The sequence below is a fragment of the Hemitrygon akajei genome, chromosome 18 (assembly GCF_048418815.1).
Source record: "Hemitrygon akajei chromosome 18, sHemAka1.3, whole genome shotgun sequence".
In the NCBI taxonomy this organism is placed as follows: Eukaryota; Metazoa; Chordata; class Chondrichthyes; order Myliobatiformes; family Dasyatidae; genus Hemitrygon; species Hemitrygon akajei.
Window position 1 is genome coordinate 63,638,787 of NC_133141.1, and position 144,179 is coordinate 63,782,965.

General features: G+C 44.9%; 1 protein-coding gene across 5 annotated transcripts; it reads right to left on the reverse strand.

Annotated features, from left to right (window-relative positions):
• Window positions 1-56,124: 56,124 nt before the first annotated feature.
• swi5 (SWI5 homologous recombination repair protein) lies at window positions 56,125-111,858 on the reverse strand. Of its 5 annotated transcripts, none has more exons than XM_073071743.1 (5): window positions 110,974-111,858; window positions 95,263-95,311; window positions 94,239-94,360; window positions 71,803-71,867; window positions 56,125-56,300 (listed from the first exon to the last, which is right to left on the reverse strand). In XM_073071743.1, exons 1-4 carry the CDS (start codon window positions 111,237-111,239, stop codon window positions 71,825-71,827), a joined length of 480 nt encoding a protein of 159 aa, XP_072927844.1. In that variant the 5' UTR covers window positions 111,240-111,858; the 3' UTR covers window positions 56,125-56,300; window positions 71,803-71,824. The 5 variants fall into 5 exon arrangements, with proteins under 5 accessions (XP_072927844.1, XP_072927846.1, XP_072927845.1 ...); XM_073071745.1 differs by having other exon boundaries at window positions 71,793-71,867; XM_073071744.1 differs by lacking the exon at window positions 56,125-56,300 and adding an exon at window positions 60,474-62,166.
• Window positions 111,859-144,179: the final 32,321 nt, after the last annotated feature.

The following is a 144,179-nucleotide window of genomic DNA, read 5'->3' on the forward strand; positions in this document are numbered from 1 at the left end:
ACATTCAGATAATATATGTTGTCAATACTAAATCTAAAAGTGCGGGTATAATAATAATCAATAAGAAATAGCTCTTTCGTTGTCTAGGGGATAATGTATTGTCCGATGGAAATATAAAAGTCACTCAAGTTCATTCAGGCTGCAGCTTTTTGGGTTTAAGAGAGACGGTTTAAAACTTGCCCGGGTCTTTTATGAGGCCAATCCGTTGAGTCGGGGGAGTTGGTTCCCCGTTGTTAGTTCAAAGCCGTTTTCCATGGTACCAGCCACCAGTCCCAGGCAAAGAAACTGAACGCACGTGGCGTCCTTCAAATGGCTTCCCGCTATTACGGGATCGCTAGCGTTTCTTCTGGTGCGTTCCTCTTTTATCCTGACTCGCAGGGTCGTAGATGTCAATCAGGTTGGGGGATGATGCAATCTCTCCCCTTCACCCAGCCCACTTTGCCCGAGGGCTCTCACGTAGCATAGGATCTCAATCCACGAATGTGTCTCCAAGAGACAATGGCCATGTCTCGTGACTTTACATCGCCGGGGAACGAGGCATTCTGCACGTCTCTCTCTCATTTCCTGGGTCCCCTGACCCAACCCAATAGTGATCTAGCGATTCTCACAAAGGAGGGGGTTGCGGGCGTAACATGTCATATTACAGTGCAGTATAGGTCCTTCAGCCCACGATGTAAAACTTGCCCCTCACATCACCTTCAAACTTGATTGTTCTGAGTAGGTTTTATTTAACACAATGAGTGTTAAGTAACTCAAATGCACTGCTGGAAGTGGTGATAGATGCAGACATATTAGAGATATTTAACACAATAGGGACAATAACAGGAAATACATAAAGAAAGAAATAATAATAAAATAAATAAGCAATAAATATCAAGGACCTGAGATGAAGAGTCCTTTAAAGTGAGTCTATCTGTAGTAGGAACATTTCAGTGACGGGGCAAGTTAAGTTGAGTGACGTTATCCTCTTTGGTTTGAGAGCCTGATGGTTGAGGGGTAATAACTATTCCTGAACCTGGTGTTATGAGTCAAGAGAGGTAAGTAACTTAAATGCACTGCCGGAGGTGCTAATATCTGCAGATACATTCGGGATATTTAAGAGACTCTTCTAGAAGGGAGAGAGGCAGAAGAAAGTATAGGCCAGTTAGTCTGACCTCAGTGGCTGAGAAGATGTTGGAGTCGACTGTTAAGGGTGTGGTTTCAGGATACTTGGAGGCAGGATGGTTTCCTCAAGGGGAAATCTTGCCTGACAAATATGTTGGAAGTCTTTGAAGAAATAACAAGCAGGATAGACAAAGGAGAATTGGTTGATGTTGTGTACTTGGATTTCCAGAAGGTCTTTGAAAAGGTGCCTCACATGAGACTGATTAACAAGATATGATCACATGGTATTACAGAAATGGACGGAGCAGGAAGCAAAGAGTGGGACTAAAGTGAGCCTTTTCTGCTTGACTGCCACAGGGGTGTTTCACAGGGGTCTGTGTTAGGATAGTTTCTTTTCATGTTACATATCAATGATTTCAATGATGGAATTGATGGCTTTGTGGCCTAGTTTGCGGATGATACAAAGATAGGTGGAAGGGCAGATGGTGTTGAGGAAGCAGGGAAGCTACAGAAGGACTCAGGCAGATTAGGAGAACAGGCAAAGAAATGGCAGATGGAATATAATGTCAGGAAGTGTATGGTCATGCTCTTTTGTTGAAGAAATCAAAGCATAAACTATTTTCTAAATGGGGAGAAAATTCAAAAATTCAAGGTGCAAAGGGACTTGGGAAACTTCCTGCAAGACTTCCAAAAGGTTAATTTGCAGATTGAGTTGGTGGCGATGTCAGCATTAATTTAGAATATACAATATAAAAGCAACAATGTAATGTTGAGGCTTTATAAGGCACTGACTGGTGAGGCTTCACTTGGAGTATTATGAGCAGTGTTGGGTGGTGACATTGGAGAGGGCTCAAAGGAGCATTCACAAAAATGATTCTGGGATTGAAGGATATGAGGAGCATTTGATGGCTCTGGGCATGTTCTCACTGGAATTCAGAAAAATGCAGGGGAGATCTTATTGAAACCTATCGTGTGTTAAAAAGCCTCGTTAGAATGGATGTGGAGAAGATGCTTGCTATGGGGAGAGAGTCTAAGCTCAGAGGACACTGCCTCAGAATAGAGGGATGTCCATTTAGAACGGAGATAAGGAGAAATTTCTTTAGCCAGAGAGTGGTGAATTTGTCGAATTTGTTGCCACAGGCAGCTGTGGAGGCCAACTTACTGGGTATACTTAAGGAAGAGGTTGATAGAGTCGGAATTACTCAGGACATGAAGGGAGATGGGGAGAAGGCAGGGGATTGGGGCTGAGAAGGAAATGACAGAGCAGACTCACTGGGCCAAATGACCTAATTCTGTTCCTATACAGTATCTTATGGTCTTATGGCCTTAAAGTATTTTGATGAAGGAAAAATGGTGGATTATGGACACGAGATCCTGCAGATGCTGGAAATCCATAGCAACACACATAAAATCCTGCAGGAACTCAGCAGGTCAGACAGCATCTATGGAGAGGAATAAACAGTTGATAATTCTTCCACTCCATAGATGCAACCTGACCTGTTGAGTTCCTCCAGCATTTTTTGTGGAGCGTTATAGGCTGTGTAGGAGGGAAGGGTTAGATTGATCTTAGAGAAGGTTGAAAGATTGGCACAAGATGTGTGTACAGTATAAGATGATCGTGTGGATAGTCAGAGGTTTTTTCTTAGGGCTGAAATGGCTAACATGAGAGGGCACAGTTTTAAGGTGCTTGGAAGTAGCTACAGAGGAGATAATGTTAGGGGTAAGTTTTTTATGCAGAGATTGGTGAGTGCATGGAATGGGCTGCTGGCGACGGTGGTGGAGGCAGATATGATAGGTTCTTTTAAAAGACTCCTGGATAGGTATATGGAGCTCAGAAAAATAGAGGGCTATGAGTAACCCTAGGTAATTTCTAAAGTAAGTACATGTTCGGCACAGCGTTGTGGGCTGAAGGGTCTGTATTGTGCTGTAGGTTTTCTATGTTTCTAACTTTTTGTGCTGAAGAGCTTGTACTGTGCTGTACTGTTCTGTGCTTTAAGGAAAACTAGTTCTATGTTGTAACACATTTGATTATGTGTGCATCATTGTTTATGTATACATAATCTGATAGATCCAGGAATAAACCACCCACTCCAGGTTTCCTTTATCATACCACACGAAGGATCCACAGGGGTCTGCAAGTCCAAAACACAAGAGATTCTGCAGATGCTGGAAATCCAAAGTAACACACACAAAATGCTAGAGGAGCTCAGCAGGTCAGGAAGCATCTTCAGAGAGGGTGTTTCTTCCTCTCTATTCAGGCCAGTGAAGAGTCCTGATAAAGGATCTTGGCCAGAGACGGCGACTGGCCAACCATTTTAATTCCACGCCCCATGCCCATTCTGAAATTTCGGTCCATGGCCTCCTTTTCTGCCGCAGTGAGTCCACAGGTTCACTCTCAGGTTGTAGGAGCAACACCTTATATTGCGTTTGGGTGACCTCCAACCTGACAGCAAAGAAACATAGAAATCTACAGCACATTACAGGCTCTTCTGCCCACAATGTTGTGCTGACCACGTAACCTACTCTAGAAGCTGCCGAGAATTTCCCTAGCACATAGCCCTCTATTTTTCTAAGCTCCATGTGCCTACCTAAGAGTCTCATAAAAGACCCTATTGTATCCACCTCCACCACCTTTGCCGGCAGTGCATTCCACACACCCACCACTCTGAAAAACTTACCCCTGAGATCCCTCTTGTACCCATCGATTTCTCTAACTTCCAGTAATTTCTCCCCTAGTCCTCTTCTCTCCTTTTCAATTTCTCATTCTGACTCCTTTCTCACCTCCCTATAGTGCCTCTCCTTCCCTTTCTCCCATGGTCCACTCTCCCCTCCTATCAGATTCCCTATTCCTCAGGCCTTTACCTTTTCTGCCCATCGCCTCCCATCTTCTCATTTCATTTCCCCCTCCCCCACCTTCCTACTCACCTGGTCTCACCTATCACCTGCCAGCTTTTTTCCAGCAGTTGCAGATCCTTGTGTTTATGCAATGGAATCCTGTCATTACCTGGACAAGATCTAGTTTGCAAATTTCCTGCATTATGTAACTGTTACACTCAGAATGCAAGCCATGTTGAGTATGGTGTGCACTGCACATGAAATAGTCACACATTCATATCCGGATATCCCTTCACAATCCAGATGGGGTGCCATGGTTAGTGCAATACTATTACAGCTCGGGGCATTGGAGTCCAGAGTTCAGTTCCAGCGTCTTCTATGAGGAGTTTCAACGTCCTTCCTGTGAGCACATGGGTTTCCTCCACATGCTCCAGTTTCCTCCCATGGGTCAGGAGGTTAATTGGTCATTGTAAATTGTCCTGCGATTAGGCTAGGGTTAAATGGGTGGGTTTATGGGTAGTGCAGCCCATTGGGTCAGAAGGGGTTGTTCCATGCTGTATCGCAAAATAACTAAAGCTAAATAAATAAATGTCTCTTCATTATGAAATGGAAGGATGCCATTTGGCCTATTGAAACTATCTCACTTTTAGAGTAGTCGTATCAATCCCCATTCATTTCTCTGTAAAAAGTGTTCTTCCACAATCCCTTTAACTCCCCAGGGTTTCTCTTATCAAGTCCTGGGATGTGAAAAAGTGAAAATGTATTTAAAAAGTTGTTTTCTAACAAGAGTCATCAACGTAAAATAGTCATCAACAAATCCCAAAGGAGAATCCCTGAGGAAATTTATGGAGAGTATGGGGGAGAATTTGGAACTGAGGACAAATACATTGAGGCATTAAATGGAAAATTAATGCTAAAGAAAAGACTGTGCTAATTGGTTTAAGTACAGTTGGGTATCTTGTGTGGAGCTTGAACACTGGCATAACCCACGTGGGCCAGCTAGTAACACATACATGTTGGCTGGTTCACCTTGGAACATTTCAAAGCTGCGCTGGAGGCAGGAATCGGGAAAAGTAGTAAGACGTCCTCCATCACAGATGTTGTAAGGAGAGTGACTCAGAGACCAGCAAGTGATGCAAGGCTGGCCTCTGGTGGTGATGTCAGGGACTGCAGTGCCCCCAGCCACACAGACTCTGTAGGGCTTCAGAGAAAGTCAGTGCACTGGTTGGGGCAGTCGAGGCATGGGATCATTAAGTATATTAGGAATGCAGTTAGACTGAATAGGCCCAGACCTGATGGAAGTGTATAATGCTGTTTTTGGCTGACAGCATGTCATAATCTTCAAGGAAGATTCAAAGTTCAAAGTAAATTGATTATCAAAGAATGAATATGCCACCGTATGCTACCCTGAGATTCATTTTCATGCAGTAGAACAAAGAAATACAATAGGATCAGTGAAAAACTACACACAAACACTGACAAGCAACTAATCTTCATCATTACCCTAATCTACAGCAGAAAGGAGGCGAAGGAAGACATCGAAATTGGAGACATGTTTCCCTATTGAATGAGGATCATAAGACCCAAGGCCACTGCTGACAGGGTCAGGCCTACTCTAGGACAGGTGACCCACCTGGATCAAATCTGGGCTGGGCCTGGCAGGAAAATTTCTGACAGACTTGTATTGCTTAGGGATACAGTTGCTTTCATGTAGGACAGGGGTAGGTGGGGAGTGGACACCTACCTCGTCAGCTTGGACCATGAAAAGGCCTTTGACAGGATATCACACATATACATGATGGACGTGCTCTCCAAAATGGAATTTGGAGAGGGAATCTAAAATTGTTGTTCTCCCAGTGAGAAATCTGTGAGGGAGTGCTGCCGACTGGCACAGTCTAGGCTGCAGGAGTACATGCTGAAGGATGTACAGAAGCATGTTCCAGCCTATACCAAGTCTTTGTGGAAAAGGAGCACAGACAAAGCCCCTGACGCTACTGCACGTGGACAGGTTCAGTCAGGTGGGGAAGCCCCTCAATCAGTGAAAGGGTGTATCATCCAAGGCAATATTGTAAGCTATGGTTTAACAAATGTTAACACTACTGGATGTAATGATCACGAACATTAAAGTTTTGTGCGGCTTCATCCTTTGTACATATTATTTATAATCAATAAAGTTTATTTTTGAAATCCCATCTAAGGTCCATCTGCCATCCAGTATTGGGGGATTAAACACTGTAAAAGCCTCTCAAATACTAGAAATAGTTTGTTCCCTCAAGGAAGCAGTAATGATCTGTATACAGAAAGTGCTCACACTACCAACTTATAGAATTGAAAACTCTATGAATGTATAAGCTGGACAACAGTGTGAGTGTAAAGAAAGCAATTTTGTATTTTTTGTATATATTTTAATGAATACAGTGGCATGCCGAAGTTTGGGCACCCCTGGTCAAAATTTCTGTTACTGTGAATGGCTAAGCGAGTAAAAGATGACTTGATTTCCAAAAGGCATAAAGTTAATAATTTCTTTAATATTTTAAGTAAGATTACTTTTTTATTTCCATCTTTTACAGTTTCAAAGTAACAAAAAAGGAAAAGGGCCCGAAGCAAAAGTTTGGGCACCCTGCATGGTCAGTACTTAGTAATACCCCCTTTGGCAAGTATCACAGCTTGTAAATGCTTTCTGTAGCCTGCTAAGGTTCTGTCAATTCTTTTTTGGGGAATTTTGCCCATTCTTCCTTGCAAAAGTCTTCTAGTTCTGTGAGATTCTTGGGCTGTGAGGGCCATGGCAAAACCTTCAGCTTGCGCCTCTTGAGGTAGTCCATTGTGGATTTTGAGGTGTGTTTAGGATCATTATCCTGTTGTAGAAGCCATCCTCTTTTCATCTTCAGCTTCTTGACAGATGGTGTGATGTTTGCTTCCAGAACTTGCTGGCATTTAATTGAATTCATTATTCCCTCTACCAGTGAAATGTTCCCCATGCCACTAGTTACAACACAAGCCCAAAGCATGATCGATCCACCCCGGTGCTTAACAGTTGGAGAGGTGTTCTTTTCATGAAATTCTGCACCCTTTTTTCTCCAAACGTACCTTTGCTCATTGCGGCCAAAAAGTTCTACTTTAACTTCATCAGTCCACAGGACGTTTCCAAAATGCATCAGGCTTGTTTAGATGTTCCTTTGCAAACTTCTGACGCTGAATTATGTGGTGAGGACGCAGGAGAGGTTTTCTTCTGATGATTCTTCCATGAAGGTCATATTTGTGCAGGTGTCACTGCACAGTGGAACAGTGCACCACCACTCCAGAGTCTGCTGAATCTTCCCAAAGGTCTTTTGCAGTCAAATGGGGGTTTTGATTTGCCTTCCTAGCAATCCTACGAGCAGTTCTCTTGGAAAGTTTTCTTGGTCTTCCAGACCTCAACTTGACCTCCACTGTTCGTTAACTGCCGTTTCTTAATTACATTACAAACTGAGGAAATGGCTACCTGAAAATACTTTGCTATCTTCTTATTTCGTTGCTTCAGGTGTGATAGAATCGGAGGGACAAGAGGGGGAGGTATTGCGTTGCTTGTCAGAGAAAATATTACAGCGGTGCTCTGGCAGGATAGACTATTTGGGTGGAACTGAGGAATGGGAAAGGTGTAGTAACACTTATGAGGGTGTATTATAGACCACCTAATGGGGAGCGAGAATTGGAGGAGGAAATTTGCAAGGAGATAGCAGATATTTGTAGTAAGCACAGGGTTGTGATTGTGGGAGATTTTAATTTTCCACACATAGGCTGGGAAGCCCATACTGTAAAAGGGATGGATGGTTTGGAGTTTGTAAACTGTGTGCAGGATAGTTTTTTGCAGCAATACATAGAGGTACCGACTAGAGAAGGGGCAGTGTTGGATCTTCTGTTAGGGAATGAAATAGGTCAGATGACGGAGGTATGTGTTGGGGAGCACTTCGGGTCCAGTGATCACAATGCCATTAGTTTCAATATAATTATGGAGAAGGATAAGACTGGACTCAGGGTTGAGATTTTTGATTGGAGAAAGGCTAACTTTGAGGAGATGTGAAAGGATTTGGAAGGAGTGGATTGGGAGAATTTGTTTTATGGGAAGGATGTAATAGAGAAATGGAGGTCATTTAAAGGTGAAATTTTGAGGGTACAGAATCTTTATGTTCCTGTTAGGTTGAAAGGAAAGGTTAAAAGTTTGAGAGAGCCATGGTTTTCAAGGGATATTTAAAACTTGGTTCGGAAAAAGAGAGAGATCTACAATAAATATAGGCAGCATGGAGTAAATGAGGTGCTCGAGGAATATAAAGAATGTAAAAAGAATCTTAAGAAAGAAATTAGAAAAGCTAAAAGAAGATATGAGGTTGCTTGGCAAGTAAGGTGAAAATAAATCCAAAGGGTTTCTACAGTTATATTAATAGCAAAAGGATAGTGAGGGATAAAATTGGTCCCTTAGAGAATCAGAGTGGACAGCTATGTGTGGAGCCAAAAGAGATGGGGGAGGTTTTGAACAATTTCTTTTCTTCGGTATTCACTAAGGAGAAGGATATTGAATTGTGTAAGGTAAGGGAAACAAGTAGGGAAGTTATGGAAACTATGACGATTAAAGAGGAGGAAGTACTGGTGCTTTTGAGGAATATAAAAGTGGATAAATCTCCGGTTCCTGACAGGATATTCCCTAGGACCTTGAGGGAAGTTAGTGTGGCTCTGACAGAAATATTTCAAATGTCATTAGAAACAGGGATGGTGCCGGAGGATTGGCGTATTGCTCATGTGGTTCCATTGTTTAAAAAGGGTTCTAAGAGTAAACCTAGCAATTATAAGCCTGTCAGTTTGACGTCAGTGGTGGGTAAATTAATGGAAAGTATTCTTAGAGATGGTATATATAATTATCTGGATAGACAGGGTCTGATTAGGAACAATCAACATGGATTTATGCGTGGAAGGTCATGTTTGACAAATCTTATTGAATTTTTTGAAGAGGTTACTAGGAAAGTTGACGAGGGTATAGCAGTGGATGTTGTCTATATGGACTTCATTAAGGCCTTTGACAAGTTTCCGCACGGAAGGTTAGTTAGGAACGTTCAATTGTTAGGTAGTAAAATGGATATTGAAGTAGTAAAATGGATTCAACAGTGGCTGGATGGGAGATGCCACAGAGTAGTGGTGGATAACTGTTTGTCAGGTTGGAGGCTGGTGACTAGTGGTGTGCCTCAGGGATCTGTACTGGGTCCAATGTTGTTTGTCATATACATTAATGATCTGGATGATGGGGTGGTAAATTGGATTAGTAAGTATGTAGATGATACTAAGGTAGGTGGTGTTGTGGATAATGAAGTAGGTTTTCAAAGCTTGCAGAGAGATTTAGGCCAGTTAGAAGAGTGGGCTGAACAATGGCAGATGGAGTTTAATGCTGATAAGTGTGAGGTGCTACATTTTGGTAGGAATAATCCAAATAGGACATACACGGTAAATGGTAGGGCACTGAAGAATGCAGTAGAACAGAGTGATCTAGGAATAATGGTGCATAGTTCCCTGAAGGTAGAATCTCATGTGGATAGGGTGGTGAAGAAAGCTTTTGGTGTGTTGGCCTTTATAAATCAGAGCATTGAGTATAGGAGTTGGGATGTAATGTTAAAATTGTACAAGGCATTGGTAAGGCTGAACTTGGAGTATTGTGTACAGTTCTGGTCACCAAATTATAGGAAAGATGTCAACAAAATAGAGAGAGTACAGAGAAGACTTACTAGAATGTTACCTGGGTTTCAGCACCTAAATTACAGGGAAAGATTGAACAAGTTAGGTCTTTATTCTTTGGAGCGTAGAAGGTTGATGGGGGACTTGATAGAGGTATTTAAAATTATGAGGGGGATAGATAGAGTTGACGTGGATAGGCTTTTTCCATTGAGAGTAGGGGAGATTCAAACAAGAGGACATGAGTTGAGAGTTAGGGGGCAAAAGTTTAAGGGTAACACGAGGGGGAATTTCTTTACCCAGAGAGTGGTAGCTGTGTGGAACGAGCTTCCAGTAGAAATGGTATAGGCAGGTTCGGTATTGTCATTCAAAGTAAAATTGGATAGGTATATGGACAGGAAAGGAATGAAGGGTTATGGGCTGAGTGCGGGTCAGTGGGACTAGGTGAGAGTAAGCATTTGGCATGGACTAGAAGGGCCAAGATGGCCTGTTTCTGTGCTGTAATTGTTATATGGTTATAAAATGTTGAAAAGAATGTTTCATCTTTAACTTTATGACCTTTGGAGATCAGATAGATAGATAGATACTTTATTCATCCCCATGGGGAAATTCAACTTTTTTTCCAATGTCCCATACACTTGTTGTAGCAAAACTAATTACATACAATACTTAACTCAGTAAAAAATATGATATGCATCTAAATCACCTTCTACTTCATCTTCTACTCACTTAACTATTCACAGTAACAGAAATTTTGGCCAGGGGTGCCCAAACTTCTGCATGCCACTGAATATGCCTTCTCTACTTCATTAAGAGTCTGAGGGGATTCAGTATGCCACCCAAGGCTCTTACAGATTTCTGTAGAAGTACAGTGGAGAGCATTCGGCCTGGTTGCCTTACTGTCTAGTATGGAGGCTCCTATGAACAGGATCACAAGTGGCCTCGAAAAGAGACTGCCGGTTCCCACCACCAAGGATGTCTTCCAAAAGGCTGCATCCATCACTAAGAATCATCAGTATCTTCAACATACCCTCTTCTCATTGCTACCATCATGGAAGAGGTACAGGAGCCTGAAGACACACACACGCACAACAATTCAGAAATAGCTTCTTCCCCTCAGATATCAAATTTCTGAATGGCCCATCAACCCACAAATATACCTCATTATTCCTTCTTTTTATACCTTTTATTTACTTAAAGATAAAAAGATTCATTTTGTTACATGTACACCTGATCATATAGTGAAATGTGTTATTTGGGTCAAATCAAATCAGCAAGGATTGTGCTAGGGGCAGCCCACAAGTGTCACCACACTTCTGGCACCAATATAGCATGCCCACAACATACCCTAATCGTATGTCTTTGGAATTTGGGAGGAAATAGGAGCACATGGAGAAAACCCATGTGATCACAGGGAGAACGTACAAACTACTTACAGACTGTGACGGGAATTGCATTCCAATCTTACAGCTAGTGCTAAATAATAAATAATAAAAAAACTATATTTAGTTTTGTATTTTAGAGTCATTTTATGTTTTTGCCCACCCAGGCCATACTTTTTTCTCTCTGCTGCCATCAGGAAGGTGTACAGGAGCCTCAGGACCCACACTATCAGGTTCAGGAACAGCTATTGGTCCTCAACCATCAGGCACTTGAACCAGAGATGATAACCACTCAACTTCACGTACCCCATCTCTGTACTGTTCCTACAACCTATCGACTCACTCTCATGTTATCAATATTTATTACTTATTTATTTATTATTGTTATTTTGATTGTTTTTTTTCTTTTTTACAGTTTGTTGTCTTTTGCACATGGGTTGTTTGTCCATCTTGTGTGTGATTTTTCATTGATTCTATTATGTTTCTTTGTATAGACTGTGAAGGCCCTTAAGAGAGTGAATCGCAGGGTTGTATATGGTGACATATATATACTTTAATAATAAATTATTTTGAACTTTGATCTAAAGGCAGTTATAATAAATCTGATTCAAGCTCTAAATAAGGTTTATTTGTTCATGTAAAAACTTCAATAATATGTATTAATGTGTGAATGTAATGACATTAAATTTCTGCATATATGTTTGACGGCTGGAGAAGGGAACATGGAACAGGACAGACAAGACAATGGATATATTTGAACCAAATATTCAGGATCTTCCAACTAAACCTGCTGCTGGTTTAGACAAAAGACAGAGAATTTAGATGGTCTCAGAAAACCAAAGGGAAAGGGTTTGGTTCCTTTCAAATCCCTGCTCTACACATACTCTCATAACAGAGATCAGGCATGAATAGGACACTGATGAAACAAGACCTACACACTGCTGGGATGGAAACTGATTTATTGGGGCATCACTGCCCCTACTGAGTCAAGGCCGCCAACATCAGCTCACCAGAATCAATCCTCAGTCCTGGGCTGTTAGAAGGTTGATCAGCCCTGTGGTTTTCCCTTTCACCACACAACTTCGTACATTGGTAAAGATCCTTCCTCTCCCAGGGATGAGGTCTTTGGAACTTCTGTTGGCATTTCAGGCCAAGGTGCAAAGCACAGTACATATAATTACGATCTAGCACATACAGTCACAAAACAATATTAACACAAGTCCCTGAGTGGCTTGACTGACATAAAGTACAGGGTGCATGTTTATGTACGACAGTATAATATTACTGACACTATTTAATAGTCATATATATCTGGAAAAACAGCAATAAATGGTGAAAAGTGACGAGTGCAGGATGAGAGTGTGTCTGTGAGTTAGGGAGTGGTGGGTGGTGGGACGGCTGCAGGGCATTTTGACTGGGTGTACTTGTGTGCTGGGTGGCAGCAGGGTGTTAAGAAGTCTGACAGCCAGGGGGATGAAGCTGTACCCAGTCTAACAGACTGTTGATACACTGTAAGTTGTACTGGAGGAATGTGGACATTCATTTTGATTTCACCAGGAACAAAATATCAAGCCATACCTCAGAAGTATATCTAACTATTGCATTTAATAAGCTGGAGACAGTTCAATATTTTATTTCTTATTTATTTTATTTAGAACCATTGAACCATAGATCATTACAGCACAGAAACAGGCCTTTTGGCCCTTCTTGGCTGTGCCAAACCATTTTTCTGCCTAGTCCCACTGACCTGCACCTGGACCATATCCCTACAAACCCTTCTCATCCATATACCTGTCCAAGTTTTTCTTAAATGTCAAAAGTGAGCCTGCATTCACCACTTCATCTGGCAGCTCATTCCACACTCCCACCACTCTCTGCGTGAAGAAGCCCCCCTAATGTTCCCTTTAAACTTTTCCCCCTTCACCCTTAACCCATGCCCTCTGATTTTTTTCTCCCCTGGCCTCAGTAGAAAAAGCCTGCTTGCATTCACTCTATCTATACCCATCATAATTTTATACACCTCTATCAAATCACCCCTCATTCTCCTACGCTCCAGAGAATAAAGTCCTAACCTAGTCAACCTTTCTCTGTAACTCAGTTTCTCAAGTCCCGGCAACATCCTTGTAAACCTTCTCTGCACTCTTTCAACATTATTAATATCCTTCCTGTAATTAGGTGACCAAAACTGCACACAATACTCCAAATTCGGTCTCACCAATGTCTTATACAATCTCACCATTACATTCCAACTCTTATACTCAATACTTTGATTTATAAAGGCCAATGTACCAAAAGCTTTCTTTACAACCCTATCTACTTGTGACGCCACTTTCTGTACCTGTACTCCCAGATCCCTCTGTTCTACTGCACTCCTCAGTGTCCTACCATTTACCTTGTATGTTCTACCTTGGTTTGACCTTCCAAAGTGCAATACCTCACACTTGTCTGCATTAAAATCCATCTGCCATTTTTCTGCCCATTTTACCAACTGGTCCAAATCCCTCTGCAAGCTTTGAAAACCTTCCACACTGTCCACTACACCTCCAATCTTTGTATCATCAGCAAATTTGCTGATCCAATTTGTCACATTATCATCCAGATCATTGATATAGATGACAAATAACAATGGACCCAGCACTGATCCCTGTGGCACACCACTAGTCACAGGCCTCCACTCAGAGTAGCAATCCTCCACTACCACTCTCTGGCTTCTTCCATTGAGCCAATGTCTAATCCAATTTACTACCTCTCCATGTATACCTTGCGACTGAATCTTCCTAACTAACCTCCCATCTGGGACCTTGTCAAAGGCCTTACTGAAGTCCATGTATACAACATCCACTGCCTTCCCTTCATCCACTTTCCTGGTAACTTCCTCGAAAAACTCTAATAGATTGGTTAAACATGATCTACCATGCACAAAGCCATGCTGACTGTTTCTAATAAGTCCCTGTCTATCCAAATACTTGTAGATCCTATCTCTTAGTATTCCTTCCAATAATTTACCTACTACCGATGTCAAACTTACCGGCCTATAGTTTCCCGGCTTACTTTTTGAGCCTTTTTTAAACAACAGAACTACATGAGCTATCCTCCAATCCTCCGGCACCTGACCCGTGGATATCGACATTTTAAATATTTCTGCCAGGGCCCCTGCAATTTCAACACTAGTCTCCTTCAAGGTCCAAGAGAATACTCTGTCAGGTCCTGGGGATTTATCTACTTTGATTTGCCTCAAGACAGCAAGCACCTCCTCCTCTTTAATCTGTATAAGTTCCATGACCTCCCTACTTGTTTGCCTTGTTTCCATAGACTCCATTCCAGTTTCCTTAGTAAATACAGATGTCAAAAACCCATTTAATATCTCTCCCATTTCTTTTGGTTCCATACATAGCCGACCACTCAGATCTTCAAGAGGACCAATTTTATCCCTTACTATCCTTTTGCTCTTAACTTACCTGTAGAAGCTCTTAGGATTATCCTTCACCCTGACTGCCAAAGCAACCTCATGTCTTCTTTTAGCCCTCCTGATTTCTTTCTTAAGTATTTTCTTACTCTTTTTATACTCCTCAAGCATCTTATTTTCTCCCTGTTGCCTATACATTTTATACATCTCTCTCTTCTTCTTTATCAGAGTTCCAATATCCCTCGAGAACCAAGGTTCCTTATTCTTATTCATTTTGCCTTTAACCCTGACTAGAACATACAAACTCTGCACTCTCAAAATTCTCTTTTGAAGGCCTCCCACTTACCAATCACATTCCTGCCAGAGAACAGCCTGTCCCAATCTATGCTTTTTAGATCCTTTCTCATTTCTTCAAATTTGGCCTTTTTCCAGTTTAGAACTTCAATCTGAGGACCAGATCTATCTTTATCCATGATCAAGTTGAAATTAATGACGTTATGATCACTGGAACCAAAGTGTTCCCCTACACACACTTCCGTCACCTACCCTAACTCATTTCCTAATAGGTGATCTAATATTGCATCCTCCCTGGTTGGTACATCTATATATTGATTTAGAAAACTTTCCTGAACACATTTCACAAACTCTAACCCATCTAGACCTTTAACAGTAAGGGAGTCCCAATCAATGTGTGGAAAATTAAAATCCCCTACAATCACAACTTTCTGTCTCCTGCAGTTGTCTGTTATCTCTCTGCAGATTTGCTCCTCCAATTCTCGCTGACTATTAATGTGGTCACACCTTTCCTGTTTCTCAGCTCCACCCAGATGGTCCCAGTAGACAAGCCCTCTAATTGTCCTGCTGAAGCACTGCGGTAATATTTTCCCTGACTAGCAAAGCCACCCCCCCCATCCTTCATCCCTCTGCCTCTATCACGTCTGAAACATCGGAACCCTGGAACATTGAGCTGCCAGTCCGGCCCCTCCTGTAGCCAAGTTTCAGTAATGGCTATGATGTCATAATTCCACGTGTCAATCCAGGCCCTCAGCTCATCTGCCTTCCCCACAACACTCCTCGCATTGAAATAGACACGCCTCAGAAGATTATTACCACCACACACAACCTTACTATTTGTGACTTTGCATGAACTACTAACATCATTTATTTTTACCCCCTTTCCACTATCTATTCTGGCACTCTGGTTCCCATCCCCCTGCAAATCTAGTTTAAACCCTCCCCAATAACACTAGCAAACCTCCCTGCAAGGATATCCTCCTCAGACAGGATGAAGAGGTCAATACTCCCCAATGCCATTAGGCTTTACAATTCAACCGCCAGGACTTAAGAACTTTTTAAAAGCTATTATTAATGCTTTTTGAGATAGTGATTTAGATGCATATCATATTTTTTACTGAGTTAAGTATTGTATGTAATTAGTTTTGCTACAACAAGTGCATGGGACATTGGAAAAAAAAGTTGAATTTCCCCATGGGGATGAATAAAGTATCTATCTATCTATCTATCTATCTATTGGTCCCCTTGTGGTTCAGGTGTAACCCATCTGTCTTGTACAGGTCCCACCTGCCCCAGAAGAGGTCCCAATGATCTAGAAATCTGAAACCCTGCCCCCTACACCAGTTTCTCAGCCACGTGTTCATCTGCCAGAGCATCCTACACTTACCCTCACTGGCACGTGGCACAGGGAGCAATCCAGAGATTACTACCCTCGAGGTCCTGTTTTTCAACTTCCTACCAAGCTCTCTGTACTCACTCTTCAGAACCTCCTGACTCTTTCTACCTATGTCATTGGTACCGATGTCTACCATGACATCTGGCTGATCACCCTACCACCTCAGAATGCTGTGCATGTGATCAGAGACATCCCTGACCCTGGCACCCGGGAGGCAACAAACCATCTGGGAGTCTCTGTCACGACCACAGAATCTCCTGTCTGTACCCCTGACTATGGAGTCCCCATCACTACCGCTCTCCTCTTCCTCCTTCCCTTCTGCACTGCAGAACCAGGCTCAGTGCCAGAGATCTGGCTGCCGCAGCTTGTCCCAGGTAAGCCACCCCCCCAACAGTATCCAAATTGGTATACCTGTTCTGGAGGAGAATGGCCACAGGGGAACCCTGCACTACCTGCCCTTTCCCCTTCCCTCGCCTGACAGTAATCCAATTACCTGTGCCCTGTTTCTAAATAACCTGTGCCCATAATCTAAATCATCGATATACAGTGTAAAAAGAAGAGGCCCCAACACTGACCCCTGCGGAACACCACTAGTAACCGGCAACCAACCAGAATAGGATTCCTTTATTCCCACCCTTTGCTTTCTGCCTATCAGCCAATGCTCCACCCATTCCAATATCTTTCCTGTAATTCCATGGGCCCTCATCTTATTAAGCAGACTCTTATGCGGCACCTTATCGAAGGCCTTTTGAAAATCCAAATACATAACATCCACAGCCTCTCCCTTGTCAATCTTACTTGAGATTACCTCAAAAAATTCCAATAGGTTGGTGAGGCAGGATCTTCCCTTCATGAAACCATGTTGGCTTGGGCCTATCTTGTCAGGCACCTTGAGGTATTTCATAACCTCATCCTTGAGGATTGACTCCAATAACTTTCCAACTACCGATGTCAGACTAATAGGTCTGTAATTTTCTTTTTGCTGCCTCCCTCCTTTCTTAAACAGTGGAACTACATTTGCGACCTTCCAGTCCTCCGGAACCATGCCAGAGTCTATTGATTCCTGGAAGTTCATTTTCAATGCCTCCACAATCTCCAAAGCCACCTCCTTCAGACCCGTGGATGCACCTCATCCAGTCTGGGAGACTTATCTATCCTTAGTCCATTTAGCTTCCCAGGCACTTTCTCTCCAGTAATCTTGACTGTACCTAATTCTATTTCCTCAGACCTCTGGCTATCAGGTATGTTGCTAATGTCTTCCACTGTGAAGACTGATGCAAAATACTCATTTAGTTCCTCTGCCATCTCTTTGTTACCAATTATAATTTCTCCAGCATCATTTTCAATCGGTCCTATATCTACCTGTATCACTCTTTTACTCTTCATATATTTAAAAATACTCTTAGTATCCTTTTTTATGTTAATTGCCAACTTCCTTTCATAATTCATCTTTTCTTTCCTAATTACTTTCTTAGTTTCTTTCTGTAAGTTATTAAAAGTCATCCAGTCCTCAGTTTTCCCACTAATTTTTGCTTCCTTGTACGCCATCTCTTTTGCTTTTATTTTATCCTTAACCGCTCTCGTTAGCTACATTTGTGCCATTTTTCCATTCATGATTTTCTTTTTTCTTGGAGTATATTTTTCCTGCACTTTCCTTATTTCTTGTAGGAATTTCATCCAATTCTGCTCTACCGTCCCTCCATCTAGCTTACTTTTCCAATCAACTTGGGCCAGTTCCTCTCTCATATCACTGTAATTTCCTTTGTTCCACTGAAATATTGATACACCTGATACCAGCTTCTCCTTTTCAAATTTGAAACTGAACTCAATCATATTATGATCACTACTTCCAAGGGGTTCCATTACCTCCAGCCCCCTAATTGCCTCCGGTTCATTACACAGCACCCAATCCAAAACAGCTGATCCCCTGGTGGGCTTATGGACAAGCTGCTCCAAAAAGCCATCCCGTAGGCATTCTACAAACTCCCTCTCCTGAGAACCAGTACCTTCCTGACTTTCCCAATCCACTTTCATATTAAAATCCCCCATAATTATCTTGACATTTTCCTTCTGACATGCTTTTTCTATTTCCAGCTGTAACTTGTAGTCCACATCCCAGCTGCTGTTTGGAGGCCTGTATATAACTACTATTAGTGTCTTTTCACTCTTGCCATTTCTTAACTCAACCCATGAGGATTCTACCTCTTCTGATCCTATGTCCCTTCTTTCTAGTGATTTGATATCGTTGCTTACCATCAGGGCCACGCCACCCCCTTTACCTACCTTCCGATCTTTCCTATACACAGTGTATCCTTGAACATTCAGCTCCCAATCACATCCATCTTTTAGCCATGACTCAGTGATGGCCACAATGTCATATCTTTTAATCTGTAGCTGTACAACAAGGTCATCCACTTTATTTCTAATGCTGCGGGCATTTAAGTATAGTACATTTAGATCAGTATCTGTTACTGATTTTGTTACATTTCTATTGCACAGCAGATTACCCTGTCTACTCACCTGCTTGTCCCTCTTGCCATCTTTGCTGTACAGTATCTTTGACTTATTTCTATTTTCCTCTTCCTCGACCCTAACACCCTGGTTTCCTTTTCCCTGCCAACCTAGTTTAAACCCTCCCTAACAGCTATATTAAACAATCCCACCAGGATATTAGTATCCTTTGAGTTCAGGTGTAACCCATCGTTTCTGTACAAGTCATACTTACCCCAAAATAGATCCCAGTGATCTAAGAATTTGCAGTCCTGCCCCCTGCACCAGTTACTTAGCCACACATTCATCTGCTTAATTCTGCTACTCTTACCTTCATTAGTGAGTGGCTCAGGCAGTAATCCTCAGATTATTACTCTGGAGGTCCGGCTTTTCAATTTTCTTCTGAGCTCTCAGTAATCTTCCTTCAGGACCTCCTCTCTTTTTCTGTCTATGTCATTGGTACCAACATGTACCAAGACTTCTGGCTGCTCGCCCTCTCTCCTGAGAATACTCTGGACCCGATCCGAGATATCCCGTACCCTTGCACCAGGGAGGCAACACACCATCCGGGTATCCTTGTCCGGCTCGCAGAATCTCTTGTTTGTTCCCCTCACGATGGAATCCCCTATAACTACTGCATTTCTGCTGGCTCTCTTGATCATGGCACTGGGCAGAGTGCCAGAGTCCTGTTCGCTGTGGTCTTCCTCTGTCAGGTCAACCTCTCCAACAGTATCTAAAACGATATATCGATTACTGAGGGGGACTGTCACCAAGGTGCTGTCTACTACCTCTCTATAGGTATTATCAATCACCTCCTCACTTTCCCTAATGAGCTGAAGGTCATCGTTGCAGCTCCAGATCCCAAACACGGTCCATTAGGAGCCTCATCTCAATGCACCTGGTGCAGATGTAATCCTTGGGGAGGCTGGGAGTCTCCCAGGGTCCCCACATCTGGTACTCCAAGCACAACACTAATCCCAGATGCATGCCTCTGATGCTACTGTTATTACTAAATAAATAAACCTGTAACTTACCCCTTTACTATAAGACTCAATGGTCGCAGGAAGCTTCTTCCCGTTTCCGCCTAAACCCGTTGAGCCAAAGCCCTATCACTCTGTACCCTCTCACTCCGCTGCCCGCTGGATATGGCGGTGTTCTTTTTAAGCCTTCCGCGCACTGAAGTCACTCGCCTGTGCAGTCGTGCCTCTTTTATCCCAAGTAGTTAAAAAAATCTGAATTTTCTCCCGAAAAACGGCGACTTACTCCACTGCCTGCTTGCTGTGAATTGAAAAAGGCATGCTCCCCAATCCAGGCAACATCCTTGTAAATCTCCTCTTCACTCTTTCTATAATTTCCACGTCCCTCCTGTAGTGAGACAACCAGAACTGAGCACAGTACTCCAAGTGGGGTCTGACCAGGGTCCTATATAACTGCAACATTACCTCTCGGCTCTTAAACTCAATCCCATGATTGATGAAGGCCAATGCACCGTATACCTTCCTAACCACAGAGTCAACCTGTGTAGCAGCTTTGAGCGTCCTATGGACTTGGACCCCAAGATCCCTCTGATCCTCCACATTGCCGAGAGTCTTACTATTGATGCTATATTCTGCCATCATATTTGACCTTCCAAAATGAACCACCTCACACTTATCTGGGTTGAACTCCATCTGCCTCTTCTCAGCCCAGTTTTGCATCCTGTCAGTGTCTCGCTGTAACCTCTGACAGCCCTCCATACTATCCACAACACCTCCAACCTTGGTGTCATCAGCAAATTTACTAACCCATCCTTCCACTTCCTCATCCAGGTCATTTATAAAAATCACAAAGAGTAAGGGTTCCAGAACAGATCCCTGACGCACACCATTGGTCACCAGCCTCCATGCAGAATATGACCTGTCTACAACCACTCTTTGCCTTCTGTGGGCAGGCAAGTTCTGACAGCAATGTTCCCTTGAATCCCATGCCTCCCTACTTTCTCAATAAGCCTTGCATGGGATACCTTATCAAATGCCTTGCTGAAATCCATATACGGTTCTACCTTCATCAATGTGTTTAGTCACATCCTCAAAAAATTCAATCAGGCTCGTAAGGCATGACCTGCCCTTGACAAAGCCATGCTGACTATTTCTAATCATATTATGCCTCTCCAAATGTTCATAAATCCTGCCTCTTAGGATCTTCTCCATCAACTTACCAACCTCCGAAGTAAGACTCACTGGTCTATAATTTCCTGGGCTATCTCTACTCCCTTTCTTGAATAAGGGAACAACATCCGCAACCCTCCAATCCTCTGGAACCTCTCCCGTCCCCAATGATGATGCAAAGATCATCACCAGAGGCTCAGCAATCTCCTCCCTCGCCTCCCACAGTAGCCTGGGGTACATCTCATCCGGTCCCAGTGACTTATCCAACTTGATGCTTTCCAAAAGCTGCAGCATATCCTCTTCTTTAATATCTACATGCTCAAGCTTTTCAATCCGCTGCAAGTCATCCCTACTATTGCCAAGATCCTTTTCTGTAGTGAATACTGAATCAAAGTATTCATTAAGTACCTCTGTTATTTCCTCCGGTTCCATGCACACTTTTCCACTGTCACACTTGATTGGTCCTATTCTCTTATGTCTTATCCTCTTGCTCTTCATGTACTTGTAGAATGCCTTGGGGTTTTCCTTAATCCTGTCCGCCAAGTCCCTTCTGGGTCTCCTAATTTCATTCTTAAGCTCCTTCCTGCTAGCCTTATAATCTTCTAGATTCCTATCATTACCTAGTTTTTTTGAACCTTTTATAAGCTCTTCTTCTTGGCTAGATTTACAATAGCCTTTGTACACCACGAATCTTCTACCCTACCATCCTTTCCATGTCTCACTGGAACGTACCTACTCAGAACCCCATACAAATATTCCCTGAACATTTGCCTCATTTCTTCCGTACGCTTCCCTGAGATCACCTGTTTCCAAGTTCCTGCCTGATAGCTTCACATTTCCCCATTACTCCAATTAAGTGCTTCCCTAACTTGTCTGTTCCTATCCCTCTCCAATGTTATGGTAAAGGAGATGGAATTGTGATCACTATCTCCAAAATGCTCTCCCACTGAGAGATCTGACACCTTACCAGGTTCATTTCCCAATACCAGATCAAGTACAGCCTCTCCTCTTGTAGGCTTATCTACATATTGTGTCAGGAAACCTTCCTGAACACGCCTAACAAACTCCACCCCATCTAAACCCCTCTCTCTAGGGAGAAGCCAATCAGTATTTGAGAACTTAAAATCTCCCACCACAACAACCCTGTTACTATTACTCCTTTCCAGAATCTGTCTCCCTATTTGCTCCTCGATGTCCCTGTTACTATTGGGTGGCCTATTAAAAACATACAGTAAAGTTATTGACCCCTTCCTGTTCCTAACTTCCACCCACAGAGACTCCGTACACAATCTCTCCATGACTTCCTCTTTTTCTGCAGCCGTGACACTATCTCTGATCAACAGTGCCACACCCCACCTCTTTGCCTCCCTCCCTGTCCTTTCTGAAACATCTAAAGCCTGGCACTTGAAGCCTTTCTAAAACATCTAAAGCCTGGCATTCCTGCTCCTGAGCCATCCAAGTCTTTGTAATGGCACAACATCATAGCTCCAAGTGCTGATCCATGCTCTAAGCTCTTCCGTTTTGTTCATAATATTCCTTGCATTAAAATAGACACATCTCAAACCATCAGTCTGAGCACATCCCTTCTCTATCACCTGCCTATCCTCTCTCTCACACTGTCTCCAAGCTTTCTCTATTTGTGAGCCAACTGCCTCTTCCTCTGTCTATTCAGTTTGGTTCCCACCCCCCAGCAATCCTAGTTTAAGCTCTCCCCAATAGCCTTAGCAAACCTCCCCACCAGGATATTGGTCCCCCTGGGATTCAAGTGCAACCTGTCCTTTTTGTACAGGTTACGCCTGCCCCGAAAGAGGTCTCAATGATTCAGAAATCTGAATCCCTGCCCCCTGCTCCAATACCTCATTTATCCTCCACCTCATTCTATTCCTATACTCACTGTCACATGGCATGGGCAGTAATCCCGAGATTACTACCTTTGTGGTCCTGTTTCTCAACATCTTTCCTAACTCCCTGTAGTCTACTTTCAGGACCTCCACCCTTTTCCTACCTATGTCATTGGTACTGTTACGTACTCGTGATACATGACAGTGGTACCCTTGTCACGTGACTGGGGTTGAAGCTATACCGGACTTGAGGTAATGATCTTGTGATGGTGGAGTGACGTCATCTTCCCGCCAGTAGAGGTCATGTGACAGTTTTTTTTTACAGGGTATAAAAGGAGGACCCCTCCCTGTGAGGTGGGGCAGTTCGTGGCTGGATTTGCCATGTTGACTTCATGCCACTGCGTGATTTAATGTGATGACGCAGTTTAGTTGAAAGATGAAGTTCTATCTAATACCTAAAGTTTAAAAGGTCATTGCCAGCAGTTTCTTTACAATACTGCTAGTTGAGAATCAGTGGAGAGTGAAGATCGGAGTTCGGGAGTTAAAGATCGAGGAGAATCAATTTTCGACGGTGAAACGGGTTCGACCTTGTTTGATCCTTATTCGGAAGGATTTCGTTGACTATTCTCGTGTTAATCCCTGGGATGACCAGAAAGGATTTGAGAATGGTGATAAAGGAAAGGTCAGTGCCTTTAAGCCGTTTTGTTTCATAAAATTCTTCCTGGGAAGAGTTCGACTTTGGAAACTGAAGAAAAACGACGTGAAACAGAATTTAAATCATCTTAAAAAGTCTCTCCTTTTAAATTTTGAACTTTTGGCAATACCACTTTTAAAAACTGTTTGAGCTGCATCGCTTTAAGAACTGTTTAAGCTGCCGCACAGCAGCTGATTTCCGGTTACGTTAGTGTTTGTTTACTTTTGGGGGGTTTGTTTTCAGTGTTTAATAAACGTGTTATTTGTTATGAAAACCCTTGCCTAACTCACAAATATTTATTGTTGCCTGAATACGTAACAGTACCAATATGTAGCACGACATAGGCAGGAAAAGGGAGGAGCTGTTCTCGCTCCCACTTCAGGATATCTTGGACGTGATCAGAAACATCCTGGACCCTGGCACCTGGGATGCAAACCACCATCCGTGTTTCTTTCCTGCGTCCACAGAATCATCTGTCTGTCCCCCTAACCGTAAAGTCCCCTATCACTGCTGCCTTCCTCTTCCTTTCCAAGTAGTTAAGAGTCTGAGCCACAGGGCCAGATTCTGTGCCAGAGGTGCGACCACTGTTACTTCCCCCATGTAGGCTGTCCCCCCCCCCCAACAGTACTGTCAGAAACGAGCCACGCTCCCGAATAATGGCTTTAAGACAAATTCAAGGAAACTAAGTTCATTAACAGTTCTGCAGAGCTGGGCCCCCTCAGAGAAGGGAACCCTGAACCTTACAGGGCAGCAGGTTTTATCCTTCTTCCTTACCACCCCCCTCCCTGACTCGGGAGGTACACAGTGTTTTCCCATTCCATATTTGGAGTTTTTTTTTACACGTTTCTGTAAAACAATAGTCCATATCTCAGGACTTCAATGATTCCACAAACAGTTAATCTTGTCAGGGCTTCTGCATTCATAATTAGATCACACTTGTTTACAGACTTTAACCCAGACATAATTAAATCACATTTGTCCTCTGACTTTAACCCAGACCTCTTTCAGAAACGCACATCTTAATTTTGAATCTTACAATTCCACCCTTTTTCTTTTTAAGATGTGCGTTGCAGCTAGCATTTCTCCTCTTTCCAGGGGGCCCACCATCCTTCCTCCGCCCCCCATGGAGGGTCAACTTTCTTCTTTAATAGCATAAGTTTTAGCTCGTTTGTCCCATGTTACTGCCTGGAGCTGGAATATACTGTGCCTGATCAGTGTTCGTATAGAAGGAATCACACACGGCAAAAGTAAGAGAATCATTAGACCCCCGCCTGCTACTAGGAGAGCGGTGCGCCACCAACTACCTCCCAGTAGCCCGTCTAGCCAACTCATGTTCCCCAGGGATCTCCAGGTTTGTACTGGCACGTGGGCCAGTTTCCGAATTTTGTCGGATATTTTTAACATGGCCTTTCCACTGTCGTCTATCTTAAGGCAACAGTTTGTAAGATTGAACTTCCCACATACCCCGCCTTCAGAGGCCAATAGGTAATCCACAGCCAGCCTGTTCTGGTATATTGCTGTTCGCATCTGACTCTGCTGTTTTGCCAACAGCTCCAATGCCAGTGCCGTGCTGAGGTATTGCTATTGCCTGAAGTTGTGACACACTTTGTCCCATTAGTGCTTGTACACAGGGAATGAGGCAGGGTAAAAGCATCAAACTCATTAATCTACCTCCCACCATCCAGAGTACTGTTCGCCACCAACCGCCTTTATTATAGACCTGATAGTACGGCTTACCATTTTCCCAACACCCTTCTGCTTTTATCATAACAACGGTCATTTACATGCGAGTGGGATACGAAGGATCCAGGGAACACCCTCTGCCCCACTCGTACCACGGTTCTGCACTTGTCACATTTCCCTTCAATTTCCCCGACATATAGAATCAAATATATTACAGTCAATAATGTTACAGTCCACATAGAGTTCATTTTTGCTGCCTTTTTAGCTTCACCACCAACGGTTCTTCACCGGGAACACAGGTCCACTCAGTGCGGCTTTCGGGCTTCACCGGTCCTTTTACCCTGGATGCGTGTGTCCACCCTTTTTCTTTTGTCCGTACAGCTGCCTCTGTTGTTAGCAGGACCTGGAAAGGGCCTTCCCACTGTGGCTGTAACTTCTCCGGCTTCCAGGTCCTTACCAGAACCCAATCTCCAGGCACGATCTGATGTAAAGCAAAGTCGAGCGGCGGAGTCTGGGCCAAAAGACCCTTTTTCCGCAGTTCTGCAAAGGAACGGGACAAGGCCAGTAAATTGTTCTTTACAAATAAATCACCCCCCTGTCGTGTAGGATACCCCTCTATTTTATTCCAATATGGCAGTCCAAAGAGCATCTCATAAGGAGATACTCCTATGTCCTTCCGGAGCGCTGTACGTATTCTCAGGAGAGCGATCGGCAAACACTTGGTCCATGGTAGCTTGGTTTCCAACATCAACTTGGTTAGCTGTGCCTTCAGGGTGCTGTTCATTCGTTCTAGTCTTCCCGAACTCTGGGGATGCCACGGGGTATGGTACTTCCATTCGATATCAAGTGCATCGCAAATTAACTGGTGCGTCTTGGAGGCGAAGTGTGTCCCCGGTCAGAGTCTATGGACCCCACGATTCCATATCTGGGGATTAAGTTCTCAAGTAGTATTCGAGCTACTGTGGGTGCATCTGCCTTAGTAGTTGGGTATGCTTCCACCCAGCGTGTAAAGTGATCCACGATTACCAATAAGTATTTCCATCTCTGCACTTGGGGCAGCTCGGTGAAGTCGATTTGGATCCTATGGAAGGGTCTCATGGCCAGTGGCTGGCCGCCTCTTGGGATGGATCGCATCACTTTCTTGTCTGTTCGCTGGCACGTTGGACATCCAGTTACCTCTTGCTGGGCCAGTGTGTATATTCCTTTGCATACATAGTCCCTCAGAATTGTATCACACATTGCCTGCGCTCCCCAGTGGGTCTGTTGGTGCAGTTGTTGGAGTATGTTGCGGGTCACTTCCTTATTTAGCACCTGTCTTCCATCGGGGATTCTCCATTTACCATCAGTGGCTTTCCGGGCTCCTAATTGGTTCATGTTGTCAATCTCCATTTGAGTAAACACAGGCAGTTTAGTAAGTCCTTCTCTCACTGGTATCAAAGTCAGGAGTTGCACCGGTTCTTCAACTGCTGCCCGTTTGGCCTCCTCGTCCGCCAGACGGTTCCCCACAGCATCAGGTGTCGATCCTTTTTGGTGTCCGGGTACATGCACTACCGCAATTTCAGTCGGTAAGGCCAGGGCTTCCAATGTCATACTTATCATTTGTTCATGTGCCAGTCCTTTTCCCCTGGCCGTTATCAGTCCTCTTTCTTTCCATATCTTCCCAAATGTATGTACTATCCCATAGGCGTATTAGGAGTCAGTGTATACGGTTCCGACTCTCTTCTCCAATATCCTCAGAGCCCTTTGGAGCGCGTATAACTCACAGGACTGAGCCGACCATGAAGGTTGTGTCACACCCTTGGGGACCTAATTTCAAGTTTACCAGGGGTTCCTGCCGATGATTTTTCTTCCCCAAGGGGTGGAACCCCCGACCTCCCTAGTCTTCATCTTCCATCATAGCGTACGAGCGCACTTCCCGTCGGTATCTGGGGCACTCGCGCCTGAAGTGTCCCTCTCCATTGCAATGAAAACATCTTAAAGCCTTCCTTAGCCCTCCTCCTTGCTCCTGGCTACTACCTCGATCCAACCGTGGTCCCTGTCTCTCTCTCTACTATCTGCGGTTACTTGTCGCACTGTCTGGACCATTATCCTTGCCGTCTTCTTTTGTTTCTCTTCGTCCCTTCTTACAAACACTTTCTGTGCCTCCCTAAGTAGTTCACTTAAGGGTTTAGTATTCCAATCTTCTAGTTTTTCCAGTTTTTTTCTTATATCTGGCCATGCTTTCGATACAAATTCAACACGAATCAGCTGTTGGCCAACCTCCGTCTCAGGGTCTTCGATTTGCGGAGCGGTAGGGGGCACATATGGGGCGGCGGGTGGTCGAGCACCTCCCATGTATTCTTTTTCTGTCCCCCTTCATTTATCATTTTCAATTTATAACTATTTGTCGTTGGTAACCAGCATAGGACGTAATCACTTTCTTCGGATTTAACGTTAGGTTTTGAATTCACGTACAGATTAAGGACTTGTTGTACCCAATCCTCGCTAGACCCGAACTTAGGCCACCACACAGCCGACCCTTGGATCGGCTGGCGGGACCAGAATTCACAGTACTGTATCATCTTTTTCTTTGACTTCCCTTTTCGCCTCCCGTAATCCCAATTTTCTAACATCCGTCCCAACGGACTATCAGGGGGTACCCCGGGGTATTTTTCATCATTGGCGCCTGGATTTCCTTTACCCTTTTCTCTCTTAGACCCCTTATTTCCCATCTCGAGGACTTGCCCGGTTCCTATCCACCCGCAGGCTACCCCGTGATTCCGCACTCCTTGCGCACCACGTCACTGCAGGAATTTAATTTGAATGTGACCCACCTAGCTCGATCACTCCTGTCCAATTCCAGAACCTGTATTTCCACGATCGCCCAGGAATCCACACGCAGGCTACCCCGTGGTTCCACAATTCTCGTGCACTACGTCTCTGCAGGATTCACCTGCAGGGTAACCCCGTAGTTCCACAATTCTTGTGTACCACGTCACTGCAGGATCTCTTACCTGGGTCCTGTGCACAGAAATTACTCGATCGCTCACTGTCTCGACTGCCTCGACAACCCCTCTTTGTTTCCTTGAGTCCGCCGGATATCACTCGCTCAAGCCACGCGGGGCGACGAGCAAGGAATCAGGGACCGCCGAACTCGGCAGGGTGCACCTTCTCCGATGTCCTTCCTTGCCCCCCTCACGGCCGGAGTGTGGATCCCGGACGAGCGCCCCAAGTTGTCAGAAACGAGCCACGCTCCCGAATAATGGCTTTAAGACAAATTCAAGGAAACAAAGTTTATTAACAGTTCTGCAGAGCTGGGCCCCCTCAGAGAAGGGAACCCTGAACCTTACAGGGCAGCAGGTTTTATCCTTCTTCCTTACCACCCCCCTCCCTGACTCGGGAGGTACACAGTGTTTTCCCATTCCATATTTGGAGTTGTTTTTTTACACGTTTCTGTAAAACAATAGTCCATATCTCAGGACTTCAATGATTCCACAAACAGTTAATCTTGTCAGGGCTTCTGCATTCATAATTAAATCACATTTGTTTACAGACTTTAACCCAGACATAATTAAATCACATTTGTCCTCTGACTTTAACCCAGACATAATTAAATCACATTTGTCCTTTGACTTTAACCCAGACCTCTTTCAGAAACGCACATCTTAATTTTGAATCTTACAAGTACTCAAACAGGAGTACTTATTGTCAAGGGGTACAGCCACAGGGGTACTCTCTAGTACCTGACTCTTCCCCTTCCCTCTCCTGACTGTGACGCACTTAACTGTCTCCCGTGGTCCCGGTGTGACCACCTGTCTGTAACTCCTCGCTATCACCTCCTCACTCTCCCTGACCAGACGAAGGTCATTGAGCTGCATCTCCAGTTCCCTAACTCGGTCCCTTAGGAGCTGCAGCTCGGCGCATCTGGCACAGATATGGACGTCCGGGAGGCCGGGAGTCTCTAGGATTTCCCACATCTGACACTGAGCACAGAACACCAGCCTTTCTGTCTGTATTCTAAACAGATAACCTACCTCACCTCAACCCTTTATCACCTAAGCCCCATTGAGCCAAAGCCTTCCTACTCTGTCTCCCACTACTCCCCCGCCTGCTCTGTAATTCTGTCTTCCTTTTAAACTCTTCCCACTGTTCTCACTGGCCGACCTCCACGCACTTGCGCAGTTGTGCCCCGTTCAAACCACGGAAGAATGTGGGAGGAAACCAGAGCATCCAGAAGAAATCCACGTGGTCATGAGGAGAATGTATAGCTAGGGTGCCTAAGACTTCTGCATATGTAATGCCCTGGTTCATATTTTTACTGTTATGCTGTAGGTATTTCATTTTGGCAGTTCTGTGAGAGCAGTCTGTTCTGTTTTCGTGCTTGTTTGGGTTACTGTTGAAGATAAGAGATGAGGAAAAATGTGTGCCATCCAATTAGGATGTCAGATTGAGGGGAGGTTGGGCTTGGGGCTTGTGTTTGGTGGGAAATGAAGAGAGAAGATGCCGGAGAGAACCAGTCGCAACATACGATCCGGTGGGAGACCCGTTTGTTCGAGATGGATTGCGAGCGAGGTTCGGAAGGTGGTGTGTGCTTTCACGTTGACCGAGGGCCCAGCGCGTGAGTGACAGAGAAGTTCAAAATGAGCTCCAACTTGTGCACATTTGACTGTTTAATTAGAATGGGCCTTTTTTGTTATTTTTTACTAACCTTCAAGTTAAGATTCATAAATATACGTAATTCCTTCAATTGTATGCAGTGTACTGCCTGTTATTTTGTGGCATTAATTTGTAACAGGGTAGCAAATTACACACATCCACACAAACCGTGGTTTGGGGTGGGATTGCGCGCACCTCAATCTCACGAGTTTGGCGAGGCCGGAGCTTGTCTTCTAGGCTTATGCAGCCAAAGAAACCAGGGTGTTTCACACAGTACTGTAGTAATTTTATGTATGCACTGTACTGCTGCTACAAAAATATCAAATTTCAAGACGTATGTTAGTGATGATATCTACAGGTCGGGTGCCTGACACTTTTGCACAAGTTCCTCGAAAACAGCGGTAGGAATTGAACCTGGGTCGCCGATGTTGTAATGGCACTACACTACCCTGCCACCAATATGAATGAGGGTTATGGTAATCAAGTGTATATTTCACAATAACACAAATAAATGGATAACATTACATAAAGTAATGGTTTCTGGGGTACAGCTTAGTGCACATGCTTTTTAAAATCTGTGGATCATGGTATTGTAGTGGTTAATGCATCGCTTTACTGTGTCTAATGATATATGGGTTAGGGTTAGTGAGCTGTGGACATGCTATGTTAGTGCCGGAAGTGTGACGACACTTGCTGGCTGCCCAGCATAATCCTCACTGATTTGATTTGACACAAGGCTATGCCTTTCACTCTATGTTTCAATGTACTTGTAACAAATTAATCTACTTTTTACCTTGATAATGCTAATCTTATCAGTTTTATCTTTATCTTAATCAAGAAGCCCTGAACTGACACCTGAACCTGCACACACTGAGCTTTCTGTTATTAGAGAGAATGACACCTCCTCCTCTGCACGCACGTCTGTAATAATCAGGATCAACATCACCAACATTCTGGCAGAATTTTTGAAAGATCAGAGATTTTTAAAGCAATTCCTAGAGATAATTCCCAATAACTGTTCATTCTGCATCATTTGAATCTCCCTCAATCTCCACATTGGATATATTGAACCATGCATCTGTGCAGTTCACGGGGTTGGAGAATTCCTAAGATTCAGGACTGCCTGTGAGAAGAAATTCTTCATTATCTCCAAATGAAACAGACAATGATATTTAAAAACTATGATCCCTGTTATGTTTGTTCTTAATGAAGATAAACTGTGGGTAAAGACATTAACACATATTTTATTCACAGGACACTTCAGTAATGGCCTCAACTTGACGTGAGTGCGTGCGACCATCTCACTTCCGGTTCCGGGTGAACTGCCCACGTTGTACACTGGGATCTGAAGTTCTTTATTATGTACACACATAATAACACATCTTCCCCTTTTAAAGAACACCCTAACATAAACCTGCAAGAAACACTAATGCCTTCCAACAAAGGTATGTACATTAACTTCAATTATAATGAGCAAGTACATTCACTCAGCAACTCTCAATGGTCTGATGATATTTTTTGGTCTGCTATTTTTTTTCCATAGATGTATTGCTTTCACTTGCTGTGTTAATATTGGTATCTTTCTAAGAACTCTTATCAACAAATTTATTTTTCACATCTGCATGCCCCTTTGCTGTGCTGACAGATGACCTGCCACAGCTATAGATTGGAGCTTGTGATTGTAGATCCACACGGTTCCATCTCTGGAAGAGGTGTTCCTTGCCATGTCTGGATCTGATAGATATATCAAGCAATTTCCTCTTGCACATATCCTTGCATGGACCATGTGCCGGAATCTTGATCTTGGATTCACACTTGACCTCCAGTCTTTTCACACTCTTGTCGTGAATTTCTAGAATTTCTGGAAGCAATTTGTAAGGCACAGGATGTATTCATCCCAAAGGGGAAGAAGTATTCTAAAAGCAAGATGACACAGCCATGGTCAAAGACAAAATAAAAGCCTAATGAGGGCATATATTAGAGCAAATATTAGTGAGAAATTAGAGGATTGGGAAGCTATTAAACACCAACAGAAGGCAACTAAAACATCATTACTAAGGTAAAGATTGAATATGAAAGTAAGCTAGCCAATAATATAGGATACCAAAAGTTTTTTTTCAGATACATAAAGTGTAAGAGAGAAGCATTAGTGGATATCAGACTACTGGAAAATTATGCTGGAGAGGTAGTAATAGGGGACAAGGAAATGGCAAACAAACTGAATAAATATTTTGCATCAATCTTCACTGTGGAAGACACTAGTAGTATGTAGGAGGTTCCAGGTGTCAGGAGTTATGAACTGTGTGAAGTTACAATTTCAAGGGAGAAGGTTCAGCTTTGAAAGGGAGATAAGTCACCTGGATCAGACAGACTACACCCAGGGTTCTGAAGGAGGTGGCTGAAGAGATTGTGGAGGCATTAGTAATGTTCTTAAAGAATCACTAGACTCTGAAATGGTTCCAGAAGACTGAAAAATTGCAAATGTAATTTCATTGTTCAAGAAGGGAGAGAAGCAGAAGCAAGGAAGTTAGCCTGAACTCAGTAGTACAGAAGATGCTGGAGTCGATTGTTAAGGGTGAGGTATCAGAGTACTTGGAGGCACATGATAAAATAGGCCATAGTCAGCATGGTTTCCTGTTGGAACTCTTTGAAGAACTAACAAGTAGGAGATTCGGTTGATGTTGTATACATGTTGTTTAATATTAAAGGACTTTAAGAAGACCTTTGACAAGGTGCCACATATGAGACTGCTTAACAACCTACAAGCCCATGGTATCACAGGAAAGATTCTAGCATGGATAAAGCAGTGGATGAATGGCAGGAGGCAAAGAGTGGGAATAAAGAAAGCCTTTTCTGTTTGGCTGCCGATAATTAGTGGTGTTCCACAGGGGTCTGTGTTGGGACATATTTTTATTTTATATGCCAATGATTTGGATGATGGAATGGATGGCTTTGTTTCAAAGTTTGCAGATGATATGAAAATAGGTGGAGGGGCAGGTAGTTTGAGGAAATAGGGAGGCTACAGAAGGACTTGGACAGATTAAGAGAATGGGCAAAGAAGTTGCAGATGGAATACGGTGTCAGGAAGTGTATGGTCATGCACTTTGGTAGAAGAAATGAAAGGGTTGACTATTTTCTAAATGGAGAAAGGTTCCAAGGTTGACATAGCCGGAGGTGGTAATGAGGATAAGTTTTCACTACCTATAAAGTGCTTCCACATGGCTTGCGTCTCAAATAGCCTCTGTCAACCAAGTCCAGCTCCCGGCTTTCACGTGGCGGAACTGTTCCTACCAATGGGAGAAGGGGCAAAGGTGGGTCTCTGGCGCCTCAAAACCAGATGCTTCGGGCAGGTGGGGCTCGTTAGTCCTGGTCGACTGCCCACCTAGGAGAAGGAAAACTGATTTTAAAACCTCTGCTGCCTTGCGGCCACACCCAATCATGGGAAAGGTTATGGGAGTAAACCCTGAGAAGAAATCCGGAGCTGGAGTCCCATAGGTGGTCAATAGGGAGGACTTCATCAATCTATTGTCCAGCAACTCCTGCAGCCGAAGAGGCCACCATGTGTAACCATCTTCGTGCCAGTGGGTCCTGACATCCGAGGCTGAGAGAGTAGGACTGTCTCCATGCTAAGGCTTTTTCACTATAATATCTTTCACGCACAGGTCCTTGTGTTGTGCATCTTCGTCTCCTTTCTCTCTTCAAAAGTCCTCCGGCGATGGGAGAGCAGCGAACCAACAGGTGGAGGTGACCACTGAGTTGTAGTTGCAAACCTGCACGTAGGCGGCCTTTGGACAGATGGTCGTTCTCCTCTGAACCCAGGGCAGTAGGGGAGTCCGGCAGCATCCAGGGTGACTGGGTAGCCCTTTTTAGGACAATGCTGCCCACCCTGTAGTCAGGGAGGGGCCTAGAAAAGGTGGCCTAAACATCGCCTGCCCTAGATCATCCAGCCAGTTAACCGCGACTGACGGATCACCCAATCATTGCGGTCAAAATCAAAATCAAAAGAAAAAGATTCTCCGTCTAGGAGCATGGAATGTTCTCACCTTAATGGATAAGGAAAACACTGCAAGACCTGAAAGGAGAACAGCTCTCATTGGTAAAGAACTTGCTCGCTACAACATTGACATCGCAGCACTGAGCGAAACCAGGGTTGCAGATGAGGGATCCATCACAGAGCTTGCCAGCAGCTACGACTTCTTCTGGAGAGGAAGGGTGCAGAACAAAGACAGGATCCACGGAGTGGGCTTCACCATAAGGAGTACCCTGATGAAACTGCTCCCCGACCTGCCTGTTGGCATCAGCAAAAGATTGATGAAGCTACGTCTGCCCCTCAGCCAAAACCGACATGCAACTATTATTAGTGCCTATGCCCCCACCCTGACCAGCCCTACTGAAACCATAGCGCAGATTTACGCTGACCTTGACTCCATCCTGCGCTCAGTGCCGGCCAGCGATAAGCTGATCTTGATGGGAGATTTTAAAGCCCTAGTCGGCCAAGACCATGATCAGTGGAGTGGAGTGCTCGGCAGACACAGAGTCAGGAAGATGAACAGCAATGGCCTTCTGCTTCTCAGCAAATGTGAAGAATATGACCTCACTACCACAAACACAGTGTTCAGAATGGCCAACAAATTCAAGACAACATGGATGCACCCTAGATCCAAACAATGGCATCTGATCGATTATGTTAATGTCCATCAACGTGACATCCGAGACGTAGTCATCACACGAGCCATGCGAGGAGCAGAGTGTTGGACGGACCACAGACTCCTCTGCACCACCCTCAAGCTACACATCGTTCAATCTTACAAAAAGCGTCCAAAGGCAGTACGGCCATCCTTTAACACCTCCAAACTTCAGCACCCTCCATGTCAACACGAATTTCAAAATACTCTTAAACAGAAACCATCAACAAACCAGCCACTCATGGGTAACCCAATCCAGAAATGCAGCCACTTCAAAAATGCTATAACTGAAACGGCAAAATCAACCCTAGGCTGCAGAAAGCGCACCCACCAAGATTGGTTCAATAAGAATAGCACCATCATCGATGACCTACTCACCAAGAAGAACAAGGCATTCAAAGAATGACAGGATGACCCGAGCTCCACCTGCAAAAAGGACAGATTCAAGTCCTATCAGGCACTCGCTCAAAGGGAAATCCGTATAATGCGCGACACATGGTGGACTAAGAAGGCGGATGAGGTTCAGCACTATGCTGACACAAACAACACCAAGCAGTTCTTCAACACCATCAAATCTGTCTTTGGTCCCTCAAAGTCAAGCATAGCTCCTCTGTTTTCTGCAGATGGATCCTCGCTTATCAAGGACAAAAAGGTGATTAACATCAGATGGAAGGATCACTTCAGTCAGCTCCTGAACCGCCCCTCCACTGTCGACTAGTCAGTACTCAACCAGATTCCCCAGAGCCCAGTCCATGAGCACCTCAACAACCCCCACTCCCTGACCGAGGTCAGCACAGCCATCAAACAGATGAGCTGTGGCAAAGCACCAGGCAAGGATGGCATTCCCGCAGAACTGTTCAAAGCCCTCAACCAGGAGTCACTCGAAGCATTCCAGGACGTCCTGGTCAGTATCTGGGAAGAGGAAGTAATGCCTCCTGATGCTGCAATAGTCACCCTATACAAAAACAAAGGCCCACGCACAGACTGTGGGAACTACTGGGGCATCTCCGTACTCTCCATCGCCGGCAAAATCCTGGCTCACATCATCCTCAATAGACTTATTTCAACAGTATCCCAGAATCGCAATGCGGCTTTCGGCCTAAACGCAGTACTGTGGATATGATCTTCACTGTTAGACAAATGCAGGAGAAATGCCTGGAGCAGAACATGAACTTGTACTTTGTCTTCATTGATCTGACTAAAGCGTTTGATACTGTCAACAGAGAAGCCTCGTGGATCATCCTCGGGAAACTTGGCTGCCCTCCAAAGTTCATCAACCTCATCCGCCTCTTCCATGACAACATGACTGGAGAGATTCTCTCAGTTGATGAACCGAGCGGGAAATTTGACATCTCCAACAGCGCTAAACAGGGCTGTGTGCTTGCATCAGTACTTTTCAACCTTTTCTTCACTCAAGTACTAAGTCAAAGACCTAAACCTGGGCATTTATGTCAAATACCGCCTGGACGGGTCACTCTTTGACCTACGTCACCTTGCAGCACACACAAAGACCCTCCAAAAGCTGTTCATAGAAGTGCTCTTTGCAGATGACTGCGCACTCATGGCGCACCAAGAGGACCACCTACAAACAATGGTCAGCAGATTCTCCGCCGCATCTAAATTGTTCGGCTTGACAATCAGCCTCGGTAAAACAGAGGTCCTCCTGCAGCCTGCACCTAACAGCGCCCCGCCACAACCATGCATCACCATCTACGGAACATTGACAACTTCAAATACCTGGGGAGTACCATCTCCAGCGACGGTGCCCTTGATAAAGAAATCACGTCAAGGATCCAGAAAGCAAGCCAGGCACTCAGAAGGCTCCGGGTCAAAGTTCTGCAGCACAAAGACATTCGCCTCTCCACTAAACTGAAGGTTTACAATGCTGTTGTGGTCTCATCACTTCTGTATGGCTGTGAAACCTGGACACTGTATCGCAGACATGTCAAACAGCTTGAACAATTCCACAATCGTGCTCTGCGATCAATCATGCAAATCCGCTGGCAAGACCGTATCTCCAACCTGACAGTCCTGGACCGAGCCAATTCCACAATCATTGAAGCCAAGGTTTTGAAGGCTCAGCTCAGATGGACCGGCCATGTGATCGCATGGATGAGTCCAGAATGCCGCGTCAGTTGTTCTACTGAGAACTGGAACAGGGCAACCGTACCCAAGGTCGCCCAAGGAAGAGGTACAAGGACAACCTCAAGTCAAACCTTAAGTGGGCCAAACTCCAGCCCTGCGATCTCGAACACACTGCTGCTGATCGGTCCAAGTGGCGTAATCTATGCTCCAAGGCAGCAAGCAACTTCCAAGCCAACTGGCACATGTGGCGCCTCAAGGTGAGTCAAGAAAGACTCAGGAAGGCATCCGCTCCTGCCCCAACAGGCAGTGCTCCTTGTCCTATCTGCATCCGTATCTGCGTTTTGGACTTCAGCCTCAGAAGTCATATGCGTGCCCACAGACGCATATGCACAACACATTCGTCTTCCTCGGACTTTGAGAGACTACTACTACTAAATGGACAGAAAATACAAAAATCTGATGTGTAAAGAGACTTGGGAGTCCTTGTGCAGGATTCCCTGAAGGTTAATTTGTAGGATGAGTCAGTGGTGAGGAAGGCAAATGCAGTATTAGCTTTCATTTCAAGAGGACTGAAATATAAAAGCGAGGATGTAATGTTGAGACTTTATAAAGCACTGGTGAGGCCTCACTTGGAGTATTGTGAGCTGTTTTGGGCCCCTTATCTTAGAAAGGATGTGCTGAAACTGGAGAGGGTGCAAAGGAAGTTCACAAAAATGATTCCAGGATTTAACAGCTTGTCATATGAAGACCATTTGATGGCTCTGGGCCTTGTATTCACTGGAATTCAGAAGAATGAGAGGTGACCTAATTGAAAACTATCGAATGCTGAAAGGCCTTGATAGAGTGGCTGTAGAGAGGATGGTTTCTATGGTGGGAGAGTCTAAAACCAGAGGACACAGCCTCAGAATAGAGGGGCGTCCTTTTAGAATGGAGATGATGAGAAATTTCTTTAGCCAGAGAGAGGTGAATCTGTGGAATTTGTTACCACAGGCAGCTGTGGAGGCCAAGTCTTTATGTATATTTAAGGCAGAGGTTGATAGATCAGGGCATGAAGGAATATGGGGGGAAAGCAGGAGATTGGGGCTGAGAGGAAAAATGGATCAGCCATGATGAAATGGTTGAGCAGACTCGATGGGCCAAATGAACTAATTCTACTCAAATATCTTATGGTCTGGTCTTATGGTGATACTATTTCTGTTTTTCTTTCCCCTTCTCTTTAGCCAATTTGACCTTGTGTGCTCCTTCAGGAGTCAACAGGTTTTTGTGTACTGGAAGGTGTATATTATGCATTGACCCATCAGTATTTGGGCTGGTAGAAATGCCTTTCTGCAGTGGCGCAATTCTGTAAAATCATCAGACTTTTGTAGAAGTCCTCTCGTCTACCTTGACTGAACTCGCTGGTAGGCCTTTAGATTTTGGGTGATGTGGGCTTGAAGTTACAGGTCGAAACCCCCCCAAACATTAGCAAAGGACTCAAATTCACAGCTTGAGAAGAGCGGACCACTTCACATTGAATTCGATGCCTCACAAACACTGTTTTCAGGAAGGCGATGACTGCTTTGCTGGATGTTGATTGGAGTGTTGCAACCTCTGGGTAATTGGAAAAGTAGTCTGTAGCAAGAATACAATCAAACAAATCCACTCCAACTTTGAAGTACGGCCTGTCTGATACAGGATGTTGTGTAAGTGGTTCTGCTTGCCGCTTTGGTCTGTAGATAAGGCATATTTCACATGAAGGAATGGTCCGGCTGATGTCTTGGTTCAACCTTGGCCAGTACATCACAGCATATGGTTCCATTTATTATCAGAGAATGTATACAGCCTGTATACACCGAGCCCTACATTTACACAGTGGACAGTCATTCTGAGCTGCTGGCCATATAGTATCAGAGTACTTTCATTGTTCCATCTGTCCCTGCTAAACTATGTGTATACCTGTCTGGACACGCCCCTCTGCTAACTGCTCCTGTGGCTCCTCCCACAGACCGCGGTATAAAGGCGATTGGGGCACTGCTCCTCCCTCAGTCTCTGAGATGTCGTGCTCCCTTTTTGCTGCTAATAAAAGTCTATCGTTCACCTCCCGTCTCCGAGAGTTATTGATGATGCATCAATTTTATTAGCAGCAATTTTAAAACATGGAGAGCATTTTATGACCCGACAGATTGGATCTCGACCCTCAATCCCAGGAAGCCGGCGACGCTTTCGAACTCTGGCTAGTATGCTTCAAATCGGACCTGGAGGAGATTCAAGTGACCAAGCCTGCCACGATGCGCAGGGTTCTCCTCTCCAGGGTCAGTCCACGGGTCTACTCCATGATCAGGGACCTCCCAAGCTACCAGAGTGTGATGGATGCCCTCAAAAGACAGTACCTGCGGCTGGTGAACACCATCTACGCAAGACATCGCTTAGCGACACGGCAGCAGCGGGCCGGAGAGTCGAGCGCTGAGTTTGTCCGAGCCCTACAGACACTCGTGCGGGCCTGCGATAGCGGCGGGCTGACGGCGGAGCAGCATGCAGAGCTCGTAGTGAGAGATGCCTTCGTTACGGGAATCAGGTCAGTGTACGTGCGCCAGCGGCTGCTGGAACATGCCGATCTTATCTTACATTCGGCGATTGAGCTGGCCGACACACTGGAGTCCGCTCTGCACAATGCTGACGCTGTCCAGGCGCGCGATCTCCCGCCGGTCCCGTGGATGCTGCAGACCCCACAACCCACCGGCGAATCGACCTCGGCTGCTGCCAGTCACAAGTCCATGAAGTCCCCACAACCCGCCGGCGAATCGACCTCGGCTGCTGCCAGTCACAAGTCCATGAAGTCCCCACAACCCGCCGGCGAATCGACCTCGGCTGCTGCCAGTCGCAAGTCCGTGCAGTGTTACTTCTGCGGACTCGAAAAGCACCCCTGAAAACGCTGCCCGGCCCGAGAAGCTACCTGCTCCAGCTGTGGAAAGAAGGGCCACTTTGCCAAGGCCTGTAAGTCTAAACCACGAGCGGGGTCGGGCAGCGCTGCGTGCGAGGCATGGGGCTGCCATCTTTGTCGGCACCACCTCGCCCCACCTCTGACCCACCGGTGCTTACTGGGCACCAAGACGGTGGTTCAACTCTGGCCTCCGTGACCCTCGACCAAAGCGCTCCACACCAGCTTGCAAGGTCAATGATGGACATCCTGGTGGAGGGGCACAGGACTAGCTGCCTGTTTGACACGGGCAGCACTGAGAGTTTTATTCACCCGGACACGGTGCAACGCTGCGGACTTGTGACACAGCCGGTAAGCCAGAGGGTCACCATGGCTTCTGGATCGCATTCCACAGACATCCAGGTGGGTTGTGTAGCGACATTGGTGTGCAGGGCACAGAATATCGGGACTTTACATTACTGGTCATGCCTCAACTGTGTGCCCCTGTGCTATTGGGGCTCGACTTCCAGAGCCACCTGAAAAGTGTGACAATGGAGTATGATGGGCCCCTCCCCCCACTCACTGTCAGGAATCCTCAGTTTTGTGGGACTTCGTCATATACCCCGCTACTGACCACACACACACACCGACCCACACATCCCACCCAGCACCATGCCGACAGCTGCGCTACTGACACCACTTGCAGCCTCTCCACCCTCAAGATCCCTCCCCCACCACTGTTCGCCAACCTGACCCCCGACTGTAAACCTGTGGCAACTAAAAGCAGGAGGTACAGCGCAGGGGACAGGGCCTTCATTAAGTCAGAGGTGCAGCGGCTGCTCAGGGAGGGGATCATTGAGCCAAGCACAAGTCCTTGGAGGGCCCAGGTGGTTGTTGTTCGGACTGGGCAGAAAAATAGGATGGTCGTGGACTATAGCCAGACCATCAATAGGTTCACGCAGCTTGACGCGTACCCCCTACCCCGCATCGTGGATATGGTCAATCAGATAGCTCAGTACAAGGTGTACTCGACCATAGACCTAAAATTCGCTTACCATCAGCTCCCCATCCACCCGGAGGACCGCCCCTACACTGCCTTCGAGGCGGGCGTCAGGCTCTATCACTTCCTGCACGTCCCCTTCGGTGTCACGAATGGTGTCTCTGTCTTCCAGAGGGAAACGGAATGGATGGTGGACCAGTGCCAACTGAAGGCCACGTTCCCATATCTGGATAACATCACCATCTGCGGTCACGACTGGCAGGATCACGACACCAACCTCCAACGATTTTTCCAAGCGGCCAAAGCTCTTAACCTTACCTATAACAGGGACAAATGTGTGTTCAGAACCACCCGACTTGCTCTTCTTGGGTATGTCGTGGAGAACGGGGTCATTGGCCCTGCCCCGACCGTATGCGTCCCCTGTTGGAACTCCCTCTTCCCAACACCCTCAGAGCCCTCAAACGGTGCCTGGGCTTCTTTTCCTATTACGCCCAATGGGTTCCCCATTACGCAGACAAGGCCCGCCCCCTGGTCAAGTCTACCGCATTTCCCCTCTCTGCCAAGGCCTGTGCGGCCTTCAGCCGCATTAAAGGGGACATTGCCAAAGCAACGATGCATGCGGTGGACGAGACCATTCCCTTCCAAGTAGGGAGTGACGCCTCCGATTTCGCGCTTGCTGCTACCCTCAATCAGGCAGGCAGGCCAGAAGCATTCTTCTCTCGTACCCTTCAAGGCCCTGAAATTTGGCACTCCGCGGTGGAGAAAGAAGCCCAGGCCATAGTGGAAGCTATTAGGCACTGGAGGCACTATCTCGCCGGCAAAAGGTTCACCTTGCTGACCGACCAGCGCTCAGTTGCGTTCATGTTTAGCAACCAACAGCGGGGCAAAATCAAAAATGATAAAATTTTGCGGTGGAGAATAGAACTCTCCACCTACAACTATGACATCCTGTACCGGCCTGGAAGGCTCAATGAGCCCCCTGATGCCCTATCCCGGGGAGCGTGTGCCAGCGCACAGCTCGACCAGCTATACGCCCTCCATGCAGATCTTTGCCATCCGTGGGTCACCCGATTTTACCATTTCGTGAAAGCCCGGAACCTGCCTTACTCCCTTGAGGAAATCAGGACGATGACCAGGGACTGCCAAGTCTGCGCTGAGTGCAAACTGCACTTCTACCGTCCTGAAAAGGCACAACTTATCAAGGCCACCTGCCCCTTTGAGCAACTGAATGTCGACTTTAAGGGCCCCCTTCCCTCCACCGACCGCAATATGTACTTACTTAACATAATCGACGAGTACTCGCGGTTCCCCTTTGCCATCCCCTGCCCCGATACCACTGCCACGTCCGTCATAAAAGCCCTGCGCCAGCTCTTCACTCTGTTCGGATATCCCTGCTATATCCACAGTGATAGACGGTCCTCGTTTATGAGTGACGAGCTGCGCCAATACCTGCTGGCTAGGGGTATTGCTACTAGTCGGACCACGAGCTATAATCCCCAGGGAAATGGACAGGTGGAGAGGGAGAATGCCACTGTGTGGAAGGCCACACTCTTAGCCCTTAGGTCAAAGGGATTGCTGGTCTCTCGCTGGCAGGAGGTCCTCCCCGAGGCGCTCCACTCCATCCGCTCCCTGTTATGCACGTCCACCAATGCCACCCCTCATGAGCGACTCTTTTCTTTTCCCAGGAAGTCTGCCACTAGGACCACCCTACTGGCTTGGCTGACGTCCCTAGGGCCAGTGCTGCTCCGGAAACATGCGAGGAGCAATAAATACTCCCCGACGGTCGAGAGGGTTCACCTACTACATGCGAACCCCCAGTACGCCTACGTGGTCTTACCTGATGGGCGGGAGGACATGGTCTCTGTCCGCGACCTGGCGCCCGCAGGAGCACCAGACCCCTACCCCGAACACTCCACAGTGACTATGAACCCCGTACCCACCGAAGTGTTAACCCACGAAACACCGCGCACACCAAGCCCTATACAGACTCCTCATGACACTCCCATACCGGGCACCACGCACACGCATGAGGGATTACTGATGCCTAATGGGCTGGCACCTCAAGTCAGGCCGGAGCCAGCACAACCACCATCACCAGTGCAATCACCATCGATGTTACATAGATCAACCGCCTGATAGACTTGTCCTGTAAATATACTTGTAAGAAACTTTTCCCCCTTGGGCCTCTCTTTTAAAACAAAGAGGGGGGAGTGAATGTGGTAAACTATGTGTATACCTGTCTGGACACGCCCCTCTGCTGACTGCTCCTGTGGCTCCTCCCACAGACTCCTGTATAAAGGCGATTGGAGGCACTGCTCCTCCCTCAGTCTCCGAGATGTCGTGCTCCCTTTTTGCTGCTAATAAAAGCCACTTCCAGTTCACTTCCAGTCTCTGAGAGTTATTGATGGTGCATCATTCTGTTTCTGCTACTTCCCTAATCTGCACTGTTCTATCAGGAGATACTGGAATGTAGGTGACAATCATGTCAACATAGGCCTGTATATCTGCATTAACCTCTTGGTCACTCTTTTCTTTCTTTTCAACTGCTTGAGACAGTGCATCAGCACCAAACATGTATTTTCCTAATATGTAGATAATCTTCACATCATATTTCTGCAGCCTTATAAACATGCGCTGTATCCTCATGGGACTGTCATTCAATGGTTTGGATATAATTGAGACCAGTGGTTTATGGTCTGTCTCCACTTCAAAATCTTGTCCACAGATGTACTGATGACATCTTTCCCATATATATATACGTGCTGGCGAGCTCTTTCTCTGTCTGTGCATATTTGGCTTCCACACTTGTTAAAGCCCTTGACTCACAGGCCACAGGTTACCATGTGTCATCATGCTGCTGCAGTAGTACTGCTCCAAGACCATGCCAGGATGCATCAGCTGAGATCCCAGTACACTCATTTTCTGCTCAGCAAGTGATCTAAGTGGTGTTGACACAGTTGATGGTCAAGGGATGAACTTAGCCAGGTAAGTCATCATCCTCAAGAGATGTTTTGGGACCTCTCCATGTTTTTAATGGCTGACATCTTTCTTTAATTTGCTGGCGATACAACCGTTGTTGGTAGAATCTCAGGTGGTGATGAGAGGGTGTACAGGAGTGAGATATGCCAACCAGTGGAATGGTGCCACAGCAACAACCTGGCACTCAACGTCAGTAAGATGAAAGAGCTGATTGTGGACTTCAGGAAGGATAAGACGAAGGAACATGTACCAATCCTCATAGAGAGATCAGAAGTGGAGAGAGTGAGCAGTTTCAAGTTTCTCGGTGTCAAGATCTCTGACCTGGTCCCAACATATCGATGTAGTCATAAAGAAGGCCAGACAGCAGCTATACTTCATTAGGAGTTTGAAGAGATTTGGCATGTCAACAAATACACTCAAAAACTTCTATAGTTGTACCGTGGAGAGCATTCTGACAGGCTGCATCACTGTCTGGTATGGAGGGGCTACTGCACAGGACCGAAAGAAGCTGCAGAAGGTTGTAAATCTAGTCAGCTCTTTCTTGGGTACTAGCCTACAAAGTACCCAGGACATCTTTAGGGAGCAGTGTCTCAGAAAGGCAGTGTCCATTATTAATAACCTCCAGTATCCAGAGCATGCCCTTTTCTCACTGTTACCATCAGGTAGGAGGTACAGAAGCCTGAAGGCACACACACTCAGTGATTTCGCCTCTGCCATCCGATTCCTAAATGGACATTGAAGCTTTGGAAACTACCTCAATTTTTTTTAATATACAGTATTTCTGTTTTTGCACATTTTAAAAAATCTATTCAATATACATAATAGATTTACTTGTTTATTTATTATTTTTTTATTTTTTTTCTCTCTGCTAGATTATGTATTGCATTGAATTGTTGCTGTTAACAAATTTTACAACACATGCCGGTGATAATAAACATGATTCTGATTCTGAGTCGGGCTTCACTCCCTCTTCAGATGTGACATCTCCTATGAAGATCAGTGTCTTAATGACAAACTCACATTTCTCTTTACTTAATTTCAAATTGACATTCCGTGTCACATCAAACACTTGTCTCAGTTGTGCATCAGTGTTATCTTTGGTGGACCCCCAATCGATTATGTCATCCATCATGGCCTCGACACCAAGTATGCCCTCAAAGATCATGTGGATGGTTTTATGGTAGACCTCTGGTGTGGACAGAATCCCATTTAGTAACTGAAGGAAGTGATATTTTTCTTCTGGTGTGTTAAAAATAACAGTCTCGACTTGCCTCATCAAGCTTTATCTGCCAAACCCCAGATGACGCGTCGAGCTTGCTGAACCACTAGGCACCTGTAAACTGGGACATGATCTCCTCCTGTGTTGGCAATTTAAAAAGCTCTCTCTTGATGGCTTTATTGAGATCTCTTGGGTGAAGACATATCTGCATCCATTTTTTTTGCACAGTGACCAGTGAACTCACCCAATCTCTTGGTTCTTCAATTTTCTGTATGACATTCATCCATTCCATGTGTACCAGTTCTTGTTTAAGTTGGTCTCGAAGTGGGAACAGAACTTTCCTGCATGCGTGGTTAACAGGAGTCACTGTCTCAGCGATATGAATTGTGTCTAAACCAGGTAAGTATCCAAGCCCCTCAAAGACATCTGTGTACAGTTCCATGAATCCTGTGTGATCACCTTTGGTATGTGAAGCACTATGAAAACTCTTTTCACCAGGTTGAGCTTCTCACACGCACTCAGACAGAATATTGGCTGTACTCTCTTTTCTGCAATCAGTCGCTGCAACTTTAAGGGCTGTCCTTTGTTTGGCTGGTGATGCAGTGACATCAGCGCCGGACTCCAGAACGGAGGTTCCTGGGTTCAAATCCAGTTCCCGAGAATGCTTTCCATCCGTGCCAGGTTGAGTGTTGAGCTCGCAACTCTACCTCGTAAAAATAAAGAAAAGTACTGCGAAATATTTATGTGAGGAGTGGTGCACCACGCAGTCTTTCATTCCGTGCCTTGTAAGGCATGAAAATGCCCGACATTGGCCTCTCAAGCCTGAGTCAACGTCATCATCATTTGTGCTTGAAGGTCACTATACAGCCTCCTTTAACTGGAACGTTCTCTCCAGTATAGCCTGTCACTTTTAACTTCACTGGGTAAATCTTGTTCTTTACTGTGGGAGTCTTATAATCATCCATGGATACCAGATTCACCTGGGCTCTGGTGTCAAGCTTGAATGTTATTACTGTCTCATTCAGTCACTGGAATGACCCATCCTGTTTGACCAGCACCAGCAGTCTGTAGAGAATGAACAAAGAATTCCTCCATTTCCTCATCAACCATGTGCATCTTTCTCTTGGTAGCCCCAGTTTTGCAGCACTTTGCAAAATGATTCTTCTTCCCACAGTTATTGCAGGACTTTTCACAAACAGGACACATCTTTAGAATGTGACTACCTCCATATTTGCTGTTTGAGTCTACCTCTCTGCTTTGCTGTTGCTTTGTCCCTCTGATTTCACAGCATGCACTGTGCAATGCCTTGGCTTGTGTTCATATAGACTCTGCTGCCCTGCACATATCCACAGCCTTTTCCACTGTTAAATCTTTTTTCACGGAGTAATCTTTCTCTGAGCCCGTAATTTGAAGTTCTGCAAACTATCGTGTCACTAATTGAGTCTCTCAAAATCCACAGGGCTTACTCAGTGTGTGAAGTTCAGCTAAGTATTGGTCAGAGTTAACACCTTGTTTCTGGTCACACTTAAAGAACTTATCTTTCAAATGTGATGTTTTTACTTGGGACAATATCTCCTCAAATGTTGTCATCAGAGTGTCCGATGTCAATGTAATCCAGGTTAATTAAACCCAAAGATGTAATGCTAGAAAGTTCTACCTGTGGAGGGATGAAAATGAGGTTTACCGATTTAAAACAAAAGAGAAAATTTTGAAAAAAAAGCTATGCGAGGGTAGGGTGAGCTGGGCACAGGACAAACGAGAGACACATTTAGAAGCTGAATTAGAAGCTGAAGACATGAACTGTTAAGAGTGGAATTAGTAGTGAGTAACTTTACACTACTAGCTTGAAAACCTCAGGGTGAAACTCCTGGAGGAGAGACAATAGCGATAAAAGATTTGTTGAAGCTACAGCTATAACGTGCAGCATCTTTAACAAGACAATATCGTCAGAGGCAAGTGTCCAAAATCCCTACGTGTAGTCGGGAATTAGTTCTGTAAAACCATACTAAAGGATTTGGTCAAGTTTTTGTAAAGTTTGTGAACTGACTTACTGTTACTGATCAACTATTTCATGAACCAAGAAACAGGATGGCAAACCACCCAAGCTGACGAACCAGTGCAGGAATGAAATGTGTAATGATGCAGAGGATTTAGATGTTTAAGTTTATTTTCATTCGAAGAATCCGAATTTGATTTTCTGCAAGAACTGATTATTTTTGCAAAGACTTTGATAAGTTACCGAATGACATTTACTTTGCTTAAGAGTTGTGATGTTGGAGAATTGTCCACGAGAAGAGTTAAGCTGTGTAGATATATAATTTTTGAATTTGAATTTAAACATGTAGATATACTGCCTGGAACTGAAACTGGAGTTAACTATAATATTTGAGAATAGGAATTATATTTGGTTTTCTAAATATATTTGGTAGTCTGTAAACTTTTAAATAGGGAATAACACTAGATCTAATTAGTTAGATTAGAGTAATAAAGGAATCTCATTGATTAAAATTAAAAAGGAATTTATTGTGGCTTGATATCTAAGATTTGGAACTTAAACAGAATGTTGGAATATGGAATTGTTCTTGCTCATGTAAATATTTTGTATACATATTGTTTTTTTCTTATAAACAAAACCTTATCTCCAGAAGTATGTGGTTTCCATTCACTGCCTCCTTCCAATACCAGAATCTTCTGATGGCCTACCAACACCTAGTGTAATTTGATTTCCTCAGAGTGTGGCGACTATTCACACATGATAAGACCGGTGCTACACAGGTATTACATCAAGGCTGTCTCATCAATTTGAAAGTTGCTATAGATGTCCAAAGCATCTTTGTCAATTACAGGTAGAAAGATAGACACTTTCATAAATTGGGAACAGATTTTCTCAGGGAAATGTTAAGTGCCTTGCCTTGCTTGGAAAGGGTACAGAGGAGATTTACCAGGATGCTGCCTGGTTTAGAGAGTATGGATTATGATCAGAGATTAAGGGAGCTAGGGCTTTACTCTTTGGAGAGAAGGAGGATGAGAGGAGACATGATAGAGGTATGCAAGATATTAAGAGGAATAGATAGACTGGACAGCCAGCACCTCTTCCCCAGGGCACCACTGCTCAGTACAAGAGGACATGGTTTTAAGGTAAGAGGAGGAAAGTTCAAAGGGGATATTAGAAGAATGTTTTTTACTCAGAGAGTGGTTGGTGCTCGGAATGCACTGTCAGTGGTGGAGGCAGATACACTAGTGAAAGTTAAGAGACTACTAGACAGGTATATGGAGGAATTTAAGGTGGGGGGTTATATGGGAGGCAGGGTTTAAAGGTCGGTAAAACATTGTGGGCTGAAGGGCCTGTATTGTTCTATGTTCTATTGTTCTATGTACAGAAGAAATGTGGCAAATGTTCAGGGGATATTTGCGTGGAGTTCTGCATAGGTATGTTCCAATGAGACAGGGAAGAGGAACCGTGGTGTACAAAGGCTGTCGTAAATCTAATCAAGAAGAAAAGAAGAGCTTACAAAAGGTGCAAAAAACTAGGTAATGATAGAGAGCTAGAAGATTATAAGGCTGGCAGGAAAGAGTTTAAGAAAGAAATTAGGAGAGCCAGAAGGGGCCATGAGAAGGCCTAGGCAGACAGGATTAAGGAAAACCCCAAGGCATTCTATAAGTATGTGAAGAGCAAGAGGATAAGATATGAGAGAATAGGACCAATCAAGTGTGACAGTGGAAAAGTGTGTATAGAACTGGAGGAGATGACAGAGGTACTTAATGAATACTTTGCTTCAGTATTCACTATGGAAAATGATCTTTGCGATTGTAGAGATGACTGACAGTGGATTGTAAAGTTTGAGCATATAGACATTAAGAAAGAGGATGTGCTGGATCTTTTGGAAAGCATCACGTTGGATCAGGACCGGATGAGGTGTGCCCCAGGCTACTGTGGGAGGCGAGGGAGGAGATTGCTGAGCCCCTGGCAATGATCTTTACTTCATCAATGGGGACGGGAGAGGTTCCAGAGGATTGGAGGGTTGCAGATGTTGTTTCCTTATTCAGAAAAGGGATTAAAGTTAGCCCAGGAAATTATAGACCATTGAGTCTTACTTCAGTGGTTGGTAAGTTGATGGTGAAGATCCTGAGAGGCAGGATTCATAAACATTAGGACAGGCATAATATGATTAGGAATAGTCAACATGGTTTTGTCAAGGGTAGGCCGTGTCTTACGAGCCTGACTGAATTTTTTGAGGATATGACTAAACACATTGATGAAGGAAGAGCAGTAGATGTAGTGTATATGGATTTCAGCAAGACTTTTGATAAGGTACCCCATGCAAGGCTTATTGAGAAAGTAAGGAGGCATGGGATCCAAGGGGGCATTGCTTTGTGGATCCAGAAATGGCTTGCCCACAGAAGGCAAAGAGTTGTTGTTGTAGATGGGTCATATTCTGCATGGAGGTGAGTGACCAGTGGTGTGCCTCAGGGATCTGTTCTGGGACCCCTACGCTTCATGATTTTTATAAATGACTTGGATGAGGAAGTGGAGGGATGGGTTAGTAAGTTTGCTGATGACACAAAGGTTGGGGGTGTTGTGGATAGTGTGGAGGGCTGTCAGAGGTTACAGCGGGACACTGATAGGATGCAAAACTGAGCTGAGAAGTGGCAGATGGAGTTCAACCCAGATAAGTGTGAGGTGGTTCATTTTGGTAGGTCAAATATGATGGCAGAATATAGTACTAATGGTAAGACTCTTGGCAGTTTGGAAGATCAGAGGGATCTTGGGGTCTGAGTCCATAGGATGCTCAAAGCTGCTGCGCAGGTTGACTGTGTGGTCAAGAAGGCGTACGGTGTATTGGCCTTCTTCAACCATGGGATTGACTTAAAGAGCCGTGAGGTAATGTTGCAGCTATATTGGAATCTCATGTGGATCGGGTGGTGAAGAAAGCTTTTGGTATGCTGGCCTTTATAAATCAGAGCATTGAGTATAGGAGTTGGGATGTAATGTTAAAATTGTACAAGGCATTTGGCCAAATTTGGAGTATTGTGTACAGTTCTAGTCACCAAATTATAGGAAAGATGTCAACAAAATAGAGAGAGTACAGAGGAGATTTACTAGAATGTTACCTGGGTTTCAGCACCTAAGTTACAGAGAAAGGTTGAACAAGTTAGGCCTTTATTCTTTGGAGCATAGAAGGTTGAGAGGGGACTTGATAGAGGTATTTAAAATTATGAGGGGGATAGATAGAGTTGACATGGATAAGCTTTTTCCATTGAGAGTAGAGGAGATTCAAACAAGAGGACATGAGTTGAGAGTTAAGGGGCAAAAGTTTAGGGGTAACACAAGGGGGAACTTCTTTACTCAGAGAGTGGTAGCTGTGTGGAACGAGCTTCCAGTAGAAGTGGTAGAGGCAGGTTTGGTATTGTCATTTAAAGTAAAATTGGATAGGTATATGGACAGGAAAGGGTAGGTTATGGGCTGAGTGCAGGTAGGTGGGACTAGGTGAGAGTAAGTGTTCGGCATAGACTAGAAGGGCCAAAATGGCCTGTTTCCATGCTGTAATTGTTATATGGTTATATTGGACCCTGGCCAGACCCCACTTGGAGTACTGTGCTCTGTTCTGGTCACCTCAGACAGGAAGGATGTGGAAGCCATAGAAAGGGTGCAGAGGAGATTTACAAGGATGTTGCCTGGATTGGGGAGCTTGCCTTATGAGAATAGGTTGAGTGAACTCGGCCTTTTCTCCTTGAGCCACGGAGGATGAGAGGTGACCTGATAGAGGTGTATAAGATGATGAGAGGCATTGATTGTGTGGATAGTCAGAGTCTTTTTCCCAGGACTGAAATGGTTGCCACAAGGGCACACAGGTTTAAGGTGCTGGAGAGTAGGTACAGAGGAGCTGTTAGGGGTAAGTTTTTTTAAAGCTGAGAGTGGTGAGTGTTTGGAATGGGCTGCCGGTGACAGTGATGGAGGTGGATACGATAGGGTCTTTTAAGAGACTCCTGGTACATAGAGCTCAGAAAAATAGAGGGCTATGGGTAAACCTGGTTAATTTCCAGATTAAGTACATGTTCGGCACTGCATTGTGGGTCGAAGGGCCTGTATTGTGCTGTAGGTTTTCTATGTTTCTATGAACTTTTAACGCCGCGAGCAGCTGGCGTTACACATTGTGTCATTCAGTGGCTGGAATGGGAACTTGGGGAACAACAAAAAATTGCTGTTTATGACCTCTGCATTGTGCTGAAATGCATCTGGGAACGGCTCTCTCACGATGTAAACAGAAAAGATAACGTCAACTCTAATTAGCTTAGGAGTAGGTAATGGAGGCAGCAGTTAGGGCAGTTGAGTGCTCCGTTTGCAGTATGTGGGAAGTCAGGGTGAGCACAATTGTCCCTGATGACTACACCTGCAAAAGGTGCATCCAGCTGCAGCTCCTGACAAACCGTGTTAGGGAACTGGAGCGGGAGCTGGATGAACTTCGGATCATTCGGGAGGCAGAGGCAGAAATAAACAGGAATTACAGGGAGATAGTCACCCCTAAGAGTCAGGAGATAGGTAGTTGGGTGACTGTCAGGGGAGGGAAGGGGAGTAGACAGAATGAGCAGAGCACTCCTGTGGCCATTCCCATCAACAATAAGTATACTGTTTTGGATACTGTTGGTGGGGACGACTTACCAGGGACAAGTTGCAGTGGTTGCGTCTCTGGCACCGAGACTGGGCCCTGAGCTCAGAAGGGAAGGAGGGAAAAGAGGAGAGTAGTAGTGATAGGGGATTCGATAGTTAGGGGGACAGATAGGAGGTTCTGTGGAAGAGATCGAGAATCCGGATGGTCCATTGTCTCCCTGATGCCAGGGTCCGCGATATCTTGGATCGAGTTCTCAGTATTCTCAAGAGAGAGGGTGAGCAGCCAGATGTCATGGTCTATGTAGGGACCATTGACATGGATAGGAAGAAGGAGGAGGTCCTGCAAAGAGAGTTTAGGGAGTTAGGTGCAAAATTGAAGGACAGGAAATCCAGGGTTGCAATCTCAGGATTGCTACCCGTGCCACGTGCTAGTGAGGCTAGAAATAGGAAGATAATGCAGCTAAATACATGGCTAAGGAGTAGGTGCAGGAGGGAGGGCTTCATGTTTCTGGACAATTAGGCCTTGTTCCAGGGAAGATGGGATCTGTTCCGACGGGACAGGTTGCACCTGAACTGGAGGGGGACTAACATCCTTGCGGGAAGGTTTGCTAGTGCTGCTCCGGGGGGGTTAAACTAGATTTGCAGGGGGAGGGGAACCAGAGTGTCAGAGCAGATAGTGAGGTGGAGGAGGATAAAGGTCATGCGAGAGCTGCAAGTATAGTGCACGGAGTAAAGCCAGATCTATCATATAAAAAGGCTTTAAGGAAAGAGAAACAGAATAAAGGGTGTAAAGGTAGTAAGGTAGAAGGGCTAAAGTGTGTGTACTTCAATGCAAGAAGCATCAGGAACAAAGGTGATGAACTGAGAGCTTGGATACATACATGGAATTATGATGTAGTGGCCATTACAGAGACTTGGCTGGCACCAGGGCAGGAATGGATTCTCAATATTCCTGGATTTCAGTGCTTTAAAAGGGATAGAGAGGGTGAAGGGGAGGAGGAGTGGCATTACTGGTCAGGGATACTATTACAGCGGCAGAAAGGGTGGGTAATGTAGCAGGATCCTCGAGTCAGTATGGGTAGAAGTCAGGAACAGGAAGGGAGCAGTTACTCTATTAGGAGTATTCTATAGGCCCCCTGGTAGCAGCAGAGATACCGAGGAGCAGATTGGGAGGCAGATTTTGGAAAGGTGAAAAAATAACAGGGTTGTTATCATGGGTGACTTTAACTTCCCTAATATTGATTGGCACCTGATTAGTTCCAATGGTTTAGTCGGGGCAGAGTTTATTAAGTGCATCCAGGACAGATTCCTGCCACAGTATGTTGACAGGCCGACTGGGGGAATGCCATACTAGATCTAGTATTAGGTAACGAACCAGGTCAGGTCACAGATCTCTCAGTCGGTGAGCATCTGGGGGACAGTGACCACCACTCCCTGGCCTTTAACATTATCATAGAAAAGTAATTGGGGAAGGGCAAATTATGAGGCTATAAGGCTAGAACTTGCGGGTGTGAATTGGGATGATGATTTTGCAGGGAAATGTACTATGGACATGTGGTCGATGTTTAGGGATCTCTTGCAGGATGTTAGGGATAAATTTGTCCCAGTGAGGAAGATAAAGAATGCTAGGGTGAAGGAACCATGGGAGACAAGTGAGGTGTAGAATCTAGTCAGATGGACAAAGGCACCATACGTGAGGTTTAGGAAGAAAGGATCAGATGAGTCTATTGAGGAATATAGGGTAGCAAGAAAGGAGCTTAAGAAGGGGCTGAAGAGAGCAAGAAGGGGGCATGAGAAGGCCTTGGTGTGTAGGGTAAAGGGAAACCCCAAGGCATTCTTCAATTATGTGAAGAACAAAAGGTTGACAGGAGTGAAGGTAGGACCGATTAGAGATAAAGGTGGGAAGATGTGGAGGCTGTGGAAGTGAGCGAGGTCCTCAATGAATACTTCTCTTCGGTGTTCACCAATGAGAGGGAACTTGATGATGGTGAGGACAATATGAGTGAGGTTGATGTTCTGGAGCATGTTGATATTAAGGGAGAGGAGGTGTTGGAGTTGTTAAAATACATTAGAACGGATAAGTCCCTGGGGCCTGACAGAATATTCCCCAGGCTGCTCCACGAGGCGAGGGAAGAGATTGCTGAGCCTCTGGTTAGGATCTTTATGTCCTCGTGGTCCACGGGAATGGTACCAGAGGACTGGAGAGAGGTGAATGTTGTCCCGTTGTTTAAAAAAGGTAGTAGCGATAGTCCAGGTAATTATAGACCAGTGAGCCTTGCGTCTGTGGTGGGAAAACTGTTGGAAAAGATTCTTAGAGATAGGATCTATGGGCATTTAGAGAATCATGGTCTGATCAGGGATAGTCAGCATGGCTTTGTGAAGGGCAGATCATGCCTAACAAGCCTGATAGAGTTCTTTGAGGAGGTGACCAGGCATATAGATGAGGGTAGTGTAGTGGATGTGATCTACATGGATTTTAGTAAGGCATTTGACAAGGTTCCACACAGTAGGCTTATTCAGAAAGTCAGAAGGCATGGGATCCAGGGAAGTTTGGCCAGGTAGATTCAGAATTGGCTTGCCTGCAGAAAGCAGAGGGTCGTGGTGGAGGGAGTACATTCGGATTGGACGGTTGTGACTAGTGGTGTCCCACAAGGATCTGTTCTGGGACCTCTACTTTTCGTGATTTTTATTAACGACCTGGAGGTGGGGGTAGAAGGATAGGTTGGCAAGTTTGCAGATGACACAAAGGTTGGTGTTGTTGTGGATAGTGTTGAGGATTGTCGAAGATTGCAGAGAGACATTGATAGGATGCAGAAGTGGGCTGAGAAGTGGCAGATGGAGTTCAACCCAGAGAAGTGTGAAGTGGTACACTTTGGAAGGACTAACTCCAAGGCAAAGTACAAAGTAAATGGCAGGATACTTGGCAGTGTGGAGGAGCAGAGGGATCTGGGGGTACATGTCCACAGATCTCTGAAAGTTGCCTCACAGGTAGATAGGGTAGTTAAGAAAGCTTATGGAGTGTTAGCTTTCATAAGTCGAAGGATAGAGTTTAAGAGTCGTGGGGTAATGATGCAGCTCTATAAAACTCTGGTTAGGCCACGCTTGGAGTACTGTGTCCAATTTTGGTCGCCTCACTATAGGAAGGATGTGGAAGCATTGGAAAGGGTACAGAGGAGATTTACCAGGATGCTGCCTGGTTTAGAGAGTATGCATTATGATCGGCGATTAAGGGAGCTAGGACTTTACTCTCTGGAGAGAAGGGGGATGAGAGGAGACATGATAGAGGTGTACAAGATATTAAGAGGAATAGATAGAGTGGACATCCAGTGCCTCTTCCCCAGGGCGCCACTGCTCAGTACAAGAGAACATGGCTTTAAGGTAAGGGGAGGGAAGTTCAAGGGGGATATTAGAGGAAGGTTTTTTACTCAGAGAGTGGTTGATGCGTGGAATGCACTGCCTGAGTCAGTGATGGAGGCAGATACACTAGTGAAATTTAAGAGACTACTAGACAGGTATATGGAGGAATTTAAGGTGAAGGGGATATATGGGAGGCAGTGTTTAAGGGTCAGCACAACATTGTGGGCCAAATGGCCTGTACTATGCTGTATTGTTCTTTGTTCTATATTACAGTGTCACCTGGAAGCATAATAGCTCCGGAAAGTCAAGTCGGCAGGAATCAGAAGCTGGCCAATAGCAGTAACACTGCGAAGAAATACAATCACTACCCTCAAAAAAGCAAGAGTATTCCGAAAAGCTTAAACCAAGACGCCTGTATCTCCAGTCTAATAATACCCAGTCCATTCTCATACTGATGGATTTTTTTACCCGCAGAATAATTTAAGAATGAACACTGTTTTGGTCAATTATTTTTTATATCTCCCGTAGACACAGTATTGCCTCATTTTGATGAATTGTAATGTGATATTTTTACCGGAAAATGCAGCACCCCTCCCCCACCTCGGTCCCTGACGGATTTGAATTAAGGCGTGAGATGAACTGCATCCGAACTCTGTCACGTTGTCAGAGGACGAGCATGTAGCAACAGCCCAACTATTGTCCACCTTCAAAGCAGGATTGCTGTGATTCCACTCTGTTCTTCAGGCATTGGCCCTCTACTGTTGGAAGCTAAATCCACCTTTAAACTATCAAGGAGATGACTTGAAATTATTCCAATGCATTCCACCTTCCTTTCAAAATAAATTTCTAGCCATTTTAAAGTTCAATGTGTTCTTTGAAGTCAACTATTCATTCACACATGTATTGAAATTATTAGACACCTATTTTGTTTATTTCTGTCAAATGTCTGTCGTTAATATGTCTCTTGATCACCTCCATAATTCCTTATTTGAAGTCTCTTAAAGGCACAAATCCAGCCAATTGTGCCTCTCTCACTTTCTCCCCCACCCCCTCTTCCTCTCAGTGTCATTCTGCGCCTGAATACATTCAGTCTTTTACTTCTTACATAAACAAACTAAATTCCAAATTAATTTTTGGAATAAAAACGAAATTGTTTCCTTGAAAGTAGTGTGAAATTATTTTAACATTTTTAATAAAAAATATCGTTAAGAGATGGAACGTGAAATTATTGTCTGAAATGTGCAATTATATTCCGAACGCTGAACTATTTAAAAGCAGTGAGCGGCTGTGATTTAGAAGCACGTTGTGTTGCTTCATGGTTGGAAAGGAAACTTGACAAAGTGCAAAAAAAAAATGATGTTATATTACCTGCGCACTATACTGCACTGTATCTGGGACCTGTTCTCACGCGTTGTAAAAACAGACCCACCCAGTACAAGTAACAGCAACGTTACAATGTCACGTGGTACGATTTATATTATTAACATGACTCATGTGCATTACAGCTCTAGAAAGTCAAGTCGGGGGCATCAGAAGCTAACTCTGAAACCCAATAGCAGGATGGCTATCAAGAAATACAATCAGCGGCCATCAAAAAGCAGTCAAATTTGGAAGAGCTTTAAATCCAGTCTATTCCCCAGCTATTGCGCACCTATTGGTGGAAGTAGACACCACAGAATAATATAAGAATGTACACTGCTTCAGATTAACAATCCCGAAACACAGAAGCCGGTGAAGATGTTAATCAGCAGAATCGAAGTAAAGCAATCAATGTTGTCTCCATCCACCTACAATGGCGAAAAACCCGCCAGCACCATCGCATCACTCCAGGACTCCACTGACTCCGCTCTCCAATCATTGGGCCGCTCCTATTGGAATTGAAGCCACAGAATATTTCAAGAACATGACTTAAAATGGTTCAAATGATTTCCATATTCTTTTAAAAATAAAGTTATCTCCCTTTTAAAGTTTAATGTGCTCTTGGATCTCGATTATTTATTAACACGTACGTGGGGATTAAGTTCAAAGTAAAATGCATTATCAGATTCACCACATGCAACCTTTTCCTGTGGCCATAGTTAGCAGATTTGATAAGCGATCTCGCAGTAAAGGAGCCATTAGGAGGTAGTGATCACAATATGATAAGTTTTTATCTGCAATTTGAGAAGGATAAGGGCAGCTCGGAGGTGTCAGTGTTGCAGATGAACAGGGGAAACTATGGAGCCATGAGGGAGGAGCTGGCCAAAGTTGACTGGACGGATAGCCTAGCAGAAAAGACAGTGGAACAGCAATGGCAGGTATTCTTGGGAATAATGCACAAGGTGCAAAATCAGTTAATCCCCAGAGAAGGAAGGATTCAAAGGGGGGAAAGGGGCCACAGTGGTTGACAAAGGAAGTCAGAGATTGCATAGCATTAAAAAAAAGGAAATATGACAGAGCTAAGGTGAGTGGGAGGACAGATGATTGGGAAGTTTTTAAGGAACAGCAGAACTTAACTAAAAAGACAATACGGGGAGAAAAAATGAGGTACGAACGCAAGCTAGCCAGGAATATAAAGGAAGATGGCAAAAGCTTTTTTAGGTATGTGAAGAGAAAGAAGATAGTTAAGAACAACTTTGGGCCCTTGAAGAATGAATTGGGTGAAATTGTTATGGGAAACAGAGAAATGGCAGAAGAATTTAATGAGTACTTTAGATCTGTTTTCACTAAGGAAGACACAAGCAATCTCCCAGATGTATGGATGGGCCAAGGACATAGGGTAACAGAGGAAATGAAACAGATTGACATTCGGAAGGAAACGGTGATGAGAAGACTGATGGGACAGAAGGCTGACAAATCCCCAGGTCCAGATGGTCTGCACCCTAGGGTACTAAAGGAGGTGGCCCTGGAAATTGCGGATGCATTGGTAATCATTTTCCAATGTTCCTTAGATTCAGGATCAGTCCCTGAGGATTGGAGAATGGCTAATGTTATCCCACTTTTTAAGAAAGGAGGGAGGGAGAAAACAGAGAACTATCGACCTGTCAGCCTGACATCGGTGGTGGGAAAGATGCTAGAGTCCATTATTAAGGATGAAATAGTGGCATATCTAGATAGCAGTGATAGGATTGGGCCGAGCCAGCATGGATTTACCAAGGGTAAACCATGCTTGACTAATCTGTTGGAGTTTTTCGAGGATGTAACCAGGAAGTTAGACGGGGGAGATCCAGTGGATGTAGTGTACCTCGATTTTCAGAAGGCATTTGATAAGGTCCCACATAGAAGATTGGTGGGTAAAATCAAAGCTCAGGGCATCGGGGGGAAGGCATTGACATGGATAGAAAACTGGTTGGCAGATAGAAAGCAAAGGGTAGCGGTGAATGGATGTTTCTCGGAATGGCAGGTGGTGACTAGTGGGGTGCCACAGGGCTCGGTATTGGGACCACAGCTGTTTACCATTTACGTTAACGATTTGGATGAAGGCATAGAAAATAACATCAGCAAATTTGCTGATGATACTAAGCTGGGTGGCAGTGTGACATGTGATGAGGATGTTAGGAGAATTCAGGGTGACTTGGATAGGCTGGGTGAGTGGGCAGATACTTGGCAGATGGCGTTTAATGTGAACAAGTGTGAGGTTATCCACTTTGGGAGTAAGAACAGGAAGGCAGATTATTATCTGAACGGTGTAGAGTTGGGTAAGGGAGAAATACAAAGAGATCTCAGAGTCCTTGTTCATCAGTCACTGAAGGTGAATGAGCAAGTGCAGCAGGCAGTGAAGAAGGCTAATGGAATGTTGGCCTTTATTACAAAGGGAATTGAGTACAAGAGCAAGGAAATCCTCTTGCATTTGTACAGAGCCCTGGTGAGACCACACCTGGAGTATTGTGTACAGTTTTGGTCTCCAGGGTTAAGGAAGGACATCCTGGCTGTAGAGGAAGTGCAGGTTAAGTGCAGGTTCACGAGGTTAATTCCTGGGATGTCTGGACTGTCTTACACAGAGAGGTTAGAGAGACTGGGCTTGTACACGCTGGAATTAAGGAGATTGAGAGGGGATCTGATTGAAACATATAAGATTATTAAGGGATTGGACAAGATAGAGGCAGGAAATATGTTCCAGATGCTGGGAGAGTCCAGTACCAGAGGGCATGGTTTGAGAATAAGGGGTAGGTCATTTAGGACAGAGTTAAGGAAAAACTTCTTCTCCCAGAGAGTTGTGGGGGTCTGGAATGCACTGCCTCGGAAGGTAGTGGAGGCCAATTCTCTGGATGCTTTCAAGAAGGAGCTAGATAGGTATCTTATGGATAGGGGAATCAAGGGATATGGGGACAAGGCAGGAACCGGGTATTGATAGTAATTGATCAGCCATGATCTCAAAATGGCGGTGCAGGCTTGAAGGGCCGAATGGTCTACTTCTGCACCTATTGTCCATTGTCTATCTATAGAGCAGCCACTGTAAACACGATCAATGGAAAACAAACTGTGCAAATGCAAATATAAATAAATAGCAATAAATAAACGAGCATGAAATAACAAGATAAAGAGTCCTTCAAGTGAGACCATTGGTTGTGGGAACACCAGAAGTGGAATAAGTGGAGTTAACCCATTTTGTTCAAGAGCCTGATGGAAGAGGGGCAGTAACTGTTCTTGAACCTGACATGAGTCCTGAGGCACCTGTACCTTCTACCTAATGGCAGCAGTGAAAAAAGAACAGGGTCTGGGTGGTGAACACAACTCAACAACTCATACGGATGTGCTCATTGTTTGGGTGGGTTTTACTGGGCAGAATCCAATACCTTTTGTAGGATTTTCTGCTCAAAGACATTGGTTTTCCCATACCAGGCCGTAATGTAGCCAGTCAGCACTCTTTCCACCGCACATCTACATCTACAGAGGTTTGCCAAGGTTTTTGATGACATAACAAATCTCTGTAGTCTCCTGAGGAAGGTAGAATCTCAGATGGAGATAAGAGGGTGTACAGGAGTGAGATATATCAGCTAGTTGAATGGTGTCACAGCAACAAACTTGCACAATGTAAGATAAAAAGACCTGATTGTGGACCTCAGGAAGGGTAAGACGAGGGAACTCAAACCAATCCTCATCGAGGAATGAGAAGTGGAGAGAGTGAGCAGTTTCAAGTTCCTGGGTGTCAAGATCTCTGAGGATCTAACCTGGTCCCAACATATCAATGCATCTATTAAGGCAAGAGAACAGATGTACTTCATTAGGAGTTTGAAGAGATTGCTTTGTCACCTAAGCTTTTGAGAACACTCCAAAACTTCTATAGATGTACTGTGGAGAGCATTCTGACAGGCTGCATCACTGTCTGGTGTTCTGGGGCGGGGGTGCCAGGGGTTACTGCACAGGGCCGAAAGAAGCTACAGAAAGTTGTAAAATTAGTTAGCTCCATCTAGGACACTGGCCTCCATAGAATCCAAGACATGTTCAAGGAGTGATGCCTCAGAAAGATGACATCCATTATTAAGGACCCCCATCAAAAATGACATATCCTTTTCTCACTGCTACCATCAGGAAGGAGGTACAGAAGTCTGGAGGCACACACTCAGTGATTCAGGAACAGCTTCTTCCCCTCTGCCATCAGATTCCTAAATGGACATTGAACCCATGAACACGACCTCACTACTTTTTTTAAATTTCAGGGTTTTTTTTGCATTCTTTATTTTAACTTACCTATTTAATGGACATATATATATATTTACTGTAATTTAGTTTTTTCTCTACATCTATTTATCATGCATTTCATTGTACTGCTGCCGTAAAGTTAATGAATTTCACGACATATGCCAGTGATATTAAACCAGATTCTGATTCTGAGTTGTCTACCACAACTGTAATTCGATATCTACCATCAGGCTGATCAACACCTCCACGCATTAACCCACCCTCCAATGAGAGCTCACATCACGTTATATACAATCAGTGTATGTATGTAACAGTTACTTGTACATTATATTTTACATGTCTGCTGTCAGAAACGAGCCACGCTCCCGAATAATGGCTTCAAGACAAATTCAAGGAAACTAAGTTTATTAACAGTTCTGCAGAGCTGGGCCCCTTCAGAGAAGGGAACCCTGAACCTTACAGGGCAGCAGGTTTTATCCTTCTTCCTTACCCCTCCCCTCCCTGACTCGGGAGGTACACAGTGTTTTCCCATTCCATATTTGGAGTTGTTTTTTTACACGTTTCTGTAAAACAATAGTCCATATCTCAGGACTTCAATGATTCCACAAACAGTTAATTTTGTCAAGGCTTCTGCATTCATAATTAGATCACACTTGTTTACAGACTTTAACCCAGACATAATTAAATCACATTTGTCCCTAAACATAATTAAATCACAGTTGTCCCTTGACTTTAAACCGGACCTGTCAGAAACGCACATCTTAATTTTGAATCTTACAATACCACCCTTTTTCTTTTTAAGATGTGCGTTTCAGCTAGCATTTCTCTCACTCCCAGGGGGCCCACTTTCTTCTTTAATAGCATAAGTTTTAGCTCGTTTGTCCCATGATGGGATATCGCTACTGCCTGGAGCTGGAATATACTGCGCCTGATCAGTGTTCGTATACAAGGAATCAAACACGGCAAAAGTAAGAGAATCATTAGACCCCCGCCTGCTACTAGGAGAGCGGTGCGCCACCAACTACCTCCCAGTAGCCCGTCTAGCCAACTCATGTTCCCCAGGGATCTCCAGGTTTGTACTGGCACGTGGGCCAGTTTCCGAATTTTGTCGGATATTTTTAACACGGCCTTTCCACTGTCGTCTATCTTAAGGCAACAGTTTGTAAGATTGAACTTCCCTCATACCCCGCCTTCAGAGGCCAATAGGTAATCCACAGCCAGCCTGTTCTGGTATATTGCTGTTCGCATCTGACTCTGCTGTTTTGCCAACAGCTCCAATGCCAGTGCCGTTTGATTGGTTATCACTCCCACCACTGCCTGCAGTCTAATAATTCGGTTTAACATGTAGACAGGAGTGCGATACCCCCACGACCCATCCTGGGCCCAGGTCGCTGGCCCATAGTATTCAATGATGCAAGCCGGTGGCCACTCATCACCCCACTCGCCCACCTTTATCTCCCGTGTTTCTCTCCTTAATGAATCAAACAGCTTAATTCCCAGCTTCCGGTCACCCTCCTGATGCAGGAGGAAGAACTCCGGTCTTTCCTGGGACAGCTGAGACTTCTCATGGTCCCCCCCTGTCCCATGTATCCTTTATTATAGACTTGGCAATAAGGTTTACTATTCTCCCAACATGTTTCTCTCTTGCTTAGATCATAGCATCGATCATTCACATGCGAGTGGGACACAAATGATCCTGGGAACACCCTCTGCCCCACTCGTACCACGGTTCTGCACTTGTCACATTTCCCTTCAATTTCCCCGACATATAGAATCAAATATATTACAGTCAATAATGTTACAGTCCACATAGAGTTCATTTTTGCTGCCTTTTTAGCCTCACCACCATCGGTTCTTCACCGGGAACACAGGTCCACTCAGTGCGGCTTTCGGGCTTCACCGGTCCTTTTACCCTGGATGCGTGTGTCCACCCTTTTTCTTTTGTCCGTACAGCCGCCTCTGTTGTTAGCAGGACCTGGAAAGGGCCTTCCCACTGTGGCTGTAACTTCTCCAGCTTCCAGGTCCTTACCAGAACCCAATCTCCAGGCACGATCTGATGTAAAGCAAAATCGAGCAGCGGAGTCTGGGCCAAGAGACCCTTTTTCCGCAGTTCTGCAAAGGAACGGGACAGTGCCAGTAAATAGTCCCTTACAAAGATATCACCCCCTTGCAGCGTGGGGTACCCTTCCACCTTATTCCAATACGGGAGTCCGAACAACATCTCATATGGGGATATTCCTATGTCCTTGCGGGGCGCTGTTCGTATTCTTAAAAGGGCAATAGGGAGACACTTAGTCCATGGTAGTTTGGTTTCTAACATCAACTTGGTCAGTTGTGCCTTTAGGGTGCTGTTCATTCGTTCTACTCTTCCCGAACTCTGGGGATGCCACAGGGTATGGTACTTCCATTCGAAATCAAGTGCATCGCAAATTAACTGGTGCGTATCTCCTTCTTGGTACGTGGTAGTGACATTCCCGTTATTCCAGCTATCCTTTCTGGGGTAATGCATCGCTGTCCTTTACTGACCCGGTGTCCCAGATACCTTACTTCCTTTTCTACAAATTGTAACTTTTTCTTTGAGACCCGTAGCCCCTGCTTCCCCAGGAAGTTCAGTAGTCTGATGGTGTCTTCCTGCACCCCTTCCTGTGTTGGCCCGGATAGTAATAGATCGTCCACATACTGTAGCAGTTGGCTCTCTGGAGCACATTGGAATTCTGCTAGTACTTGCTCCAAGACCTGCCCAAATAGGTTAGGTGATTCGGTGAACCCCTGTGGCAGGACCGTCCACCGGAGTTGTCTTTTCCGCCCCGTCGTAGGATTTTCCCATTCGAACGCAAACATGTCACGACTGCTCTCTTCTAGCGGGCAACTCCAGAAGGCATCTTTTAGATCTATTACACTGAACCATTCATGGTCAGGGGAGATCTTACTCATCAGCGTGTAAGGGTTGGGCACTACCGGGTATCGGGTTTGGACTACTGCATTTAGGCCCCGCAGGTCTTGTACCATCAGATACGTCCCATCTGGCTTTCGCACCGGGAGTATTGGGGTATTATACGGTGACATACATTCCTCCAGTAGTCCGTCAGCGATCAGTCCTTCAATCACTGGCTGCAGCCCTTTTCTTCCTTCCATTGAAATAGGGTACTGTTTTCTCCGTACTGGCGAACTGTTAGGTAATAGTGAGATTTGCAAGGGGGGACGTTCAAACCCCCCCGGTTCCCTTCCTGGTACCATACCTCCGGGCTTATTTTCCTATCGTCTTCTTCCCTGAGGGCAAACAGCTGTACCATTATCTTCCCGTTCCTGGGCACAGTCCCGATGCCTAGCCTGACTTGCAGATCCCGCCCGAGCAGGTTGAATCTCGCAGAGGGTAACAAAAGTAGGTCCTGTCCCGTTACCCTATCCTCATGTTCAATTTTCACGTTTTCTATAACAGGTACTTGTATTATTTTGCCTCCAATACCGGATACTCCCATTACCTTTGTTCCGGTTCGGGCGCCGGGAGGTATCTGGATTACGCTAGATCTTTCGGCACCCGAATCTACCATAAAGGTTGTATCTGACCCTTGGGGACCTACTTTTAAATTTACCAGGGGTTCCTGCCGATAATTCATCCCCAAGGGGTGGAACCCCCGACCTCCCTAGTCTTCATCTTCCATCATAGCGTACGAGCGCACTTCCCGTCGGTATCTGGGGCACTCGCGCCTGAAGTGTCCCTCTTCGTTGCAGTGAAAACATCTTAAAGCCTTCCTTAGCCCTCCTCCTTGCTCCTGGCTACTACCTCGATCCAACCATGGTCCCCGTCTCTCTCTCTACTATCTGCGGTTACTTGTCGCACTGTCTGGACCATTATCCTTGCCGTCTTCTGCTTCTCTTCATCCCTTCTTACAAACACTTTCTGTGCCTCCCTAAGTAGTTCACTTAAGGGTTTAGTATTCCAATCTTCTAGTTTTTCCAGTTTTTTTTTTCTGGCCATGCTTTCGATACAAATTCAACACGAATCAGCTGTTGGCCAACCTCCGTCTCAGGGTCTTCGATTTGCGGAGCGGTAGGGGGCATATATGGGGCGGCAGGTGGTCGAGCACCTCCCATGTATTCTTTTTCTGTCCCCCTTCATTTATCGTTTTCAATTTATAACTATTTGTCGTTGGTAACCAGCATAGGGCATAATCACTTTCTTCGGGTTTAACGTTAGGTTTTGAATTCACGTACAGATTAAGGGCTTGTTGTACCCAATCCTCGCTAGACCCGAACTTAGGCCATCACACAGCCGACCCTTGGATCGGCTGGCGGGACCAGAATTCACAGTACTGTATCATTTTTTCTTTGACTTCCCTTTTCGCCTCCCATAATCCCAATTTTCTAACATCCGTCCCAACGGACTATCAGGGGGTACCCCGGGGTATTTTTCATCATTGGCACCTGGATTTCCTTTACCCTTTTCTCTCTTAGACCCCTTATTCCCCATCTCGAGGACTTGCTCGGTTCCAATCCACCCGCAGGCACCCCGTAATTCCACAATTCTCGTGCACTACGTCTCTGCAGGAATTTAATTTGAATGTGACCCACCTAGCTCGGTCACTCCTGTCCAATTCCGGAACCTGTATTCCCGCGATCGCCCAGGAATTCACCTGCAGGCACCCCGCAGTTCCACAATTCTCGTGTACTACGTCTCTACAGGAAGAATCACCTGCAGGAACCCCGCAGTTCCACAATTCTCGTGTACTACGTCTCTACAGGAGAAATCACCTGCAGGAACCCCGCAGTTCCACAATTCTCGTGTACTACGTCTCTACAGGAGAAATCACCTGCAGGAACCCCGCAGTTCCACGATTCTTGTGTACTACGTCTCTACAGGAATTCAATTTCTTACCTGGGTCCTGTGCACAGAAATTACTCGATCGCTCACTGTCTCAACTGCCTCGACAACCCCTCTTTGTTTCCTTGAGTCCGCCGGATATCACTCGCTCAAGCCGCGCGGGGCGACGAGCAAGGAATCAGGGACTGCCGAACTCGGCAGGGTGCACCTTCTCCGATGTCCTTCCTTGCCCCCCTCACGGCTGGAGTGTGGATCCCGGACGAGCGCCCCAAGTTGTCAGAAACGAGCCACGCTCCCAAATAATGGCTTCAAGACAAATTCAAGGAAACAAAGTTTATTAACAGTTCTGCAGAGCTGGGCCCCTTCAGAGAAGGGAACCCTGAAACTTACAGGGCAGCAGGTTTTATCCTTCTTCCTTACCACCCCCCTCCCTGACTCGGGAGGTACACAGTGTTTTCCCATTCCATATTTGGAGTTGTTTTTTTACACGTTTCTGTAAAACAATAGTCCATATCTCAGGACTTCAATGATTCCACAAACAGTTAATTTTGTCAAGGCTTCTGCATTCATAATTAGATCACACTTGTTTACAGACTTTAACCCAGACATAATTAAATCACATTTGTCCCTAAACATAATTAAATCACAGTTGTCCCTTGACTTTAACCCGGACCTGTCAGAAACGCACATCTTAATTTTGAATCTTACATCTGCTTTTATATTTATTGTGTTCTTTATGCTTAATGTGTTTTGATGATGCATTGGATCCGCAGCAACAACTGTTTCATTCTCTTTTACACTCGTGTACTGAAGAATGACAATAAATGATCTTGAATCTTGAATATCCAATGGGGTGACATTTAAATGACATGGAGTCAAATGGGGCAGGAAAGCAATACTGAGACCACTTTGTTTTTGAGAGAAGCATACTCCAATTAGCACACACCTACTTCTCATTACTTATATTTCTCTGTTGACAGATGCTGCCTGAAGATATCAAATGTTTGCAATATTTTTAGTTTTCCACGATTCTGGAAGGTGGGAAGGTTGAATTTTTTGTGTGTGGGATTACATAATGGTCTATAAGAGGATGTTGTAATGTGAACAAAGTCACTGGAGAGACACTGAAGCTAGTGGAGACACAAGTGTTTTATTCAACAAAAATGAGACGCTGTTGGAGGAAGATGTCTCCTGACCTAATATTACATGACATTTTTTTGTATTCTGATGAGCAAAGATAACATCAGGACAGTTCTATAGTTAGAATGTATTTACAATTCTTATTTTGAATTACATATATTTGTCACACACCTCCTTCTTCACACCCACACTGCAGACACCCAAGATGAATGTTAATCAGCATTGTCTGGTTAGCAATTAACTCCAGTGCATAGCTCCAGGAAAACTATTGTTCAGGGCTGTATTTTAAATTTAATCTATAGTTCACATTCAAGTCTGAAGATTGGTTGCTGGTTAAGTAAATATTTGCTATTTACCCTAACTCCAGAATACATCTTAACTGCCCCTCTTCTTGGTTTTTCTGGACAAAAATGAATTTGTTCCAGGAAAGGCTAAACTTTAAGGAGGATCTAATCAAAAAGGGCAGAAAAAATACTGTTCTTAGGACTACCTTCCCCAATTACCTATCACATCCTTATGTGCATCGACATCTACGCAATCATCCCTAATGGCTCCTTACAAGACTCTAAGCAGAGATTGTTCCAGAAATTTGACAGTCTTTCAAAATGCATCTTCATCATTTGTATGCCAGTTGCCTCATCTCCTACTGGCCTACTGCAGTTTTGATCACATTCTTCATCTTTACCCTTTCATTCTCTGATAGCTAAAACTTTCTCTTCCAGGGGCACCAGCCGGATAAATGTATTAGGGTTCGCATGCCCTCTGATCGATGAACAGAAGGGGTTGGGGTGCCCTCTATTTGAATGACTTCAAAGACCTCTCCCCGGTGGCACCCCTTCCAAACTATCCAGTCGATCGCTGGCCAACCACTGAAAGGGCCCAGCTCATTTGTATTCACTGCCCATTCAGGCTGGGGGTGACTGCTTTCAGATGCAATGTGCAATTTCTTCTCTTTCTCAGTCTGCCGTGCCATCAAAGTTGAGAACCTGATAGAACATAGAACAATACAGGCCCTTCAGCCCACAATGCTGTGCCGACCCTCAAACCCTGCCTCCCATATAACCCCCCACCTTAAATTCCTCCATATACCTGTCTAGTAGTCTCTCAAATTTCACTAGTGTATCTGCCTCCACCACTGACTCAGGCAGTACATTCCACACACCAACCACTCTCTGAGTGAAAAACCTTCCTCTGATATCCTCCTTGAACTTCCCTCCCCTTACCTTAAAGCCATGTACTCTTGTACTGAGCAGTGGTGCCCTGGGGAAAAGGCGCTGGCTGTCCACTCTATCTATTCCTCTTAATATGTTGTATACCTCTATCATGTCTCCTCTCATTCTCCTTCTCTTCAGAGAGTAAAGCCCTAGCTCCCTTAGTCTCTGATCATAATGCATACTCTCTAAACCAGGCAGCATCCTGGTAAATTCCTCTGTACCCTTTCCGATGCTTCCACATCCTTCCTATAGTGAGGCAACCAGAACTGGACACAGTACTCCAAGCGTGGCCTAACCAGAGTTTTAAAGAGCTGCATCATTACCCCGCGACTCTTAAACTCTATCCCTCGACTTATGAAAGCTAACACCCCATAAGCTTTCTTAACTACCCTATCTACCTGTGAGGCAACTTTCAGGGATCTGTGGACATGTACCCCCAGATCCCTCTGCTCCTCCACACTTCCAAGTATCCTGCCATTTACTTTGTACTCTGCCTTGGAGTTTGTCCTTCCAAAGTGTACCACCTCACACTTCTCTGGGTTGAACTCCATCGACCACTTCTCAGCCCACTTCTGCATCCTATCAATGTCTCTCTGCAATCTTTGACAATCCTCTACACTATCCACAACACCACCAACCTTTGTGTCATCTGCAAACTTGCCAACCCACCCTTCTACCCCGACATCCAGGTCGTTAATAAAAATCACGAAAAGTAGAGGTCCCAGAACTGATCCTTGTGGGACACCACTAGACACAACCGTCCAATCCGAATGTACTCCCTCCACCACGACCCTCTGCCTTCTGCAGGCAAGCCAATTCTGAATCCACCTGGCCAAACTTTCCTGGATCCCATGTCTTCTGACTTTCTGAATAAGCCTACTGTGTGGAACCTTGTCAAGTGCCTTACTAAAATCCATGTAGATCACATCCACTGCACTACCCTCATCTATATGCCTGGTTGCCTCCTCAAAGAACTCTATCAGGCTTGTTAGGCATGATCTGCCCTTCACAAAGCCATGGTGACTGTCCCTGATCAGACCATGATTCTCTAAATGCTCATAGATCCTATCTCTAAGAATCTTTTCCAACAGTTTTCCCACCGCAGACATAAGGCTCACTGGTCTATAATTACCCGGACTATCCCTACTACCTTTTTTGAACAAGGGGACAACATTCGCCTCTCTCCAATCCTCCGGTACCATTCCCGTGAACAACGAGGACATAAAGATCCTTGCCAGAGGCTCAGCAATCTCTTCCCTCGCCTCGTGGAGCAGCCTGGGGAATATTCCATCAGGCCCCGGGGACTTATTCGTCCTAATGTATTTTAACAACTCCAACACCTCCTCTCCCTTAATATCAACATGCTCCAGGACATCAACCTCACTCATATTGTCCTCACCGTCATCAAGTTCCCTCTCAGTGGTGAATACCAAAGAGAAGTATTCATTGAGGACCTCGTTCACTTCCACAGCCTCCAGGCACATCTTCCCACCTTTATCTTTAATTGGTCCTATCTTCACTCCTGTCAACCTTTTGTTCTTCATATAATTGAAGAATGCCTTGGGGTTTTCCTCTACTCTACATGCCAGTTCCTTCTCATGCCCCCTTCTTGCTCTCTTCAGCCCCTTCTTAAGCTCCTTTCTTGCTACCCTATATTCCTCAAGACTCATCTGATCCTTGCTTCCTAACCTTCACGTATGCTGCCTTCTTCCATCTGACTAGATTCTCCACTTCACTTGTAACCCATGGTTCCTTCACCCTACCATTCTTTATCTTCCTCACCGGGACAAATTTATCCCTAACATCCTGCAAGAGATCCTTAAACATCGACCACATGTCCATAGTACATTTCCCTGCAAAAGCATCATCCCAATTCACACTCGCAAGTTCTAGCCTTATAGCCTCATAATTTGCCCTTCCTCAATTAAAAATGTTCCTGTCCTCTTCTGTTCCATGATAATGTTAAAGGCCAGGGAGCGGTGGTCACTGTCTTCCAGATGCTTACCCACTGAGAGATCTGTGACCTGACCTGGTTCATCACCAAATTCTAGATCTAATATGGCATTCCCCCTAGTCGGCCTACTGTGATAGGAATCCGTCCTGGACGCACTTAACAAACTCTGCCCCGACTAAACCATTGGAACTACCGTAGATGTCGGATTATAAGCCACTACTTTTTTCCCACATTTTGAACAGCTTTGAACACTGCGGCCTTTACTACGGTGCGGCTAATGCATGATTTTTTTTCATGCCGCCAAAAACATTTTGCCTCGTAACAGTAGACCAATAAAATTGATGAGTAGTTCACAGAGGTCCAATGAAATTGTACGATAAATCAAGCGCACTTTCACAATTATTGTAAATCAGTCATTTGTACTCACCCTCATCAACATGGAAAACACTCGAAGAAAAGCATTGTGCTGCCTTTATGGCAGTTATTTAGTTTATAATATTTTCGCTTAGTAATTCATTTTCTAGTTAAAGTTAGAAGTGTTTTAACTATATTTGTTTTCTGTACTACATCCCGGGATGCTATGACATCACACCCGGTTTCGCCGCGTCTTGTGGGAAATACCGGTTTGCGATAAACGGGAAGGTGGGGGCGAGCGGCATTAGATCTGAGCGAACGCTGCTTTTAAGTTAAAGGCGATCAATAACTTTTCCTGGTAGGCTGCAGTATATATATTTTTTACCAGTCATTAGGAGATATTGGAATGTTGTTCAGTAAAAAAGTATACGCAACGTAATTTGTGTTACTGATACATATGTATATTTAAAAGTAGCCGCGTTACAGGCACGGTTTGAAAAAAAGCATTTGCAATATGTATTTGTTTATGTTACCATATGGATTTAATTAAAAGTTAAAAAATCCTCACGTGTAATATCTTTCTGTGTAAATATCTCATATTACAACGTGGGACACCTGCGGCCTAAAATCCGGTGCGGCTTGTACAAGTACAAAATTGATTTTCTTTCTAAAATTAGAGCCAGCGGCTTTTAATCAGGTGCGCTCTGTAGTGCGAAATCTACAGTAATCAGGTGCCAATCAATATTAGGGAAGTTAAAGTCACCCATGATAACAACCCTGTTATTTTTGCACCTTTCCAAAATCTGCCTCCCAATCTGTTCCTCGGTATCTCTGCTGCTACCAGGGAGCTTATAGAATACCCCCAGTAGAGTAACTGCTCCCTTCCTGTTCCTGACTTCCACCCATACTGACTCAAAAGAGGATCTTGCTACGTTACCCACCATTTCTGCAGCTGTAATAGTATCCCTGACCAGTAATGCCACCCCTCCTCCTCTTTCCCCCTCTCTATCCCTTTTAAAGCACTGAAATCCAGGAATATTGAGAATCCATTCCTGCCCTGGTGCCAGCCAAGTCTCTGTAATGGCCACTACATCATAATTCCATGTATGTATCCAAGCTCTCAGTTCATCACCTTTGTTCCTGATGCGTCTTGCGTTGAAGTACACGCACTTTAGCCCTTCTACCTTACTACCCTTACACCCTTTATTCTGTTTATCTTTCCTCAAAGCCTCTTTATATGTTAGATCTGGCTTTACTCCATGCACTATACTTGCAGCTCTCACATGACCTTTATCCTCCTCCACTCTAGTTCCCCTCCCCCTGCAAATCTAGTTTAAACCCCTCGGAGCAGCACTAGTAAACCTTCCCGCAAGGATGTTAGTCCCCCTCCAGTTCAGGTGCAACCCGTCCCGTCAGAAGCCCTCCCTCCTGCACCCACTCCTTAGTCACATATTTAGCTGCATTATCTTCCTATTTCTAGCCTCACCAGCACGTGGCACGGGTAGCAATCCTGAAATTGCAACCCTGGAGGTCCTGTTCTTCAACTCTGCACCTAACTCCCTAAATTCTCTTTGCAGGACCTCCTCACTCTTCCTACCCACGTCATTGGTCCCTACATGGACTACGACATTTGGCTGCTCACCCTCCCTCTTGAGAATACTGAAAACTCTATCCGAGATATCGCGGACCCTGGCACCAGGGAGGCAACTGACCATCCGGGATTCTCAATCTCTCCCACAGAACCTCCTATCTGTCCCCCTAACTATCGAATCCCTTATCACTACTGCTCTCCTCTTTTCCCTCTTTCCCTTCTGAGCTGAGGGTCCAGTCTCGGTGCCAGAGACGCAACCACTGCAACTTGTCCCTGGTAGGTCATCCCCACCAACAGTATCCAAAACAGTATACTTATTGTTGATGAGAATGGCCACAGGGGTGCTCTGCTCATTCTGTCTATTCCCCTTCCCTCCCCTGACAGTCACCCAGCTACCTGTCTCCTGATTTTTAGGGATGATCTCCCTGTAACTCCTGTCTATTTCTGCCTCTGCCACCCGAATGATCCAAAGTTCATCCAGCTCCATTTCCCTAAAACGGTTTGTCAGGAGCTGCAGCTGGATGCACCTTTTGTAGGTGTAGTCATCAGAGACACCAGTGCTCGCCCTGACTTCCCACATACTGCAAACGGAGCACTCAACTGCCCTAACTGCTGCCTCCATTACCTACTCCTAAATTAATTAAATTAATGAAAGGAACTTACTCGGCCTTACCTCACTGGGAGCAAGCTCGTCCTCAGCCTCTGCTCGCCGAAGCCTCTCGAGCCAAAGCCTTCCTTCTGTTACGTATTCAGGCAACAATAAATATATGTGAGTTAGGCAAGGGTTTTTATAACAAATAACACGTTTATTAAACACTGAAAACAAACCCCCCCAAAAGTAAACAAACACTAACGTAACCGGAAATCAGCTGCTGTGCGGCAGCTTCACAGTTCTTAAAGCGATGCAGCAGAAACAGTTCTTAAAGCGATGTTGAAAAAAAAACAGTTCTTTAAAGCGATATGCCGAAAGATCAAAATGTTCACAGTCCATTTAAAAGGAGAGACTTTTTAAGGCGATTTAAAATTCTCTTCCACGTCGTTGTCCTTCGATCCCCGGCGTCGAATTCTTCCCACGTAGAATTTTATGAAACGTAATGGTTTAAAAGCACTGACCTCTTCTTCCACACTATTCTCAATCTCCTGCTTTCCCGCAGAGATTATCACGAGAACAGTCAACGAAATCCTTCCGAATGAGGATCACACAAGGTCGAACCCAATCCACCGTCGAAATTCGATTCTCCTCGATCTTTAACTTCCTAAACTTTTATCTTCACTCTCCACTAGCAGTATTGTAAGAAACTGCTGGCAATGACCTTTTAAACTTTAGGCATTAGATAAAACTTCATCTTTTAACTAAACTGCGTCATCACATTAAATCACGCAGTGGCATGAAGTCAACTTGGCAAATCCAGCCACGAACTGCCCCACCTGACAGGGTGGGGTCTTCCTTTTATACCCTGTAAAAAAAAACCTGTCACATGACCTCTACTGGCGGGAAAATGACTTCACTCCACCATCACAAGACCATTACCTCAAGTCCAGTATAACTTCAACCCTAGTCACGTGACAAGGGTACCACTGTCACGTGTCACGGGTACGTAACACCTCCCTCCAAAAAAACATTTTTGGTCTGACAAGAACAAAAATTTTAACAATTACTTACAAGAAAAACAAATGTATAAATTTTATAACATACACAATATACAATACCATCACATAACAGCTTACAACTCACAATACAGTAGGAGTGTTACAATCAGAAAAATAACCCCTCCAAAAAAAAATTACATTGTACATTCAACATCGAGATAGACAATCAGCAACCACATTATCTTTACCTTTAACATGAGTTATCACAATATTGTACTCTTGCAACATCAAACTCCAATTTAATAATCTTCTGTTTTTGTTTTTCATCTTACTCAGAAAAACTAACGGATTATGATCAGTGTAAACAGTAAGTGGTTTTTGAGTTGTACCAACATATACCTCAAAATATTCTAAAGCTAAAACAAGAGATAACAATTCTTTCTCTATTGTCGAATAATTTCTTTGATGCATATTAAATTTCTTAGAAAAGTAAGCTACTGGATGATCAACCTCATCACCCTCATTCCTTTGCATCAATACTGCTCCCGCAGCCTCATCACTAGCATCTACAGCTAATGAAAAAGGTTTTTCAAAGTCAGGTGCCTTAAGCACAGGTTGTTGACATATCATTGTTTTCAATTTTTCAAATGCTTCTTGACAAGGCACTGTCCACACAAACCTCACATTCTTCTGCAAAAGGTTAGTTAATGGAAGGGCAACATTAGCAAAATTCTTACAAAATTTCCGATAATATCCTACCATTCCCAAAAATCTTCTGAGAGTTTTTTTCCCCGTCGGAGTGGGAATCTCTAAAATTGCCTGAACTTTTGCCTGAACAGGAGCTACCTTACCTTGACCCACAACATAACCAAGGTAAGTCACAGTGGCATGTCCAAATTCACTCTTAGCTAAATTAATAGTTAAGTTAGCTTTTGAAAGCCTTTCAAACAATTTCTCTACCGCAATAATGTGTGCTTCCCAAGTATCATTTCCTGTCACTAAATCATCAATATAAGCATCAGTATCTTTCAATCCCTGAATCACAGAGTTAATCATCCTCTGGAAAGTACCTGGGGCATTCTTCATCCCAAATGGAAGAACATTATACTCATATAACCCAGATGGAGTTACAAATGCAGAAATCTCTCTACCTCTGTGCGTTAATGGAACACACCAATACCCTTTCAATAAATCAATCTTTGTAAGGAACTTTGCTTTTCCAACTTTATCTACACAATCATCTACTCTAGGAATTGGATATGTATCTGTTTTCGTTACAGCATTCACCTTCCTATAGTCCGTACAAAACCTAATACTACCATCTGGTTTTGGCACCATAACACATGGCGAACTCCAATTCGAGTTAGAATGTCTAATAATATCATTCTCTAACATGTATTCAATTTCTTTCTCAGCAAGTTCACACTTTTTCATGTTCATCCTATATGGATGTTGTTTGATAGGTTTGGCATCTCCAACATCTACATCATGTGAAGCTATAGTAGTCTTTCTCGGAACATCTGGAAACAAATCCTTATATTTAAAAATCAATTCTTTCATCTGTTGTTTCTGCTCTAGCTGTAAATGTGCTAATTTCTCATCCATATTTTCCAGAATGGTTGAATTTGGTAACCTAACAGAAACAATGTTGGATTTAGAATGAAAGTCAGATGAATCATCTATCATGTTCCCAGTTACATCAAACTCATTCTCACTAACCACAACAGTCACAGTATCAGATTGTTTCCCAAAATATGGTTTTATCATATTTATATGGTAAAGTTGTGTTGACCTTCTACGATCTGGAGTTTTTAATTACGTAATCCACATCATTGATTTTAGACACAATTTCATAAGGACCATGAAATCTAGCTTGTAAAGGATTTGTCTGCACTGGGAAAAGAACCAACACCTTATCTCCAGGCTTAAACATCCTCATCCTAGCTTCTTTATCATACCAAGTTTTCATTTTCTCCTGAACCAACTTTAAATTTTCCTTGGCTAAGCTACAAGCTTTATGTAACCTGTCCTTAAATTTCAAAACATAGTCCAACAAATTAGTGTGCACTTCCTTACTAATCCACTGTTCTTTCAATAAAGCTAAAGGTCCTCTAACTCTATGCCCAAACACAAGTTCAAATGGACTAAAACCTAAAGATTCCTGTACCGATTCCCTTACTGCAAATAAAAGTAAGTTTATACCCTCATCCCAGTCACTTTCATTTTCCACACAATATGTCCTAATCATATTCTTGAGAGTAGAATGAAACCTCTCCAAGGCACCTTGCGATTCTGGATGGTATGCAGACGAAGTGATTTGCTTAGCTCCCAATTTATAAACTATCTGTTGAAACAATCCAGACATAAAATTACTGCCTTGATCAGTTTGTATTTCCTTAGGCAATCCAAAATAAGTAAAGAATTTTATAAGAGCCTTTGTCACAGTTTTAGCTTTTATATTCCTAAGTGGTACTGCCTCTGGAAACCTAGACGAAGTACACATGATAGTCAACAAATACTGATAAACCAGTTTTTGTCTTTGGTAATGGACCAACACAATCTACAATAACTTTAGAAAACGGTTCACCGAATGCTGGAATAGGTTGTAATGGAGCTACTGGTGTAACCTGATTTGGTTTACCCACAATTTGACAAGTATGGCACATTTTACAAAACATCGCCACATCTTTTCTTAGACCAGGCCAGTAAAAATGTTTTAAAATTTTGTCCACAGTTTTCCTTACCCCTTGATGTCCACCTAAAGGCACACTATGAGCTAAAGTCAAAATCTCATTCCGATAAACTTTAGGAACAACTACCTGGTAAACAACATTCCATTCCTCACTTGCAGGAATTGTAGGCGACCTCCACTTCCTCATCAACACTCCTTTTTCCAAGTAATTTCCTACTGACACCTTCTCAATTTCACTACCTAGTAAAGCTTGTTCCCTTAATTTTATAATCTCAGGATCTCTATTCTGCTCTGCTATCATCTCCTTCCGAGACAGAGATAAATCTTCATAGTCAGACTTACTCCCAGAATCTTGTTCAAACAACGAAGGTAAGAAAGTCTCTGACACATCCTCAAAACTCGAATCCGGAGTTGAACAGTCATGAGTAACAACCTCATTCTGCACATCAATCTTTTTAGCCATAGCTCTAGTCACAACACAGGAAGAATCTGTGTTAGAATTCATCTCTGGTTCCTCTGACTCCATTGTCAAATGCACTTCAGGAAAAACTTGTCCACCTGCCAAGTCATTACCTAACAATAAAGAAATACCCTTCACAGGTAAGCTATGCTGTAATCCTACTTTAACAAATCCTGTAACTAACCCTGATTTTAAATTTACTTTATGTAAATGTACAGGCATAAAATCACTCCCAACACCTCTTATGTAATTTACCTCACCAGTATCACTCTCTTCATTAAACTTCAATACACTGTCCAACATCAGTGATTGAGAAGCTCCAGTATCCCTAAGGATTTTTATCGGCACCAGAGTAGATCCTTCTTTCAAGGATACAAACCCTTCAGTTATAAAATGATCATATCCCTTTCTAACTTGGTCAGACTCTAACAAATCCTCATTTGTGTTTACCAAACCCTGTAATTTTACAGGTGCTTCAGTATGTTGCACACAAGCATCTGGAACTGCTTCCTTCTCTTTCTTCTTCAATCTGAAACAGTTAGCTATTACATGGCCAGGCTTCTTACAATAGTTACAAATAAGACCAAACTGTCTTTCCTTCACAGGTTTTCCTTCCTCCTTACCTTTCTCATTAACCTCTGATTTAATTTCTGATTTACCTTGAGTCTCCATATTATTTTTCCTCTTAAAAATTCTACCCTGAGGAAATTTATTCTTATGGATCAAAACATACTCATCAGCTAATCTAGCACAGTCCTGCAATTTATCAGTATCCCTCTCATTTAAGTAGGTCCTTACTTCAACAGGAATACTTCTTTTAAACTCCTCCATTAAAATCAGCTCTCTCAATGTATCATAGTCCTCATTTACATTTTTAGAAGAAACCCATCTCTCAAAACACACAGCTTTATCATAGGCAAATTCCACATAAGTCTTTTCTACAGACTTTTTCAAACTCCTGAATCTTTCTCTATATGCTTCTGGGACTAATTCGTACGCTTTGAGAATATGCATCTTCACAATATCATAATCAAGTGCTTGCGCAGCAGTTAAAGCTGTGTAAACTTGTTGTGCTTTGCCTTTAATTACACTCTGTAACAACACTGACCATTTATCTCTCGGCCACTCTGACATCCGAGCAATAGTTTCAAAATGTTGAAAATATCTTTCCACTTCTGTTTCACTAAATGGTGGGACCAATTTAATTTCTTGACTAGCAACAAACGGCTTTTTAGAACCAGCAGACTGATTCCCAGACCTTAATTCCTCCATTGCATAATCAAACTCCCACTTTTTCTGTTCAGCTTCCAATTTACAACGCTCCAATTCTGCTTTACTTTGATCCAACTTCATTTGTTCAATTTGCAACTGCATCTCCATATTACTTATTGGAAACGATTCTAAAATCGATTCATCAAAATCACCCGAAGCCACAAAGTGTGATGCGATTTTTCTCTGTATAACAGCTTTTGATGTAGTCGTCAAAATACCTTTAAGTTGCAATCTACTAGCTATCTCAGTCACCTCAGTTTTTTTCGCCTTCGCTAACAAATCCGCGTCTGGCGAATCCAGAAACTCATCAATATTCATCGTTGCCGAATACCACTCACAAGCCAATCAAACAAAAGAATCGAGTATTCCCCGTTTCCAAAACACCGATTCAAAAGTTAACAAGCATTTAAACTCAAACGATCCAATCCAGACGCAGTCCCCATATTTATGTTACGTATTCAGGCAACAATAAATATATGTGAGTTAGGCAAGGGTTTTTATAACAAATAACACGTTTATTAAACACTGAAAACAAACCCCCCAAAAGTAAACAAACACTAACGTAACCGGAAATCAGCTGCTGTGCGGCAGCTTCACAGTTCTTAAAGCGATGCAGCAAAAACAGTTCTTAAAGCGATGTTGAAAAAAAAAAGTTCTTTAAAGCGGTATGCTGAAAGATCAAAATGCTCACAGTCCATTTAAAAGGAGAGACTTTTTAAGGCGATTTAAAATTCTCTTCCACGTCATTGTCCTTCGATCCCCGGCGTCGAACTCTTCCCATGTAGAACTTTATGAAGCGTAACGGTTTAAAAGCACTGACCTCTTCTTCCACACTATTCTCAATCTCCTGCTTTCCCGCAGAGATTAACACGAGAACAGTCAACGAAATCCTTCCGAATGAGGATCACACAAGGTCGAACCCAATCCACCGTCGAAATTCGATTCTCCTCGATCTTTAACTTCCTAAACTTTTATCTTCACTCTCCACTAGCAGTATTGTAAGAAACTGCTGGCAATGACCTTTTAAACTTTAGGCATTAGATAAAACTTCATCTTTTAACTAAATTGCGTCATCACATTAAATCACGCAGTGGCATGAAGTCAACTTGGCAAATCCAGCCACAAACTGCCCCACCTGACAGGGTGGGGTCTTCCTTTTATACCCTGTAAAAAAAAACCTGTCACATGACCTCTACTGGCGGGAAAATGACGTCACTCCACCATCACAAGACCATTACCTCAAGTCCAGTATAACTTCAACCCCAGTCACGTGTCACGGGTACGTAACACTTCTCTGTCACCCACTACTCCATCGCCTGCTCTGTTAATCTGCTCACTTTTTAAACTCTCCTGCTGTCTCAGAGGCCGACCTTCACATGCTTGTGCAGTCGTGCCCCGTTCAAACTGCTAAAGAAATGTCCCTGCTGTAACTTGGATCCATTCCCATCTATTTTCCCCCAGTATCTTTTCTATTCTATGCTATACAACTAATTATCTACCTTCAGCAAACAACCTTCATTACACAGTACCATTAACATTGCACTTTAACATGCTAGTCACGGCTTTCTGTCATGCACTCTCGGTGTCCTCTGCCTTTGCGTTTGCTGTGGGTCTGCTTCTATCAACTGTGGTCAGGTCTGGTGCAGCTGGCTGGTGTTCATCACTTAGGTTTTCTGTAATTACACTGTTACTGGGTACACTCTGTCATGTGGGCTGAGTCCAGTGACTGCAATGCCGGATTTGTACACCAACACAGGCGTCATTCTTCAAGAGCACCACCTGGGAGTGAAACCTGTCTTTTCAGCCAACTCCCTTACCATGACTTGGTCACTTGGCCATGGGAGGACTATCTTCTCTCTCCCCCTAGCTTTCTCCGATCCGCAATATATCGCTGCTGCTTTGCTAGACCCCTCAATGTGGTCCTTCACATCTCCCTGTAATCTTACTAACTTGGCATTTGTAGTTTCTGTTGCATCTTGTTCTTCCGCTGCCCTGCTCACACTGAGTCTGCCCTCTCGTTCCCTTTCTGGCGAGCCTTTACGGTGATCACCTCAGGCAGCTGCACTATTTCTAACCACTCCTGACTGCTTGGCCTCTCTCCTTGGGACGCCCTGGCATGATTCCCACACATCGCTGTCTCTCTTCTCTGTTTGGGGCTGCTGTCTTTCTGTGGGCCATGTTAGCTGCTTTGAGGGTCATACACGTTCACTGTCCCTGTCTTGTCCATGTTATTTCTCCTTTCCCTGAGTCTATGATAGCACCTGCCTTATCCCCAGGATAGTACCTTCATTGTTTGTGCACACCCAAAAATCTACAGGAATCTGCAATCCCTCAACCTCAAGTACCTAAGGCTGACCTCACCACCCTCATTGTTTCACCTCCTGTAACTCGCCTCTCCACTCGTGGGCAAGTTACCGATACCGACGACCCCGTGTCCACTAACATTTCACATTGCTGCTCCCCAATAAACCTCTTGTGTACATCTGTGGATGACCACCATTGGCCATAGAGGCTGCCATCAGCGTTTGCCTGCCCTCACTAGCTCTATAATATAGTCAACAGTTAAATCAGAAAGAGAGGGTACAGCTGTGGATTCCACCTGCTTTGGTGAGTGATTTTCACATCTCTCTTTTCAGGACACTACCTCCAACCATGGTCCGAGAAGTCGCAGCTGTAAAAATCATCTCCTTTACCTTTCCACGTCTATTCCAGCAGTTCCTTGCTACGTGCCCTAGTTGCTGGCACTCAAAGCAAGTTCTCTGTGAGAACACAGCAGCTACATTCACTACAGCCACTTTACAACTTCCCCTCCCCCTCCTCTGGTCTATCTCACCGGCCCATGATACTATCACGGATTCAGATTTCTGAATGGACAATGCTTTTTTTTGCTCTCTTAATCTTTTAAATAAAATATATACTGCATATAATTATATATATTTCTTATCGTAATTTATTGTTTTTATATTATGCATCGTGCTACACTGCTACTGCAAAACAACAAATTTCATGACATGATAGTGATTCTGACCTGGTTCTGATTGAACACTGAGAGATTCAGAAAGGCCATTTACAAACGCTGGAATATTTCCCAAAATTACTCAGAATTTCTCGTTAAAAATTTTGTTCTTTTAACAAAGATACTAGAATGTTAGTGATGTAAATTGTCATTATTGCAGAGGAGGAGGTGTGTTTAGAAACATAGAAAACACATATCACAATACAGGCCCTTCGGCCCACAAAGCTGTGCTGAACCTTAGAACTACCTAGGGTTACCCATAGCCCTCTATTTTTCTAAGCTCCATGTAGCTATCCAGCGTCTCTTAAAAGACCCTATCGTATCTGCCTCCACCACCGTTGCTGGCAGCCCATTCAAATTGATGCTCCTGGGCACACAGTTGTCTTTACGAAAATCTACTTTTCTTCAGCAGAATGCAGCTCATAAGAATTGTCAAGATTAAAAATTCAAGATTGCTTATTGTAATTCATCAGTACACAACTGTAAAGGAGAACAAAGTGATTGTTACTCTGGATCCAATGTTGCATAAAAACACAATAAATATAAATATAAAAGTAATCCTATAAAACACAATGTACGAGTAAGTGCTGAGTGTGTCTATATACATAAGATTAGCTTTTATAGATAGACATAGTGATACTAGGTGTAGGAGTATCTGAAATACAAAGTGACAGAAAATGATAAAGTGACTCAGCACTATAACAGTAATGTAATGGAAATGAGAAAAAAAAATCACTATCAAATAAGAGGCAAAATTTAAAAAAAATGAATACACTTTTATTAATCAATTTTGCACCACTATCTTCAATGTACAAGCATCGGCTCATAAATTAGGACAATTTTCTTACTTGATGTCCTGTCAACATTGAGGGGCAAGTGCAGGTTTAATTCTGACATATGTACTCTGGCCAGAGTTTACTGCACAACGATTAACCTTTGAGTAGTTTACACCCAGCAATGGGTTTACAAGCAGTTTGTTAGATCTCCTAACCCAATCACCACCTAGCTACCCCTCACTATTACAATGACATGTGAGGAAATCTAGTCAGAACAGGGCTGAACTCAGGAGTGATGTCTCAATGAGGGAATAACCATCAACGTGCACTGTCCGTACAAAAAACTCCCCAACGACAGGGCAAAATATGCTTGGAAATCTAAGGGTTAATTCCATTGCTAACCTGACATTAAAACTTGTGTCTGGAGCAAAGGAATATAAATGAACTGATGTCTGAAAGCAGAAGTTATTTCTAAATAATGTTATTCACCATCTAATCCATTCTACTCAGAATGGACAGACTGGGTAAAGGAGCTCGACAATGGTGAGTTCTCCTGATAACACAACAGCAAACTCTCCCTGTAAGCAAGGGGCTCAGGGGGTTACAGGTGAACATTTAAGCATAATCGTAGTGGCTGCCATGATACAAACAAAAAGAGATTCCATACATGCTGGAAATCCAGAGCAACACACACAAAATGCTGGAGGGAATTAGCAGGTCTGGCAGCATCAATGGAGCGGAATAAAGAGTCAGCATTTTGGGCCGAGAGGTTCTGAAGAAGGGTCGTTTATTCCTCTCTATAGATGCTGCATGAACTGCTGAGTTTCTCCAGCAATTTGTGCCTGCCATGTCAACTGTTCAACAAAATCCATGACTGTTGGTATGCCACTGGATCAATTTCATTTAAATCCGAGTGTTTTGGATCATTCCATCAAGATCCAAATCCGCCCACCAGTATTCTAAAGGCTTTTGGGCCTAGTTCTTCTCCCTGCTCCCCAACATTTGTGCTGATTGGAGTGACACAATGACCCAAACAGTGAGAGGGAAAGGCACCTCCCCTCCAGCTTCTGTCTTGATGCAGTCTAGTCATCCAACTCCAGGCCGAATTCACCATACAGATCCTTGATGGTGACCCCTCTGACTATAGCTGGAGCAAAGACAACAAAGGGAAATTATTACAGGAGCTGGCTCAGTAAGGCAGAGACAGCAGCAGTGATAACCCTGGAAGCTGTGATTTACAGTATGTGAAGCTATACCATGCAAACAATTACTTCAACAGGAACGCACTGGTTTTGAAAACAGAGTTTGCTATGTATTTCTGTATGCATGAACAAAGCCATCTTCGTTTTTGCGGTAACTAACTCCAGTTCATGTAGAGACCAAAATAAAACATCTACTTGATTAATGCAATATCTTTAATATCTCCAGCCATTTTACAGAAGGGCTACCAGGCATGCATGTGCATATTTCTCTTTTGCAATTTAATCACTCATGGCTTTCATTGGCCTTTGGACAATAGAGAACAAGACAGACCCTTACTGATTTTCTTAAGAATGAGAGGGGATTTTAGAAAATAGTATAGCATAAGAAGGGGCTCTTTAACTCAAGCTGTCTGTGCAGAACACAATGCCAAATTAAATTTAATCTTTTCTGCCTGTACATAATTCATACTATGGAAAGTGGAAAGCGGCCAGTGAGTGAGTGGGTCAGTGAAGGAGTGGAGATTTAAGGCTTTGACTCGAGAGATTCTGGCAGTTTTGGCAGTTGGACTGTGCAATCAAGTCAATCAAGATTTGAATAGCTCAGCAGAAAGCCGTTGATTAGATAATCAAGATTTGAATAGCTCAGACTCAGCAGAAAGCAGCTGATTGGGCAATCGAGGTCAGGTGACCAAGCAGTTTGAAAAGCTCAAACAAATAAATAGAGGGGTAGCTCAAGCAAAGCAGCCTGTGGAAAGCAGCCAGTGAAGGAGTGGAGATTTGAGGCTTTGACGAGAAGAGGCGGAGGACGAGCTTGTTCCCAGTTAGTCTTTACAATGCCTCCTGAGATGGTGATGTGCCTCTCCTGTGAGATGTGGCAGTCTTGGGGGAATTCCCCTCTCCCGCAGTCACATCTGCCTGAAGTGCATGCGGCTGGGCGATCTGGAAGACCGTGTGAGGAATCTGGAGCAGCAGCTGGATGACCTTCGATTCATAAGGGAGAATGAGGCAGCCATAGATGAGAGCTACAGGGAGGTAGTCACACCTAGGCTGCCGGAAGCAGGTCGTTGGGTGACAGTCAGAGGGGGGAAAGCGAAGGATAGTAGACATGTAGTGCAGAGCACCCCTATAGCCATTCCTGTGAATAATAAGTTTACTGTCCTGGATACTGTTGGTGGGGATGACTGACCAGGTGTGAGTCACAGTGGCAGGGCCTCTGGCACTGAGTCTGACCCTGTGGTGCGGAAGGATGGGACGGAGAAGAGGAGAGCTGTTGTCATTGGGGACTCTATAGTCAGGGGAGCAGACAGGAGATTTTGTGGACGTGAGAAGGACACCTGCATGGTTTGTTGCCTCCCGGGAGGCACCAAACATGTCTCTGACCGGGTGCATGACATCCTGGTACGAGAGGGAAAGCTACCAGAAGTCGTGATACATGTTGGTACCAACGATGTAGGCAGGAAGAGGGATGAGGTCCTGAAGTGTGAGTTTCGGGAACTAGGCAGAAGGCTGAAGAACAGGACCTCGAGGGTGGCGTTCTCAGGATTGTTGCCAGTACTACATGATAGTGATGGTAAGAATTGGAGGAAATGGCAGTTGAATGCGTGACTGAGGAGTTGGTGCAGGGGGCAGGGTTTTAGATTTTTGGACCATTGGGATCTCTTCTGGGGAAGGTGGGACCTGTACAGATTGGATGGGTTGCACCTGAACTCGAGGGGGAGCAATATCCTTGCTGGTAGGTTTGCTAGCATGGTTCGGGAGGGTTTAAACTAAGTTGCGAGGGGGATGGGACCCGGTGTGATACAGCTGTGAAAGAAGTGCATGGAGTAAAGCCAGATCTAACATATAGAGAGGCTTTGAGGAAAGAGCAGCAGAATAAAGGGTGTAAAGGTAGTAAGGTAGAAGGGCTAAAGTGTGTGTACTTCAAGGCAAGAAGCATCAGGAACAAAGGTGAAGAACTGAGAGCTTGGATACATACATGGAATTATGATGTAGTGGCCATTACTGAGACTTGGCTGGCACCAGGGCAGGAATGGATTCTCAATATTCCTGGATTTCAGTGCTTTAAAAGGGATGGGGGGGGGGGGGAGAGGAAGGAGGGGTGGCATTACTGGTCAGGGATACTATTACAGCTACAGAAAGGGTGAGTAATGTAGCAGGATCCTCTTTTGAGTCAGTATGGGTGGAAGTCAGGAACAGGAAGGGAGCAGTTACTCTATTAGGAGTATTCCATAGACCCCCTGGAAGCAGCAGAGATAGTGAGGAGCAGATTGGGAGGCAGATTTTGGAAAGGTGCAAAAATAACAGGGTTGTTATCATGGGTGACTTTAACTTCCCTAATATTGATTGGCACCTGATTAGTTCCAATGGTTTAGTCGGGGCAGAGTTTGTTAAGTGTGTCCAGGACGGATTCCTGTCAAGTATGTTGACAGGCCGACTGGGGGAATGCCATACTAGATCTAGTATTGGGTAATGAACTGGGTCAGGTCACAGATCTCTCAGTCGGTGAGCATCTGGGGGAAAGTGACCACCGCTCCCTGGCCTTTAGTATTATCATGGAAAAGGATAGAATCAGAGAGAACAGGAAAATTTTTAATTGGGGAAGGGCAAACTGAGACTATAAGGCTAGAACTTGCAGGTGTGAACTGGGATGATGTTTTTACAGGGAAATATACTACGGACATGTGGTCGTTGTTTAAGGATCTCTTGCAGGATGTTAGGGATAAATTTGTCCTGGTGAGGAAGATAAAGAATGGTAGGGTGAAGGAACCATGGGTGACAAGTGAGGTGGAAAATCTAGTCAGGTGGAAGAAGGCAGCATACATGAGGTTTAGGAAGCAAGGATCAGATGGGTCTATTGAGGAATATAGGGTAGCAAGAAAGGAGCTTAAGAAGGGGCTGAGAAGAGCAAGAAGGGGGCATGAGAAGGCCTTGGCAAGTAGGGTAAAGGAAAACCCCAAGGCGTTCTTCAGTTATGTGAAGAACAAAAGGATGACAGGAGTGAAGGTAGGACCGATTAGAGATAAAGATGGGAAGATGTGCCTGGAGGCTGTGGAAGTGAACGAGGTCCTCAATGAATACTTCTCTTTGGTATTCACCAATGAGAGGGAACTAGATGACGATGAGGACAATGAGTGAGGTTGATGTTCTGGAGCATGTTGATATTAAGGGAGAGGAGGTGTTGGAGTTGTTAAAATACATTAGGACGGATAAGTCCCCGGGGTCTGACGGAATATTCCCCAGGCTGCTCCACAAGGCGAGGGAAGAGATTGCTGAACCTCTGGCAAGGAACTTTATGTCCTCGTTGTCCATGGGAATGGTACCAGAGGATTGGAGTGAGGCGAATGTTGTCCCCTTGTTGAAAAAAGTTAGTAGTGATAGTCCGGGTAATTACAGACCAGCGAGCCTTGCGTCTGTAGTGGGAAAGCTGTTGGAAAAGATTCTTAGAGATAGGATCTATGGGCATTTAGAGAATCATGGTCTGATCAGCGACAATCAGCATGGCTTTGTGAAGGGCAGATCGTGTCTAACAAGCCTGATAGGTTTGTCAGGTTGGAGGCCGGTGACTAGTGGTGTGCCTCAGGGATCTGTACTGGGTCCAATGTTGTTTGTCATATACATTAATGATCTGGATGATGGGGTGGTAAATTGGATTAGTAAGTATGCAGATGATACTAAGGTAGGTGGCGTTGTGGATAATGAAGTAGGTTTTCAAAGCTTGCAGAGAGATTTAGGCCAGTTAGAAGAGTGGGCTGAACGATGGCAGATGGAGTTTAATGCTGATAAATGTGAAGTGCTACATTTTGGTAGGAATAATCCAAATAGGACATACATGGTAAATGGTAGGGCATTGAAGAATGCAGTAGAACAGAGTGATCTCGGATTAATGGTGCATAGTTCCCTGAAGGTGGAATCTCATGTGGATAGGGTGGTGAAGAAAGCTTTTGGTATGCTGGCCTTTATAAATCAGTGCATTGATTATAGGAGTTGGGATGTAATGTTAAAATTGTACAAGGCATTGTTAAGGCCAAATTTGGAGTATTGTGTACAGTTCTGGTCACCAAATTATAGGAAAGATGTCAACAAAATAGAGTACAGAGAAGATTTACTAGAATGTTACCTGGGTTTCAGCACCTAAGTTACAGGGAAAGGTTGAACAAGTTAGGTCCTTATTCTTTGGAGCGTAGAAGGTTGAGGGGGACTTGATAGAGATATTTAAAATTGAGGGGGATAGATAGAGTTGACATGGATAGGCTTTTTCCATTGAGAGTAGTGGAGATTCAAACAAGAGGACATGAGTTGAGAGTTAGGGGCAGAAGTTTAAGGGTAACACGAGAGGGAATTTCTTTACTCAGAGTGGTAGCTGTGTGGAACGAGCTTCCAGTAGAAGTGGTAGAGGCAGGTTCGGTATTGTCATTTAAAGTAAAATTGGATAGGTATATGAACAGGAAAGGAATGGAGGGTTATGGGCTGAGTGCAGGTCGGTGGGACTAGGTGAGAGTAAGCATTCGGCATGGACTAGAAGGGCCAAGATGCCTGTTTCCATGCTGTAATTGTTATATGGTTATATATAGAGCTCCTTGAGGAGGTGATCAGGCATATAGATTTGGGTAGTGCAGTGGATGTGATCTACATGGATTTTAGTAAGGCATTTGACAAGGTTCCACACAGTAGGCTTATTCAGAAAGTCAGAAGGCATGGGATCCAGAGAAGTTTGGCCAGGTGGATTCAGAATTGGTTTGCCTGCAGAAGGCAGAGGGTCATGGTGGAGGGAGTACATTCGGATTGGATGGTTGTGACTAGTGGTGTCCCACAAGGATCGGTTCTGGGACATCTACTTTTCGTGATTTTTATTAACGATGTGGGGATAGAAGGTTGGTTTGGCAACATTGCAGACGACCCAAAGGTTGGTGGTGTTGTAGATAGTGTACAGGATTGTTGAAGATTGCAGAGAGACATTGATAGGATGCAGAAGTGGGCTGAGAAGTGGCAGATGGAGTTCAACCCGGAGAAGTGTGAGGTGGTACACTTTGGAAAGACAAACTCCAAGGCAGAGTACAAAGTAAATGGCAGGATACTTGGGAGTGGGGAGGAGCAGAGGGATCTGGGGGTACATGTCCACAGATCCCTGAAAGTTGCCTCACAGGTAGATAGGGTAGTTAAGAAAGCTTATGTAGTGTTAGCTTTCATAAGTCGAGGGATAGAGTTTAAGAGTCGTGATGTAATGATGCAGCTCTATAAAACTCTAGTTAGGCCACACTTGGAGTACTGTGTCCAGTTCTGTCGCCTCACTATAGGAAGGATGTGGGAGCATTGGAAAGGGTACAGAGGAGATTTACCAGGATGCTGCCTGGTTTAGAGAGGCTGGATTATGATCAGAGATTAAGGGAGCTAGGGCTTTACTCTTTGGAAAGGAGATGAGAGGAGAAATGATAGAGGTATACAAGATATTAAGAGGAATAGATAAGAGTGGACAGCCAGTGCCTCTTCCCCAGGGCACCACCGCTCAGTACAAGAGGACATGGCTTTAAGGTAAGGGGAGGGAAGTTCAAGGGGGATATTAGAGGAAGGTTTTTCACTCAGAGAGTGGTTGGTGCGTGGAATGCACTGCCTGAGTCAGTGGTGGAGGCAGATACACTAGTGAGGTTTAAGAGACTACTAGACAGGTATATGGAGGAATTTAAGGTGGGGGTTATATGGGAGGCAGGGTTTGAGGGTTGGCACAATATTGTGGGCCGAAGGGCCTGTAATGTGCTGTACTATTCTATCTATGTTCTATGTAATATCCAATTCCCTGCATTTTCATGTGTCTACACTACCCCAGAAGTGTGCTCCAGACACCCACCACTCTCTAGTAAAACACTTGCTATTCACATCCCCTTTAAAGAGAGGGAGGAATGGGGCTTGTTTCACTGATGTTGCTTGTTCTGCTCTGTGTTGTCATGCAGAGAATTGTGAGCATGCTATGTTGGCTGCCCCCAGCACTTCCTTGGGTATAGAGTCATAGACTAGAGCACAGTAAGAGGCCATTCAGCCTATCTAGTCTGAGCTGAAGTATTAACCTGCTTCATCCCATTGACCTACACCCGGACCATAGGCCATCCACGTACCTATCCAAATTTCTCTTAAATGTTGAAATCAAACCCGCATCCACCACTTCCGCTCACGGCTCGTTCCACACTATCACCACCCTCTGAGTGAAGAAGTTCCCTGCAGGTTCCCTTTAAACATTTCACCTTTCACCCTTAACCCATGACCTCTAGGTGTCATTTCACCTAACCTCAGTGGAAAAACCTCTATACCCCTCATAATTTAGTATACCTCTTATCAAGTCTACCTTCAGTCTCCTATGTTCTAGGGAATGAAATCTTAAGCTAAACAAACTTTTCCCATTAACTCTGGTCCTCATATCCTGGCAATACCCTTCATAATTTTCTCTGCACTCTTTCAATCTTATTGATATACTGTATGTCGGTTGTTGGTTGATAATAGAAATTACACATTTCACTGCATGCTTTGATGTATGTGCAATAAATGAATCTGAATATTTAAGAGGCGTTTGGATAGTTACTTAGATAGGAAATGTGCAGAGGGTTAAGGGCTTACCAGAAGCAGATGGGACTAGCCTAGCTGGTCGTCAGGGTTGGCATGAACAAGGTGGGCAAGAAGGGCATTTTTCTGTGATATATGATAGTGTAAGGAGAGATTTAAATACAATTCCTCCTTGGTATATTCTAAACTGAAATGGCGTCTGTAAGACAAAATGACAGTACCCGAGAAGTGGGATTATTTTGAGAAAGTTAAAGGAGTACAAGTCTACAGACTTGAGAGAAGATAACAATGAACAGGTGTTTGTCCGGGGAAGGCGAGATCATAGTGCAGGTGCAGCTCCCAAATAAGACCTTATCTTGGGAAAGCACTGGGGTAAGAGTTTTGAATGGATCTTGAAGGGTATAAAAAGAGGCACTTTCTCTGATGAAGGTTCTAATGAAGTCCCAAAATATCAACTATTTCTTTTGATGGATACTGCCTGATCTGCTGAGTTCTTCAAGCATTTTATGTGTGTTGCACTTTCTTTGTATAGGGGGAAATCTTCTCTTAGGCTAGGTCACAACTAGTACCAGTGCTAAGAGATGGAGAAGGGTAAGAGAGAGAAGATGGCGTGAAAAGTTGTCAGGTCTGTGGTTCCCTCTGGCATTCTGTAGATCTTATCATTCAGTGGATAAGTATTAGCTTGTTTTCTGTACTGCTATTTCATTAACCATTTGCTTTCCATTTTGTATTGCATATTTTATACAATTCTAATAGTGATTTCTTGTGATTTAACACGTTAGTGACTCCTTTGTTTGCTATTGTACTTTGCTGGATCAGAAAAGAATATGGAACGAATTTTAATATATTTATTACATATTCTATAAAGAGATCATAATCCTATTAACAGAGGGACATTTTGATTTTGGGGGATATGGTCCATTTCCCTTGATTTCTGGATGATATGTCACTTTCAACTGACCGTAACAAGTTCTTACCCAGTTTTCCCAACAGAATCTGACCTACATCTTTGACGTCATTGTACTCATGGAGCTGGTCAATGTGCTGGCCAAGTTCTTCGAGAGTATATCCTCTGCAACCAAAGAAGTATACTAGTGATTCCTGTACACACGCAGTCACATCTTGTACTTAACCTTAACGTTGAGGTACAGTCGGCCCTCCTTATCCGCGAATTCAACCAACCGCGAATTGCGAAAACCCGGAAGTGCTCTTCCGGCACTTGTTGTTCGAGCATGTACAGTCGTTTTTTTCTTGTCATTATTCCCTAAACAATGCAGTATAACAACTATTTTACATAGCATTTGCATTGTATCAGGTATTATAAGTAATCTAGAGATGATTTAAAGTATACGGGAGGATGTGCGTGGGTTATCGTGGATCGGGATCAAAAAAATTCGGAAGTTCTCTTACTAAGTTGGAACAGGCACATCCGGTATTATTTAGCGTCAGTTAGTCAAACGTTTGCATTCGTATATAGTATGTATTTTACCTTTCTATGCATATAAGACACTTAAGAACATATGTTTCAGCGCTGGGCTCGGGAAGTTCCCGAGTTCGATCCAGTGACAGACCGCTCCCGAGTGCGCTCTCCATCCGTGCCAGGTTGATGTCAAAGATCAAAAACCACAAAACCACAAAACCCAATAATTAAACCACTGTGTTGCTTGGTAATAATTGTAGCTTTCATTGGGGCAGGGCCTTTCTCACTTTATCCATTAAAATTGCTCCGGTCATTGACCGACGTAGCCTAACACTTTTCCAATGACCGAAGGCGTTTCACTTCTTTCCGATCGCTTTATTATTTCCACTTCATTTTCAATCGTGATCGTGATTATTTTCGTGAACAGAAACACTGCAGATTCAGAGCTCCGCCGCCGGGTCGTAATGTCCATCGCACTGAGACAGGTTAAATAAGGTCTGGGGTTCCATTGGGTCCTAAGGTCCACCGCATTGATACAGGTTGAATAAGGGACTTGAGCATCCGCAAGGGGTCCCGGAACCAATCCCTCACGGATAAGGAGGGCCGACTGTACCTCCACATTGCAAATTCAGGGCAGCATATCATACAGGGTAACATGATAACTTTTTATCTCCAATATAGCTACAAGAACAAGTCAAAGGTTGGGAATCCTGTGGTGATTAACTCCCCAAAACCTGTCCACCATCTACAAGGCTTGTCAGCAGTATGATGGAATACTGTCCACGTCTGGATAAGTGCAACTTTAACAGCACTTAAGAAGCTCAGCATAATACAGGACATAGCACCCCACTTACGGGCTCTCCATCCACAACCATTCACTCAGTCCACCACCACACAGTGGCAGCAGTTCTTACCATTCACAGGACACACTGAAATAACTCATCTTAGAAAGCACTTTCCAAACTCACCAAATCACATAGTGGTTAGCACAATGCCTTACAGCACCAGTAACCCAGGTTCAATTCCACTGCCATCTGTAAGGAGTCTGTATGCTCTCCATGATCGTGTGGGATTCCTCTGGGTGGTCCAGTTTTCTCCCACATTCCAAAGACATACGCGGTAAAGTTAGTAAGTTAGCATGCTAAGTAAGTTAGCATGCTATGTTGGCGCCAGAAGAGTAGCAACACTTTCTGGCTGCTCCCAGTGCATCCTCTGACCACGTTGGTCATTGGTGCAAACGACACATTTCACAAAATCTATCGATATCTACACGACAAATAAAGCTAATTGTTAATCTTTATCTTTTCATCTTTAATCTCTACCGGCTGGGAGGACAAGAGCAGCAAAATCACAGGAACACCACTGCCTGGAAGTTGCCTCCAAGTCACACACCATCCTGACTAGGAACTATATCACCATTCCTACACCAGTGCAGTGTCAAAATCTTTGAGCTCTCTCTCTTACACTTCAAGGGGTGGTACTCTGTACTTCCTAAACTCTGTTTGTAATAACTAGAATATAGAAAACCTACAGCACAATACAGGCCCTTTGGCCCACAATGCTGTGCTGAACATGTACTTATTTTAGAAATTACCCAGGGTTACTCATAGCCCTCTATTTTTCTAAGCTCCATGTACCTGTCCAGTAGTCTCTTAAAAGAACCTATCGTATCCACCTCCACCACCGTCACTGGCAGCCCATTCCACGCATTCACCACTCTCTGAGTAAAAAACTTACCCCTGACATCTCCTCTGTACTTACTTCCAAGCACTTTACAACTGTGACCTCTCGTGTTAGCCATTTCAGCCCTGGGAAAAAGCCTCTGACTATCCACACGACCAATGCCTTCTTAACACAAACATCTTGTATACCTCTATCAGGTCACCTCTTATCCTTCGTCACTTCAAGGAGAAAAGGCCAAGTTCACTCAACCTATTCTCTTAAGGCATGCTCCCCAATCCAGGCAACATCCTTGTAAATCTCCTCTGCACCCTATCATTTTCACATCCTTTCTGTAGTGAGGTGAGGTGACCAGAACTGAGCACAGTACTCCAAGTGGGGTCTGACCAGGGTCCTATATGGCTGCAACATTACCTCTCGGCTCCTAAATTCAATCCCACGATTGATGAAGGTCAACTGTATGCTTTATATGTATGCTTTAACTGTATGCATACACTGTATGCCTTCTTAACCACACAGTCAACCTGCATCGCAGCTTTGAATGTCCTATGGACTCAGACCCCAAGATCCCTCTGATCCTCCACACTGCCAAGAGTCTTACCATTAATACTATATTCTGCCATCATATTTGACCTACCAAAATGAACCACCTCACACTTATCTGGGTTGAACTCCATCTGCCACTTCTCAGCCCAGTTTTGCATCCTATCAATGTCCCGCTGTAACCTCTGACAGCCCTCCACACTATCCACAACACCCCCAACCTTTGTGTCATCAGGAAATTTACTAACCCATCCCCCCAATCACAAAGAGAATGGGTCCCAGAACCGATCCCTGAGGCACTCCATTGGTCACCAACCTCCATGCAGAATATGACCCATCTACAACCACTCTTTTCCTTCTGTGGGCAAGCCAGTTCTGGATCCACAAAGCAAGGCCCCCTTGGATCCCATGCCTCTTTACTTTCTCAATAAGCATGGGGTACCTTATCAAATGCCTTGCTGAAATCCATATACACTACATTCACTGCTCTACCTTCATCAATATGTTTAGTCACATCCTCAAAAAATTCAATCAGGCTCGTAAGGCACAACCTGCCCTTGACAAAACCATGCTGACTACTCCTAATCATATTATACGTCTCCAAATGTTCATAAATCCTGCCTCTCAGGATCTTCTCCATCAACTTACCAACCACTGAAGTAAGAACTAGAACTGTGTTTTTTTTAAAGTCACAATTCATTTATCTCTCTGGATACATATACTCCAACTTCCTGAATCGGATGAGTATTAGGGTCCCAATAACTACCTCTGCTAGTCTCAATAGGCAACTCATCCATTCCTACACCGAATAATATGGTGCTCCTGAGGGAAAAGACTAAATTATCTGTATACTGTTCAATACAGTGCAGACACAAGACAGTTGGCTGGAAATCTAGAACACACCCAAACTGCTGGAAGCACTCACCAGGTCAGACAGCATCGATGGAGGTTGAAGGACAGTCAACATTTGGTTTCCCAAAGTTCCAGCATTTTGTGTGTAGGACCTAAAGATTATATCTAATAACCTACCTTGAGGTTTTCCAAAACATTGACTCTCCATTTGCTTCTGAAGATGCTACCTTACCCACTGAGTTCTCTCTGAATTTTATCTGTTAGACTGAGTGAATAAATTCATTTTTCAGAGGACTCAAGGTCGTCCACAGTGACATACGTATACTTTGATAATAAACTTAATTCGAACAAAGTTCTAAATTTGACAGATTTAAGTCATGGTATAAATGGAACTATGTCTGATAATAACCCATCTTCAGAATTTCTACAGGAAAACTGCAATTGCTACAAGTCTACAATAAACAGAAAATGCTGAAAATAGTCGACAGGCAGTCAGCATCTATGGAGAGAGAGAAATCAAGTTTACACTTGATCTTTCTTAACAAAGGGTCTTGGCTGACCCAATTGTAGACTCTTAACTGCCCTCTAAGATGACCAGGAACACAAAGTACACTGCAGATACTGTGGTCAAACCAACACGTACAAACAAGCTGGATGAACTCAGCAGGTCGGTCAGCATCCGTTGACTGCCCATTTCAACGGATGCTGCCCGACCTGCTGAGTTCATCCAGCCTGTATGTACGTGTTAAGATGACCGGGAATGTCACTGTTCAAGGACACGATGAAAGGTCATCCAACTGAAATGTTACCTCAGTTTCTCTTTGCACAGACACTGCCTGACAAGCTGACTGTCACCAGCATTAATTGTTTTATTCCTAGAAAAGAAAAATTGAGTTCTATGTTCAATATTTGAATTGAGGGAAGAGTTAGATTGATTTTGGAATATGTTAAAAGAATTATAGGCTGAAGGCCCTGTACTATTTATGTTCTAAATAGCATAGCAGGTTTTTGGCCTCTTGTCAAAAATTTGCATGATCAAGGCAAACAACAAACTTACTCTGAGATCAGTTCAGCAATCTGCCGGTCCAGCTCTTCAGATTTCTTCTTCAGATTTGCAAGTTCAGTCTGAAGATCAGTAGCATTGAGCTCTGTACTCCGGTGGGTTGATAGAGACTGTAGCTGAGAGAAAATTTAGTGACAGCAGTAATGAATGGGCTTGGATCTAAAATATTAACTGTTTCTTTCTCTACAGATGCTATCTGATCTAATGAATGTTTCCAGCATTTTTTTGCTTTTATTTTAAAGGAAGAAATTAAACAGTAGATTCAGTATGAAGTATAGTATCTCACAGTTAATAAAGTAAAAGGAAATTAGTTTCTCTTTTCAAAGGGAGAAAATGGACAGGAAATTGCTTAAGAACTTGATTTTCATAATGAAAAGTTTAAAAATAACTTAATTCTTAATAAAAATTGAAAATGCTAGGTTAGCATAACCAGAGAAGTGTTGAGATGGGTAATAAATCAGCCATGATCGATTGTCAGAGCAGACTCAATGGGCCAAACAGCCCAATTCTCCTCTTTTATCTTATGCTATCTCCATTACAATACCAACGACCCAGGATCATTTCTGTCACTGTTTGTAAGGAGTTTGTATGTTCTCCCCATGACCATGTGGGTTTCCTTTGGGTAACATGTTTCCGCCCACATTCCAAAGATGTATGGGTTAGTAGACTACCTGGTCACATTTGATGGTTGGTGTAATTGGACAACACAGGCTCGTTGGACTGGAAGTGCCTGTTACTGTGCTGTACCTCTAAATAAAATAAACACTGCAGATCTAAAACAAAACCAGGAAATGCTGGAAACACTCAGCAAGTCAGGCTGCATCTGTGGGAAGAGAAACAGATAATGTTTCAGACCTGTCATCAGTCTGGAACTTTAACTCAGTTTTACTTCACACAAATGCAACATGATCTTCCAAGTATTTCCAATCTTTTCTGGTTTTGTTTTAAACTTCATTACTTTAATCTGTCTTTTCAAATCTGCCTGCAGACCCACTTGAGAGGGCATTCAGATACTCACTGGTGACTTAAAGCTTGCAGTTAATTTTTTGGATGGTCCAACAGGTGTCCTGTGAACAAGAGAAACACCATTAGTCAAAACATATACTACAATATTTTGACTTGGCCCACAACTGTCTTTTTACATCTTGGTTCATCGATCAAGAAAGATTTCATATTATCTTGCCACATGAATACACCCAACTCTTGTGAGCCAGGGCATTTTTCTTTGGAGCAAAGGAGGATAAGAGGTGACTTGATAGATAAGAGGCACAGATCACGTGGACAACCAGAGACAATTTCCCAGGGGGTATAATTTTAAGGTGATTGGATGAAAGCATGGGGGGGGGGTGGATGTCAGAGTAAGTTAAAAAAATACAGAATGGTGGGTGTTATATATGCAATATATAACAGTATATGCAATGCCATGGGTGGTGTTGGAGGCAGATACATTAGGGATATTTAAGAGACTCTTAGATAGGCACATGGATGATATAAAAATGGAGGGCATGTGGGAGGAAAGGGTCAGATTGATCTGAAGAGTACATTAAAAGGTCGGCACAACATCTTGGGGCAAAGGGTCTGTACTATGCTATAATATTCTAAGTTCTTCCTCAAGGGACACCTCTGTCCTACTTGGAACTCCATGCAGTGATGATGATCACAGCGACAATGCTTCTGATTTAACTTTTCTGTGGCTCAAAATGAGCTTACTTTAACCTCTTACCCAATGATCTTTCCTTCTACTATCAAGGCCTTTGCAAGGCCTTTGACAAAGTTCCACATGGAAGGTTAGTTAAGAAGGTTCAGTCGTTAGGTATTAATGCTGGAGTAATAAAATGGATTCAACAGTGGCTAGATGGGAGATGCCAGAGAGTAGTGGTGGATAATTGTTTATCGGGATGGAGGCCGGTGACTAGCGGGGTGCCTCAGGGATCTGTTTTGGGCCCAATGTTGTTTGTAATATACATAAATGATCTGGATGATGGGGTGGTAAATTGGATTAGTAAGTATGCCGATGATACTAAGGTAGGAGGTGTTGTGGATAATGAGGTGGGTTTTCAAAGCTTGCAGGGAGATTTATGCCGGTTAGAAGAATGGGCTGAATGTTGGCAGATGGAGTTTAATGCTGAGAAGTGTAAGGTTCTACATTTTGGCAGGAATAATCCAAATAGAACATACAGGGTAAATGGTAGGGCATTGAGGAATGCAGTGGAACAGAGAGATCTAGGAATAACAGTGCATAGTTCCCTGAAGGTGGAGTCTCATGTAGATAGGGTGGTGAAGAAGGCTTTTGGAATGCTGGCCTTTATAAATCAGAGCATTGAGTACAGAAGTTGGGATGTAATGTTAAAATTGTACAAGGCATTGGTAAGGCCAAATTTGGAATATTGTGTACAGTTCTGGTCACCGAATTATAGGAAAGATATCAATAAATTAGAGAGAGTGCAGAGACGATTTACTAGGATGTTACCTGGGTTTCAGCACTTAAGTTACAGAGAAAGGTTGAACAAGTTAGGTCTCTATTCATTGGAGCGTAGAAGGTTGAGGGGGGATTTGATCGAGGTATTTAAAATTTTGAGAGGGATAGATAGAGTTGACGTGAATAGGCTGTTTCCATTGAGAGTAGGGGAGATTCAAATGAGAGGACATGATTTGAGAGTTAGGGGGCAAAAGTTTAAGGGAAACATGAGGGGGTATTTCTTTACTCAGAGAGTGATAGCTGTGTGGAATGAGCTTCCTGTAGAAGTAGTAGAGGCCAGTTCAGTTGTGTCATTTAAGGTAAAATTGGATAGGTATATGGACAGGAAAGGAGTGGAGGGTTATGGGCTGAGTGCGGGTAGGTGGGACTAGGTGAGATTAAGAGTTCGGCACGGACTAGGAGAGCCGGAATGGCCTGTTTCCATGCTGTGATTGTTATATGGTTATATGGTTATCAAATTGCTGAAAGTTCATGAATTCATTCGTTATTTTTGTACTGCCACACAACTACTTTCACATCCTACAAGTCAGTGATTCTGAGTTCCAATGAAAGGTTGCAGGTCGGAAATATTCATGGTTTCTGTTTCCACAGATGCTGCCTGACCTACCAACAGTTCCGAGCATTTGCTGTAACACACGTAAAATGCTGGAAATTCAAAGCAACACACACAAAATGATGGAAGAACTCAGCAGGCCAGGCAGCATCTATGAAGAGGAATAGAGTTGATGTTTCGGGCTGAGGCCGAAGTGTTTCAAAGGAAAGCTCCTCCAACATTTTGTGTGTGTTACTCTGGATATCCAGCATCTGCAGAATCTCTCCTGTCAAGTATTTGTTTTTATTTCAGATTTCCAGACTTCTTTGTCCTCTACAAACTGCCAGCATTTACACTGTGGTGTTCTGAACTGACATTTTCCACATCACTGCAGATGGAAGATCTGCTCATAGCTTTACAGCCCAAGTGAAACATTCATTTCTATTAAGCCTCTCCTCTGTCATCAGCAACAGAATGACATACATGGACATCACTATTCAACTCCTCTTAAATCTTTTATTTGAAATGAATGAAAAACGCTGCTCATTTGCCATCAAAATAGTTCTTTAACAATTCAATTGATTTTGTCTCAATTACACTAAACTGGCATCCGGTCTCCACTTGTCAGCCCTTCATTTGAATTTGAATTGATTTGATATGTTCTCTGATGTGAGTTTCCAGATTGATGCATGGAGACTTCTGACATGATGTCCCAGAAGATTATCTCTCAGACAACTGGTAAAACATTTACTTAAGACATGAGAGCAGAATTAGGCCATTCAGCACATTAGGTCTACCCATCATTCCATCATGGCTGATTTATCATTCCTCTCAACCCCAATCTCCAGCCTTCTCCCAGTTACCTTTGACACCCTTGCTAATCAAAGTTTAAACTAAATTTATCAAAGTATATATGCATCACCATACACTACTCTGCGATTCATTTTCTTGCAGGCATTCACAGTCAATACAAAGATACAATAAAATCAATGAAAAACCACATATAAAGGCAGACAAACAAGCTATGTGCAAAAGTCAAACTGTGCAGATACAAAAAATAAATACACAATAAATAAAATTGACAACACGAGATGTACAGTCCTTGAAAGTAAGTTGTCAGGTTGAGGAATCAGTTTAGTGTTGAGGTGAGTGAAGTTATTCAAGAACTTAACTTCTGCTTTAAATATAACCAATATTTCTCCACTCTGGTATTGCCTGGGAGAGGCACATTTCAAGGCAAAGGCAGAATGGAGCACTGCCAAGATTGATCTCGAGTATTAATCTTGACAGTGCCTAATAAGTACCACACTTCATAGGCTTGTTGACCAATACTTTGGATTGGTAGGACACATACAACCTTAAATCTATTTCTTCTATACCTTTTTCAACACAAGTCAACCAACCCTTCTTTAACAAATATAGAAACATACTCAGTGGCCACTTTATTAGGTACACCTGCTTGTTAATAGAACATAGAATAGTACAGCACATTACAGGCCCTTCAGCCAACAATGTTGTGCCGACCCTCAAACCCTGCCTCCCATATAACCCCCACCTTAAATTCCTCCATATACCTGTCTAGTAGTCTCTTAAATTTCACTAGTGTATCTGCCTCCACCACTGACTCAGGCAGTGCATTCCACGCATCAACCACTCTCTGAGTGAAAAACCTTCCTCTAATATCCCCCTTGAACTTTCCTCCCCTTACCTTAAAGCCATGTCCTCTTGTACTGAGCAGTGGTGCCCTGGGGAAGAGGCGCTGGCTATCCACTCTGTCTATTCCTCTTAATATCTTGTACACCTCTATCATGTCTCCTCTCATCCTCCTTCTCTCCAAAGAGTAAAGCCCTAGCTCCCTTAATCTCTGATCATAATCCATACTCTCTAAACCAGGCAGCATCCTGGTAAATCTCCTTTGTACCCTTTCCAATGCTTCCACATCCTTCCTATAGTGAGGCGACCAGAACTGGACACAGTACTCCAAGTGTGGCCTAACCAGAGTTTTATAGAGCTGCATCATTACATCGCGACTCTTAAACTCTATCCCTCGACTTATGAAAGCTAACACTACATAAGCTTTCTTAACTACCCTATCTACCTGTGAGGCAACTTTCAGGGATCTGTGGACATGTACCCCCAGATCCCTCTGCTCCTCCCCACTCCCAAGTATCCTGCCATTATGCCATAATGCAAATACTTAATCAGCCAATCATGTGGTAGCAATTTAATGCATAAAAGCATGCAGGCACTGTCAAGAGGTTCAGACCAAATATCAGAATAGGGATGAAATGTGATCTAAGTGACTTTGACCGTGGAATGATTGTTGGTGCCAGACGGAGTGGTTTAAGTATTTCAGAAACTGCTGATCTCTTGGAATTTTCCCACACAACAGCCCTCAGAGTTTACAGAGAATTGTGTGAAGAACAAAAAAAAACATGAATGGCAGTGCTGTGGGCGAAAACACCTTTCCAATGACAGAGTTCAGAGGAGAATGACCAGACTGTTTCAAGCTGACATACGTTATAACAGTGGTATGCAGAAGAGTATCTCTGAATGTACAACACGTCGAACCTTGCAGCAGAAGACCACACAGGGTTCCACTCCTGTTCCTAATAAAGTGACCACTGAGTGTAGAACACAGCACAGTACAGGGCTTTGTAGGCCTGTGCTCTGCTACGAGGCAGAGCAGAGTTGATAGACCAAGTGGCTTAATTCTGCTCCAATGTCTTATGGTCTTTCAGCCCACAATGTTGTGCAAACTCTTTAACCTACTCCAAGATCAATCTAACCCTTCCTTCCCACAAAGCCCTTCATGTTTCTTTCATCCTTGTGCCTATATAGGATCTCTTAAATGTTCATAATATCTGATCATAAATCATTGCAGAACTAGCAACTCAAACTGACATTGATTTTCAGTGTCAGAGAGCAAGGAAAAAGATGCCCTTCAGCCCAACTCATTAATGCCAAACAAAATGTCCACCTATGCCATTCTGATTTGCCTGGAGACATGCAACAGCAACTGGATTTTTTTTAAAAATGGGGCTGTTAGAAATTCGCAGAAAGAATCAATCCTCACATTAAACAAAAGGGTTTGTTAGAGGACAGTGAAACTATTGCCAGTAATCTTAGGAATGGAAATCAATTAACAGACTTAAGATGACTGGCATGAGAAGCAGAGAGAACAAGAAGCATTTTGAAAGTGAGCATTGTAATCAATTTGTCATGAGAAGTATATTCTCTGAAGAAAGGTACTGAGATGAGATGTAACTTGGAAAGCAATCTAACCAGTTACACCACCATCTGGGGAGGGTTTAAACTAATTTGGCAAGGGGTGGGAACCGGAGTGAAGAGACTCAGGATAGGACGGATGGTTTAAAAAAAAAGCAAAGATAGTATGCAGTTAGACTGTCAGGAAGGACAGGCAGATGATGGGACTAAATTGCAAAAAGTAGGGTGAGCACCAGTGCATTAGGAATGCAGAATCAAAAAGGGTAGCAAATAGAGCATTCAAAGTGTTATATCTCAATGTACGGAGTATAAGAAATAAGGTGGATGATCTTGTTGCAGTATTACAGATTGCCAGGTAGGATGTTGTGGCCATCACTGAATTGCAGCTGAAGGATGATTGTAGTGGGGAGTTGAATGTCCAAGGTTACACATTATATCAGAGGGATAGGAAGGTACGCAGAGGGGGTGGCGTGGCTCTGCTGGCATCAAGTTAGTAGAAAGATGTGGCTTAGGATCAGAAGATGTTGAATCCTTGTGGTTGAGCTAAGAAACTGCAAGGGTAAAAGGACCCCAACGGCAGTTATATACAGACCTCCAAAAGTAGCTAGGATGTGGACCACAGAGACAAGTTAAAACGGCAATGTTGTAATAGTCATGGGAGATTTCAACATGCAGGTCAATTAGGAAAATCAAGTTGGTAATGGATCTCAAGAGAACGCGTTTGTTGAATGCCTACAAGATAGCTTTTTAGAGCAGTTTGGCATTGAGCCTACTAGGGGATCAGCTATACTGGATTGGGTGTTAGTTAATGAACCAGAGGTTATTAGGTAAAAGAACCCTTAGGAGACAGGAGAAAGTAAAGTCTAACATAGCAGTATTTCAGTGGTATAAAGGAAATTACAGTGGTATGAGAGAGGGGTTAGCCGAAGTAAATTGGATGAAATGCTGGCAGGGATGACAGCAAAGCAGCAATAGCGCGAGTTCTGGGAAAAATGAAGAAGGTGCAGGATAGATGTATTCCAAAATTAAAGAAATACTCAAATGGCAAAATAGTACAACTGTGGCTGACAAGGGATGGAAAAGCAAAAGACAGGGTATATACAAAATAAAAATTAGCAGGAAGATAGAGGATTGAGAAGCTTTTAGAAACCTACAGAAAGCAACTAAAAGAATCATTAGGAGGGAAAAGATGAAATATGAAAGCAAGCTAGTAAACAATATCAAAGTGTATAGTAAAAGCTTTTTCAATATGAAAAAAAAGAGAGATTAATGTGGATATAGGACCACTAGAAAATGAGGCCAAAGAAATAATAACGGGGGGGGGGGGGGGAAGACAAGGAGATGGCAGATGAACTAAATGAGTATTTTGCATCAGTCTTCACTGTGGAAGATACCAGCAGTGTGCCAGATGTTCAAGGGTGTGAGGGAAGAGAAGTGAGTGCAGTTACTATTACAAGGCAGAAGGTGCACAAAAAGCTGAAAGACATAAGCATACATTAGTCACCTGGACCAGAAGAACTACACCCTAGGGTTCTGAAAGAGGTAGCAGTAGAGATTGTGGAGGCATTAGCAATGATCTTTCAAAAAAATATTGGACTCTGGCATGGTGCCAGATGACTGGAAAATTGCGAATGCCACTCCACTCTTTTAAGAAAGGAGGGAGGCTGCAGAAAGGGAATTAGAGACCAGTTAGCCTGACCTCAGTGGTTGGGAAGATGCTGGAGTCAATTGTTAAGGATGAGGTGATGGAGTACCTGGTGACACAGCATGGTTTCCTTAAGGGAAAACCTTGCCCGATGAACCTGTTGGAATTCTTTGAGGAGACTACACGTAGGATAGATAAAAGGGATGCAGTGGATGTTGTATTTTTGGATTTCCAGAAGGCCTTTGACAAGGTGCCACACCTTAGGCTGCTTACCAAGCTAAGAGCCCATGGTGTTACAGGAAATTTACTGGCATGGTTAGAGCATTGGCTGATTGGTAGGAACCAACTAGTGGGAATAAAATGATCCTTTTCTAGTTGGCTGCCAGTGATTACTGGTGTTCCGCAGGGGTCGGTGTTGGGACCACTTCTTTTTATGCTGTATATAAATGATTTAGATGATGGAATAGATGGCTTTGTTGCTAAGCTTGCAGATGATACGAAGATTTGTGGAGGGGCAGGTAGTTTTGAGGAAACAGGTAGGATGCAGAAAGACTCAGACAGATTAGGAGAATAAGCAAGAAAGTGGCAAATGAAATACATAGGAAAATGCATGGTCATGCACTTTAGTAGTAGAAATAAATATGTAAACTATTTTCTAAACCGGGAGAAAATCCAAAAATCTGAGATGCAAAGGGACTTGGGAATCTTTGTGCAGAGCACCCTAAAGGTTAACTTGCAGGTAGAGTCAGTGATGAGGAAGGCAAGGGCAATGTTAGGATTAATTTCAAAAGGTCAGAATACAAAAGCAGGGATGTGATGCTGAGGTTTTATAAGTCAACTGTGAGGCCTCACCTTGAGTATTGTGAACAGTTTGGGCTCTTTATCTAAGAGGTGTGCTGGCATTGGAGAGGGTCCAGAGGAGGTTTGCACGGACAATTCCAGAAATGTAAGTGTTATCGTACGTGGAACGTTTGATGGCTCTGTGCTTGTATTCGCTGGAATTTAGAAGGATGAGGGGGAATCTCATTGAAACCTTTCCAATGTTGAAAGGCCGAGACAGAGTAGGTGTGGAAAGGATGTTTCCCATGGTGGGGAGTCTAGGACAAGAGGGCACAGCTTCAGGATAAAGGGGGGGGGTCCATTTAAAACAGATGCTGATAAATTTCTTTAGCCAGAGGGTGGTGAATTGTGGAATTTATTACCACATGCATCTGTGGAGGCCAGGTCGCTGGGTGTATTTAAGGAGGAGATTGATAGGTTCTTGATTGCACATGGTATCACAAGTAGAAGGCCACAGAGCAGGCTGAGGAGAGAAAAACAAGGATCAGCCATGATTGAATGATGGAGCAGACTTGATGGGCCAAATGGCCTAATTCTGCTCCTATATCTTATGGTACGGAGGGGACACTGCACACAATCAGAAAAGCAGCAGAGTTGCAAACTCAGCCAGCTCCATCATGTAGACTCGCCTCCCCAGCATCGTGGACATCTTCAAAAGGTCATGCCTCAAGAAGGTGGAACCCATCATTAAGTACTTCCACCACCCAGGACTTGCCCACTTCTATTTGCTACGAGAGAGGAGGTACAAGAACCTGAAGACACACACAATGTTTTAGGAACAGCTTCTTCCCATCTGCTATCAAATATCTGAACAGACAATGAACCCATAAACACTATGTCACTATTTTTTTTACTCATAGAGCTTTGAACAGTACATCACAGGAACAATGTTGTGCCAAACAACTTAAATTGGTAATCAAACAGCCAACTAAATTAACCTCTTCTACCTACACAATGTCCATATCCTTCCATTTTCCTCACATTTATGGATCTATCTAAATACATCTTAGAAGTCCCCAATGTATCTGCCTCTAAGACCACTCTAGGAACACATTCCAGGCACCCACTGCCCCTCAAATCCTTTGAAATTACTCCCTCTGGCATGCATTCTGATATTAGACAGTTCAACCCTGGGAAAATTATAGGAACGATGTCAACAAAATAGAGAGAGTACAGAGGAGATTTACTAGAATGTTACCTGGGTTTCAGGACCCAAGTTACAGTGAAAGGTTGAACAAGTTAGGTCTTTATTCTTTGGAGTGTAGAAGGTTGAGGGGGGGGACTTGATAGAGGTATTTAAAATTATGAGGGGGATAGATAGAGTTGACATGGATAGGCTTTTTCCATTGAGAGTAGGGGAGATTCAAACAAGAGGACGAGTTGAGAGTTAGGGGGCAAAAGTTTAAGGGTAACACGAAGGGGAACTTCTTTACTCAGAGAGCGGTAGCTGTGTGGAACGAGCTTCCAGTAGAAGTGGTAGAGGCAGGTTCAGTATTGTCATTTAAATTAAAATTGAATAGGTATATGGTCAGGAAAGGAATGGAGGGTTATGGGCTGAGTGCAGGTCGGTGGGACTAGGTGAGTGTAAGCGTCGGCACGGACTAGAAGGGCTAAAATGGCCCATTTCTGTGCTGTAATTGTTATATGGTTATATGAAAAAGATGCCGTCTATCTACTCAATCTAAGCCTCTCAATCTTATAAACCCTTCTCAGATTTCCCCTCAGCTTCCACTACTCCAGAGAAAACAATCCAAGTTTGCCCAACCGCTCTTTATAGTGCATGCTATCTAATCCAGGCAGCATCTCTTCTATATGCTCATTAAAGCCTCGACATCCTTCCTATAATGGGGTGACCAGAACTGTACACGATACTCCAGATGCAGCCTAACTACAGTTTTAGAAAGCTGTAACGTAACTTCCTAAATTTTGATCTCAATGTCTCAACTAACAAAGGCAAGCAATAAATGCCTTCATAATCACCCTATCAACCTGTGCAGCCACTTTCAGGAAGCTGTGATCTTGGACCCCATGATCCCTCTGCTCATCACCACTTAAGGATCTTGCCCCTTACAGAGTACTGTCCCACTTGGATTCCATTTTTCTGCCCATCTCCAACTGATCCCTATCCTGCCGTTTCTTCATCTAAGCTATCCACAACACCATCAACCTTCGTATCATCTGCAAGCTTACTAACCCACCCATCTATTTTTTCCATCCAAGTCATTTATCGAAGCAAGAGGCAGAGAGGGAAGAAGTAAAGGCCTCTCGGAGAGAAGCTGTTTCTTTTAACTGATCGGGCAAAAGAGGCTAGACTGTGCAGGCGCGTGACGTAGCGCGCCAAAGGTTTAAAAGGGAGAGGAATTTTTCAATAGTCTTTTAAATTGAAGCAAGAGGCAGAGAGGGAAGAAGTAAAGGCATCTTGGAGAGAAGCCATTTTTAACTGATCGGGGAAAAGAGGCTAGACTGCGCAGGCGCGTGACAGCGCGCCAAAGGTTTAAAAAAAGACCACCATATACAGCGGCCATCGTCGGAGTGGACTGAGTCAGAGTGGGACGGCTTTGGCTCAACAGGCTTCAGTGAGAACAGGCAGAGGCGAGGTTTGAAGAAAGCGAGCAGAGGCTGAGGACAAGCTTCACTCCAAGTGAGGTAAGGCCGGGTAAGCTCCTTTAATTAATTTAATTACCTTAGGAGTAGGTAATGGAGGCAGCAGTTAGGGCAGTCGAGTGCTCCGTTTGCAGTATGTGGGAAGTCAGGGCGAGCACAATTGTCCCTGATGACTACACCTGCAAAAGGTGCATCCAGCTGCAGCTCCTGACAAACCGTGTTAGGGAACTGGAGCGGGAGCTGGATGAACTTCGGATCATTCGGGAGGCAGAGGCAGAAATAGACAGGAGTTTCAGGGAGATAGTCACCCCTAGGAGTCAGGAGGCAGGCAGCTGGGTGACTGTCAGGAGAGGGAAGGGGAATAGATAGAATGAGCAGAGCACTCCTGTGGCCATTCCCATCAACAATAAGTATACCGTTTTGGATACTGTTGGTGGGGACGACCTGCCAAAGACAAGTTGCAGTGGTTGCATCTCTGGCACCGAGACTGGATCCTCAGCTCAGAAAGGAAGGAGGGAAAAGAGGAGAGCAGTAGTGATAGGGGATTCGATAGTTAGGGGGACAGATAGGAGGTTCTGTGGAAGAGATCGAGAATCCCGGATGGTCTGTTGCCTCCCTGGTGCCAGGGTCCGCGATATCTCGGATTGAGTTCTCAGTATTCTCAAGAGGGAGGGTGAGCAGCCGGATGTCGTGGTCCATGTAGGGACCAATGACGTGGGTAGGAAGAGAGAGGAGGTCCTGAAAGGTGAGTTTAGGGAGTTAGGCACCAAGTTAAAGGACAGGACCTCCAGGATAGCAATCTCAGGATTGCTACCAGTGCCACGTGCAGGTGGGTTTAGAAATAGTAAGATAGTGCAGATCAACACATGGCTGAAGACATGGTGCAGGAGGGAGGGCTTCAGATTTATAGATAATTGGGCAGTTTTCCGGGGAAGGTGGGACCTGTTCCGGCGAGATGGTTTACATCTGAACTGGAGGGGGACAAATATTCTTGCAGGTAGGTTTGCTAGAGAGGCTCCAGTGGATTTAAACTAGATACGAGGGGGGAGGGGAACCAGAGTGTAGGAACAGATGTATGGGAGAAGGAAGAAAAAGAAGACAATAAAGTTGTTTGCACCGTTAGAGATAAACAGACAATAAGAGGTGGAGAATTTCTAAATGCATTTATTTTAATGCTAGGAGCATTGTAAGAAAGGTGGATGAGCTTAGAGCATGGATCGATAACTGTAAATATGATGTTGTAGCTATTAGTGAAATATGGTTGCAGGAGGGGTGTGATTGGCAATTAAATATTCCTGGATTTCATTGCTTCAGGTGTGATAGAATCAGAGGGGCAAGAGGGGGAGGTGTTGCATTGCTTGTCAGAGAAAATATTACAGCGGTGCTCTGGCAGGATATATTAGAGGGCTCGTCTAGGGAGATAATTTGGGTGGAATTGAGGAATGAGAAAGGTGTAGTAACACTTATAGGGGTGTATTATAGACCACCTAATGGGCAGCGAGTATTGGAGGAGCACAAATTTGTAAGGAGATAGCTGATATTTGTAGTAAGCGCAGGGTTGTGATTGTGGATTTTAATTTTCCACACATAGACTGGGAAGCCCATTCTGTAAAAGGGCTGGATGGTTTGGAGTTTATAAAATGTGTGCAGGATAGTTTTTTGCAGCAATACATAGAGGTAACAAATAAAGAAGGGGCAGTGTTGGATCTCCTGTTAGGGAATGAGATAGGTCAGGTGATGGAGGTATGTGTTGGGGAGCACTTCAGGTCCAGTGATCACAATGCCATTAATTTCAATATAATTCTGGAGAAGGATAGGACTGGACCCAGGGTTGAGATTTTTGATTGGAGAAAGGCTAACTTTGAGGAGATGCGGAAGGATTTAGGAGTGGATTGGGACAATTTGTTTTATGGGAAGGATGTAATAGAGAAATGGAGGTCATTTAAAGGTGAAATTTTGAGGGTACAGAATCTTTATGTTCCTGTTAGGCTGAAAGGAAAGGTTAAAAGTATGAGAGAGCCATGGTTTTCAAGGGATATTGGAAACTTGGTTCGGAAAAAGAGAGATATCTACAATAAATATAGGCAGCATGGAGTAAATGAGGTGCTCGAGGAATATAAAGAATGTAAAAAGAATCTTAAGAAAGAAATTAGAAAAGCTAAAAGATACGAGGTTGCTTTGGCAAGTAAGGTGAAAATAAATCCAAAAGGTTTCTACAGTTATATTAATAACAAAAGGATAGTGAGGGATAAAATTGGTCCCTTAGAGAATCAGAGTGGACAGCTATGTGTGGAGCAAAAAGGGATGGGGGAGATTTTGAACAATTTCTTTTCTTCGGTATTTACTAAGGAGAAGGATATTGAATTGTGTAAGGTAAGGGAAACAAGTAGGGAAGTTATGGAAACTATGACGATTAAAGAGAAGGAAGTACTGGCGCTTTTGAGGAATATAAAAGTGGATAAATCTCGGGGTCCTGACAGGATATTCCCTAGGACCTTGAGGGAAGTTAGTGTAGAAATAGCAGGGGCTCTGACAGAAATATTTCAAATGTCATTAGAAACGGGGATGGTGCCGGAGGATTGGCGTATTGCTCATGTGGTTCCATTGTTTAAAAAGGGTTCTAAGAGTAAACCTAGCAATTATAGGCCTGTAAGTTTGACATCAGTGGTGGGGGTAAATTAATGGAAAGTAATCTTAGAGATGGTATATATAATTATCTGGATAGACAGGGTCTGATTAGGAACAGCCAACATGGATTTGTGCGTGGAAGGTCATGTTTGACAAATCTTATTGAATTTTTTGAAGAGGTTACTGGGAAAGTTGACGAGGGTAAAGCAGTGGATGTTGTCTATATGGACTTCAGTAAGGCCTTTGACAAGGTTCCGCACGGAAGGTTATTTAGGAAGGTTCAATCTTTAGGTATTAATATTGAAGTAGTAAAATGGATTGAACAGTGGCTGGATGGGAGATGCCAGAGAGTAGTGGTGGATAACTGTTTGTCAGGTTGGAGGCCGTTGACTAGTGGTGTGCCTCAGGGATCTGTACTGGGTCCAATGTTGTTTGTCATATACATTAATGATCTGGATGATGGGGTGGTAAATTGGATTAGTAAGTATGCAGATGATACTAAGGTAGGTGGCGTTGTGGATAATGAAGTAGGTTTTCAAAGCTTGCAGAGAGATTTAGGCCAGTTAGAAGAGTGGGCTGAAAGATGGCAGATGGAGTTTAATGCTGATAAGTGTGAGGTGCTACATTTTGGTAGGACTAATCAAAATAGGACATACATGGTGAATGGTAGGGCATTGAGGATTGCAGTAGAACAGAGTGATCTAGAAATAATGGTGCATAGTTCCCTGAAGGTGGAATCTCATGTGGATAGGGTGGTGAAAAAAGCTTTTGGTATGTTGGCCTTTATAAATCAGAGCATTGAGTATAGGAGTTGGGATGTAATGTTAAAATTGTACAAGGCATTGGTAAGGCCAAATTTGGAGTATTGTGTACAGTTCTGGTCACTGAATTATAGGATAGATGTCAACAAAATAGAGAGTACAGAGAAGATTTACTAGAATGTTACCTGGGTTTCAGCACCTAAGTTACAGAGAAAGGTTGAACAAGTTAGGTATTTATTCTTTGGACCATAGAAGGTTGAGGGGGGACTTGATAGAGGTATTTAAAATTATGAGGGGGATAAATAGAGTTGACGTGGATAGGCTTTTTCCATTGAGAGTAGGGGAGATTCAAACAAGAGGACATGAGTTGAGAGTTAGGGGGCAAAAGTTTAGGGGGTAACACAAGGGGGAACTTCTTTACTCAGACAGTGGTAGCTATGTGGAACGAACTTCCAGCAGAAGTGGTAGAGGCAGGTTCGATATTGTGATTTAAAGTAAAATTGATAGATAGATAGATACTTTATTCATCCCCATGGGGAAATTCAACATTTTTTCCAATGTCCCATACACTTGTTTTAGCAAAACTAATTACATAAATTACTCAGTAAAAATATGATATGCATCTAAATCACTCTCTCAAAAAGCATTAATAATAGCTTTTAAAAAGTTCTTAAGTAGTTTACTCAGATACATTAAATACAATCAACCCCGGCACTTTAACATATCTTACTCCTGGCGGTTGAATTGTAAAGCCTAATGGCATTGGGGAGTATTGACCTCTTCATCCTGTCTGAGGAGCATTGCATCGATAGCAACCTGTCACTGAAACTGCTTCTCTGTCTCTGGATGGTGCTATGTAGAGGATGTTCAGGGTTTTCCATAATTGACCGTAGCCTACTCAGCGCCCTTCGCTCAGCTACCGATGTTATACTCTCCAGTACTTTGCCCACGACAGAGCCCGCCTTCCTTACCAGCTTATTAAGACGTGAGGCGTCCCTCTTCTTAATGTTAATATTATCCATAATAGGTATATGGACAGGAAAGGAATGGAGGGTTATGGGCTGAGAGCAGGTAGGTGGGACTAGGTGAGAGTAAGCGTTCGGCACGGACTAGAAGGGCCGAGATGGCCTGTTTCTGTACTGTAATTGTTATATGGTTATATGTTTGTATGTAAATCACAAACAGCAGAGGTCCCAGCTGATTCTTGTGGAATACCACTAATCACAGACCTCCAGCTAGAATAAGTCTCGTTGACCACTACCTTCTGTCCTCAATGGGCAAGCCAGTTCTGAAGCCAAACAGCCAATTCACCCCAGATCCCATGCATCTCAATCTTCTGGATGAATGCCTTACATATGTAATGTCCATATAAACAACACCCACAGCTCTGCCTTCATCAAAAATTTCAATAAAGTTAGAAAGGCAACTTGCCACAAAGCCATGGTTTTCCAAATGCTCATAAATCCTATCCCCAAGAATTCTTGCCAGTAACTTCCTTACCATATACCCGAGACTCACCGCTCTACATTTTCTAGTTTTATCCCTGATTCCTTTCGTGAATAATGGAACCAGTCCTCAGAGACCTCATCTGTGGCTAGATAGAACACGAAGATATTGGTCAAGACCCCAGCAATCTCTTCTCTTGCCTCTCAACAACTTGGGAGTATATCCTTTCAGGCCCTGGGGCCTTTAAGAGACCCAACACTACCTCCTCCTTTACCTCGAAATGCCCTAGCACGTCAAAGTGCTCGACACTGATCTCTAAATCCTTCACGTTCTTCCCCTTGGTAAATGCTGATGTAAAGTACTCGTTAACCCAGTCTTTGGGCTGTGTAAGAAACTGGAGCACCCGGGGGAAACCCACACATTCTACGGAAAGAACACACACCGGAACTGAACTCCAGAACACCCTGAACTGATAGCGTCGCGCTGCTATGCTACGCTAGAGTGGAGTTTCTCCCTCTTTTCATAACATTCCCCTCCCACGTTTACAAACCCAGAGTATGACAGACCTTTTGAGGGATCGGCCAAGTGTTGCCTCACCGACAGTGGGAGTAGAGGCATGGGGCAATGCCGGCGTCAGGCCGCCAGAGGAGGGAGAGCCCGCACCCACCGCCGGCAGACCCGACCTCGATTCCTCGGCCATAGTGACCGCTTCGCCGCCTCGGTCAACTTCCGTGCACGTGACAAGCAGCAGCCAATCAGATGCTCTGTGAGTGTTGAGTACTTGTGTTGCAGACTTCGTTTCAAAATTCGTTGTTTCGCGCCTCTGCATCATTTTTCAGTCATATTTTCCTGAGGCTTTTTGGTATTTTTTTTTGTCTTGGAATCTGAAAGATTTGAGTGCAAGATTCCTAACGCAAAATCAGCAGGTTCTGGAAATTAAACTATAAGTGTAAGACAAAATAGATCTGGTAGCATGGTTATTGAGTTTTTTTTAAGCATACAGGTTTTAATATAAATTACCCAGCTGACATAACGGCATTCAAACTCCCATCTGCAAATCGACGCTCCTGATTGAAATCCACTAATTGAACTTGGAGTTGTTTTGTTCTGTTATTTCTGTTTGTGTTCTGCTGAACATTATGGGCATGCTATGTCGGCGCCGGAATATGTGGTGACACACGTTCAATGTGATAGCGCATCCTTGTTTGTTAAACGACGAAGGGTTTCGGCCTGGAATGTCGACTGTACCTTTTTCCACAGATGCTGCCTGGCCTGCTGAGGTCCTCCAGCATTTGTGTGTGTTACGACGCATTTCATTGTATGATTTGATGTACAGGTGATATATAAATAAATCTCTACAATATTCCACTATCTCGCAGATAGAACGCAGTGGAATTACTTTTCCTCAGAAGCCTTTTGGACGACTCGCGTCTTTTTTCAACGTTCCTTTAGAAACCCAGACTCTGAAAGGGAGGCTAATACCTCAGCACTACACTAGTAGACTGCAGCGCTATAGGAGGCGCTGTCCTTTGGATCTGATGTGAAAACAAGATTCCCACTGTCAATTCATCTGGATGAAAAACATCTCTTGGCATTATCTCAAAGGCTCGGGATATTTTCATCTCCCTGGTGTCCTGAGGCCAATACTTTACCACACAAACACGCTGGGCTATAACATTCAGCTGATCGCTCGATGGTTTAAAAAATCAAAAGTTCAAAGTAAAATTTATTCTCAGAATACATACATGTCACCACACACAGCCCCGAGATTCTTTTTCTGCGGGCATACTTAGCAAATCCATAGAACAGTAAAATATAAACTGTTCAGGAACTGATAACTGTAAACAAACTGCAAATGCAGATATAAATAAATAGCAATAAATCGATCAGGTTTATCATCACCGACACGTGACGTAAAATTTGTTAACTTAGCAGTAGCATTCATTGTAATAAATAATCTAGAAGAGAAAAAATAAATAAGTAAATCAATTACATATATTGAATAAATTAAAAATCATGCAAAAAACAGAAATACTGTATATTTTTAAAAAGTGAGGTAGTGTCCAAGAGTTCAATGTCCATTTAGGAATTGGATGGCAGAAGGGAAGAAGCTGTTCCTGAATTGCTGAGTGTATGTCTTCAGGCTTTTGTACCTCCTACCTGATGGTAACAGTGAAAAGACAGTGCCCTGGGTGCTGGAGGTTATTAATAATGGACGCTGCCTTTCTGAGACACTGCCCCCTGAAGATGTCCTGGGTACTTTGTAGGCTAGTATCCAAGATGGAGCTGACTAGATTTACAACCTTCTGCAGCTTCTTTCAGTCCTGTGCAGTGCCCCCCCCCCCATACTAGGCAGTGATGCAGCCTGTCAGAATGCTCTCCATGGTACAGCTATAGAAGTTTTTGAGTGTATTTATTGGCATGTCAAACCTCTTCAAGCTCCTAATAAAGTATAGCCGCTGTCTTGCCGCCTTTATGCCTACATCGATATGTTGGGACCAGGTCAGAGATCATGACACCAAGGACCTTGAAGCTGCTTACTCTCTCCACTTCTGAACCCTCTGAGGATTGGTACATGTTCCTTCATCTTACCCTTCCTGAAGTCCACAATCAGCTCTTTCGTCTTACTGACACTGAGTGCCAGGTTGTTGTTGCGGAACCACTTCACTAGTTGGCATATCTCACTTCTGTACGCCCTCTTGTCACCATCTGAGATTCTACCAACAATGGTTGTATCATCAGCAGATTTATAAATGGTATTTGAGCTATGCCTAGCCACACAGTCATGTGCATATAGAGAGTAGAGCAGTGGGCTAAGCACCAGTGCACCAGTGTTGATTGTCAGTGAGGAGGAGATGTTATCACCAATCCGCACAGACTATGGTCTTCTGGTTAGGAAGTCGAGGATCCAATTGCAGAGGGAAGCACAGAAGCCCAGGATCTGTAATTGATCAATCAGGATTGTGGGAATGATGGTATGAAATGCTGAGCTATAGTTGATGAACAGCATCCTGACGTAGGTGTTTGTGTTGTCTAGGTGGTCTAAAGCCATGTGGAGAGCCATTGAGATTGCATCTGCCATTGACCTATTGTTGTGAAATTGCAATGGGTCCAGGTCCTTGCTTGAGGCAGGAGTTCAGTCCAGTCATGAGCAACCACTCAAAGCATTTCAAAACTGTAGATGTGAGTGCTAATGGGTGATAGTCATTAAGACAGCTCACATTATTTTTCTTAGGCACTGGTATAATTGTTGCCTTTTTGAGGCAAGTGGGAACTTCTGCCCATAACAGTAAGAGGTTGAAAATGTCCTTGAATACTCCCGCTAGTTGGTTGGCACAGGTTTTCAGAGCGTTACCAGGTACTCCACTGGGACCTTCTGCCTTGTGAGGGTTCACTCTCTTTAAAGATAGCCCAACATCAGCCTCTGAGACAGAGATCACAGGGTCATCAGTTGCAGTAGGGATCTTCACAGCTGTAGTTGTGTTCTCTCTTTCAAAGCAGGCATGAAAAGCGTTGCATTCATCTGGTAGTGAAGCATCACTGCCATTCATGCTATTGGGTTTCACTTTATAGGAAGTAATGTGTTGCAGACCCTGCCAGAGTTGCCTCACGTCTTAATAAGCTGGTAAGGAAGGCGGGCTCTGTCGTGGGCAAAGTACTGGAGAGTATGACATCGGTAGCAGAGCGAAGGGTGCTGAGTAGGCTACGGTCAATCATGGAAAACCCTGAACATCCTCTGCATAGCACCATCCAGAGACAGAGAAGCAGTTTCAGCGACAGGTTGCTATCGATGCAATGCTCCTCAGACAGGATGAAGAGATCATTACTCCCCAATGCCATTCGGCTTTACAATTCAACCGCCAGGGGTAAGATATGTTAAAGTGCCGGGGTTAGGACTGAGCTTAAGTTACCATTCAATGTATTTTAGTAAACTATTTAAGAATTTTTTAAAAGCTATTTATTAATGTTTTTTGAGAGGGTGATTTTAGATGCATATCATATTTATACTGAGTTAAGTATTGTATGTAATTAGTTTTGCTACAATAAGTGTATGGGACACTGGAAAAAATGTTGAATTTCCCCATGGGGATGAATAAAGTATCTATCTATCTATCTATCTATCTATCTATCTATCTATCTATCTATCTATCTATCTATCTAATGTCACCTCCAACCTTGTTCGAAATTGTCTCTTTGCCTTTGAAATAGCCCTCTGCAAATCATACCTGGTTTTCTGGTACAGGCCTGGGTCATCAGACTTGAATGCCACAGATCTAGCCTTCAGCAGATGACGTACCTCTTGGTTTATCCATGGCTTTTGGTTTGGGAATGTACAGTAAGTCATCAGTACAGTACTGTACAGTAAGTGTACAGAATGTACACACACTCATGCACACAGGTTTTAATGAAGTTGGTAACAACTACAGCATACTCATCCAGTTTCAAAGGTGAATCCCTGAATACAGTCCAGTCCACTGATTCAAAGCAGTCTTGTAGGTGCTCCTGTGCTTCCCTCGTCCATACCTTCTTGGTCCTCACTACCGAGCATGAAATGAAATAACAAGATAACTGAGTCTCTAAATGAGTGTAGTTGTCCCCTTTTGACCAAGAGTCTGATGATCAAGGAATAGTAACTTTTCTTGAATCTGGAAGCGTGAGTCCTGAGGCCCTTGTACCTCTACCTGATGGCAGCAGCGAGAAAAAAGCATGGCCTGGGTGGTGAGGACCTTTGATGATAGATGCTCTTTTTCTACGGCAACGTTTTCTGTTGATGTGCTCAATGGTTGGGAGGGTTTTACCTGTGATGTACTGGGCCAAATCCACTACTTTTTGTAGGATGTTCTGTTCAGAGGCATTGGTTTTCCCATACCAGGCCATAATGTAGCCAGTTAACACACTTTCCACCGCACATCTATAGAAGTTTGCCAAGGTGTTTGATGACATGCCAAACTTCTGAAGACTCCTGAAGAAGTAGAAGCGCTGTTGTGCTTTCTTCACAATAATATTTATACGATGTGTCCAGGACAGGTCCTCTGAGATAGTGACACCCAGGATTTTAAAGTTACTGACCCTCTCCACCTCCGATCCTCCACTGATTACTGGCTCATGGACCTCTGATTTCCCTCTCCTGAAATCTACAATCAGTCCCTTGGTCTTATTGACATTGAGTGCGAGGTTGTTGTTATTACGGTACACCACTCAGCCAAGTTTTCAGTCTGCCTCCTGTATGTTGATTCATCACATGTTTGATACAACCCACAATAGTCTAACCTTGGCTGTAACAAGTTAATTGTAACTCATAAACACAAGAGGTTCTGCAAACTCTGAAATCCTGAGCAGCACACGGAATGATGGAGGAACCCATTAGGTCAGGCAGCATCTGTGGAGGGGAATAAACAATTGATGTTTCAGACTGAGACCCTTCATCAGGGCTGGAAGGGAATGGGGTTGAAGCCAGAATAAGAAGGTGAGAGGAGGGAGAGGAATACAATCTAGAAGGTGATGGGTGAAACCAGGTGAGGGGAAGGTAGGTAGGTGGGTGTAATGAGAAGGTGGGAGGTGATAGGTAGAAAAGGTAAAGGGCTGAAGAAGAAGTAATCTGATAGGAGCGGAGTATTGGCCATGGGAGAAAGGGAAGGAGGAGGGTTACCGGAGGGAGGTGATGAGCAGGTGAGGGACAAGGTAAGAAGGGAACCAGAATGGGAATGGAAAAAAGAGGAGAGGCTTCACCTATCATCTTCTAGCTTGTACTCCTTCCCTTTCTCCCACCTTCTCATATGGTGTCTTCCCACCTTGATGAAGGGTCCCAGCCTGAAACGTTGACTGCTTACTCCCCTCCATAGATGTTGCCTGACCTGCTGAATTCCTCCAGCATTTTGTGTGTATTATCTATTGTATCTCATTGAGTACAAAGTAGTCTTGAACCTGGTGACCTCTTGAGAGAGATAAACAATCTCCCCCAGATCTGTGAATGTGTACACATACAATATACTCCGCATTGAAGATTGATTCTTTCAACATTGGGTTGATGCTTTAGAAGAAACTTAGCCATAGATCAATGCTAAGTGCATTCTGCCCCTGCTTTCAGAAACCAGAAATCAACAGGATGTGTTTTATTTGTTGGGTAAATTGACAAATGGAGCTGACAGTTTATTCTTTTTAAAACCTAATATGCCATCCTGACTCATTCAACACTTGCTGTAAATTCTGTAAATTCTCTGTAAGTTTTCTGTAAATTAATTTTGTACTATGGTTGTGTTGGTCTCATTGAGAGCTCAGCTCATGCATCTGCCGTTGAAAGACACCTCTCCTGAAAACCTGTTTTCTACACTTTGTACGTTAGTGGACAGCACTTTGGCCTTATTGATAAGGCACAAAATGTGAGTTCCACCATTTCACTTACTGTGATGGAAGCAATGGAAACACTCAGTAGGTCAGACTATGCCTGTGGAGAGAGAAACAGAGATGGGGGTTGAGGAGGAAACTGGAGGTCCAATCTTTGTTGACATGTTCTATTCCTTCCGGATTTTTTTCCTTATTTGAAGTGTATCCATCCAACATTAGACAGGTAGGGCACTTAAGGGAGAGGTAGGAAGTGGAAGATAATGCTTGTTTTAATTTCTTTTGTCTTCTAGGCCACCGCTGATCAACACAGCACCTGCCCCAGATAATCGTTAGATCCTTCTAGTTTGCCAAAGGTATTAACAAATTATAACATGGTAATAAAATTCATCAAGAAAATTAATAGTTCTTCTGCAGACAGTAGGTATTTGGTGCCATTAGCTGAAGGGGCTGTTCCTGTGTTGTACGGCTCAAGACATCAAATGTGGCTAGTTGATGCCATAGGTCCAGGTTCAATCCTGACCTCAGGTGTTGTCTGTGTTGAGATGTCCACCATTGAGAACACCTTCAAAAGGCGATACCTCAAAAAGGCACATCCATCATTAAGGACCCCCACCATTCAGGACATGTCCTCTTCCATTTGCTACCATCAGGGAGGAGGTAGGGAGCCTGAAGGCATGCACTCAATGTTTTAGGGTCAGCTTCTTCCCCTCTGCCATCAAATTTCTCAATGGACAATGAACCCATAAACACTACATCACATTTTTTGCTCTCTTTTTGTACTACTTATTGATTTTTAAATGTATTTTTATTATAATTTATAGTATGTTTAATGTATTACATTGTACCGCTTAGTCAGGGCATTAAAGGTTACGGGGAAGGCTGGAGACTGGGTTTGAGAGGGATAATAAATCAGCCATGTTGGAATGGCAGAGTAGGCTTGTTGCACCACGTGGCCTAATTCTGCTTCTATGTCTTACTTCTATGCTGTCGCAAAACAACTTTCACGACATATAACAAACCTGATTCTGATTCTGAGTTTGCATGTTCTCTCTGTGACTGCATGCGTTTCCCCATCCCCACCCCGGATGCTCTGGGTTCTTCTCGCAAAGATGTACAAGTTGGTGCACGAATTGGCTGATGTGTAGGTGGGTCGTGGAATCAGGAGGATTGATGAGAATGTGGTGAGAATAACAAAGTGAGATCATTCTACGTGTTTAGTGCATAAGAGTCAGATTCATTTACACACATGTACATCGAAACATACAATAAAATGTTGAAATTGAAATGAAATATCTTTATTGTCATTGCATAGTACAACTTGTCATGCACCAATACAGTGAAAATGAGTTTGCAACTCTCGTACTCAATGCTATAAAACAACAAATAAAATAAATAAACAATAAATAAAATCAAGTAACATGCAATGTCCAGCAGTACAAAAGCGCAACTCAAATGAATGACAGCCATAAAACCAGTATTAAAAGTAGTAATGTGGATGATGCTTGATGGATTGGTTCAGAGCAATTATAGCTCTGGGGAAAAGGCTATTTTTCAGTCTGGAAGTGCGGGCACAGAAAATCTTATAACGTCTGCCAGATGGAAGAAGTTCAAACAGATGATTGCATGGGTGTGTATTGTCCTTACAGATGCTTGTAGCTTTCCTTAGGCAGTGTGAGCTGTAGGTGTCCTCCAGGGCTGGGAGCTGTGTCCCGATGATCTTCTGTGTGGTAGAGATGATCCGATGAAGTGCTTTCCTATCAGCTGCTGTACAACTGAGATACCACACAGAGATGCAGTATGTTAAGATGCTCTCTATGGTGCAGCGGTAAAAGGTCACCAGCATCTGTTCAGGTAGACCAGCTTTCTTCAGTGGCCTGAGGAAAAACAAGCATTGCTGTGCTTTCTTAACTATTGTTGTGGTGTTAGTGGACCATGTAAGGTCTTCTGAGATGTGTATCCCCAGAAACCTGAAACTGGACACTCTCTCCACTATGTCTCCGTTAATGTAGACTGGAGTGTACTCATCATCTCGTGACTTTCCAAAGTTGATAATTAGCTCCTTAGTCTTTGCTGTGTTAAGAGACAGGTTGACAGATGGAGGGCCGAGCGGTTGCATTGATCAATGACTCTAAAAATACTAAATTATAAAATGCAGTTCCACACTACCCCATGTGAGTTCCTTTGTCAGCAGAGGACTTCATTGATGCAAAACTGGGAGATCCCTCGTTCTCTGTGACCTGGTCAGCACACTGAAGGGTCTATGAATGGGAGGGTGACCGGCAAGTGGGAGATGAACTTCAGAATGGGTGAGGGGCCTGCAGGTAGGGTAAGGGTCTGGAGAGTAGTTAGTGGGGATGTGGCGGTCTGGTGGGTGAGAGATGGTGAGAGGGTGATTGGTGAATGGGTGAGGGAGTGTGAATTGCCAGGGCATAAAAGGCAATGTAGCCAATTCAGGTAAAAGGCAAGTGCATTGGTTAGCATGGATGTGGTGAGCGGAAGGGCGTGTTTTTTGTTTATATGTCTCTGTGACAATATGGGACCAGTAAAAAGGAGAGGGCACAGTATTAGTGAAAGCCATCAATACATGGTTAAGAGACAAGTAGGCAGGAGTAAGGGACGAATAAGAGGAGTGAGGGATGAGGAAGTGGGGTGAGGGACGAGTAAGCAGGTGTGAAACGTGTAAGAGGGGTGAGGGATGAGTAAGAGGCATGAGGGACGTTTAAGAGGGGTGAGGGACATGTAAGAGGCATGAGGGATGTGTAAGAGGAGTGAGGGATGAGTATGAGGGATGAGTAAGAGGGATGAGGGATGATTATGAGGCATGAGGGACATGTAAGAGGGATGAGGAATGAGTAAGAGGAGCGAGGGACGTGTAAGCAGAGGTGAGGGATGAGTAAGAGGGGTGAAGGTCGAGTAAGAGGAGTGAGGGACGTGTCAGCAGGGGTGAGGGACGAGTATGAGGGGTGAGGGATGAGTAAGAGGGTCGGGGATGATTAAGCAGGTATGAGGGATGAATAAGCAGGAGTGAGGGACGAGTACAAGGGGTGAGGGACATGTAAGAGGAGTGAGGGACAAGTAATCAGGGGTGAGGGACGAGTAAGAGGGGTGAGGGACAAGTAAGCAGGGGTGAGGGAGGAGTAAGAGGGGTGAGGGATGAGTAAAGGGGGTAGGTGACAAGTAATCAGGGGTGAGGGATGAGTAAGAGGGGTGAGGGACGAGTAAGAGGAGTGAGGGACGGGTAAGCAGGGGTGAGGGACGAGTAAGAAGGGTGAGGGAAGAGTAAGAGGCATGAGGGACGAGTAAGCAGGTGTGAGGGACGAGTATGAGGTGTGAGGGACGAGTAAGCAGGGGTGAGGGAGGAGTAAGGGGGGGTAGGTGACAAGTAATCAGGGGTGAGGGACGAGTAAGAAGGGTGAAAGACAAGAAAGTAGGGGTGAGGGATGAGTAAGCAGGAGTGAGGGACGTGTAAGAAGGGTGAGGGAAGAGTAAGAGGCATGAGGGACGAGTAAGCAGGTGTGAAATGTGTAAGAGGGGTGAGGGATGAGTAAGAGGGGTGGGCGACGAGTAAGAGGCATGAGGGATGTGTAAGAGGGATGAGGGACGAGAATGAGGCATGAGTGACGTGTAAGAGGTGTGAGGGACATGTAAGAAGGATGAGGGATGAGTAAAAGGGGTGAGGAGCGTGTAAGCAGGGGTGAGGGATGATTAAGAGGGGTGAGGGATGAGTAAGCAGGAGTGAGGGGTCAGTAAGCTGAGCTGAAAGCGAGTAAGTGGGGTGAGGGACGTGTAAGAGGAGTGAGGGACGAGTAAGTGGGGTGAGAGACGAGTATGAGGGGTGAGGCACGTGTAAGAGAAGTGAGGGACGAGTAAGTAGGGGTGAGGGATGAGTATGAGGGGTGAGGGACAAGTAAGGGGGACGAGTAAGAGGAATGAGGGATGAGTAAGAGGAGTGAGGGACGAGTAAGAGGGTCGGGGGATGATTAAGCAGGTATGAGGGATGAATAAGCAGGAGTGAGGGACGAGTACAAGGGGTGAGGGACGTGTAAGAGGAGTGAGGGACAAGTAATCAGGGGTGAGGGACGAATAAGAGGGGTGAGGGACGTGTAAGCAGGGCTGAGGGACGAGTAAGAGGAGTGAGGGACAAGTAATCAGGGGTGAGGGACGAGTAAGAGGGGTGAGGGACGAGTAAGAGGGGTGAGGGAGGAGTAAGCAGGGGTGAGGGACGAGTATGAGGTGTGAGGGACGAGTAAGAGGAGTGAGGGACGAGTAAGGGGAGTGAGGGAGGAGTAAGAGGGGTGAGGGATGAGTAAGAGGGGTGAGGGAGGAGTAAGAGGAGTGAGGGAGGAGTAAGAGGGGTGAGGGATGAGTAAGAGGGGTGAAGGACAAGAAAGTAGGGATGAAGGATGAGTAAGCAGGAGTGAGGGACGTGTAAGAAGGGTGAGGGAAGAGTAAGAGGCATGAGGGATGAGTAAGCAGGTGTGAAATGTGTAAGAGGGGTGAGGGATGAGTAAGAGGTGTGGGCGACGAGTAAGAGGCATGAGGAATGTGTAAGAGGGATGAGGGACGAGAATGAGGCATGAGTGACATGTAAGAGGCGTGAGGGACATGTAAGAAGGATGAGGGATGAGTAAAAGGGGTGAGGAGCGTGTAAGCAGGGGTGAGGGACGATTAAGAGGGGTGAGGGATGAGAAAGTAGGGGTGAGGGATGAGTAAGCAGGAGTGAGGGGTCAGTAAGCTGAGCTGAAAGCGAGTAAGTGGGGTGAGGGATGTGTAAGAGGAGTGAGGGATGAGTAAGTGGGGTGAGAGACGAGTATGAGGGGTGAGGCACGTGTAAGAGAAGTGAGGGACGAGTAAGCAGGGGTGAGGGAGGAGTATGAGGGGTGAGGGACAAGTAAGGGGGACGAGTAAGGGGGGCGAGTAAGAGGAGTGAGGAACGTGTCAGCAGGGGTGAGGGACGAGTATGAGGGGTGAGGGATGAGTAAGCAGGGCTGAGGGACGAGTAAGAGGAGTGAGGGAGGAGTAAGAGGGGTGAGGGACGAGTAAAGGGGGTAGGTGACAAGTAATCAGGGGTGAGGGATGAGTAAGAGGAGTGAGGGACCAGTACAAGGGGTGAGGGACGTGTCAGCAGGGGTGAGGGACGAGTATGAGGGGTGGGGGATGAGTAAGGGGGTCGGGGATGATTAAGCAGGTATGAGGGATGAATAAGCAGGAGTGAGGGATGAGTACAAGGGGACAAGTAAGAGGAGTGAGGGACCAGTAGGAGGTGTGAGGGATGAGTAAGCAGAAGTGAGGGATGAGTAAGAGGGGTGAGAGACGTGTAAGCAGGGTGAGGGATGAGTATGAGGGGTGAGGGTTGAGTAAGAGGAGCGAGGGACGAGTAAGGAGGGGCGAGTAAGAGGAGTGAGGGACGTGTAAGCAGGGGTGAGGGACGAGTAAGAGGGGTGATGGATGAGTAAGAGGGGTGTGGGACGTGTAAGCAGGGTGAGGGATGAGTATGAGGGGTGAGGGATGAGTAAGAGGGTTGGGGGACGAGTTAGCAGAGGTGAGGGACAAGTACAAGGGGTGAGGGACGTGTAAGCAGGGGTGAGGGACGAGTAAAAGGGGTGAGGGACGTGTAAGAGGAGTGAGGGACAAGTAAGAGGGGGTGAAGGACATGTAAGCAGGGTTGAGGGATGAGTAAGAGGTGTGGGGGTGAGTAAACAGGGGTGAGGGATGAGTATGAGGGGTGAGGGTCGTGCAGCAGGGTTGAGGGATGAGTAAGAGGTGTGGGGGTGAGTAAACAGGGGTGAGGGACGAGTAAGAGGGGTGAGGGACGAGTAAGAGGGTATCGACACCGTAGGTATCACGTACCCTATGCCGTAAGGTGACGTGCACATCTTCAGAAAAGTTACTCATGCGTCACAGCAACGCGTACTGAAGCAACTGTGATTGGCGCGCTTGGTAGCATTGCATTTCCGGTCGCTTCTTCTCCGCCATGTCTGTAGGCTGTTAGTACACCGATATGAAATAGATGAACCCAATTGTCAAATGTACCTGCTGACATACGAAAATGTTTGAAATGCATTTCCTTGCCCATGTCTCTCACAAAGAAACTCAACACAGTGGCATAGAAGCCCCACCGCCAACTAGCATTTTGCAGCACAGCAACGCATACTCGCTACGGCATAGATCGACGCAGAAGTGAAAATCAGGGTTACGGCATAGGCTGCGGCGTAGCCCATACGCACAAGTATAAATTTGCCTTTAGAGGAGTGAGGAACGAGAAAGCAGGGCTGAGGGACATGTATGAGGGGTGAGGGATGTGTAAGAGGGGTGAGGGATGTGTAAGAGGGGTGAAGGACATGTATGAGGGGTGAGGGATGTGTAAGAGGGGTGAGGGATGTGTAAGAGGGGTGAAGGACATGTATGAGGGGTGAGGGATGTGTAAGAGGGGTGAAGGACATGTATGAGGGGTAAGGGATGTGTAAGAGGGCTGAGGGATGTGTAAGAGGGGTGAGGGATGTGTAAGAGGGGTGAAGGACGTATATGAGGGGTAAGGGACGATTAAGCAGGGGTGAGGGATGTGTAAGAGGGGTGAAGGACATGTATGAGGGGTGAGGGATGTGTAAGAGGGGTGAGGGATGCGTAAGAGGGGTGAAGGACATGTATGAGGGGTAAGGGATGTGTAAGAGGGCTGAGGGATGTGTAAGAGGGGTGAAGGACGTATATGAGGGGTGAGGGACGATTAAGCAGGGGTGAGGGTTCGTGTAAGGGGTGAGGGACGATTAAGCAGGGGTGAGGGTTCGTGTAAGGGGTGAGGGACGATTAAGCAGGGGTGAGGGTTCGTGTAAGGGGTGAGGGACGATTAAGCAGGGGTGAGGGTTCGTGTAAGGGGTGAGGGACGATTAAGCAGGGGTGAGGGTTCGTGTAAGGGGTGAGGGACGATTAAGCAGGGGTGAGGGTTCGTGTAAGGGGTGAGGGACGATTAAGCAGGGGTGAGGGTTCGTGTAAGGGGTGAGGGACGATTAAGCAGGGGTGAGGGTTCGTGTAAGGGGTGAGGGACGATTAAGCAGGGGTGAGGGTTCGTGTAAGGGGTGAGGGACGATTAAGCAGGGGTGAGGGTTCGTGTAAGGGGTGAGGGACGATTAAGCAGGGGTGAGGGTTCGTGTAAGGGGTGAGGGACGATTAAGCAGGGGTGAGGGTTCGTTTAAGGGGTGAGGGACGATTAAGCAGGGGTGAGGGTTCGTGTAAGGGGTGAGGGACGATTAAGCAGGGGTGAGGGTTCGTGTAAGGGGTGAGGGACGATTAAGCAGGGGTGAGGGTTCGTGTAAGGGGTGAGGGACGATTAAGCAGGGGTGAGGGTTCGTGTAAGGGGTGAGGGACGATTAAGCAGGGGTGAGGGATGTGTAAGGGGTAAGGGACGATTAAGCAGGGGTGAGGGTTCGTGTAAGGGGTAAGGGACGATTAAGCAGGGGTGAGGGATGTGTAAGGGGTGAGGGACGATTAAGCAGGGGTGAGGGTTCGTGTAAGGGGTGAGGGACGATTAAGCAGGGGTGAGGGTTCGTGTAAGGGGTGAGGGACGATTAAGCAGGGGTGAGGGTTCGTGTAAGGGGTGAGGGACGATTAAGCAGGGGTGAGGGTTCGTGTAAGGGGTGAGGGACGATTAAGCAGGGGTGAGGGTTCGTGTAAGGGGTGAGGGACGATTAAGCAGGGGTGAGGGTTCGTGTAAGGGGTGAGGGACGATTAAGCAGGGGTGAGGGTTCGTGTAAGGGGTGAGGGACGATTAAGCAAGGGTGAGGGTTCGTGTAAGGGGTGAGGGACGATTAAGCAGGGGTGAGGGTTCGTGTAAGGGGTGAGGGACGATTAAGCAGGGGTGAGGGTTCGTGTAAGGGGTGAGGGACGATTAAGCAGGGGTGAGGGTTCGTGTAAGGGGTGAGGGACGATTAAGCAGGGGTGAGGGTTCGTGTAAGGGGTGAGGGACGATTAAGCAGGGGTGAGGGTTCGTGTAAGGGGTGAGGGACGATTAAGCAGGGGTGAGGGTTCGTGTAAGGGGTGAGGGACGATTAAGCAGGGGTGAGGGTTCGTGTAAGGGGTGAGGGACGATTAAGCAGGGGTGAGGGTTCGTGTAAGGGGTGAGGGACGATTAAGCAGGGGTGAGGGTTCGTGTAAGGGGTGAGGGACGATTAAGCAGGGGTGAGGGTTCGTGTAAGGGGTGAGGGACGATTAAGCAGGGGTGAGGGTTCGTGTAAGGGGTGAGGGACGATTAAGCAGGGGTGAGGGTTCGTGTAAGGGGTGAGGGACGATTAAGCAGGGGTGAGGGTTCGTGTAAGGGGTGAGGGACGATTAAGCAGGGGTGAGGGTTCGTGTAAGGGGTGAGGGACGATTAAGCAGGGGTGAGGGTTCGTGTAAGGGGTGAGGGACGATTAAGCAGGGGTGAGGGATGTGTAAGGGGTGAGGGACGATTAAGCAGGGGTGAGGGTTCGTGTAAGGGGTGAGGGACGATTAAGCAGGGGTGAGGGATGTGTAAGGGGTGAGGGACGATTAAGCAGGGGTGAGGGTTCGTGTAAGGGGTGAGGGACGATTAAGCAGGGGTGAGGGTTCGTGTAAGGGGTGAGGGACGATTAAGCAGGGGTGAGGGTTCGTGTAAGGGGTGAGGGACGATTAAGCAGGGGTGAGGGTTCGTGTAAGGGGTGAGGGACGATTAAGCAGGGGTGAGGGTTCGTGTAAGGGGTGAGGGACGATTAAGCAGGGGTGAGGGTTCGTGTAAGGGGTGAGGGACGATTAAGCAGGGGTGAGGGTTCGTGTAAGGGGTGAGGGACGATTAAGCAGGGGTGAGGGTTCGTGTAAGGGGTGAGGGACGATTAAGCAGGGGTGAGGGTTCGTGTAAGGGGTGAGGGACGATTAAGCAGGGGTGAGGGTTCGTGTAAGGGGTGAGGGATTTGCAAGTCAAAGTCAAGTTTATTGTCAATGCAATGAGAAAACTTAATTGCAACAGCATCGCAGGCACAGAGCATCATTTGCAAGAAAAATATTAACATGAATTAAGCACATTTTATACAAGAAAGGACACAATTAGTGCAAATAAAAACAAAGTCTATTTTAGTGTAAAGTGATCAAATTTGTTAAAATGCACTGACTAGGGTTGTGTTGTTTTTCACAAATAAAACAGCGGAGATGGCTATGTTTAAGAAAAAAACCATAGCAACTCATTTATTGAACACCAAAAACTGAACAGAAAAGCAAACTAAAAACTTTACCTAAGTATGTCATCATGTCAAACCAGTCTCATTTCCACCAGTTACATGACCCTACACAGAACCCCCCTTCCGCAAAATTCACTAAAACCAGCATAGTGGGCCTGGCTAGAGCTCAGTAGTGCTCGGACAAGCCACCCAACTTGGGTCCTGTATTCCACGGGTAGAGGAACAGTAGGTGACTCCGGGTCATCCAGAGGTGAGTTGACATGCTCATGGATATGTCATAATGCCAGGGGCATACAACCATAAAGCCATTAAGGTTGCGGATGTTGTTCCTTTATTCAAGAAAGGGAGTAGAGGTAGCCCAGGAAATTATAGACCAGCGAGTCTTACTTCAATGGTTGGTAAGTTGATGGAGAAGATCCTGAGAGATAGGATTTATGAACATTTGGAGAGGTATAATATAATTAAGAATAGTTAGCATGAGTTTTTTGAGGATGTGACTAAACACATTGATGAAGGAAGAGCAGTAGATGTACTGTATATGGATTTCAGCAAGGCATTTGACAAGGTACCCCATGCAAGGCTTATTGAGAAAGTAAGGAGGTATGGGATCCAAGTGGGCCTTGCTTTGTGGATCCAGAACTGGCTTGTCCACAGAAGGCAAAGAGTGGTTGTAGATGGGTCATATTCTGCATGGAGGTCAGTGACCAGTGGAGTGCCTCAAGGATCTGTTCTGGGACCCCTACTCTATGTGATTTTTATAAATGACCTGGATGAAGAAGTGGAGGGTGGGTTAGTAAATTTGCTGATGACACAAAGGTTGGAGATGTTGTGGATAGTGTGGAGGGCTGTCAGAGGACATTGATAGGATGCAAAACTGGGCTGAGAATTGGCAGATGGAGTTCAACCCAGATAAGTGTGAGGTGGTTCATTTTGGTAGGTCAAATATGATGATAGAATATAGTATTAATGGTAAGACTCTTGGCAGTGTGGAGGATCAGAGGGATCTTGGGGTCCGAGTCCATAGGACACTCAAAGCTGCTGCGCAGGTTGTCTCTGTGGTTAAGAAAGCATACGGAGACCTCAGCCTTGGAATCGCACATTTGTTGCCATTTTTGTTGTTATTTGTGTTTCTTGGTTCTTATTTGTTCAGGGAGTAGATCGATTAAGTTTTATTCTGCTAATTTCAATGATACATTGACAGATAAATACAGATGGCTAAGGACAAAGTAAAATTCATTTCTTTTAACGTCAAAGGGCTATTAAATCCAATCAAACATAATAGAATTTTATCCAAAATGAAAAAAAGAACCTCATGTAGTATATTCACAGGAAACTCATTTAAGTGATAATGAGCATAAAAAACTAAAGCGAATGGGCTTCACTAATTTGTTTTCCTCCTCCTATAAATCAGGACATAGGAGAGGAGTTGCTATTCTTATCTCAAGTAAGCTAAATTTTGAAAAAGTATTTGAAATGGGAGATAAAGAGGGCAAATATATTCTGGTAAGGAGGAATATAGATGGCAATTCAGTTACTCTATTGAATATATATGCACCCCCGGGAAGTGATATTGGTTTCTTTCAGAAAATTACTGATATTATGGTAACGGAAACAGAAGGTCTCCTGATATGTGGGGGAGACTTAAATTTACAATTACAACCAAACTTAGACTCTGCCAATAGAAAAACCTATGAAACAAAGTCCTTACATAAGAAAGTTAATACACTTTTTGAGGATGTTGGTCTAATTGATATATGGAGGGACCTTACCCCCGACAGAAGGGATTACAATTATTATTCTGCTCCACATTCTGTATATGCAAGAATAGACTATTTCATAACATTTGGAAAAGATAAAGACAAAATAAACACCTGTGGAATTGGGACAATAGATGTAAGTGACCATGCACCTATATATTTATCTGTTGATTTTGACCTACAACCAAAGAATACTATTTGGAAACTAACTTCAAGTCTACTCAATGATCCGTACTTTAAGGAACAAATTAAAAAAGAAATTGGTCTCTACTGAGAATTTAATGATAATGGAAAGGTTTCACCTCCTATTTTATGGGATACTCTGAAGGCTGTCTTAAGAGGGAAAATTATAGCGATATCTTCATATAAGAAAAAAATAAGGAATAAAACAGAGCAATTACAAAATAGGCTGAAGGAACTAGAGAAAAAACACAAATTAAATTTGGCACAGGATACATTGAGGAAATTAAAAGAATTAGGAATGAAATTAATAGTTCGGCTACGCCAGAAATCAGGAAAAATTTAATGTTTCTGAAACAGAGACATTATAAAAGTGGATCAAAATCTATGAAAATACTGGCATGGAAACTGAAAAAAAAAGATAGCAGAAAATACAATTCATAGAATTAGGGACCCAAGAACGAAAATGATAAAAAATAAGTTAAGTGAAATTCAAGAAGCTTTTGAAGTGTTTTACAGAACTCTATATTCCAAAGTTCCAGGGGGAAGCATAACCCAAATTGACACCTTCTTGAATTCTCTAGAGCTACCCACTTTAAGTGAAGAACAAAATAGAAGGATGACTGCTGACATAACTGAAGTTGAATTAAAAGCTGCAATTAGTAAGCTTAAATTAAGCAAGTCACCAGGATCAGATGGGTATACAGCAGAGTGGTACAAAGAATTTAAAAATGAGTTAATTCCTGTTTTACTACCCACACTGAACTGGGCTCTAAAAAAGGCACAAATGCCACCCAGTTGGAAGGAAGCGATAATCTCAGCTATGCCGAAAGAAGGCAAGGATAAAATGGAATGCGGGTCATTTAGACCAATATCTGTTCTTAATGTAGATTATAGATTATTTACCTGCATCATGGCCAAACAATTAGAGGAGTTTCTACCCATACTGATATGTAACGATCAGACAGGCTTTATACGACAATGCCAGACACAAGATAATATACGAAGGACACTTCACATTATGGATCATATACAAAAAAATAAAATCGAAGCAATAGTGATAAGCGTGGATGCTGAAAAGGCATTTGATTCGGTTAATTGGAATTTTCTTTACAGAGTTTTACATAGATTTGGTTTCCAAGACACAATTATTAAAACTATACAGACACTATATGACAACCCGACTGCTAGGATTAAAATCAATGTGTAGCGGTGTGCTACACGCAGCGCTAAAATAACGACACGGAGTCGGTAAACTGCAGTCAAAGACTAAGTTTATTTCAACTCCACAGTCTTGCTTTAAAGCCTGTCTCTCCCACCAGATACCTTGAGAGGCCCTACTGAAACCCCCTCAGGCTTTCTTCCTTTGTCCCTGCACTCTGGCTAATTGTCAGCTGGTTCGAGTGTGCTAGTAATTGGGTCGCCACATAACCCCCCCCCCCCCCCCCCCCAGAACCGGCGATACACCCCCCAATGTCCACAGTCTGGGCCGGACCCTGTTTGGGAGGTCGGCCTCTGCGCCGCGGTGCCGGAAACTCGACCGGTTGTGCCAAGTCCACATGGGCCGGTTTGAGTCGGTCCACCGTGAAAACCTCCTCTTTCCCCCCAATGTCCAGCACGAATATGGACCTGTTGTTTCTGATCACCGTAAACGGCCCCTCGTAGGGCCGTTGCAGCGGTGGCCGATGCCCGCCCCGTCGTACAAACACAAACTTACAGTTCTGCAGGTCTTTGGGTACGCAGGTCGGGTGCTGCCCATGCTGCGAAGTGGGTATGGGGGCCAGGGCACCGAGCCTCTCACGTAGTCTGCCCAGGACTGCTGCGGGTTCTTCCTCTTGCCCCCTTGGGGCTGGTATGAACTCCCCGGGAACGACCAGGGGTGCGCCATACACCAACTCGGCCGACGAAGCGTGCAGATCGTCTTTGGGCGCCGTGCAGATGCCGAGTAGGACCCAGGGAAGCTCGTCCACCCAGTTAGCTCCTCGCAGGCGGGCCATGAGAGCCAACTTCAGGTGACGGTGGAAACGCTCCACCAGTCCGTTCGACTGTGGGTGGTAGGCAGTGGTGTGGTGCAGCTGAGTCCCCAACAGGCTGGCCATCGCTGACCACAGGCTGGAGGTGAACTGGGCGCCTCTGTTGGAGGTAATGTGGGCCGGTACACCAAAGCGGGATACCCAGGTGGCGATCAGTGCCCGGGCGCAAGATTCAGAGGTGGCATCGGTGAGTGGGACCGCCTCTGGCCATCTTGTGAACCGGTCCACGATAGTGAGGAGGTGCCGCGCCCCGCGCGACACTGGCAAGGGGCCCACGATATCCATATGAATGTGGTCGAAACGCCGGTGGGTGGGGTGGAACTGCTGCGGCGGGGCCTTGGTGTGTCACTGCACCTTGGCCGTCTGGCAGTGCATGCACGTTCTGGCCCATTCACGGACCTGCTTGCGGAGTCCGTGCCAAACAAACCTGCTGGAGACCAGCCGGACGGTTGTCCTGATGGAGGGGTGCGCCAAGTTATGAATGGAGTCGAAAACACGTCGTCGCCAAGGTGCCGGGATGACGGGACGGGGCTGGCCGGTGGCGACGTCACAGAGTAGGGTCCTCTCACCTGGGCCTACGGGGAGGTCCTGGAGCTGCAAACCGGAGACTGCGGTTCTGTAACTAGGGATCTCCTCATCTGCCAACTGTGCCTCAGCCAGCGCCTCAAAGTCTACCCCTTGGGAAAGGGCGTGAATGTTAGGGCGAGAGAGCGCATCCGCCACGACATTGTCCTTACCCGAGACGTGCCGGACGTCCGTCGTGTATTCAGAGATGTAGGACAGATGGCGCTGCTGGCGGGACGACCAGGGATCGGACACCTTCGTGAATGTAAAGGTAAGCGGTTTGTGGTCCGTGAACGCGGTGAAGGGCCTACCTTCTAAGAAGTACCTGAAATGCCGGATTGCCAGGTATAGCGCCAACAGTTCCCGGTCGAAAGCACTGTATTTGAGCTCAGGTGGTCGCAGATGTTTGCTGAAAAATGCCAGGGGTTGCCAGCGCCCCTCGATGAGTTGCTCCAGTACCCCACCGACTGCCGTATTAGATGCGTCCACTGTGAGGGCGGTAGGGACGTCCATTCTGGGGTGCACTAGCATCGCGGCATTCGCCAAGGCATCCTTGGTTTGAGTGAAAGCGGCGGCGGACTCCTCGTCCCAGGTAATGTCCTTGCCCGGACCGGACAGCAAGGCGAACAGGGGGCGCATGATTCGGGCAGCTGAAGGGAGGAAGCAGTGGTAGAAATTGACCATACCTACAAATTCCTGGAGGCCTTTGATCGTGGTTGGTCGGGGGAAATGGCGGACCGCATCTACTTTAGCGGGCAGAGGGGTTGCCCCGTCTGTGGTAATCCTGTGGCCCAGGAAGTCAATGGTGTCGAGCCCGAACTGGCATTTGGCCAAGTTGATTGTTAGACCGTAGTCACTCAGCCGGGCATAGAGTTGTCGGAGGTGGGACAGATGCTCCTGACGACTGCTGCTGGCTATGAGGATGTCGTCCAAATAGATGAATGCGAAGTCCAGGTCGCGTCCCACCGCGTCCATCAACCGCTGGAATGCCCGTGCGGCATTCTTCAGGCCGAACGGCATGCGGAGGAACTCAAAAAGACCGAACGGGGTGATGAGAGCGGTTTTGGGGACGTCGTCCGGATGCATCGGGATTTGATGGTATCCGCGGATGAGGTCTACCTTGGAGAAGATCCGTGCGCCATGCAGGTTTGCTGCAAAGTCCTGAATGTGCGGCACAGGGTAGCAGTCCGGTGTTGTACCCTCGTTCAGCCTGCGGTAGTCACCACATGGTCTCCAGCCCCCTGTTGCTTTGGGCACCATGTGCAGGGGGGAGGCCCATGGGCTGTCAGACCGCCGAATGATCCCCAATTCCTCCATCCTCTTGAACTCCTCTTTCGCCAGTCGGAGCTTGTCCGGAGGAAGCCGCCGAGCGCGGGCATGGAGGGGTGGTCCCTGGGTCAGGATGTGGTGCTGTACGCCGTGTCGGGGCATGGCTGCCGTGAACTGCGGTGCCAGAACCGATGGGAAATCCGCCAGGACCCTGGTGAAGTCGTTGTCGGACAGCGTGATGGAGCCGAGGTGTGGGGCTGGCAACTGGGCTGCACCCAGGGAGAATGTCTGAAAGGTCTCGGCGTGAACCAGTCTCTTCCTGGGCAGGTCGACCAGTAGGCTGTGAGCCCGCAAGAAATCCACGCCCAGGAGCGGTTGGGCTACGTCGGCCAGTGTGAAGTCCCACGTAAACTGGCTGGAGTCGAACCGTAGCTGCACCGGACGGGTGCCATAAGTCGTTATAATGCTGCCGTTCGCGGCCCTCAGGGTGGGACCCGGTTCTCTGTTGCGGGTGTTGTAACTCGTCGGAGGTAAGACGCTGATCTCGGCACCGGTGTCGACCAAAAACCGGCGTCCCGACTGCTTGTCCCAGACATACAGGAGGCTATCCCGATGGCCAGCCGTCGTAGCCATCAGCGACGGCTGGCCCTGGCGTTTCCCGGGAACTGGCAGGGCGGGCGACAACAGTGGGCTTCTGTGCCCCACCGCTGGTGGTAGAAACACCATTGCTCGTTGGGCTCCACACCCCAGCCTCTGGGGTTAGTGGGCTCTGCGGCCGGGCCTGGACTGGTTTGCTGCTGGGAGCGTGGCCGGGTGATCAGTGAGATGGACGCCCCACTCACCTTCTTGGTGTTCCACAGCAAGTCCGCCCAGGCTGCCACCTTCCGGGGGTCGCTGAAATCCACGTCGGACAGCAGCAGGCGTATGTCCTCGGGCAGCTGCTCCAGGAATGCCTGCTCAAACATGAGGCAGGGTGTGTGTCCGTCGGCCAGAGACAACATCTCATTCATTAAAGCTGATGGGGGCCTGTCTCCCAGGCCATCCAGGTGCAGTAAACGGGCAGCTCGCTCGCGCCGTGAGAGCCCGAAAGTCCCTATGAGCAGGGCTTTGAATGCCGTGTACCTGCCGTCCGCCGGGGGAGACTGTACGAACTCTGCGACCTGGGCCGCTGTGTCCTGGTCGAGGGAGCTCACCACTTAGTAGTAACGGGTGTCCTCTGAGGTTATCTGCCGAACGTGGAATTGGGCTTCTGCTTGCTGAAACCATAGGTGAGGTTGTAGCGTCCAGAAGCTTGGCAGATTCAAGGAAACCGCATTAACAAATGCAGCGTCTGCCATCTCCGGTCCAAAAACATTTGGACCGTCGGGGTCACCAATTGTAGCGGTGTGCTACACGCAGCGCTAAAATAACGACACGGAGTCGGTAAACTGCAGCCAAAGACTAAGTTTATTTCAACTCCACAGTCTTGCTTTAAAGCCTGTCTCTCCCACCAGATACCTTGAGAGGCCCTACTGAAACCCCCTCAGGCTTTCTTCCTTTGTCCCTGCACTCTGGCTAATTGTCAGCCAGTTCGAGTGTGCTAGTAATTGGGTCGCCACAAATGGATATTCATCAAATAGTCTTACCCTAGAAAGGGGCATGAGACAGGGTTGTGCATGGTCACCATTACTCTTCGCGTTATATCTGGAACCATTAGCTCAATACATCAGACAAAATGAAGATATCAGGGGAATTACTATTAAAGGGACAGAGCATAAATTGGCTTATTATGTGGATGACATTTTGATCTATCTAGGGCAACCTAAATTGATGCAATCCTTTGAACAATATGGTCAATTATCAGGATACAAGATCAACATAGATAAAACCCAATTACTTTCATATTTCTATAACCCACCAAGAGAAATTGAAAGTAGATATCCCTGGGCATGGCAAACAGAGTCTTTCAAATATTTGGGCATCATTATGCCAAAAGATTTGGCAAAATTATCAGAATGTAATTATCAGCCTTTATATAAAAAAATTAAGGAAGATATGGCAAGATGGAACCTGATTCCTTTTTTCAGTCTCAGTTCAAGGATTGAGTCTATGAAAATGAATATACTGCCCAGACTGTTATATCTCTTTCAGACCCTACCAATAGAGATTAATCAAAATCAATTCAATGAATGGAACAAGATGTTATCAAGGTATATTTGGCAGGGTAAAAGGCCTAGAGTTCATCTCAAAACTTTGCAATTAGCAAAGGAAAAGGGGGGATGGGGCCTACCTTCTCTTAGAGATTATTATTTTGCAGCACAGTTGAGAGCTGTGATATGTTGGTGCAACCCATCATATGACGCTCAATGGAAAAACATTGAGGAGCGGTACTTCCCATCCCCATACAAGCAACTTTGGCTGATAACAACCTGCAAAGCTACATAAATACTATTGATAACCCATGGGTGAAATTGACTCTTAAAATATGTAAAACTACTATAAAAGAATATAATCTAGAGGGAAATATTGCATTTCTTAAATGGTGTGCATATGACTCGGATTTTACACCAAATAAATTGGATGCTAGATTTAAGGACTGGACAGCTAAAGGAATAACATTTCTTTGCAACGTAATGAAGGAAGGAACACTGTTTAGTTTTGAAATGCTTAAAGAGAAACACTTATTAGAAAAACAAGATTTTTATTGGTATTTACAGATGCAACAATATGTTAATAAGACGCTTAAAAATGTAACCAAGGCAAGTACATGCTTGATAGAGCTATTTAGAACAGCATATAATTCGAATAATGGTAGTAGAATCATTTCAAGCATGTATAAGGGGTTGTCAAATCTTAAAACACATTCGACTTCATACATTAAAACAAAATGGGAGAAGGGAGGAGGGATAATTATATCTGAGGAAGAATGGACAATAATATGGAGGTATCAATGGAAGTGTACCAGTTCACAGAAATGGAGAGAGTTTGGATGGAAAAACTTGATAAGATATTTTATTACATCCTCTCAGAAATCCCATTATGATAGTAACCACCCTGTTTGCTGGAGAAATTGTGGAAATCAAAATGCAAATCATTATCATATTTTTTGGGACAGCCCTGTTATCAAAAACTATTGGAGGGGGATACACAATGCTCTACAAGACATCTTTAAATGTGAAAGTAAGACCATACTTAGAGAGTAAGACTATATATTTTGGATATATACCTCAAGAATGGTTGAAAAGAGATAAATATTTAACAAATATACTGTTGGTGGCTGGTAAAAAGACTCTTACTAGGAAATGGTTATCACAGGAGAGCCCAACTTTAAATACATGGATGGAAATTGCAATGGACATTTACAAAATGGAGAAGATAACAACATATGTTAATCATAAGCTGGAACAATTTGATTCATACTGGGGAAAATGGTTTAACTACATAATGCCTCATAGGCCTGATTTTATTCTCACAAATCAATGAATATGTTGTAAAAAAATCACTCCCTACTTGTGCATAGTTTTTTTCTTCTTTCTTTTTTTTCTTTCCACTCTTTTCTATAAAGTATACCTCAGATAAATACTTTGTGGAGATTTGTGATATATATGATTATATGATATATAGGTATAATGTCTGAAATACATCTTATGGAAATGTTTGTTTGATGATGAACTTCAATAAAAAAATAAATTACAAAAAAAAAGAAAGCATACGATGCATTGGCCTTCATCAATCATGAGATCGAGTTGAGGAGCTAAGAGATATTGTTGCAACTATATAGGACCCTGATCATACCCACTTGGAGTACTGTGCTCAATTCTGGTCGCCTCACTACAGGAAGGATGTGGAAGCCATAGAAAGGGTGCAGAGGAGATTTACAAGGATGTTGCCTGGATTGGGGAGCATGCCTTATGAGAATAGATGGATTGAACTTGGTCTTTTTCCCTTGGAGCGACAGAGAATGAGAGGTGACCTGATAGAGGTGTATAAGATGATGAGAGGCATTGATCATGTGGATAGTCAGAAGCTTTTTCCCAGGGCTGAAATGGCTAGCACGAGAGGGCACAGTTTTAAGGTGCTTGGAAATAGGGGAAGAGGAGATGTCAGGGATAAGTTCTTTACTCAGAGTGGTGAGTGCATGGAATGAGCTGCCGGCAACGGTGGTGGAGGCGGATTCGATAGGGTCTTTTAAGAGGCTCCTGAACAGGAGTCTTAGAAAAATAGAAGGCTATGGGTGACCCTAGGTAATTCCTAAAGTAAGGATGTGTTTGGCACAGCTTTGCGGGCCAAACGGCCTGTATTGTGCTGTAGGTTTTCTATGTTTCTGTTTCAATTTGGCCCATCGTGTCTTCCCTGCCATTCAATCATGGCTGATTTTTTTTTTCCCTCAGCCCCCACTCCCTGACGTTCTCCCTGTAGCCTTTGTTGCCGTGTCCAGTCAAGAACCTGTCAAGCACTAGCATTTCCTAGCATTTGTACCAAAACGAGCATGGTAAATACACAGGCCTGGGATTGTCTGTCTCGCAGCTGCGGGTATCCTTATGTTGGGGGCCTTGCTGACTGGGCTTATTGAGGTAGAGAAAGGAGAAGGAATGATGCGCCAATGCCTGGCTGAGTGTAGACTATCAGCCATTTTAGCAATCTCCCTATAGTCAAAAAAGGATCTAGTGCTTTTTCAACGTATATGATGAATAAACTCTTCTTGGGCTTCTAGCCAGGTACAGGTATCAAGTTTAACCAACGTTTCAATGACAAACTCTGCCATCTTCATCAGATGCCTGGGCACATCTTGTCTGGTGGTATAAATACATTCTTCCTGATTGGTTATTTTTCATCCAATCAGATTTCTGCTGTCCCACCTTGTTTACAATCGAATTCCAGTTCTTACTCAGAGTGAGACCTTCGTCTTTGTTAAAATTCTTTTTCTCTAGATTTATTTCAATGGCTTCCTTGGTGGTCCCAAAAACCATTGGAGCGGCACAGAAGTTTTGTGCTGTCGAAGTCAATCTTATGGCCATTGCGAGTGCAATGTTCTGGTAGCACCGATTTCTCCACGTAACCCAAACAGATCAACCTCCTATGCTCTTTCCCATTAGTTCCCATTAAGGACAGCCTAGTCCTCCTGTGGTCAAGGTTTAATAAGGGTACCATTGACCTTTTTGAACACACCCCTATATCAACATACTTCCTCTGTAAGGGGAGCTACTATGAATAAATGGACTGGGTGGTCATGGGATCGCCCTTGTCAGTGACTATTGCTAATTTCTACATGGAGGGCTTTGATGAGAGAGTTCTGAATTCATCACCCTTGCGCCCCAAATGCTTCTTTAGATACATCGATGACACCTTTGTAGTGAGTCCTCATGGACTCCTTGCACTCCAACAGTTCCATGACTATCTAAACAGCATACATCGAAGCATTCAATTTATGATTTCCAAGGTAAATTTCCAAGATGGCGGCGTGATGCAGCTTGCAGCGGCCACTCCGGAGCTGATTATCTGTTGTTTGTGAAGTGGGGTGCCGTGCGCAATCATAATCGATTGAAAACGGACGTGGGAGCACGGAGGAACATTGGGAAATCTCCAGGAAGACCTTCTTCATTGCTGCTGCTGCTGTGAGGTCCGGGATTCTGCTGGGAAGAACAGGCCCCCAGGCCTCGGGGTCGCATTGCCGATGGCCGTTGGCGGGGCCGTCTTAATACACTCGGCAGAGGATGGTGCTCGGAGAAACTGTGCCGGAGGGGATGGTCATCGGCTCGGAGGTTCGACGGACTTGGAGTCCGCTGCGGTCAGGTCACTTTCGGTGTGTGCTGCGTCTGCGAGGCTGAGTCGGGCGGCGCCATGGAAGTCCATAGTGGGGGTATTCCCTTCTGCCGCCGGCGTGGGATGGCGAGTCTGTCGGGATCCTGGGGACTTGTGGAAACTGTGTTGATTTCTTTTGAACTTATAGTCCTTTAACATCTTTTGACTATTTTTACTGTGCCCATGGTCTGTTTTTTTTATCAATTATGGTATTGTTTGCACTGGTGTAACTATATGTTGTAATTATGTGGTTTTGTGCAGGTCTTGTAGCTTTAGATTTTGGTCTTGTTTTTGTCTGGTAGATTTGAAGCTCCTTTCCAGGGAACGCGCTAAGACAGTAGTGCGCTATTAATACGCAGCAGCCTCTCCGGACTCTGGATTGGGGATTGCCAAACGTTATGTGGATTTTCTGGTGTAGTCTGTTTTGTCATTTGCTGTTGTGATATCATTCTGGAGGAACATTGTCTCATTTTTTAATTGCATTGCATTTGTGGTTTCTAAATGACAATAAACTGAATCTGAATGTAAACCTGAATGATGGAGATGGAGATGAACAGTTATCTCCTGTTCCTGGATATTCTAATACAACTGAAACCGAATGGTATCCTCGGATATGGCATCTATCTAATGCACACTTTTTTTTAGATATTTACAAATTAGGAATTTTTTACGTAGTTTACTTCCAAATTTTTCCTCTGCTTATTCACCCAATATGATAGATACTCTTTTTCAGGTTAAACCATTTCAAAAAGGACTGATAACTATAATTTATAAATGGTTATTGAATTTGCGAATGGTATCTAAGGATAAAATTAAAGCTGCGTGGGAATTGGAATTTCGAGAGTCACTTCCAGATAATCAATGGGATAAAATTTTTCATTTGGTAAATACTTCATCCACTTGTGCCCGTCATTCCTTGATACAGTTCAAGGTAGTACATTGGGCACATATGTCAAAGGATAAATTAGCCTGTATCTTTTCCAATATTAATCTGATTTGTGACAGATGTAATATTGAGGTGGCTTCTTTAACTCATATGTTTTGGTCTTGTATCAAGATAGATAATTTTTGGAAAGATGACTTTAGAACTTTATCAAATGTCTTGAATTTGGACCTACAACTAAATTTATTTACAGCAATTTTTGGGATCTTTCTGATGCACCATCAATAACTCTTGGAGACGGGAGGTGAACGATAGGAAGTGAACTGGAAGTGGCTTTTATTAGCAGCAAAACAGAGCACAGCATCTCGGAGACTGAGGGGGGAGCAGTGCCTCCAATCGCCTTTATACAGGGGTCTGTGGGAGGAGCCACAGGAGCAGTCAGCAGAGGGGCGTGTCCAGACAGGTATACACATAGTTTACCACATTCACCCCCCCACTTTGTTTTAAAAGAGAGGCCCAAGGAGCGAAGTTTCTTACAAGTATATTTACAGGTTAAGTCTATCAGGTGGTTGAATCTGTCGCTGTGATCTACGTAGCACCGGTGGTGATTGTACGAGTGCCGGTGGTGATTACACTGGTGACGGTGGTTGTGCTGGCTCCGGCCTGACTTGAGGTGCCAGCCCGTTAGGCGTCAATGATCCCTCATGCGTGTGCGAGACGCCCGGTATGGGAGTGTCGTGAGGAGTCTGTGTAGGGCTTGGTGTGTGCAGTGTCTCGTGGGTATACACCTCGGTGGGTACGGGGTTCATAGTCACCGTGGAGTGTTCGGGGTAGGGGTCTGGTGCTCCTGCGGGCGCCAGGTCACGGATGGAGACCATGTCCTCCCGCCCATCAGGTAAGACCACGTAGGCATACTGGGGGTTCGCATGTAGTAGGTGAACCCTCTCGACCGTCGGGGAGTATTTATTGCTCCTCGCATGTTTCCGGAGCAGCACTGGCCCTGGGGATGTCAGCCAAGCCGGTAGGGTGGTCCCAGTGGCAGACTTCCTGGGAAAAGAAAAGAGTCGCTCATGAGGGGTGGCATTGGTGGACGTGCATAACAGGGAGCGGATGGAGTGGAGTGCCTCAGGGAGGACCTCCTGCCAGCGAGAGACCAGCAATCCCTTTGACCTAAGGGCTAAGAGTGTGGCCTTCCACACAGTGGCATTCTCCCTCTCCACTTGTCCATTTCCCCGGGGATTATAGCTCGTGGTCCTACTAGTAGCAATACCCCTAGCCAGCAGGTACTGGTGCAGCTCGTCACTCATAAACGAGGACCCTCCATCACTGCGGATATAGCAGGGATATCCGAACAGAGTGAAGAGCTGGCGCAGGGCTTTTATGATGGACGTGGCAGTGGTATTGGGGCAGGGGATGGCAAAGGGGAACCGCGAGTACTCGTCGATTATGTTGAGAAAGTAGACATTGCAGTTGGTGGAGGGAAGGGGGCCCTTAAAGTCGACACCCAGTCGCTTAAAGGGGCGGGTGGCCTTGATAAGTTGCGCCTTTTCAGAACAGTAGAAGTGCGGTTTGCACTCAGCGCAGACTTGGCAGTCCCTGGTCATCGTCCTGATTTCCTCAAGGCTTTCATGAAATGGTAAAGTTGGGTGACCCCCGGGTGGCAGAGATCTGCATGGAGGGTGTATAGCCGGTCGAGCTGCATGCTGGCACACGCTCCCCGGGATAGGGCATCAGGGGGCTCATTGAGCCTTCCAGGCTGATACAGGATATCATAGTTGTAGGTGGAGAGTTCAATTCTCCACCTCAAAATTTTATCATTTTTGATTTTGCCCCGCTGTTGGTTGCTGAACATGAACGCAACTGAGCGCTGGTCGGTCAGCAAGGTGAACCTTTTGCCGGCGAGATAGTGCCTCCAGTGCCTAATAGCTTCCACTATGGCCTGGGCTTCTTTCTCCACCACGGAATGCCGAATTTCAGGGCCTTGAAGGGTACGAGAGAAGAATGCTACCGGCCTTCCTGCCTGATTGAGGGTAGCAGCCAGCACGAAGTCGGAGGCGTCACTCTCTACTTGGAAGGGAATGGTCTCGTCCACCGCATGCATCGTTGCTTTGGCAATGTCCCCTTTAATGCGGCTGAAGGCCGCGCGGGCCTCGGCTGAGAGGGGAAATGCGGTGGACTTGACCGGGGGCAGGCCTTGTCTGCGTAGTGAGGGACCCATTGGGCGTAATAGGAAAAGAAGCCCAGGCACCGTTTGAGGGCTCTGAGGGTGGTGGGAAGAGGGAGTTCCAACAGGGGGCGCATACGGTCGGGGTCAGGGCCAATGACCCGTTCTCTACGACATACCCAAGGATAGCAAGTCGGGTGGTTCCAAACACACACCTGTCCCTGTTATAGATAAGGTTAAGAGCTTTGGCCACTTGGAAAAATCGTTGGAGGTTGGTGTCGTGATCCTGCCAGTCGTGACCGCAGATGGTGATGTTATCCAGATATGGGAACGTGGCCTTCAGTTGGCACTGGTCCACCATCTGGTCCATTTCCCTCTGGAAGACAGAGACACCATTCGTGACACCGAAGGGGATGCGCAGGAAGTGATAGAGCCTAACGCCCGCCTCGAAGGCAGTGTAGGGGCGGTCCTCCGGGTGGATGGGGAGCTGATGGTAAGCGGATTTCAGGTCTATGGTCGAGAACACCTTGTACTGAGCTATCTGATTGACCATATCTGCAATGCGGGGTAGGGGGTACGCGTCAAGCTGCGTGAACCTATTGATGGTCTGGCTATAGTCCACGACCATCCTATTTTTCTGCCTGGTCCGAACAACAACCACCTGGGCCCTCCAAGGACTTGTGCTTGGCTCAACGATCCCCTCCCTGAGCAGCCGCTGCACCTCCGACTAAATGAAGGCCCTGTCCCCTGCGCTGTACCTCCTGCTGTTAGTTGCCACAGGTTTACAGTCGGGGGTCAGGTTGGCGAACAGCGGTGGAGGAGGGATCTTGAGGGTGGAGAGGCTGCAAGTGGTGTCAGTAGCGCAGCTGTCGGCGTGGTGTTGGGTGGGATGTGCGGGTCGGTGTGTGTGTGTGGTCAGTAGCGGGGTATATGACGAAGTCCCACAAAACCGAGGATTTCTGACAGTGAGTGGTGGGAGGGGCCCGTCATACTCCATTGTCACACTTTTCAGGTGGCTCTGGAAGTCGAGCCCCAATAGCACAGGGGCACACAGTTGAGGCATGACCAGTAACGTAAAGTTCTGATATTCTGTGCCCTGCACCACCAATGTCGCTACACAACCCCCCCGGATATCTGTGGAATGTGATCCAGAAGCCATGGTGACCCTCTGGCTTACCGGCTGTGTCACGAGTCCGCAGCGTTGCACCGTGTCCGGGTGAATAAAACTCTCAGTGCTGCCCGTGTCAAACAGGCAGCTAGTCCTGTGCCCCTCCACCAGGATGTCCATCATTGACCTTGCGAGCTGGTGTGGAGCGCTTTGGTCGAGGGTCACAGAGGCCAGAGTTGCATCGCCGTCTTGGTGCCCGATAAGCACCCGTGGGTTGGAGGCGGAGCGAGGTGGCGCCGACAAAGATGGCCACCCCCATGCCTCGCACGAGGTGGGCAGGCAAGATGGTGCCGACAAAGATGGCCGCCCCCGTGCCTCACACGCAGCGCTGCCTGACCCCGCTCGTGGTTTGGACTTACATGCCTTGGCGAAGTGGCCCTTCTTTCCGCAGCTGCAGCAGGTAGCTTCTCGGGCCGGGCAGCATTTTCGGGGGTGCTTTTCGAGTCTGCAGAAGTAACACTGCACGGACTTGCGACTGGCAGCAGCTGCGGTCGATTCGCCGGTGGGTTGTGGGGTCTGCAGCATCCATGGGGCCGGTGGGAGATCGCGCGCCTGGACAGCATCAGCGTTGTGTAGAGTGCACTCCAGCATGTTGGCCAGCTCGATCGCTGAATGTAAGGTAAGATCAGCGTGTTCCAGCAGCCGCTGGCGTACGTACACTGACCTGATCCCCGTAACGAAGGCGTCTCGTACCAGGAGCTCCGCATGTTGTTCCGCCGTCAGTCCCCTGCAGTCGCAGGCCCGCACGAGTGTCTGACATCAATCTCCTCCAGGTACGATTCAAAGCATGCTAACCAGAGTTCGAAAGCGTCGCCGGCTTTCTGGGATTGAGGGTCGAGATCCAATCTGTCGGGTCGTAAAATGCTCTCCATGTTTTAAAATTGCTGCTAATAAAATTGATGCACCATCAATAACTCTCGGAGACGGGAGATGAGCGATAGGCTTTTATTAGCAGCAAAACGGAGCACGACATCTCGGAGACTGAGGGAGGAGCAGTGCCTCCAATCGCCTTTATACAGGGGTCTGTGGGAGGAGCCACAGGAGCAGTCAGCAGAGGGGCGTGTCCAGACAGGTATATGTAGTTCACCACATTCTCCACCGGAAACAGGATATATTCCTGTTCCCGCTCGACGGATGATAGCTTTTGCAACTGTATTGGCTTGGAGAGGCATTTTGCTTAAGTGGAAGGACTCTAATCCACCTACTGTTTTTTATTGGCTTACCTCCATTATGTCCTGTCTAAGTTTAGAGAAAATAAGAAGTCAGATATGTCATCTATCAGAAACCCACTCACACAGATTTATACCTCAACAATAACAGCCACCATCACACCTCCCAATGTAGAGCAGGTTTTTCTACTTTGATTATCAGCACAAAAACTTTTTTGGACCCGTAGAGTCTCACCAAGGAAAAAAGACGATTACGCACAATGTTCCTACAGAATTGCTACAAGGTGAAGGAAATCAATCAGGTCCTTAAAGGGCTGATGGAAACACCTGGAAACTTAACAATGAGGAGGGATCCATTGATACCTATACCTGGCTGGAAGCCTGAGAAGAGTTTATTCGTCTCCCTATAGTCCTTTACGGGTGCATTAGCGAGGGCTATGTGGACTTGATCATGTATTTGCTGCATAAAGAGTTCTTTAAAAATAAAACAAAGATGATGATTTCCCAGAAGAGACTGCATGTGGTCCATTAGCTCTGAGGTCAGGCAAGGAGAGCAAGTGTTTAGCAGACTCAGACTCCGATAGTCCAAAAGTCTGTAAAAGGTGAGTTTTCAGTTATCGGTATTTATCATGTTCAGGCAGGTGTTCAAATAGACTCACCACTCTCGCAGCCGTGGAGTTGCTGAGTACTACATAGAAATATTTGGGGTTGTCGGTGAAGATTTCTCACAGCAGGAATTGGACCTTGGCTTGTTCAAACCAAGCAACAGCATTTCGCTTCCAAAACTCCAACAGTTTCAAAGTGACTGTGTTGGCCAACATGTTCAATAATTTTTAAATTGTTCGAGAGCATCCAGGTCACCAGTGTAGGTTTTCACAAATAAAACAGTGGAGATGTTTAAGAAATAAATCATAGCAACTCATTTATTGTACTCCAAACACTGAACACCAAGCGTGGTAAAAGTACTTTACTTAATTACATCATCAAGTCAGACCAGCCTCTTAAAGTGAACCCCAACTCAATGTTGGTGGTTGTGAATATGTACATATCCACAAATTACGATACCCTACTGTGTCAGTTGTTTCAAGAATGATGTGCATGAAGTGTCAGCCAGCTGTTAACAGAAATGACACATTTCAAAGTTCAAAGTCCAAAGTGCATTTATTATCAAAGCATGTATACATTATACAACTTGAGATTCGTCTCCATACAGGCAACAGCCACAAAGCAAAGAAATCCAAAAGAGCCCATTGAAGTAAGAAGACTGACAAGCACCC

Bases quoted from the DNA above. Each gene is read 5' to 3' on its own strand.
- swi5 (XM_073071741.1), bottom strand. From the start codon at position 111,239: ATGATGCAGAGGCGCGAAACAACGAATTTTGAAACGAAGTCTGCAACA. The intron at 89,759-94,238 runs GTAAGTTTGTTG...CTTTGGTTGCAG, and splicing joins ATTGCTGAACTGATCTCAGA to AGGATATACTCTCGAAGAAC. The intron at 82,083-89,663 runs GTAAGAACTTGT...TCTTTGCTCCAG, and splicing joins GATTCTGTTGGGAAAACTGG to CTATAGTCAGAGGGGTCACC.